This window comes from Ruditapes philippinarum, unplaced genomic scaffold, assembly GCF_026571515.1.
Source record: "Ruditapes philippinarum isolate M1 unplaced genomic scaffold, ASM2657151v2 ctg1017_1_1_1_1, whole genome shotgun sequence".
In the NCBI taxonomy this organism is placed as follows: domain Eukaryota; kingdom Metazoa; phylum Mollusca; class Bivalvia; order Venerida; family Veneridae; genus Ruditapes; species Ruditapes philippinarum.
The window spans coordinates 127,988-240,661 of NW_026859308.1; the positions used below are offsets into that span (position 1 = coordinate 127,988).

General features: G+C 32.1%; 4 protein-coding genes and 1 long non-coding RNA gene across 14 annotated transcripts; 3 read left to right on the forward strand and 2 right to left on the reverse strand.

Moving 5' to 3' along the window:
- Nucleotides 1–2,370: 2,370 nt before the first annotated feature.
- Nucleotides 2,371–39,816, reverse strand: LOC132756016 (trichohyalin-like). 7 transcript variants are annotated; one of them, XM_060746966.1, is made up of 20 exons: nucleotides 39,687–39,816; nucleotides 37,378–37,430; nucleotides 33,435–33,460; nucleotides 32,629–32,902; nucleotides 31,679–31,874; nucleotides 30,823–30,891; nucleotides 27,375–27,929; nucleotides 26,708–27,045; nucleotides 26,324–26,442; nucleotides 19,822–20,010; nucleotides 18,915–18,987; nucleotides 18,253–18,475; nucleotides 17,236–17,326; nucleotides 16,637–16,798; nucleotides 15,869–16,013; nucleotides 10,637–10,660; nucleotides 9,290–9,607; nucleotides 4,934–6,015; nucleotides 4,483–4,569; nucleotides 2,371–4,105 (listed from the first exon to the last, which is right to left on the reverse strand). In XM_060746966.1, the coding sequence occupies exons 1-20, from the start codon at nucleotides 39,695–39,697 to the stop codon at nucleotides 4,025–4,027; spliced, it is 4,116 nt and encodes a 1,371-aa protein (XP_060602949.1). In that variant the 5' UTR covers nucleotides 39,698–39,816; the 3' UTR covers nucleotides 2,371–4,024. The 7 variants fall into 7 exon arrangements, with proteins under 7 accessions (XP_060602949.1, XP_060602945.1, XP_060602944.1 ...); XM_060746962.1 differs by lacking the exon at nucleotides 10,637–10,660 and adding an exon at nucleotides 12,937–13,086 and having other exon boundaries at nucleotides 9,323–9,607; XM_060746961.1 differs by lacking the exon at nucleotides 10,637–10,660 and adding an exon at nucleotides 12,937–13,086.
- On the forward strand, nucleotides 39,813–56,437 carry LOC132756017 (N-fatty-acyl-amino acid synthase/hydrolase PM20D1.2-like). The gene is made up of 11 exons (XM_060746969.1): nucleotides 39,813–40,176; nucleotides 41,623–41,855; nucleotides 43,640–43,726; nucleotides 44,447–44,583; nucleotides 44,917–45,036; nucleotides 45,316–45,391; nucleotides 45,955–46,016; nucleotides 47,538–47,616; nucleotides 49,123–49,194; nucleotides 49,663–49,828; nucleotides 50,726–56,437. The coding sequence occupies exons 1-11, from the start codon at nucleotides 39,909–39,911 to the stop codon at nucleotides 50,950–50,952; spliced, it is 1,527 nt and encodes a 508-aa protein (XP_060602952.1). The 5' UTR covers nucleotides 39,813–39,908; the 3' UTR covers nucleotides 50,953–56,437.
- Nucleotides 56,438–57,055: 618 nt separating this feature from the next.
- On the reverse strand, nucleotides 57,056–101,506 carry LOC132756018 (serine/arginine repetitive matrix protein 2-like). 4 transcript variants are annotated; one of them, XM_060746971.1, is made up of 27 exons: nucleotides 101,171–101,506; nucleotides 88,999–89,112; nucleotides 88,621–88,714; nucleotides 81,430–81,674; nucleotides 80,003–80,151; nucleotides 79,146–79,414; nucleotides 78,261–78,439; nucleotides 77,754–77,847; nucleotides 77,133–77,210; nucleotides 76,527–76,633; nucleotides 75,887–76,004; nucleotides 74,680–74,789; nucleotides 74,215–74,316; nucleotides 73,281–73,569; nucleotides 72,604–72,768; nucleotides 71,816–72,019; nucleotides 71,211–71,437; nucleotides 70,723–70,782; nucleotides 68,428–68,602; nucleotides 67,853–68,065; nucleotides 67,489–67,621; nucleotides 67,100–67,323; nucleotides 64,666–66,078; nucleotides 62,970–63,231; nucleotides 62,300–62,443; nucleotides 61,544–61,945; nucleotides 57,056–60,942 (listed from the first exon to the last, which is right to left on the reverse strand). In XM_060746971.1, the coding sequence occupies exons 2-27, from the start codon at nucleotides 89,070–89,072 to the stop codon at nucleotides 60,479–60,481; spliced, it is 5,994 nt and encodes a 1,997-aa protein (XP_060602954.1). In that variant the 5' UTR covers nucleotides 89,073–89,112; nucleotides 101,171–101,506; the 3' UTR covers nucleotides 57,056–60,478. The 4 variants fall into 4 exon arrangements, with proteins under 4 accessions (XP_060602954.1, XP_060602955.1, XP_060602953.1 ...); XM_060746972.1 differs by having other exon boundaries at nucleotides 70,753–70,782; nucleotides 71,807–72,019; XM_060746970.1 differs by having other exon boundaries at nucleotides 71,807–72,019.
- On the forward strand, nucleotides 98,921–100,487 carry LOC132756025 (uncharacterized). Its single transcript, XR_009629275.1, has 2 exons — nucleotides 98,921–99,263; nucleotides 100,108–100,487. It is a non-coding gene; the product is annotated as an uncharacterized LOC132756025 (long non-coding RNA).
- Nucleotides 101,507–101,711: 205 nt separating the features above from the next.
- On the forward strand, nucleotides 101,712–102,450 carry LOC132756028 (calcium-dependent secretion activator 1-like). Its single transcript, XM_060746985.1, has one exon. It carries the CDS (start codon nucleotides 101,878–101,880, stop codon nucleotides 102,448–102,450), a length of 573 nt encoding a protein of 190 aa, XP_060602968.1. The 5' UTR covers nucleotides 101,712–101,877.
- The last annotated feature ends 10,224 nt before the right edge of the window (nucleotides 102,451–112,674 follow it).

Consider the following 112,674-nt stretch of genomic DNA (forward strand, 5'->3'; position numbering starts at 1 on the left):
TGGCCCCTTTTTTAAAAAACCCACTGTACTGTTGTTTTGAAATTTTAAAAGGGTTTTTTCTTTGGGCTCTAGATTCACTTAAATTAATTTTTATTCTTTCATTCATTTCTAAGTTTTTACATTTTGTTTAAATTTTATGTTTTTCCTTGTGTTTTTTTTTTTGGCTTTCATTTTTTTTGCAGTTTTTTTTAAAATGGGAAATTTTATTTCTTTTCCCCATGTTGGTTCTTAAAAAAAACCAAGAAAGTATACTATTCTTGCATAAAGGGATATGCCTGATTTCGGTAATTCTGCATTTTCTTTTTGTTGTTCCTATAAAGAGTGCAATTTCATTTGACAGTTGAATTGATATCATATTACCTGGGCCATCATTGCAATCAGCTATTTTTACATGACCCCCCGTCATCTGTTTAACCATGTTTTCTTCACTGTTAGAGTACACCTGCTTGTGCATTTTTTATGCAAGAATGTTATACATTTTCCAAGTTTTTCTGATATTTGTAACTTGGCTGCTTTATATAGGAGTTATTAACTTTAAATTCTTATAAGGGTTATTGTATATATGTATGCAAGAAAATGTATGTTTGTGTATGAAATGTTGGATTTTACCAGATGGATTAAGTAAAAAAAAAATGTTCCAAAAGGGTCAATGGTCCAAATTCCCCTGGGCTATGGAAAGCTGAGAAGGTTAGGTGCAGTGATTTTCATTATGTATGGATGTACAATCATTTCCGAGCTAAGTTAAGCTAAATGCAAACTAGGGTAAGATAAAAAATTTGTTTGTTTATTTTTGTAGAGCAACTGGAAATAAGTGTGGGAAACGGGGAAAACTTAGTTATGTTAGCCAAACAAAATTTTATTCACTAAATACTACTGAACAAAGTAATATTCTGTGTAAATATCTTGAAAATGAAAAATCTTCCCCCAGTAGCTAGAAAATTAACCTGTCATCTGTGAATACTAAATAGTAAAACTCGAGTTACTAACAGGTCAATCTAGTTTACTAACTGGCAAAGTTATAATAAAGAGTTGAATTTAGCATGAAAATGTTGTTTAATAAATTGGTAGTTACACCATTCATGATATGTTGTTGTTGAAATCCACTTTGTCACTTGAGATTTTTTCTTATCAAATCTGTCACATAATTCACCTTTTTTCCCCTTCTATTTAGATATTTACATTACATACAAAAAAATGGGACTTTACCTTAATAACCCACACCTCAAGGGCTTTGCATACGAGGTCTTTCAGCTCTTTATGTCTGTTAAGTGTAGTTATCCTAATGCTTTGTGTTCAGTTGCTTTAAAACCTTATTTTCAAAAAAATAACAATAAAAATATATACATGTATATCAACATGTTGTTTTTTTCTCTCTTATGCCAAGTTAAGGCCACTTAATTTAATTTTGTCACGTCTCACCAACATGTGAAGTTGTACACTTCCCAGCTTAGGAAATTTGGGTCAGTGGTTCTGTTTCAGTGAAAGGTTGTTACTGAACAAATATATGTATGGAATGGTACATGGATCTTTCCCTCAAACTGATTTGATTTGAAATCCAAACAAAACAAATTTGTATTTTGCTACGCAAAAGTGGTAAAAGTATCATACCATGTTATTACCAATGCAGCATACTTAGGGTGGCAAATTTTGGACAACTTTCATGGCGAATAATTCTGATAAAAAAGCTTAAGTTCAGGTATTTTGTTATCATTTTTAAGACTGAAAAGATTTACTTCAAATAAAAGTGACTGTTACTGTGAAGTCTCTCATTTTCCATAACCTATTCCCCAACTGATTCAGCATACATGCAATAAAAAATCATTGTATTGACTGAATCAGTTACTGAAAAGATTTTAGAAAATCAGAGAAACTTCACAAAGCTTAGGAAATGGCTTTCTATGTAGGGCGCATGCACTTTATTTGAAGAAAATCCATGAAGTTTTATAGAAGATATTCATGAAGAAAATCTGAAACTGCTATTTTTCAAATATTCTGCTGTGCATTTGATCCAGTCACATTTAGCTACCCTGAAGACATTTGAGCTTATTGAACATTTGAAATCTGCCTCCAAAACCCCGTGCTGTGTTATATAAAAAACGGTTGTAACTTCAGTCAACTCACATCACCCCCCAAAATGAGAACATAAACATCTTAAAAACAAGTCTCCCATTTGATCTACATTCCTCTTAAAGATACATCTGCAAACCCAAACAAACCAATTTATATATAAAACAAATTAAAAAAGATTTTTTTTTTTAAAAATAAAAAATTTTTATATGAAAATTTATTTTGGAACTGGCCTTTTTATGTTGAGAACAACTGTTAAAATGACTTAAATATGCTCCTACAAGAAAAAAAAGAAGAAAATTTAGTCAGATTGCTTGCCCTAGCTAACATCAGTATTATAACATTACATATATTTTTTCTGTACAAAAAGCAACAACAATATAATAATGCCTATCTATATTCTGTTTTAAATAAATATAGTTACATTTCTAATAATAAAGGTTTCTACATAACTTGAGTTTTTACACAATAATATCTTATATATTAGAATGTTAAAACATTCAAAAAAAGACCAAGCATTTTATTTTATGCAACCTTCACATGTCACTATCTAGAATGGAATTAACATGTTACCATAAATATCCAAGCCATATTAATAGTATTACTCCGAAATCTGGCAAGTTTGGGATCTTCCCATCTTATCCCGTTTTAGAAGTTACAACTTGATAAAAAGTATCAATAATAACCGCAACAGGTTGAATAATTCTATTGTCAATGGTTAGTATAAGTGCACCATGAAAGTTTGTTTGTACCCTAAGGATAAGATGGGAAAAACCCACATTGCAAACAAACCCATAATCACAAAATTATAATATATATTAACAATATGAAGTATTTATTAATGGCATTAATATCATGTACAGAAGTGTATCAATTCCTGTGTCAACATCAATTTGTATAAAATGGACCTGCTCTAAATTAAATCTGTAACACAAATTGTTATTTTAGGGGGATTTTGATATCAGAAAGCTCAAATTTAACAACCAACCGTATAAGAGAAAGGGCGTACTAATGTTTCTTAACACTTGAAAATATAATTTTCAAAGAGATATATACATGTAGTATATATAAATATATACACAAGAAATAAATAACATTTATATATACACTGTACAAACTTTATTCTTTCTATATCTACCATATCTACAAACTATAAACATCTGTACAGCTAATAAACAATTTTTTCATGAAAAAGCTATCAAACCTACATTCATGTTCTTGTAGTCACACTCTGTAAAATTTATTGACGAAAGTTTCAAAATTCAATTTACATTACAGAAGTGTTACTTCTAGTATGTATGCTCAAAACTGCAAGTCCTTTTTACAATTTTGAATGGGAGATAAAGGGCAAAACTAGCTTATATAATTATGATCTTCCATGTAGCTGAGTTAACAGTTTATGAAGTCTAACCTTGTTCCTAAACTAAAATTTTCACCATTTTCTAAAATAAAATTTTCACAATTGAAAAAAATTATTAAAGTTGAATTCTGCTTAGGCCTGTGCTAGTTGGGATGGACAATGGCTTGCACTTGCCTCCACTTTTCATGGGCTGTCACAGTTGGACTGGTATTTTGAATTTTGTCCTTTAGGTCGTTCTTTAGGAAATTATATCAGAGTAAAATAAGCATTGTTTTAAAATTATAAATAAGACCGATCAGTTTGGATTGTACAAGTGTAAATAGTTAAAGTATAATATTTAACATCAGAGTACAGTTGAATTCTAACAAAACCTTTGACAATATTCCTTCTTATTTTCACAAAGACAAGAAATGTCCCCCGCCCATTTTTTAATACAAGATTTCACACATTTCATTACAGAAAAAAAGCCAACTCTGCCATAACCATCTTATAAAAAAAACTGTATTTTTTCCTTGTCTTTGTCAAAACAAGAAAGGGAGATATTGACATTCATATAAGTGTAGCACACATTAACTTAATATATCATCACTATGGTAATCAAACTTTGATTTCTGTATCCATTCTTTCTAAATCTGTTGGTGAAAACGTCTCCAATTCTCTCTGTCTCTGCATTAAACTCTAAAATACAAGTAAAAGATATTTTTACAAGTTAACACTTACCATGCTAAATATCTTGGCAACACCATACATCGTTTTAAGGGAAAAATTCAAAATATATACCCACTGAATAAGTGACTATTAGTGGGTTATTAAATTCGTTTTTTTTTAAGAAATAAAATCAAAATAAACTCAGAACAGAGAAAACATAATTTTGCTGGATCTTAAATTTGTGGATTCCACAAAATCCACAAATAATAATGATGATTCAAAAGCACATTCAAGCAAGATTTATATAAGTTATAAGAGCTGTTTACATACTCAAGCTCAAATATATATACCTAAAATGAATTGAGAAAAGAAAAAAAATATTGTACACCAAATGTATACTGGTATACCTGTTTAAGTGTTGAAAGTTGCACCAATATCTGATCTTGACGGGTAGTTGGGTGATCCAACACAAGACTAGGGTTCATCAGTGGATTCTATACAGAATAAAAAAAAAACAAACAACAAGTCTTTTATTCAAGCTGTTGATATTTACATATATGATTATAATACTTATTAGACATAATTTAATTTAAAAAAAAATTTTTGACAGAAAAGGTAAATGTTAGGAATCTACCTTAAACACCCACTAGCACCAGTGTTAGCAGTCCTGAACATTTAAACATGTACATGGTGTTTAGACATCAGCAAAGTTAACATGCATCTTAATAATTATTACTACAATTTTCTAATCAGTTCTCTGAATACGAAAAGATGAAATCAATACAAAATTCAAATCTCAAATACATAATAATTACATAAACCATAAAGAATGAACATATTAAAAGAAATCATCAATACCTTTCCTCCATTCTCTGTACCAGGTAGCACCCTGTGCTTATCTTGAAACACATATTGACGATTACCAAATTTTTCTGGATGCAGCCCTTCGTAATATGCTCTACGTGCATTTGCTACACGAGTTGCTTCCCTTGACAAAGGCACTGGTTCCTCAGCTTTTGTTGGGTCAAGAACATCTATTGTTCGTGTAAATGGGATAAAGTCTCCATCTGGAATAGGGGCTTCTAGGGGATCAGAATCCCAATATTTCCCGCCTTTTTTATTTTTAGAGTCTGTATCTGTGTTTTGATTATCAGATCTATGTCTAAGAGCAGGCACAGGGGGTGAGGTATTTCTTGTTTTACCTCTCTCCTGAGGCGGGGAGTCTGCCCTGCCTCTGGGTGTTGGAGATTTACTTTGATTTCGTCGCTTATCAGTTCTTCTATCACGCTGATCTCCTTGACCGTGATGATCTTCATGACCATAATAATTGTCAGTTTCACCTTGTAGCACCAATCTGTTTGGAGAATGAGACTTTGTCCTACGACCTGGGTGTACTTGACGCGGACTAGCCATTTCCACATCTGAGAACGGGGATTGATCCCGAGACCTTGAACGAGAGGATTTAGGTGGAGGCACATAATAATCGGGAATCACAGGTTTATTGGCTTCCACCATGGCAAGAAGTTTTTGCTCACGTTTTAACCTCCTCATTTCACTTTCCCGCTTTTTTTGCTCAAAAAATGGATCTCTCTCAGACTGTTTTTTCGGTTTCTTACTCTCTGGATTTTTGTAACCCCACATCGGACGGCTACCCGGTTTAACCGGACCTTTTCGGCGTTGAACCTCTAACCTCTTTTTTCTTCTATCCTCCTCCATATCCCTTTTATCTTTGACCTCATGATGGTGTTCATGTGGACTTGAATGCTCTCTGTAAGACGGGGGTGGATGTGGTTTCTTCTGTGGCCTTGACCTCCTTTCAATGGCTTCTTTCGGTGCACTTATTACCCTGACTTTCTTACCTTTCTCATAACGGTACTGGATATTCACTTCACTGTTATCACGTTGTAGGCGGGGATTCAACAGATTTGTTACATCATCTCCTATATAATTAAAAAAAATTTCAAACTTTAGAACATTTTATTTCAAAACATTTTAAAGATAAAATATTCTAAGTAAATTATATCTTTTTATATTTAACAATACTAGTAACTCATTCACCAACTATATTACTTTTAGTACCTCAAAAACAAGTTAGCAACTTCAAAAACTGAATGAGCAAGTTGATGGTATCACATTAACATCTTTTACAGTCAAATTAGAAGTTATCCAAACATACAAATTTCTCAAAAACCATTAAAATTACAATATTAAAATCAAATTTGAAGGATCCGCCTCATGCTAACACTAAGGAAAAATTATAATTATAAAGCCATGTTAAATCTTATCACACACAAATCTTAAAACAGAAATTTCTATAATTGTTATAGTTCACCACTATACTGCTGAAACTAAGTTAATTGAATGTAAATGTAAAAGTTTTGAGAGTGTTTTTTTAAAAAAAAACTATTATAAAGATTAATAACCATCACCATGTATGAAATGTTAATATCTTAACTGTCCTCCACAGACATTTTTGGCTTGCATCAAACCTCTGACCTCTGTTCTAACATTAAATATGCCTTTATAACCATGTATATATTTTTTTTTGTCTGTGAATTTAAACCAAAACACTTATCATCAAAATCATAAGAAAAAAACTTTTTTAAACTGGTTTGAAAAAGAAAAGTTTCAAATTCCACCCTGTAAAATTTAGTGGTTTTGGTTAAAGTTTGATCCCCAAATGTCTGTGACTTTCACCCTGCTGCATTGGTGTTAATGACTTGCCCAGGTTTGAATTTGGAAATGTCTGCTGTTAACTTAAGAAATTCTAGTTTCAACATTTTTCAAAAATTGACTTCAGCAATTATACTTAAAGTAATAGTCTACTCAAATTGCATGGGTAAGCAGCGTTCCCTGGCTTTATACTGGTAACACTGCCAATACAAGGTGGTCTTGGTAGTTTTCACTCCGGATCATGGCAGTAAGCCACATCGAATTTACCAGAGCATCATTCAGCCACCGCCAATACATAATTGGCCTGGTTTTATACCGGTGGCACAGGCAAAACATAATAAGCTGGGCTGGATTAATACTAGTGGCACATGCAAATCCATGCTTAATACTGGTGGCTCAGGCCAAATGAAATCAGTTGACCTGGTTTTTATATAGGGCCACAGGCAAGACAAATTTAACTGCCCTGATTTTATACTGATAGCATGAGCAAGTCATGGCCAATGCAAACAGATTTGTAGAGTTAAAGTAAAAGTAAGAAAAACAAGAGTTCTTTCTGTGAGTTAGGACAATTATTACAAAGAGGTAATTAATTTTCAGAATTATTATCAGAAAACTTCAAACAAAAAAACAAGAATTAATGCACACAAGATATCAATAAAATATATAAATCAACAATTCTGAAACACTGCCAATTAATTTTTGCTAAAAGCCCATATCTACCGTAACTATAAATTTCTATTTTTAGCTGAATTGAAGCAGATGTTCTAAAACTAGGCTAAGATATGAAGTACATTATACTATATATTTACTTTCCATACTTCTATTACGGTACATTTCTAAAATTAACATGCAACTAATGTAATAAAACCTTTAGTCCTAACCACCCTAAGTTTCTAAAATGGACTTTGTCTTGCTGTAAATTTTGGAACTATCCATTGTTAATGAGAGGCGATTTTAATACAAATATGCTGATATTAGATAAGCCAAAAGTTTAGAGTTGGGTCAGGCTGCATGATTACAACAGCTGACCCAGCCCTATATAATGGTAGCATTGACAGGTCAATATATTGCAGCTAGCTATCAAAATATTAAATATCATTTAATGCCGGCATCAACAAACAAAGGAAGAATGCCATAAAAAGTTTACACTGCAGACCATGCTCAATTGGCCTACCATGATAAGTTGGCACAAAGTATGCTGATGGATGAATTTAATTCATTAAAAATGACCTTATAATTATCATTAGAAAAGGTCATACTAAATCATATCTAATATACATGTACATCATAAAATCACTGGAATCCTATCCTTTCATCTCCACTGACTTACATCAAGTTTAACTCAAAATAGACAATATATCTGTTGGATAAACTAGTCTATATTTTATGCTAGAAATTAAAAGCTAATGTTCTGCACTATTTAAGGATCGTAGCTAGAAATACAAAACAACAAAACAGAAGCAACATTATAAACTGCCAATAGAAACATAAATAAAATAAAGCGCTGCTTTGTTGGCACCTATATTAACCCATTACCTGCTAAATATCTTAAATTGACCAGTCCATCTTTCATTTTAGACAAAGCCATTTATTATTTTTAGAAAATATTTCAAAATATGTACTGACTGAATAGTGGACAGTGCAGACCATGATCAAGATGGCATGAACATGCTGGCTGATCTTGGTCTGCACTGGTTGCATCGGTGATGCATTTGCCTCAAGTAGGCTATGAGTTAAACACAGTGCAGGACAATATGTGGTAATAGGCTATCATTTTATCTAGCATAATCTATATCTGTTCGGACCTTCTCCCCACAAATATCTGGTACCTTCCCCACATATAACATTTAAAGTGGCAGTAAAAATTTTATGATTCTATCCAACTTGTCCTTAACAAAATAACATCTTAAGAAAATAACATCTCTGATCTTAAATGCAATTAGTATAAACCAAGCATCAAATAATTATTTATTATGAAGAAACTATACTGTTGAACAAAATAGAATAATCTTTTTTTTTTTCTTTTTTTTTTTAATTCCCAGGTTTTCCCGTCATGTCAAAAAACCTCAGTGGAGTACTGAGGTTTTTTGACATGACGGGACTGGAACTAATTTTTTGAGTTTATTACTCCATTTGATGTAGATCTATACTAATAAGGTATGTGCAAAATTTCAGATCATTAGCTCCCTCCGTTTTTCCATAATAATTATTATTATAGTGAAAAATGACCCAAAATTGAAAAGCGTTTAAACGCTTTTCACTCAAATTGGACTGAGAAGAGCATAAACATATGATTTTCAATGTATTTATTGTATATTTCCTGGTTATATTTTATTTATATATCTGCTTTAAGCGCTCATGTCTATCTATGTGAAAAATTAAAATTTTATGATTTTAGGCTTATAAACCTCAGTGGAGTTCCTTTAAGCAAGATGTTGTAGGACGTTTAATAACCACAAGCAATACTTAGCTCACTAGGTGGCTTAAGAAAGTATAGGAAATAAAATATTAGTCCAGTAAGAGCACTAGTATAATACACACCATCTAAGTCTGAGGCAGAGTCATTCTGATTACCAGTTTGAGTCCCGAACTCCCGCCGTGGGGAGCCCGGATCACTCCAAGGTTTGGACGGGTGCCTGAATCGACTAGGCGTCAATACCCTATCCTCTGTGTACGGTTCATGCTGAGCATGACTGTAGTGACCCTGAGTTTGAGCTTGACTGTAATTCCCCTGGGCCTGATCCCGACGGGTTGTTTGCATCTGCGCTGGGTGATAATTCCTTGCCGTGCCGAGGTCGAGCCCTGGAATGTGCGAAGAGTCCAACGCAGACTGGTTTTCATCTCTAGGTGTGATCTTCGCTGAAAGTAAAATTCACCATATATCAAATCAAGTTCATTAGTCTCTAATCAACTAGATAACCCTCAACATTCCCAATGAATTTTGTGTTATCTTAAATTGATAACTTTTTTTTTTTTTATTTAAGTCTAGTACCTGACAATAAGAATAAATATATTTTTATAATATCACAATTACAAAAGTATGACGATAATTCTTCAATAAAAGTATATCCTTATAACTTTGTATGAAAATTTTTACAATAAATATATACTGTAGTAATACTACTTATGATACTGCATGCATAAAAACAAAAAACAAATATAAAAACTTTCTGCATAAAACAATGACTACCTAATTCTTTCTTAAAAGAACATTATCATAAAATAACTTTAACTCTGACAAATATAGAAAAAAAGTCTAAAAATTTGTTTTTACAAATATACATTTTTATCTACCAGTATTAACTGCTACAAGGTTACGGTTTCTCGTAATTGGGTAAAAGTTGCATGCCGCCAGATGAGTAAAAAGAAGTATCAAAAAATAATCTTATTAACAGAATTATATTAACTCTTAACTTGCTGGAACTGAGAGTGACCAGCCTTTGCCATCAGTATAGAGCCAGGCCAGCCTGCTCGTAACCGTATAGTCTGACCAGGCGCTATATTGTTTGTGGCTTGATTTTTATATTTTATAACTGAAAATCCCTTAAACTTTGAACGATTTCAAAGAAATATGGATCTGGAGGCAAGCTGCTTTAAATTTTAATAGTCTAATACCAATTGAAGACCAGTTAATGAAAATGAAATGACATGAACTCGTCCGTTACGACATGACATTTTTCATTCTCTTAAACAGGCAGGAACAATAAAATATTATCTGTAAATTCTGCAATTTTGATTCAATGTTTCAAATTATCTAAATTCTCTGGATGTTGTGGCAATATAAAACTTCAATTGTGTGAAATACTGGTAGTATTGTTGTATACATGTATATGATATTAATGAAAATAATGAAACTTTGAAAATAACTGTAACCTAGTTAAAGTATACCAAATATCCTCTTGTGAAAACGTGCTGTCCACAAATAAAAATACCAATCAAAAAAGTGATTTCTTTTTTCTAGTCTAGAATAAAGATACATGTATAACTAAACTGTTGGCATATCTAAATTTTTTTCCATCTGCTCCCTGGAGTAGCCAGTACTGTAACAATTTATGAAATGCATTCTTTACCACCAGTTGGGCTCATACTCAAAATTGCTAAGCTAAGCAAAAGGACCCTTACCATTAGGCCACTGCTCATACTAACTGTATCAATATCATGAAAGAATCATTAGCTACACAACTGCTCTCTTTATCAGAGATATATAAAAGGTTGTTTTTATATATAACCAAGGCCTAAAAATATTGCAAACAATCATTTACATACAGCCATATAACCTCTCAAGAATCTTTTATAACAAATTCATAATACAGCAAACTGCCTTTTTAGAAAAAAAAAAAAAAAACACGAAGTTTCTTCAAAAACTTACAGCAGTTGTGTATATAAAACTATATAAACATTACGATAAAACCAATGAAATGCAACATTACAAATGTGCCGTATTATGATATAAATTATACAAAGTAGAATACAATAGGTATAAACAGAAGAGTTAAATACCAGTATTATTTGATAATTCTAAGAACAATATGACCACCTAAAACAAAGAGCTGTCCGTAAGACAGGTCCTTTGATCTTCCTGTGTTTGAGTAAGAAAAGGGGCATAACTCTGTAAAAAGTAACTCAGAAAATGGGCATAACTCTGTAAAAAGGTAACCCAGAGTTATGAAACCTTTGCCCATCATGTAATTTAATCACAAAGAATATGTGTGTGAAGTTTCAACCCATTCCCTTCAGTAGTTTTGAAGAAACCAACTTGCACTCTCAAACCAAAGTGTGTTGCTGACATCGAGGTGATTACAATAGCTATCCCTATTCTTTGAATAAGTGAGCTAAAATTATGTTGAATAAAAATGTAATGTTTAATAAAAAAAAAATATATATAGCTAATCTGAGTGTGCAACCACAAAATTCTCTATTTAAAAAAAATTCTTAAAAAAACCCTTATTGTCTTTATTTTGCTATAAAAACAAATGCAACCTCTCAAAAACAAAGCCAGTGCTAGAAAGTTAAAATTTTCTAAAAAAAAAGAATATATCTTATCAAAATTACATTCATTCAATACTTTTTTTTCAAATCAATAAATAGTTTAATACTGCAAACCAAGGAAATGTGATTTAGAAGTTTTTCACCGATTTCATTCTCACAAAATGCTTGTTAGCTTTTAAAAAGTTTGTATGCTTTTTTGGGCCTTTTTTGTTAAGCTTACTAAAATAAACATGCTTAGATTTACAATGATATTCCTAAATTTTTTTATTTTACTGGGTTTACAGAATAATTTATAAGGTTTATAAATTAACATAGTTTGCAATAGAAAATTCTGATATACTAAGAAAATCCTGAAAAAAAGCTTAAAGAAATAGTTACCAATTTGTTCATGATTTACTATTATTAAACTTGTATTCTATGAAATTTACAATAATAAATCCTCTATTTTACTGAATATTCTACTACACAGTGAGTGTTTGCTCCACTCTAAATAAATAAAACTTTACAAAATTATTAATGTAACACAAAACATGTCTGTCCCAAATTTGACTGCCTACACAAGGTACAACCTGTTTTCTGAACCTTTTCTGAAGAAATAATTCTCCTAGAGTATGTGTACATTGTATATTAAAGTCAAGATTTTTCCAGAGGGAGTTGATGCAGATCAGGGGGTTGAGAATCACACCAATAATGTAAAGGTCATATCATAATATGGCAACCATCAAGCTTGGTAAATTGAGGGAAACCTCAGGTTTCCCACTTAACCTTGTTTCCAACAAGAATAGGTGCAAGAGTAGGACCATCAAGCTTGCTAGATACCCGTTTTCCTCACAAGAAAGAATTCAAAATACATGGCAAGATTTCAGCCAACAGTAGTGAGGGGCAAAAGAAAATGTGACAAGAAAATGTGACAAGTTAAAAAAATTAATGTCAATAGCGAAAAATAAATTCAAAAAGAAACATGGCAGATTTCAGAATCTGGAACAAACATGTTTTGTTTTTTTATGCAAGAAAATCATATTCTTTTTAAAAAATACACATAAAGTGATCCAAAAAAATTATAAAAAATTCCCATCACTCGAACAAACACGTTCTTTATGCAAGAAGATCATAACTATTCTTTTGAAAAAAATAAAATAAATAGAATAAGAAAGTGATCCAAATCAAAAAAAAATTCCCATCATCCTTTGTGTTAATACCATCGCTGGGTGGCTCAGAACGAGACTGATTCTGATCTTCCTCCTCCTCAATTGTAACGCCCCAGTGCCGCAACTCAAGAAGCTGACGGGCACGTTCAACGTCACGTTCACGTCGGGTGTGTAACTGCTCTATTCTACTTGTTATCTCCCCTTTAAATGTAATCTTTTTTGTTTGTAAGATGTGCCAATGGTAATATATTAAAATATCTTAATATAGATGACAAAAAAAAAAGATTTTATTAATAAGGAAAGAAAAGGAGACAACTACCCATGAGAGATAAACTTGTGTTACTTTTCCCTCATATTTCCTATAAATTGGAATTGTTTTATCATACCTACTAAATTTTTATACTCTTCTCCAGTCTTTATGTGATATTTTGGTTCCCACTAAAATACCTAAAATGAATTTTTTTTTCTCTGAAATTTTTCCAGACCCTCTTCAGTCTAAGAAAATGTTTTTAAACATTTAAAGACAGTAGTTATACACTGACAATTGTTGCTACATAAGCAAGCAAGAACATGTAAATATACTGGTCACAACACAGTTGCTGGTAACAATCAAATACCTGTGTCACAACTCCAGCTAAATGTTAAAGGCCAAATTCCAATTCCTTCATACAAGTTAAGTTAGCCATAAAAAGCATATGTTATGTATGATGGGACGTAAATCAGCTGATTTTATCACTCTTTTTTTCCAATTGGTGAAAAAAAAAAAATATTCACAGTCATGAACTTTACATGATAAAAAAAAACTGATATTCTAAAATCTTGGCTGATGAAACACTCAAATTTGGGGGGAGCAGGAAATAAATGAAAAATTGTAAAAATACCTTACATTGTAATGCTCTGTAACACATGATGGTTTGTTTTACAGTTTTGTTGAGATTTACAGACATTGTAATTTATATCATATGGCTACTTTCAAGCTTTTCCTGGTAGAGGAAGACTTCAGGTGCTCTCTCTTGTATTATTTCAGACATGAGTGGCCATCTGAGTAGAATCACCAACCTTCTTTTAGACAGCTGGAAAGCTTCATTACATGAAAAAAAAATCCAAAGCCTCTGACATGATTCGAACTCATGGTGATGAGGGGCAAATCTGAACTGAACAAAAATATTTCACCAGTCAAAAGTAGTTTTGTGCAGTTAGATCTGCTGACATGTACACTTAAGACTTATTTCAAACAAAATATTGATAGCCATAATTTTTTGAAACATGAGAGTCATGATAGCTCAGTATTGCTCTGCAGGGTTTACAAAAAGATCTGCAAAAAGCACAGTGTTAATGAAGATCGTTATCTTTCATAAAAAAACTCTTTTTTTTCATATTTGTTTCATTAATTGAGAGTTTTTTTTTCTCAATACAATTTTTCAAACTAATGGATTGATACATATGCCTTGGTAACACAGACTATACAAGTAATATAAAAGCCCTATTTATAAACAGTGCATGGTAAATACAAATATTTGACCATGTCATGTGACATAGGATAAACATTTATACAACCACTTGTCCTAAACATCTACCATGCATATATATGTCCTTTGTGCTTCTATTTCAAATAAACCATAGGAGTGGCATAATATTATCAAAGCATATTACACATACAACCTGTGCCATAACTGGTTAAATTATGCTACAAAGCATGCAATAAATAGTACAATACTATCTGGTAAAATGAAAACTTCATACATATAATTATATGGACTATGAACTATAACGAATACAGATAAATACGAGAGTATGGCCAACAAAACGATACATTATGATATCAAAACAAGTACATGGTAAATGATACATTGACACTAAGCTTTTGTTTTCATTTTTGATACAAACTTACATGATCCTCCCAAATGTACATCAAGAGCTAGAAAAAGTGTGAGATGAATAAAGCAAGTGGGAAAAATAGAAACAGTTCTAAAAGACTGTTTAGAAAAAAATGACATTTACTTGTAATGCTCTAATCAACTGTAAGCCTGCCCCTAACAACCTCCCTCGGACCAAACCCTAGGGAAGTACAGGGACTGACATGAGCATTGAGTATTATTCCCCCACTGCTGAGACACAAAAGCGGTTTTGATTTTGAGTAAAGATGGTTTCGTTTTTATGCCAAAGTAGTAGGAGACAATTCCCACTCACTTTACGTGGGCATATATGGGGGGGGGGGGTTGCTGTGACTGTCTCACTGTGACAGCATAGTGGCAGCCTTAAGCAAAGATTTTGGGACCCATGAGTCATAATTTATGCTTTTCCCCTGTAGTTCGAGGCAGCGGTTACAAATGACTAAAGCATTATGTCATATAGAATAATATCATATTATGAAAAAAGTCTAAAAATATTTAACACTGAAAATATCTGATGAGATAAGACTAATAATGGGTCTTGATCAAAATGGCCTTACTTTTCAGGTGGTCTCAAAAGTGAAAAATTGCTATCTAGGCTTAGATATCTTACTGCATTCACGTTAGCTTAATGATATTTGAAAAAAAAGGTGATCAAGAACTGAATAAAATAAAACAAAGTAAAAGCAAAATTCATGAAAATTAATCCTTTGAAAAAATTATTTGGTAATTATCCAAATCGGTGTGTAATCTAGTAGGCATCTGTCCATCTTAAAAAACAATGTATTTCTAAGAATTTCAGATATTACATATAATAATTGAGCCGTGTCATGACAAAACCAACATAATGTGTTTGCGACCAGCATGGATCCAGACCAGCCTGCTGTTCGCTTACAGACCCTATAACAAGTAAAGAAACTGATCGCGAACAGCATGGATCCTGATCAGACTGCGGGGATGTGCAGGCTGGTCTGGATCCATGCTGGTCGCAAACCCATTATGTAGGTTTTGTCATGACGCGGCTCATATGATGGTTGAATGTCTGGAAACTGGAACATTTATAAAGATGATCCTGCAGTGTAAACATATACCTTCAAGATGTTCCCGTAGTTTTTTGGTATCGTGACCACCAGCCTCTAGGTGTTGCATCCTACGTTGATATTTCTCCTGTAAGGCCTGGGCCTGTGCCTCATCCATGGCTGCTTTAAGCTGATTTACCTGTTGCTGTCGTTGTTGCTGTAATATAAATTTATAATTTACTGTTACAAGAGCTGACAAATGGACATTGTGCTTCTTTTTTCTCAACGATTTATGTAGTAACACAAATTTTCTAAGTTTGTAAAAGGAAAAAAATTACATAAATAATTTCTGTGTACAATTATTATACTTTAGACATGTGTGAAGTTTCAATTTAGCACCTGTAATAGTAAATAAGATATGTTCTAAGTTTCAAGTGTACATCTTTAATAGTTCATTAGAAATATTCTAAGTTTCAAGTGAACTTCTGTAATAGTTCATGAGAAACATGTTAACTTGTGAGATGATATGAGAAGTTTATACTGAACAATTTTAATGGTTCATGAGAAAAGTGTGAAGGTTTTGGCACACATAGAAATCAAATATGGGTTTGAAAACAGAAAACAGAATTTGTCATCATCAGAAAGTGCAAAAAAATGTTGTTTTTTTTAAAAATGCTTTCGTTAACAAATTCTGGCTATATCATTGTAAACAGAACGATCAAAATCACTTAAAATTCATACTGTATAACATCAGTTTTACAAAAAGGACCAGGCTTGCTCCAGTAAATCTTCATACCTCCCTACCTTCATTCTACTGAAGTTTGTGTATATATTGTTTACCTCTTTTTGTTTCTGTTTTTGTTGTTCATTATCAAACTGTTTCTGCAGAGCTTCTCTTTCCTGTTTGAGTTTCCTTTCCTCTTCCATATCTTCCTTCATTTTTCTTTCTCTCTCCATTCTCTTCAAATTCTCCTTCTCTTCTACCTGGGCTTTTACAGCAGCCTGTATAATACACACAACACTTCTTTTCAAATCATATACATTGTGTGTATTGATCATAGGAAATATATCTTAAAAAGTATTTACAGTTGAATTCTTGGTATTGCAAATGCTTTTATTTAATCATTCTAAACTTTAGAATGATTTTTAGAATATAAGGATCAGAAGCTGTTATCATAACTGTAAATTTTTGGTTTAATTTTGAGTCACAGTGGCCAAACACCCATTTTTCAGCTTTACTGGTGTTTACAAAGTTACTCAACAGTTACAGTTGTTTCCTTAAGCAAAAAACTGAACACTTATTGCTTAATACTGGTTGCTTCTAAGAACATATTCAAGAGTGTATCTTTAAGCTAAACTAAACAAATTCATTACAAAGTAAGTTCATGTATTGTATGTAACTCCTGAATTACAACTCCTGAAGTTTTTGTGTTACACACCTGATGTTCTAAATATCTTCTACGCTTATCCTCTAGTTCCTTCTTTGTGACAGGGTCAATGGGTGCATTCTGGCCTCGGATATGGGAGGCACTGTAAACCCAAGGAAAAGTATTTTAATGAAAGTCATTTTGATAGTTTTATTAATTTACAATGATACCCATATTTGGTCATGTATAATCAGTGATCATCATTTGGTAGTGAAATGATCTTTAACAATAAAATCTCTGCATATCTCATTCTACTGAAAATCTAATGATTCTTAAGTATTTTGTATGCATTAGCTTAAGCATTTGGTTTTTATACACCATTTTGTTTCTTTCCTTCAGAAATATATGAAAATTTGGAAACTGATGTATGAAATACTAGTACTGTCCTTATCCTTAGAATAATTTACGTTTGTACAGCACTGCAAGTGGAGAAATACCTCAGATGTCCCTCCATGCATTATTTCAGGCACTGGAGAGATCTGAACCCATAGCAGTTATTTATTCTATAAGCCCCATTTAGTCTAGCAACTGGTAACTGAATATTATCATTTTATTATAAGTTATCATTCATCTATGATGTCAATATGGCCAAACAATACAATCCTAAAATTGCCTTTCATATCAGACAAAATTATCTACTGTTTCTCAATTGCTAGAAAACCTCTCAGTGTAAGACAAGTCTAATGCTTTAAATGTCATCATTCCCTGTGCCTTTTATAAATAAATAAGCTTTGTAGAGTGATGTCATTTTGCCATTATGAGTGAAGTAAATTTGTAAGCTTCTATAAGAAAAATGTACTAAATGAAAATATTAATTTCATAATTTGTTAAGGACACCGACTGTCATCACAGACAGGAATATCCAGCTCTCGGGTAACTGTTTAGCGGAAACTTGGCAGAGTCTCATTACTGCAGTAAACAGTTACCTTTGAGCTTTACATTCCGGCCTATACACACAGCTGGTGTAAGATCGTTATTTTCTACCAATTAAATTTATTATAATATATATGAAAATAAAATTATATATACTGCTCATCGGGATCTCCTTCCGGGGCACTATGTACACGACCAGTATCCAGTAACCCAGTTACATGATCTATACTTGTGTTTAACTTATCTCCCTGTCCAATCTCCCTTGGTTGCTCCGGGAAAGGTGCGGGCTGGTGCTGACTAAATTTATCCGCCCACGTTGACTCGTCTTTGTGATTATTTTGTCTTAACTCCTGTTGTTTCTTCTCCTCAATCTGTTTCTCTGGAATATAACAATAAAACCATCAGCTTGGCAACTGAATATACCCATGCGACCAGTGCAGACCAAAATCAGCTGGAATGTCTGTGCAGTCCATGGTCTGCACTTTATTTTGAAATTTTCTCTCTTAAAAACGATAGTACTGTTATGTAATTGCACCCAAAACAAAATGTTCCTTTGACACATCTTCATGCAAGTACCTTCTGTAGTGGCCAATCAGATCCTTGTATTTATAAGCCCCCCTTTGTGTACTGGTTAGCCTCTGCATGTATATTTATATATCAGTCACTGTTGAGTCTGTGATTGTGAGCGTATTTTTTATGAATGCGATAAAGCTATATTGAACCATCCTGTTTTGTGTCTGATATACGATACAGACAACATTACACCTTCATGCAAGTCTAAGAATAATAGCCCCATTAGTCAAGAAGTCAAGTTTTACCTAGGTCTGCAAGCCATTGTTTTCTCTCCCTTTCTTTAGCACTTGTCAGTTTATCAAAATCAGGAGCTGCTTGCTGTAATACAAGACATAAATTATATTAATATTTTAACCTACTGAATATATTAACTGAACTTGTCCAGCTTCCATTTTTGAAACTGTGCATTATCAGTTTTGGTGATATCAAGTCTTTTTTTTTTTTTTTTTAGTTTGGTTTACGTCACACCAACGTAGTGTAGGCCGTATTGTGACTTTCAAACTTTGTTGGTGGAGGAAGACCTCAGGTGCTTACCATGCATTTAGCAGGCACTTGAGTAGAGCATAAGCAAGATGGATAACTTTCTCACATGAGACTCTGAAGATGCCAGCGTGGCTTGAACCTACAGCAGTAAGAGGCAAGTCGTTTGAGGTCAACAGATCTTAAGTCAGATAACAGTATAGAGCCTGGTCAAATTACTAGATATTCTGGCTGGCCGGGCTCTATACTGGTGAGAAAATGTAATCTTTTTGGTTTCATCAGGGTGTGGGTTTATGTAGCTAAAGCCGAACATTGATTAATTAGTCAAGGTAATGAGAGGCCAATATGACTTGATACTGTTAGAAACATGACTGGATGCTGTTTTAGCAAACATGACTGGAACCTGAAGCAACAAATGTGATTGAATGTTTCATAAACTAACATGATTGGATACTGTATCAGCCAACATGACTTAACACTGTTCTAAAAACGTGACTTGATGCTGGTTTAGCAAACGTGACTGGGAGCTGAAGCAGCAAATGTGATTTGTTACTAAATTAGCCAACATGATAGGAGAATGCAATGTCCTATGCACTAGCACATGTAACAGCAAGATTAATTTAAACAGTGTTGACCATATATGGGCTAAAATCTATTGTCTTATATACTTACCCCTAAAACAAAAGAACTCCTCATAGTTATAGGAACGTTTTTATCTAGCCCTGGCTGCTGGGTGTGCGAAGGTGGAGACCTTCCTCTAGGTGGTTTTCGTGTCTCTGGGGGTCTCGAGCTTGGCTCGGCTGGTTTCTTGGTCTCTGATGATGTTTCTTCCTCAGGGATAGCCTCATTGTGTATGTGATCCTACAGATTGAGAATTAAAACCATAATATTATCAATTTATTAGTTGTAACCTAATATCACCCAAGGTCACTTGTTTTCAATGCAATATAACATTAACATATCTCTTTTATAAAACTCACAATTTTAAAGTAAAATATCACAGAATCATTCACCCTACACAATAATAATGGGTGTTTTTTGCTGGCTTTTAAATATCATGTGATAAAGAAAATCTTACATTTGATGTCAAAACAAAAGAACGTCCTTATTGATAAAAGAGCATAACTGAGAGAATTATGTACTCATGCATACATGTAGATGTCTCCTCATAAACTGGCATGATTTAACATTTGTTGGCATGACTTCCAGGATAAATTAGCATGACCTTACACTTTTAATGTGACTTCCCTTAAATGATTTATCATTTATGTGCTAGCATTAATAAATAATTTTTCATGAGATTGATGTTGGCATGAATTCCATAATATTGGCATGACATGACATTCCTTGGCATGACTTATCCTATTTTGGTATGACTTAACTGACACTATCAGTTTCTCTACTTGTTAAAGGGTTTGCCTGATCAGGATCCATGCTGGTTGCAAACCCACTATGTTGGTTTTGTCGTGACGCAGCTCATTTGTTTGTATGACTTCCAATGTGTTGTCATTAATTAACATTTGTTGGCATGCTGACCTTATATTACCCTTATATTTGAGTGTATTAACATGCATTGGGATCACTTTCTTCCATCAGCATATTTAAGCTTGCATAAGCATAATTTACTTTCACTTCCAACAGCATGGTATACTTTAATAAGCATAGCTTAGCTTTCATTAATACAGCCTAGCTTTTATCAGCATAGTTTAGCTTGCACCAAAAAAACTTAGTTTTCATCAGCATTCCTTAGTTTGCAACAGCATTATTTTAAGTTCCTAAAAAATAACTCAGATTGCATCAGTGCATACCTTAGCTTTCACTAGCATAACTTAACTTTTGTTGGCAAAGCTTAGCTTTCATGAACATAGATTAACATTCATCAGCATTACTTAATTTGCATCAGCCTAACATAGCTTTCACCAGTATAACTTTTTTGCATCAGCACGACTTTCTTCCAAAAGAATAACCTAGCGTTTATTTGCATAGTTAAGCATGCATTTGCAAAGCTTAAATTTAATCAGCTTGACTTATTTCCAAAAGAATAACACAGCTTTCACAAGCAAAACTTTACTTTTGTAAGCATATCTTAAGTTTTCATCAGCATAATTTAACTTCTGTTAGCATAGCTTAGCTTTCATGAACATAGATTAACATTCATCAGCATTACTCAACTTACATCAGCCTAACATAGCTTTCACCAGCATAACTTTTTTGCATCAGCACGACTTTCTTCCAAAAGAATAACCTAGCGTTTATCTGCATAGCTAAGCATGCATTTGCAAAGCTTAAATTTAATCAGCTTGACTTATTTCCAAAAGAAAAACACAGCATTCACCAGCATAACTTAGCTTCCATCAGCAAAACTTAGCTTTTGTCACCATACCTTAGCTTTCATCAGCAGAGCTTGGCTCTAATCAGCAATGCTTAGCTCAAATCATCAAAGCTTAGCTCAAATAAGCATAGCTTAGCTTACATAAGCATGGCATAGCTCAAATCAGCATAGCTTAGCTCAAATCAGCTTGGCTTAGCTTACATCAGCATAGCTTGACTGCATCAGCATAGCTTAGCTCAAATCAGTATAGCTTGGCTTACATCAGCATAGCTTTGCTTACATCAGCAAAGCTTAGCTCAAATCAGCATAGCTTAGCTCAAATCAGCATAGCTTAGCTTACATCAGCATAGCTTAGCTTGCATCAGCATAGCTTGGCTTGCATCAGCATAGCTTAGCTCAAATCAACATAGCTTAGCTTACATCAGCATAACTTGGCTTGCATCAGCATAGCTTTGCTCAAATCAGCATAGCTTGGCTTGCATCAGAATAGCTCAGCTCAAATCAGCATAGCTTAGCTTACATCAGCATAGCTTGGCTTGCATAAGCAGAGCTTGGCTTACATCAGCATAGCTTAGCTCGAATCAGCATAGCTTGGCTTGCATCAGCATAGCTTGGCATGCATAAGCATAGCTTAGCTTTCATCAGCATAGCTTAGCTTTTATCAGAGTAGCTTAGCTTTCATTATTATAACTTAATTTTGTCAGCATAACTTAGCTTTCATTTGGCATAGTTAAGCTTGCATCAGCATAGCTTAACTTTCATCATCATAGCTTAGCTTTCATCAGCATAAATTTGCTTGCATCAGTATAGCTTTGCTTTAATATCAGCATAGCTTAGCTTGTATCACCATAACCTAGTTTTCATCAGCATAACGTTCCTTTTGTCAGCATAGCTTAGCTTTCAACACCCTTACTTAGCTTACATAAGCATATTATAGCTTAGCTACAACCAAGTTAGCATAGCTTTCATTAACATTGTTTAGCCTGCATCAGCATAACTTAGCTTTAATTAGCATAGCTTATCTTTCACCAGCATAACATAGCTGTTATCAAGTTGCCTTGTTTCCAACAGGATACTTAGCTTCCATCAGCATAATTTAACATGTTAGCATCAAGTTGAATAGTGGAGATGTGATAACAATTTTTGTTGTTCCTGTTCAAATTTTTTATGGACATAAGATTGTGACAAAATATGTCAAAATACATGCACCTTGAGTAACTCTGGTAGGCTATAAAATGAAGGCATGACTTTACCATGCTGTCATGATTCTAGTCAAATTTTACATCAAACTCAAAATTAAAAAAAAAAAATCTGCACATAATCTTTTCAAATACATTTATCATTTTTCAGCTTTCTTGTTCGATTTTCCAAGTGAAGTTTAGAGGTTAACCTGGGTTAGCCTAGCGGGATATATCCAAACATTTATCCAAAGCATTAAACTGACTCTCGTTGTAAAATTCACTCTGTAACAAATGAGCTAATCAGATACTGGATTTGTAGGTAGAACCTGTAACATATGCCTATAAAAAAGGTTTATTTTTAGGAACAGTGGCTAGAGTATTGAATTACAAGACATTGTGTGTTCAAATGCAAAGGCAGCCATTGCATATTAAACCTAAAAATTGCCTTTTGATGAAGAATTATACTGTAAGACAGGTTCGAATCACATTGCTGGCTTATATTTTGATGTAACTAATACTGCTATGGACAGAGTTTCATAGGAAATGTTTATTTTCATATAAGTATATTCCATTGAATCTTGGAAAACTATTCCTATGCTGAAATCTAGTTAATTATTCATTAACAAAATAGCCAGAAAAACATAATTTCATAAAATCATGTTCTTGATAAAAGTGATCCATACCCTAACCTTTACTCTGAGGATAAGGGTAAGTATACCTTCAGACTTACACAATTTCTAGCATCATAACAAACATGGTGTTGCTTCTCATTGTAATTTAATCTTTTCCAAAAAAATTTCTATGACGCTTGTATAACTTCAAGTAAAATATCATCAAACGAAAAGTTAATGTGAAACTTTTTAAAATAACAGAAAAATTTTGAAACTAAGCAAACCATGTTTATGTTCAGCCAGACTGTGTTTAAATCATAGTAAATATCCTAACTGGACAAGAAGGAAAAACACAAAACCAGTCAACTTTTTATTTTAATGTTTTTTTTTTAAATCTCTTTAACAGAGCTAACATATACAGTTAATAAAACATCTAACAAGCTAAAAAATACCTTTTAATGCGTAATCTGAGACCATCTGAGTAATGGAGCATTTCATGATATGATTTAAAAATATGGACGGAAATAAATAATTTTCATGTACAAAAAAAAAAAAAAAACTGCCAAAAAAAATTTCAGCAGTACACTCCTTGAAGTGACAAATAACTTAAGTTTTGCGGAAAATCTATTGTCTTTTCATTAATTTCAGTTAATTTACAATTTAAGTGCCCAAAATCTGATTGAGAATTTTTTTAACAACTGGCTTCACATAAAAATAGGAATGCAATAAAGTCAAAGAAACAACACCATGTTTATATAATTATGTATTGTCTATATATAGTTTCTTTTATTACTAACTAAACAAAAAAAACTATCTAGCATTCAAAATATATTCATCTGTTCTGAAATATTGATTTTTATCTAAGAATAATTATATTGGAACGTAAAAAACAATCTCCTTCAAATGAACATCTGTATATCATAATGCAAACAATACATTGCCTACGTGTTCTGAATTTTGGCAATATTTTCACTTGTTATTAGTTAAACAACATTTATTACATCCCCATACCCCAACATTATATTAAAATTCAAGTTACCTAGGTTAAATAAAATAACATTGTATGTAGAAATCATTAAAATCAATCAATGTTAACAAAACAATGCATGGCCTTGGTGCCAAACCTTGCATCACTCTAACCCCAATTGATGTAAGACCATCAATTTGCATCAGGTCCTCTAAAACAATAACATTTTGGCATAAAAGAAATGCTGCCACGTATAAAATTAGTAAAAAAATATCCCACTTCCAAGAAGTTCAGCAAGAACACAATACATGTACATAATAAAGACATAAAACCATAAAATTCTTATAAAATCTTACTGAGAACAAATACCTCTTTGAAATAAACAGCTGTTTAAATATAAAACATTTCTATGACGGAAAATGAGGCAAAATTAAAAAAAATCTTGCACAATATCAAAACTCAAAAAATAGATGCTGTTTAATATATCAATTCTATGAGTAAAATTAGTAAAAACAGATGCTTTGATGAAATAAATGTCTTTGACCATCAAATTTTCAACTATTCCATGCCTTCAAATCCAATCAAACAAAAATCTCAACGTTGCTTTATAAATTACATAAACTATTCTTTGATACATACATGTGCATGAATTATTTTACAAATTCAAAATAGACAGATTCACAAATTTATTTGACAAAAAGGGAAACTCAAAAGTCTACATTATATTGATTCTTAGCACTTGTTACATAGTGTTTAACCACATATACATACTATGATTTGAGTTATGAAGAAATGACTTTGATGCCATGACATTATAAATGAGCACCCCAAATTTCACAACCGCATGTGTTAAATGAAAATATGGTAAATTATAATCATGACTTTTGCAAAATAAGCTCTTGATGAATCTGAACAAAAGAATAAATAACAAATCTGTTTTCAAGAAATAATGACAAACATTATGCTTACACCTCCCATTTTTTTCTAAAATATTACAGTAATGTTCGTAACATGGCGAAATTATTTTCACATTTAAATAATCTTACACAATTATAACTTAAAATCAGTTAAATTGAATAGCTTATCTCTCCATCTATTATTATGCTAAATAACCCATGCAATTCTCATTGTGTAATCCTCTATAAAGGCAACAATACACATGAGAACACTAATACACATATGGAGTACATGTTCTAAAATGACTTAAAATCTCATGTTTTGAACTAAAAAATATAAACATAGCAAGAAAATTAGAATGTTTAGCAGTAATACACATAAAACATTAATATTATTTCTGCAATAACTAGTCATTGCATTGAATAAAACTTCATTATCTCCAGGCTTTAAGAAATAGCATCATGCATAGAGCAGAGCTCACTCTGTAAGTAATAATATATCACAAAACACAGTCTGACTACTGCGTAAATTACTTTTGCCTTCTCTTGCAAAACTATGGTAATTGGTAATCACTTAAAGATGCTTTAAGATTAGCTACCCTCAAATATCCAATGATCAGTGACACTTAAAAATTTACAGAATGAACAGATAGAATGGTGCAAACTGCCGCAAAAATGTATAAATCATTATCTGATTGCCTGAAATCGACATTCCTTTCATTTATGAATTGATTAAGTGCCAATAATTAAAAATATAACTCCTAATTTAGAATCCCTGAATAATGTATTACATGGTGTAGAAAAACTCGCCTACTTGAATGTTGATGTAAAATATATTCACATGAAGAAAAAATGCATAGTCTTCATTAAAGGCACATGTTTTGATCTCGAACAGTCAGAGCATATTCATTACATTTGGAATTATCAACTATGATAATCAGAACTTTAAAAGGACATTGTATGTGGTTAGAAAAAAAATTCCATTAACATTGACCATGTGACTCTTTAATTTATGATCAATTCATTCCTTCATCTTTTACATTGTTTGTTTCACAGACCTGTCAGTATTGAATTTTTTGGCGATTACATAGCTATCATGAAACTTTCTAAGAATATATTTCCCCTATTTAAATACCCGCCCACTAATACATCATCATAACTTTGCCCGCATACGAGGCTTTGCGCACCTGTCTTCCTTTGTAATCAGCCACCACATGCCCGGACCGCGTACGAATTGGAGCTCCTGCTCCTGGGCGACCCCAAGGATCATTATTAGCTGCTGCACGTTCAAGTTGCACAGACTCCACTGAAATATTAGAAAATAAATTCATCTTTTTAATCTAAGAAATCTCATGACCAATTCAATCATAAAAATGTCAAATACGGATTCCAAGCTTTAAAGACAACATGAACTTTATACCAAGAGTAAATTCATTGAACTTAGCTGTCTAAACATGAAAATTGTTCCCTTAAAATAACATACAATCTAATCAAAATCACCTGAATGATTTTGAAGAATAATCAAATCTCAAAATAAATTTAAGAACCTACAAATCATATCAATATCATACCTCGATCTTTCTCCCACTCGAGTCGTTTTTTCTCTGCCAGAGTCATATGACGTCTAGGTATACCAACGGGTGCTTTTGGACTGGTATCCGGGGTTGTATAGGAAGGCAGGTCGGGTGACCTATCAGGTGACCTTTGGTCTGAAGGTGACCTTGATCTTCGACCACGTCGGTTACCATCTGTGTAGTTACTGTTCTCCGTGTCCCGACCCCGGTCATATCTAGTCTGACGAGTTGCTGGTGGATCTGAGCGGGTTGGCTGATGACGCTGCGGTGGTTTTTTGAAAGATTCCTCAGGGTCATATTGCGAGTTAAGTTTTTTAATTCTGTCTTCTTCTTTTCTGTAACATAGATGAAGAATATGTAACACTAGCCAAAAGAACCTGATTAACACTATCAACAACCAAAGAAATTTGCTTGCAAATGATAAATCCTCACACTCCTTTTCCTGTAAATTTCATTATCATATCCATTATATTTCAGTGTCCAAAAAGAGAACCAAGACAATATTACATTTTTTTAGATAAGCAACATGTAAAATTTCATAGAAACCCTGATCAAAAATAAACTAAATTCTGAGTAATAAAGTACATGTATATCAGTCCAAACCAGTCAAAACTTTCGAAAGATGAATTAAGATCAACAACAAATATATTTTATAATTTTTTACCTTTCCTCTTCATCAAGTACTTTTTGTCTCGCCATTTCAAGTCTTCGTCTTTCAGCTTTTGTCATATGTCTCCATGATAAATCAATAGGGAGACCGATTTTATCCCTCGGAGACGGAAATAATCCTTCCTCCTCTTTATTATTACTAGTATTATGAATGTCTAAATCCCTTTCTTCACTTTTATTCCGAGATCTTTTTCCTTTCCTATCCTTGGAATTATCACGTTTTCTTGAATTATCTTTCCGTTCGTAACTTCTGTCAGCCTCTTCATCATCCGAGTCACGATGTTTTGAGCGGTTCCGTCTACGTCTATTCTCTTTTTCATAGTCACTATCATTATCAATGTCTTTAACCTTGGACTTATTTGCCCGTCTTAGTTCAGCAATTTCTCTATCAATTGCATCTTGTAAAGTGTCACCGCGAGACCGTCGGTTTCTTTTCTCTCGCAAATTATCGTCATCATCTATATCAATGTCTTTATTTCTGCGATTTTTATCAGAAACTCGACGATCATCCTCCTCTTCTTCTTCCTGTCTCCGAGACCTTCGTTCCTTTCTGAAACACAGATTAAAAAGATTATTATAACATTCTCTTCAACAGTTGTTAAATTGATCAAAACTAATTTATCATTATTTTCATATCCTTAAACAAGAGTGGAAAAATAAAACAAAATTTCTTCCATATTCCTCAACTCAGGATAATAAAACTTTTTCCTGAGTTCTGTTTTGAATATTAAGATTTTCATTGGTCAGCATAGTATCTGTGTTGGTTTTTGACCAAGTTAATACCTGAGATCAACGTCTGAGCTTGGAAAATCTATTCTGAACATCAGACCCAGATTTACAAAAGAAGTTAATTTTAAATCATCAAAGTATGTGATCAAATGTATATTTTCTGTTATTTTATGGGGGAAAAAAAAGACAAGAAAAAGTTAATTTTCCAATATACAATTCTGCATCAGTAATATAATACTAGTAAATAAGTTGGAATTCAATTCAAAGTTAGTTATAGTAAAACTTAAAGCTATTGTTTAGTTATAGTAAAACATAAAGCTATCTTATTATCTAGCAGAATAATACATGCATAGCAGCAACACACAATTATGGTGTAACTCTAAGTTATAATAACAAAATAAGTGTCAAATTGGAAACGCTATGACCACTTACTAACTACATTTATATGAACTATAAATGTCCATGAGAACTGTTTAACACAAATGTATAAAATGAAATCATATCATAGGGGTATTGTAATGGTTAAAGAGAACTAATAATATATTTGTTGTATTCTTAACATTAGTAATTTCAATTCATCTCTTGGACTAGATACACATCAAAAATAATAGATACACTAGCAAGCCCTGTCACTACCTGCTCTTCTTATCAGTTTTTGGTGAGAAAATATAAATAATGTCAATTACATCAACCACAGCAAATTGATATAGTAACAGTATGTATAAAACAGAAAGTAGCAAAATTAGTTTGGCAAGTATCAAAATTGTGTAATTCTATAAAAAGCAAGGCTTTAATAAAATTTGTTAATCATGTATTTTTGTTGGGTCTTTGGTTGTAATTTTGTGTCCAATCAACATTGTAAAGCATTTTCCCAGTTTAATTGGTGGTCGAAAACTACAAGTGCCCCTTTAAGCATTATTAGCAGTAAAACAAAGGGTGGGTGGCACTGGAGTAAGGCAATTATTTTTCTGCTAGCGAGCTAGCTAACAAGGGGCTATTCATTGAGCTAGGGTTCATACAGATATTCAATGTGAAAATTCAAGCTTTTTTTTCAACGATAGACACTTTTTGTCACACTACCAATACTTCAATAACTTACAAGAGCACCGCTAGGCGGAGCATTATATGCCCGAAAGTGTTTTTTTTTAGTAAGGATGAAGCATTTGTAAGACATGGGAATGAGCTGTTCATCCTATAAAATTTTACAGCTGAAGGTTGATTAATACTTAAGTTATTAATAATGACCTTAACCTTTGACCTTGTGACCCCAAAATCAATAGGGGTCTTCTACCTTATATGAACAATCATCCTAAGAAGTTTGAACATTGTGGGCCAAATGGAACTTAAGTTATGCTCAAGAAACTGTTTTGGTTTTTAAGGTAATTGTGACCTTGACCTTTGACCTAGTGACCCCAAAATCAATAGGGGTCTTTTGCCCAATATGGACAATCATCCTATGAAGTTTGAATATCGTGGGCCAAATGGAACTTAAGTTATGCTCCGGAAACTTTTTTCAGTTTTAAGGATATAGTGACCTTGACCCTTGACCTTTTGACCCCAAAATCAATAGGGGTCTTCTACCCAATATGGGCAATCATCCTATGAAGTTTGAACACTGTGGGCCAAATGGAACTTAAGTTATGCTCCGGAAACTGTTTTCAGTATCAAGGTAATACTGACCTTGACCTTTGACCTTGTGACCTAAAAATCAATAGGGGTCTTTTACCCAATATGGACAATCATCCTATGAAGTTTGAATATTGTGGGACAAATGGAACTTAAGTTATGCTCCGGAAACTGTTTTCAGTTTTTAGGTCATAGTGACCTTGACCTTTGGACCCCAAAATCAATAGGGGTCTTCTACCCAATATGGACAATCATCCTATGAAATTTGAACATTGTGGGCCAAATGGAACTTAAGTTATGCTCTGGAAACCAAATTGCTAACGGACGGACGGACGGAAGTTCTCAAAGGACAGTAATTATGTGGCTACTCTATTGCTCTCTCTATTGTTCTTTTTAGCCACACAAAAGAAAATAACCACATAAAAGCATTACGGAATGAATGACATCAAAGAGAAAGAACAGTTACCTATTGTCCCTCTAGCCACATAATTACTCTCCTGTGAGTGCGGACGGACGGACGTCCGGACAGACAGACGGTTGCCAGAAGGTATAACATAATATGCCCTTTTGGGCATATAAAAATAGTCACATCTCATAAAACTATATTTTGACTGCTATATCACTTTTAATAAAATTCATTACCTTATATGTAACATGTTACAATATGGCTATGGTGTTAACTTCACCAAATGCTTTATTTAATTTTTTTCACTCATTAAAATTTTTGTTGTCAACTATCAACCCTCAACCATGCACTCTGTCTAATTTTTAAATTTTAAGCATATTTTCAGACAAATTTAAGCACCTTTCAAGCACTTTTAAATTTAAGAGAGAAATCAAATAAAAGAACATTAAAGTACTTTTTTTCATTATAAGCACTTTTTAGAAAAGACTAAAATTACTAAAATAAGGACTAAAATTTAACCCTGTCAGCTTTAAATATAAATTATATTTAAGCAAAATAAACTGAAGCTGCCAAAAAGAAATTCAAAGCAAGCATAATACATTAAAAGCAAGCAAAAAAAGAAATGGTAAAAAAGGGGTAAATACAATATGCAAGTTGCTATGGTTATAGTTTAGGATGTTACCTCTTCTTATATTTCTTTGTTAATCTCCGCAGTTCTAAACTGTCATCACTATTTATACTCTCATTATCTCTATGACAACAACAGAAATATAAATATATATAATCTTTACATGTATACTTCATGTATATACTGGTATAGTATACATAGCTATGTATTTGTGAAATAAGAATAAAGGGACACAACTCTCAATTTTTGTATATACATATACAAAAAAAAAAAATTATAAAAAGAAATTCTTTTTTACTACATATAAACAGTGCGTGCAAATAAATAGAAATTCTCTTTTTTACAAAAAAGCTCTTTATTCAATTTAAAGAAAATTGAATAAAATAAACTACACGTGCTGATCTAATTTGAAATTCTTAAAAGAAACATCTAATTTCAAGGTCTGTGTCACGGCTATAAGAGGTAACAAACTCGTAATGGCTTCACAAATTTTTTGGTATTTTTAACATTTTGGATGTGCAGTTTTAAACTTTTTGCTTGCATTTTCTACAAATTCCAACCATTTTCAATATCTTATGATTGTAAGTCTTTTTTTGTATGTAGATAGTCGAAGGCTGTTATTGCTCTACAATTTGGAAATAATTTTGATAGCATTACAAGTTTATTACCTTTCATCAATGTGCAACAAAATGACGCTTTGGCAAACAAAGCAATATTTTTTTCTCCATATTTAATAATATAAAATGTATTCAATATTTCCATCAACTAAGCACAGTCACAACAAAAAAATTAAGAAAAACAAATAATGAATTTTTACTCTTAATTAAGAGTGTAATATTCGATAGTATCTAAATTTTCCATATTTAAAAAAAAGAAAAAGCAAAAAAGATCTTTTATCAAAGATACTTACGAAGTGGCCTTTGGTTTACTTTTGCCTTCCATGAGTGAATAAATGCTATGAGACTGATCCTCCTGCTTTTTATCTGACTTCTTTTTCCGCCTTCTTTCTTTACGATCATCGTAATCATCATCGTTATCATCTTGGTTGTCCCGATCATGTCGCCGTGGTGATTCTACTGTTATCTCTTTTGTATCATTGTGTTTATCTGTGATTAAAGTAAATTATAAAGAAATATGTATCAACAACAGATATTAAAGAATTTAGAAATGAGTCCAATGAAACCAACCTCGCCCCCCCCCCCCCTCCCCACACATGCACATTCTATCTACGGTTTTGTCTATGGAGGATTGACAAGAGCAAATTAGTACCCCCCTCCCCCCTAACTTGTGGGGGCATAAAAAATCTATATCTTGTATCTTAATTTCTCAATTTTTGAACTGTACCACATACATTAGCACAAAGTAACAATTTTTTTTATTATTTATTTATTTGGCACAGCAATTATTTAGTTTTATTCTTTGCATAACTTTGGCAATTCTAGCTTCCAAGCTCACAGCATGACAAAACCTTTAAAAAACCAGTTTTCTACAAATGGGAATTTTTTTTTAAATTTTTGTCATATTGACATCAAATCTGTCCATCCAGCATTTTCAACAAAGGACTTTTTTTTTGTACATAATGTAATATTGTGAAATATTCTCTCTGACACACAGCTGTGTAAATTAGCTATGACCTTTCAATAAACTTGCTATGTAGGTCTATTTAAGATGACAAAAATGTTAAGATTCCTTTATAACATGGTACACTTGATTAAAGAAAGACACCAGAATACCTCTTAAAACTGGAAAAAGTTTTGTCTGACAGACCATTTCTATATTAATGCTTGTAACATAAAGAAGCTATGTCAATTTGACAAACAAGCATTGCAATGTGATAAAAACATTTTAACATTATCATACCAACAGTTATTTTGACAGCATTTTCACTCCCTCCGGCAACTTTACCCACAGATCGTAGTATAGCATTCAACTGCTCCTGAGTTAATGTGACAGTACTGGGTGGCTCTTTCTGAGCAGTCACTTTCTTTTTGTTTCGCATGATGAAATTCTTAGCAGGTTTCGGCGGGGGCGGTGGTTCATCTGGGGTCAAGGTCACCAAATCAGATTCAACATGATGCTTGTCATTGGGAAATCTTCGTATTGGAAATCTTTGATCATTTTTCTTGTAACCAAACTGAAATAATTAAAGTTTCAGACATGAAAAATCTTATTTCATTTCCGGAGTCACTGAATTCAAATAACTTTTGTTCTTATGTGTGTGGCTTTGAATCTTGCAAAGAACTGTTCACTGAGCTTGTTGAAAAAATATTAGTGGTTGACAGTGTTCTACTAAGGTGTCAGCTTATGCCTGAAATAATGCATGGAGGGGCACCTGAGGTAGTCTCAAAAATATAAACTTTAAAGCTACCATTAATACAGTAATTCAATAAGTATACACTTACTATACATGTACCAAGTTTTTGTTTACTTTGCTGATAATATGGCAATTTTTTACTGGTACTAATAATATTATTATGGTATGACCATAATACAAGCACAGGCAAATCTTAACAAATGTGTGACACCGACCCTAGGGTAAGTACAACACATGTATGTCTCCCTACTCCTTGAATAGCCTAGCTAAAAACAATTACACTATAAATAGAACTGAATAATCGAAATTAAAATTCAGTGTATCAGGAAATTTTTTTCAAATTTTTACACACCTTTCTGTCCTTCTTTGGAACTGTTTCTGTAATATAAAAGAAAAGAAAATAATTAATTTCATTTAAATTTTATCTTTGTTTACTTAAATTATACTTGTATTCTATGACAAGCAGTAGGCAAAATTACGATATAACATCTTTACAGCATATATCAATATAACAGTGCTCTTTTTTTCTATAAAATAGGCAATTTAAAGCACTTTATATTAATATTCCAGCTGATATTAGATAGTAACAAAAAAGCTTCTGCAAACAAAGTTCCTTAAGTCCATGCCAATAACAAAAGTGTTTTGTGTTTTTTTTTAATATTATTGTACAAGATTAGCATGTCTTAATCCAGATTAAACTTTGCATGTTTTTTCAATCTACTTAATCTTGATTCAACCTCTTAAATTTATGTAATGAACTTGCTTTTTTTACTGAATTTTTATCTATTAACTTAATTCTAAGAGATTTCAGTATCAAAATGTGAAAACAATTAACAGAAGACAGTATAAAGGTCTGCTTAGCTGTACATGTAAAATGGTGGTGTTGGCAGGTCAACATCTTTACAAATTTTTACACTATTATTTGAAATTTGAGGTCAGAAACAGTGTTAATTTATTTTTTACATGAATTTATATTTGTTTACATGAATTTTTTACATGAATTTTTATCTTCTCATGACTTGGGATATTGTATATATAACTGATGGAAATAAGCCCCTACATTTGGGACATGGGGGTCCATGTAGCTGTAATACATCTTTAAACGAATACAGTCACAGGTGAAAACATTCATAAAATGAACACAAAATCATTTCTTTTTTGGCAATATGCCAAAAATAATAAAAAATAACAGATATAATTGCACATTGTCCATGTTATTATCTTAATTGTTACACATGAACCTATATAGCTATATGACCATTATACATGTACATGTCAATTAAGACCCAAGTAGTTTTCAATGTGCATCAATCCAAAATAAAATACAAGAGAAATAAGTTTAAGTATACATGTTGCATCTAATGCCTTGTTAATATTGCAGAATTCTGTTTTTCTTTTAAAACAAATAACACTTTGAAATCTCTGAAAATGTCAGTGATCTAAATTTTAAATTGGAACATATTCTTTCAACATCCTCACAAAGTTGATCTTCTTTTTGTCAAGTTGTTTGAAAATCAAAGAAAAATGCGAAGTAGAAATTTATTCTAAGTATAGCAGCATTAGAATCAAACAGTGTACACTTAAATCTCTGTGAAATCCCAAAAGAAAAAAATTACCATTAGTAACATAGTTTATGGTTGTAAGTTTCTAGGACAACAAAACATACATCAAGACCATTACATTTAAAGGAACTCCATTGAGGTCCAAAAGCCCAAAAGCATAACATCTACCCTTGTATGTGGGTGGTGGTAATACACAACAAATTTCTATCCATCAACTAGGAGTGTATTATTTCAGAAGCCTGTTTACATAGTGGGTGGAGAGCTTTGACCCAAAAATGAGACCCCAATGTATTTCCTTAAAGCTTGTAACATTTAAAGCAAACCATAGCAAAAACTAATTGACATTTCTACATATGCTGCAACTGATCCATCAAGCACTTCATGGAAATGAAACATTAAAAACTGATTAAAGAAAATAAATTCAAATAACAAAAGTAAAAGCTTTGTTAAATAAAATGCTATAGCAGTTACTGTTATGTTTATCAGAAACAATATATATGGTGCTAAATCCCCTGCATTCAACAGTAACTGTAATTGTCACCTGATGTCAATACACAGGATGACATACTGAGAATATGCACATAGCAAAATAAAATAAACCTTGTCTATGGCATTTCTATTTTATTAACATGACCTACACTCTTCAGTCTTGTGGTTGAAAATTTAAGTGAAGTTTTGATCAAATTTGAGAATTTTCAAAACAAATGGCTTGGGTCGCCCAGATAAGTGTAACCAAGTGTGAAAACATTGTCTAAATGTGTTGATGAAACAGCTCGCACATTTCGAGGATTGACTGCAAAACTGTTGTAAGTCCATCTTAATTTCAAATAAGTTACGAAGTTACTGCAATTTTCCATTCAAACTTTGATTTGTCAACAGCAATCACCTTTAGCACAACTGTTTTGATTGCAGTCTTTTGGATAAAAAGATATCATTTTTTCCGGTGGAAATTAGCTCATTATAGGCAAAACATGGACACTTTACCTAGTACATTCATCAAACTTATTACCAGTCTGCTCTATGATCAATAACTCCAATAATAGTGATAATGATCTGAAGCCAACACTGTCACTATTGGCCAATCAAGCAGTAATATTTGTACATGAATCATTTTTCTCTTGCTACCAATAATCAACATGACACTATATCACCATTGTTGAATACCCACAGCCCAACCATTAACATTTATCATTTATTGATGACATTCTTCATGTTTATCAACCTTGGGTATCTGTTGATGCTGTACTGTATAAATTGTATGAAATATCTATTGCTCTTCAACAAAACTGCCACAATATATAAACCTCGCAGGTCTGATGTAAAAATTGTATTAAAAATTTACAATTTCAAAAAGATTGAGCTATATTAATTTTGTACCATGCATTTGATTTCAGTCAACCTATTATTTTTTATTTTCATATTTTCACAGATTTTACAAGTAATGATTTAAAAAAACAAAGCTCCAAATATCTAATGAATACTCTCATTAACTTAAACCCTAAAACAAAATCAAAAGTTGAATAAACTTTCAAAGAGGGTGCACAATTGTGAGCATATAAATGAATCCCATTTAAATGCTGCTGCTAAAACTTCATCAAATCAAATGGACAGTTACTTTAAATAGAAAACACACACCATATGAATGACAGAAAGAAAATGGAGCCTAAGTTGCCTTTTTTTTAAAATCATTTCTTGAGCTAAAGTTATCATCGACTGTGCACCCAAGCTGTGCACCCAAGCTTGGGACTAAATTCTAAAAAAATCTATTGTGACCTAGGTGTCAGTAAGAACATGCAAATTATGTATTTTAAAAGACAATATTTAATTTTGTGGAACCCAAAAAGAAACACTAACTAAATGCGCTCATGCATGATTTTAAATATAAAATATTATAAAATAATAGCCATAAATGCTGGATGACAGTATAAGGTTATAACAATAGCTCCATACAGCAAACCCGTGTAAATCTGTCACCATAATAGAAACACAAGCATATTATGGTAATGCACCAAAATACTGTAACCACAGCCCTTATCCACTGGCCTGTATGGGGGATAGCTGGGGGAGGATGGGCCAATGTTTACATTTCATTGACCCTTGCATTATCAGATCAATGGGGTGCTTTTGTTTTAGACCTTGCGATTATGCAATATTTCCATCTGGCTGTGCTGGGGCATTTGACCATCTGACTGTCCATGAAGGATGGGGCTTTGCAGGTGGTTTGGTAAATTATAGTTAAAAGTCCCAACTATTCCCCACCGGCCGAGGCGGGGTTACAATAACACTGATGCATGTAGACACACCTACCTATATTAGGGAGAAGACGAGGCACAGTTGGAAAACCCAATAAATCTAGCCAAATATAAAGTCATCAAAATCTATGTGAAATACCTCTAACATTACTTTATGTAATAAATATACTCTTTACAAGCCAAATATTTACACCAAATACAGTTAATATAAGTTTTTGTATTAAAATTTATCGATTCAATTGATACTCATTAGATATTACCATAGTGGCACTTAATGTTTTCTTTCATAAATCATTCTTCATTACAAAACCATACCACTATGTCAATTAACTCAAATTAATTTTCAATAAACATAACTATTTAATAATTTTCTTTACCAACTTCACAGTTTCTGTTGCAATGTTCATATCCCCAGTATTAGCTGAAAAGTTTAAATTCAAATGGTGACCATATGAAAATAATAATAAAGAAAAATACTTGCCCTTTTCCCAAAATATGGCAGGTCTACCAGCTTGATTCTGTAGTTTAAACACACTGAAAATACAGAAAGAAAAGTAATGTATAGTTATATTATTTTAATATGTAACTATATCTACAACTAAAATCACAAATTAATCAATAATTTCTTCATGATATAGACAAAATAAGGACAACACTGTATAAACAAAAGAAGTTGACAATGGAGAAATGCTTACCTAATAAATAAGGTATAAGCAAATTCATGTTATTAATTAACTGTTATTAATTAACCAATCAATCAAATTCATTGCTGTTAATTGTTTTAAAATGAAAGACATTTCTAATGCAACACTTTTCAAAATTGGTTTTCATAGAAATGGTTTGAGGTATCACTTTAAAAATCTATATAGAAAAATGTAGGTGTTATATACGGAGTGTGTTTTTCAGTGTGTAAACACCGTAAAATGTTTGTTTTGAATGTAAAAAACCTAGTAATTAGTTCAAAGATTCTTCCTGTAATATAGAACCATTTGTTTTCATAATAAAGGTGACCACTGAAACAAAGCCCTGTTATTTTTACCTCTACGACTTTAGGACATGTTTTACATATGGAAAAACATCAAAATTTATTTGCATAAGTCGCAAAATCTAGTTCAAAGTTGGATGATTCAAAGCTGCATAGATTCATGTGCCTATTGTTTAACAAAAAAAAAGCAGTTTAACAATAAGCACGGACACATATTTCTTACAATGAATTTAGACATAAATTTTGCCATAAATTCTCTTTCTTGAAAGTTTAGATTTGCCAGTTCATACATTACTTGGTCAAGAAAGATAATTTAAGTTTTGTAAAATTAGACTCCCTTTGCAGTACTTTCCAGCTCCCCTTGAAATTATGAGTAATACTAGCAGCTTAAAGCATCTGATTGGGAACCAGCAATTCAAATGGCAGAAGTATAAAATGACTTATTTGAATAACAGTAGATTTTCCAGGATTAATCAGCAATTCTAGTCTGAGATCATCAGAACACAATGTAAAAGATTTGTAAGTATGTTTTAAATGTTACCCACAAATTGCAACTTCCGCCTTCATATAGGAATCTTTAGACGCGAAAAGTAACATATTTTCATGTAATTTTTCTATCTATCTTCCATTAATGTCAAACCCCTCGATGAGACATATATATAATAAAGAATTTGTGGTATAATTAGGCAAATACATGACATCAGGTATTTGCCTTATAAACTAAAGCAGACCAGATAGTGATAATGGTTTACAAGAATTTCAAGAAACATTTCTTGGCCTGCCATAATTTGATTACTAATCTTTAATGTTAAATTTAAGAAATAACATCGGCCTGAGAGGTGTATATCGGCTATTTAACACCGGTTTGGAGTTTTGATGTGTATGAATTGACCACGAAGGCCGTAGGCCTGAGTGGTTAATTTTGTCGCATCAAAACGACAAAACCGGTGTTAAATAGCCGATATACACCTCTCAGGCCGATGTTATTTCGATTCTAACACGATGAAATAAGGAAAATCACTAATGTTATTTTTCAACCGGTGCCGATTTTCGTATAACGCTGTTCGATTTCCGCACCCTACTGTTGCGAAGTTATAGAAATTATTAAACAAAAGAAATAATAAGAAAAAAAACGTAATTTATCAAGTTTTCAACAATAAAAACTTACGTCGTATTGTGTTTACATCAGTGCCCCATTTATCATTCTTGTATGTATGAAATAACGTCAGCTTGTTTATAAATGAGTTGTTTACTTAGGATGACGTCATTACGCTGCTTACGGTTGGCGCCGTTTTGTCAAAATATTTATAAACTGACATGGATCTAATAGGTGGCGTTAGTGTATGTGAGATATTATTTCGGTATGGTTTGAAAAGAAAACATTTTAAGAACTGAAAATATAAATAAAAATGCTTTTTATTGTTGCTTTAAAATGCTTTGTAAACTATACAATCGAGGGTGAAAACATAACAGCGCATATTCAAGTAGTCCCTAACCGGTGTTTATTGTCCGTTTAACACCAGTTTTTGTCCTTCTTTGTCTATAGTGACAAAATCACGTGAGTGTTAGAATTATCAACATAGCTGATATCTAAATTCCACTGTGGTAATAAACAAAACGGTTTCAATTCCAAGTGAAATTACCAATAGTTAGAGAAGACAAAATAAATCAGTTGTCAGTGTTGATGGGTGGGGTAAACAATTTATCGCACCTGTCCTGCAAAGTGTCAACTGGTTAAACATTATTGAATTCAAATAAATAACTGTTAAAGAAACATTTCAAAAGATTGTTAACAAATAAAAAACCTGTAATTCATTTTAAGTTCCTTCTAAAAGCATGGTCTTCTCATGTAAACAAATTTATTGGTCTGAACTTGTTATTTTGGTCGCCAGGAATTTCATGTCACACATGCGCAAACTTGCTTCCTGTTTTCAGCGGGTAGGAAGGGGAGTAACTCTCATGTGATATCTGTCAAAAATATTAACTGATCAGTTGTGTTTTTAAATAACTTTTTAAAGAAGACAATAATGTCGATTGTGAAAAGAATTATTTCTATTGCAACACTTATAATTGCTGCAATTTTTGCGGTGGTTGTCATTCGTACATTTACTTTACAAACCAGACAACTTGATATCAAAGAGTGCAAAAAATCTGATTTAGATTTTATTGAAATTAGCCATGATTCAAAACCCATTGAAAGATTCCAGAAAGCTCTTAGGTTTCAAACTATTTCAAGACAAGCGTTTGATTACAACCGTGACGAATTGAAAAGTCTTGTTGACTATATTTTGTCAGGTATTATATTTTTCATAATGGACAAATGCATTATTTGAAATATTAATGGCCATGGCTCAACAGTTTGTTAACTTATGATGCTGTTTCATCTATCCAGTTATCAATATCTCTATCAACATGAAAATTACAGGCATTTAACATCTTGTTTACTTGATGGACTCTTGATGCCAATGCTGAAGTTGACAGAAAGGCTGTTTGAAATGACCTGAACTCAATCAGACTACACTTAATTTAATCACTCAAATGCATTTGTTTATATAGTGAAATGAGATTATATATCCCGGGACAACCAATATTCAATCAGTTAAGCTGTTTTTAGCCAATGCTCAATGGAAGGGGAAATTATACTTTAAATTTATTTTAGCTATTAATGCATCTATTAACACTTATTCATTTTCAGGTTGGTACATTTTCAACAAGTCTTGATCTTTCTTAGAAATTCAATAAAAACAATATGACCCACTCTGGTTACTCCCAGGAATATTTTAACCTAAATTCAAACAGCAGGGTAATCACCATGGAAAATTTGTTAAAGATAAATCAGGGCCACTAAAAATTGTAGAAAACTTCACAATAGTCTATTCAACGATTTTCAACAGTTTTTTCAAGATTTTAAAAAACTTACACTAAATGTTATAACATATGTACAGCACAATGCATTGGTATGACTACTGTTAATGTGTATAAAAAGGCAGTTAAAGGTGTCACTTCTTAGTATGCTATTTGGGGTGCAAAATGATAAATGCATCCAATCTTTACAGCCATTTTACCTTCCCCACTTTATAATATTAGCAAATATGGAAACTTGTCTAGATCTGCCAGCTGGTATCGCTTACAAAACAATTATTCTACAATCATCACATGAAAAAATTTGATAACAATATAAGATTTTGTTAATAAGGACCCCCGTGTAAAGTCTGATGAATATTTTGTGGTACATCATATAAATAAAATGTTTTAAATACACCTAGGACTGAGGTTAATGGTAAAACTCTTTAGCCATTACTTTATAAAAAAAAATTAACTTGCTTAGAAAAATTTTACCACTATTTTAAACAAGTGACTATTTTGATATAGTGAAAGTTGGACAATTTATATTGTGTCACTTAAAACAAACAGTTTCTTATTGTTTTCCTAAAAACATCTGACAATTAATCAAGTGTGGCATTTCTGCAAGTTTTGAAGTTAATACAACATGTGACTTTATGCAATTTAGTCAGGCCTGACATCAATGCCACAGAATTAAGAATGTGTTTGAATTTAGGTTGTGATTGAAAATTGGTTGTTTCGGGATACATGTATACAGGAATTAATTGCTATTTTGTTGATTAAATTATATGTTGCATTAATATATTTAAGAATTAATCTTTCCATCTGAAAATGACCAACATTTCTATTCTAACTGTATCATCTAAATGATCAATAATTTTTGTTGTTGTTTTTTAGCCTTCCCAGACTTACACAAGTCTAATCTCGTTCAACATGAAGTAGTGGCAAATTATAGCTTATTGTATACAATCAAGGGCAGTAACTCTTCTCTTACCCCTTACCTGCTAATGGCGCATCTTGATGTGGTGCCAGCAGACCCTTCTAAATGGGAAGCTGATCCGTTTGGAGCTGAGATTATTAACAACTTTATTTACGCTAGAGGGACTATAGATTTTAAACATGGTGTCATGGTATTTGTTATATCATTTATAAAAGTATATTTGTGTGTAAGAAATAACAACATATATCTTACCAAGTGTAATGGTTTAGAACTGTTCACTAATTAGAGGTGAGATGTGTAATCAAATGGATAGCTTAGTTGGTAGAGCCCATGGTACAGGGTTCAGACAGTCCTGGATTCAAGTCTCAGTAAGACTGGACATTTTTCTCACCCTGTTACACATTTGACAAAGTATAGGGCTTGTTTGGATTACAAAGATGTAAACTCACATGTGCATTGTTTTAACAACAAGTCTGTAATTTAATCACTGAAAAGAAATTTTATTATTTTGTCTCTAATAAAAGATGAAATAATTTTTTGTAGGTATATATTCAAATGAAAAAAACATGGAAGTTAATTGTATTGATATTATTATATTTTATACAGTGGTACAAAATTTTATGTACAACACTTTGTTACATGTCCATTGCCCAGTAACAAATTTCTGTATTAATGTGCTCTGTAGTGGCAAAAAGTAACAATGATGGTACAGTGGATTTTGTATGGACTAATTTATGTTTATTTTAAGAATGTTAAAAAATTGTAAAAATAATCAATAATGTTTTTTTGTTTTTATTCATAAAGTGCAGTATAATTTGATTTTGATTTTTTTTCTTATCACGTATTTTTTTTTTTACACCTTCAATCATTTTTTCTGGCTTTCACATTTTACATTTTAGAATCTTCAGTAACAAAATACATTTTATAGCAGTAAACTCATTTTAACTGTGACTCTAACACATAGATCTTGGAAATTATGGAATATTCACTTATCCTTTTAAGCCTAATCATTGGCTTCTAATATGAAAATACATTTTTTTTAATTTGTAACTTTATTTTCAGATTTTACATAAATGCATTATAACAAATCTTGAAATTGACAAAGACATACAATATAGTTTTCTATAAATTTGTATAAGTTCACAAAAACATACAATATAATATTTTCTAAATTCATATTAACAAGCCATTTGACATAAATATTTGAGCTTTTAACTTTTTTAACATATAGAAATATAGTAATGCTGTTTTTTTTTAGTTTATTTAATCAAAAGAAAATTAATTTTCATGTAAACAAACTATTTTCTGAAATTGTTACAACCCAAGTCTAAATTCACATGAATATTCAATATAAAATTTTCTGAACACATGTATATAGATAATTTAACATGTTCTGAGAGCTTGTGACAAGTTCAAATGTACATACAATATATTTTAATCATAATATAGAATCCTTAGTCATTATAAAAAGACATTAAAGCAAAAGTTGATACTAGGATATATGTATAACTTGTACAAAACTAAAAATACAAAAATAGCAAAAGGGAATTTTACCTCCATTTACAGGAAAAGAAAAAAAAGTATCAATAGTATGTCTTCTGAACAGTCATGGATAATGTCTTTGTTAAAATTATTGTAGTATATATACCTTATTATAATGATTTGCCTGTTATTCCAGATCATCTAATTTTATACTGAATTTTTTTAATCTCTTGAATTCATGCAATTGGGTACATTAAACATTGAGTTTTGACATTAATTTATAGAAAGTCAATGATGTTATGATATATTTGGTAAAATGTATCAACTAACAATATAATGAACATGTTTTACTACTAAGGTTGGGATTCAGAATGTTAAACATTAGATATTATATAGAAGTTTTGTTAGCTAATATATAGCTATATTAACTTTCATTCAAATTGAATGCAACCTAGCAAATATGTTTTTATTCTTGAAGGTATTCTATTATAGGGTATCTTAGAAGCTTTAAACTTTTATGCAGCACAGGGGAGACAACCAGAAAGAGGATTCTATGTTGCCTTTGGTCATGATGAAGAGGTAATGATGTAGCTATATTCACTTCATTAAAAATCTTGTGGGCTTTCTTAAGCTGCACTTCAGTGTTATTTTTTTAGCTCAACTGAGAGCTTTAGTACTTACCTAGGCGTCATCGTCACACTTTGGACAAGTTTCTATATGCAAGTTGGTATCTCCAAAACTACTAAAGGGAAACTTCACACATGTATTTGAGAGCATAGTAGGAGGTCACTGTCCAAGGTCTATAACTATAACATGGATTTTGACAGAATTATGACCCTTTTTGAACTTGGAATATTCTACATAATCTAGGTTCTTGTAATTACTATCATGAACCTAGAATAGTCAAGCATGCTGTCCTTCTGACAGCTCTTCTTAATATTAAAATCCTCCAAAGTAATATAGGGCTGATCCAAATTCACATTTTGTCATATCTATAACTGCAGAATTCAGGGAGGTAAGGTATAAAGTTGCATAATTTGTAGCCAGGCAGTTTGAACAAAGATTATTCTTAGGGAGGTTTTAAGTAGGTATATAATCAAGGATTTCAGGGCCATGAGCCTTTCTTTAAAAGTATCAATTAATGTTATTACTCTCTTTATTGGTGTCAAAGATTAATTTAAAAATTCTTGGTACTTTTGTACATGTATCTTTAAAATATCTGGTTTTGATGTGACATTTATTATAGGTAAAGCATTAATGATATATATATTGATGATGTTTTTATATAATTTCATTTAGGTTGGTGGTCAAGATGGAGCAAAATCTATCAGTGACCTACTTTGGGAACGTGGCGTGAGAAAGCTTGAATTTATCGTTGATGAGGGACTTACACTCCTGAACGGTATCATACCTGGAATGAAGGATCAAGTCGGCCTGTATGCATACATTATTTGTCAATTTACTGTATTATACAATAAAGACCATTGCAAAACCAAAATTATTCAGTGGCTTATACAATTTAGTAGATAGACTACTTGACCAATTTAGAACAGTTGTAACACACATCATGCATTTATTTAAGATTGATTGTGAAACAACTAATTACAACTTATATTAATCGCATTTGAGTCTGCTTCATGAAACTAACAAGTAATGGTGTCATTTGAGGAAAGATTGTCCTGATCCGAGTGGAGGCAATTTAATAAGGTTGTTAACTCTTGCATCATAATAATGATAGAAATAAGACGTTTGATGATTTTGTATATCAGTATAGGAACATCAGAGAAAGGTCAGGCATATGTGGAGCTGAAGGTTGAAGGGACGCCAGGTCACTCGTCCATGCCACCACCTGAATCAACTATTGGAATTTTAGCAGCGGCAGTACATAGGTAAAAGTTTTTTGTTAATTGTATAAAATATTACTTCTTTACATTTTATTTCCTTAAATATATATGGTAATTTTATGTGGTAAAATATAATTCAGTATCTAGCCAAATACTGAATTATATTTTACCACTTACTGCAAATGGTATAGACCTTGGTCATACTGCACTGATGTGTAGGCTGTTCTGGCTGTATATTGATGGCAATGGGGATATTAGTTTAAAAATTTAAAGTTAAAGGGTAAAAAGGTATATATTTCTTTATCTTCTGATTTTTCTTTTCAGATTGGAAAGAAACCCGCCACCAAGCATGCTTGGATATGGTCCTGAGACACAAACTTTTGAACAACTCGCACCCTATGTAAGTATTTTTGATTTCCTCATAGCCGTATAATATATATATTGCTAAAAAAGGATGAAGATAATTGCTAGCTAAGTAGGGTGCCAGTCTATCGTAGGGTGCCAGTCTATCCACCCAGGGATTGCAGGTTTGAGTCCAACTGAGAAATAATATAGGTATGTTTTGTTAGGGCCAAGGGGTAATATTTTTTACCCTTAATTGTAGGAATTGCAAGTTTTGTTCCATATCAGTTAAAAACCGACTTGATAGCCTTAAGGTTGTGATTTCAACAGCTAAACCTTGGACTTTAGGGTTAGATTCATATTGGAAAATATCACAGTTCATTGTCATAGGGGATATGTTTTCTACTTTTTACAAAAGGACAGTTGGTTGAACCTGTCTTTTTTATCCTTATGACACTAGTACATGGAAAGTTTAAGTTATTTAAGTATATAGTAGTTGAAATAAGCTTAAAGCTATCATTCTATTTTGAATTAACATTTACTTTGCTAAATATCTTTAATGGATTTGCATATCTTTCAATCTGGACAAATCCATTCATAATTACATGTTTACCTTTTCAGATGTCATTGCCTTTTAGAATGGTGATGAGTAACCTGTGGCTGTTTAAACCTGTGGTATCATGGTAGGTTACTACGGTAACTTGTGAATTAGTCACACTTAAATTGATAAATGAGCCGTGTCACGACAAAACCAACATAATGGGTTTGCGACCAGCATGGATCCAGACCAGCCTGCGCATCTGTGCAGTCTGATCAGAATCCATGCTGTTCGCTTTCAGACCCTATAACAAGTAAAGAAACTGATAGGGAACAGCATGGATCCTGATCAGACAGCGCGGATACACAGGCTGGTCTGGATCCATGCTGGTCGCAAACACATTATGTTAGTTTTGTCGTGACGCGGCTCAAATAGACTTGTATTATATATCATACAGTTTACAAAAGAAAACATTCATAATCATACTTAGGGAAAGGTTTCAAAAAAGGTACTCCCTGAATACAGATTACAAAACAAGATGGCTGCCAATTATGACATAAATATAAGCTATTTTAGTCAATGAGAGTTGAGGTAAGTAACGCTTGCTGCTTTGTATGTTCTTTTCCAAATAGACTAACTGGAATTAAGAATATCTTTTTTTTCCAGCACTAATCCTGGGGTACAAACAAGCTTTTACAGTTACAGCTTCGAAAATGAGTGCAACAAGTGTACCGTGAAGCTATAATGGTAAAAGTTTGTGTGTACCTACAGATTAGCTTGGAAATACAATACCCACATTTGCCGAGTTCAGGGTAACATCTATACTAATAGGCTTTTTTATCACATAAACCGCGGCCCAGGAGTGTAATAAAACCATGGAATAAAAACAATATTACACTAGTGTAATAATACTTTGACGTGACACCATTTGGGCTATATATAAACATAGCGTTACAGCTCTAATGTTAGCGTTACACTACAGGCGCGTCAATGAAAAATGACTCCTTTTAACTGTAAACTGTTCTCTTTTTGATAAATAGAATATTATATTCGTGTAGATTCAATACTAAATTTATTGAACTCGTTGAATAAAACAATATTATGCATGCCAGAGGCTCGCATAGTATGATTTTATTCAACTTGTTCAATAAATTTAGTATTAAACCTACACTCATTCAATATCCTCTATATAAAAATAGATATTTTGGTAAGGCAGTATATCAAAAGAAGATTCTAGAAGCTTAGAAAAAGCTTCAGATATACATGAACAGGTATAATGTACTTTTAATGTGACAACTTTCATAAATTAACTTATAACCCGCTAAATTCCTTTAATCTCCATTATCAATTTTGGGGATATCAAGATGAAAATTTATAGTTGGTCAGCCAACAGTATACAGCCTGGGCAGACTCCAGGGAAGTTCAGGCTGGCCTGGCTCTATACTGAGGGCAAAGGTTAATCACTTTCTGTTCCAGAAGGTTGTTATGGATTAATTTTTTATTAAAATGTGCTTTTAACACTTGATGGGTCTTTAGCAGGGTAGATTTAATAGTGATTAATACAAATTTGACAAGTCTATGATTTCATCATTTAAAAGGTCTATGTACTGTTACTAGTAAAGTTATTTTGTATATTTACATGTAATTTTTTGTGTTTTTAACATAGGGTGATGTCCCAGAAGCCAAGTATAAATGCTGTAATAAGAACAGTTTCAGCTGTGACCATGTTTAATGCTGGTATAAAGGTATGATGATTAATGTTATACCATCAACTATTTACCTGCTGGAACTGTAAGTGACAGATCTTAAAGGAACTCCACTGAGGTCCAAAAATCTATAAACATAAAATTTGAGTTTCTAACTTAACTGAGGCACTCACTTAAAACAGAAAGATATACTAGTAAAGATAATTAAGAAATATACTCAGAAATAAATTGAAAGTCATATTTTTGTGCTATTTACATTTGCAACACTTTACGATTTTGGATCATTTTGCACAATTAGAAGAAATATTCTGCAACAAGAGGGCCATCATGGCCCCGAATCGCTCACCTGTATATAGGCCCCTGGAGCAGGGCTAATTTTAACACCAGGGCTTTTATTTAAACAAACTTAGTAGACACCCATTAGAAGATGTTTCATGATAAATACTGAAGCTCTACCTCTTTGGGGTTTTAAAAGAATGTTTTTTAAGTTTTTACTATACACATATAGGGAAAAACAAAGACCCCCCCTAGGGCGGGACCACTTTTGACCCCAGGGCTTTTATTTGAACAAACTTGGTAGACACCCACTAGAAGATGTTTCATGCTTAATATCTAAGCTCTAACTATTTGGTTTTTTTTATACAGAAGAATTTTTAAGTTTTTACTATGTACAAAAAAGGAAACTCAAGGACCCCCCCCCCCCCATGGCATTAAATTCTATGAACAATTTTTAAAGTTGACTACCAAAGGAACATTCCTATAAAGTTTTGATGAAATTGGCTTAGCAGTTTGGGAGGAGATGTTGTTTAAAGTAAAATTTTACGGCCGAACAGACGCCAGACAAAAAGCGATCACAAAAGCTCACCATGTCACTTTGTGACAGTTGAGCTAAAAATGGAGTGGACGAATGATCTGAAATTTTACACACAAGTTATTGGTTCTACGCCTTCATCCAAGGAAACATTTATCTTGAAAAATTATTTCCTGACCCATCATGTCAAAATACGTTTAAAATGGAAGCTTCATAAGTCTGTTTAATTGAAGACTGAGTGCTCATTTTTCTCACTCTAAATCATGGGCATACACAAAACAGGAAGATAAAATTGAAAACTAATAAAATGATTAAATTTTGACAATTTTTATTCAAGAACTTCCACTGTCATAGCAAATTAAGTACTTTATGCACACCAATCATTTTTAAAATTTAAGGGCAATTATTCAAATATTATGCGAAAGAGTTAAGGTTCAAGTACACTGCACTGTTTCTCAATTTGATCTGTCGTGAGTAGATACCTCCTTTTGTCTTATGGAAATGCTCAGAATAAAGTTTTGCATAAAAAATTGCAAAAAACTCTAAAAAACTCTAAAAATTTTCAAAATAAAATTATAGCTCTTGGATGCTGCACTTGTCCTAAATGAAATCCATCCATTTATTAAGTTTCACACTAATTCTGCCTATATTTTAGGTTACTCTTTATATAAAATAAAACAAATTAATCATGTGAGAGATGAAAAGATGTGTGTACAAATTTGTTATATTTTCAGATAAATGTTAATGCACCTGAAGCTATAGCTTATGTCAATCATAGAATCCATCCAGCACAAACAGTTCAAGAGGTGATACTGATTTTTATTATTTTTTGCATATACTAGTATTTAATACAAAGTAGAAAAAATATCCCACAATAAGTTTAAACATATTTATTTTTCGTTTAATTGTGAAGAAAGCTTGAAGCTCATTTGAACCACTTTCAAGTCTGCTACTTGGAATTAACCAGTACTTGTGTCATATGAGGGAACATTGATGTGAGAATTGTAGGGCTTAAACCCATGACAACTACAACTCCCTTTAGAGAATTATTTAAACCATCAAATACTCATAGTAAGTAGTAACTGTATATTGCAGGAAAATGGTTAAATCAGCAAATACTTCTTTTATATTTCATTATTAATATTGCAAAAAGTTAGCTTAAGGTCTTCAGCGTACCGGTTTATATACTATTACATGCATGCAGCATCAGTGTTAAAAAGTGGCTAATAAAGTTTTGGAAGCCAGAACTAGCAAAAAGTATGTTTTTATTTCAGATTATAGATTATGATAGGAGTATAATAAATGATGACAGAGTAAAGATACGTGTAATAGGCTCGATGGAGCCACACCCTATAGCTGCCAGTGGGGACACAGATTTTGGTTACCAGACAGTTAAAAATAGCATTAGACAAGTGTGGAATAATACATATGTTGCCCCAGGTAATGTTTTGTATGACTAAAAGATACAGACAATTGCTTTATCTCTCTTGCATAGTTTTATGATAGTAATATTTTATGGATATTGTGTTTTGGAGAGACGTGGATCCAATTTGGATTGTGATATAAGCCCATTATGTAAAGCATGAATACAAAGAATACATGCCTAAAATTGGCCTTGTGTTGGTTTTTGTTTGTTCAAAAGAACCCAAGGGCCGTCAGTAGCCGAGTGGTTAGGGTCATTGATATCAAACGACTTGCCCCTCCCCACTGTGGCTCCAAATCCCGAGAAGTGCTATGTATTTTTTTCATGTGAGTAAGCCATCCAGATAGCTTACAATACGTCAGTGGTTCTACTCAGGTGCCCATTTGTGCCTGAAATAATGCATGGAAGGGCACCTAAGGTCTTCCTCCACCAGGAAAACTGGAAAGTCGCCATGTGACCTACTATTTTTGTGTGCTGTAAAACCCAACTAAAAAAGCAAAAACAGTACCCAAAAACAGTTTAAGTAGTTGCAATACAGAAAGGGGAAAAAATTGTCTTTGTCTCTTTTAACAATGCTCTCTCAACAGTCTGTCAAATTTTACAGAGTGAACAAAATATTGAAGTACTTTATGAAAAAAAAAAATATTTCTGCAAGTTTTGAATTTTATAAAATTTGACAATTATTGAAATTCCAGTTTTGGTAACAATTTATTTTTTACCTCATTACATGTACAATTAAATTCTTTAGTACAAGTATTTATAACATGTACCGATCAATTTTGTAAGGTTCATTGCAGGTTCCATGTAATTCTTTACTTTCTAATAACAGCTACCAATCAATTTCTTTAATTTCATTAAAGGAATAAATAGCTTTATATATTTATTTTATTCAAGAACGCAATTTTCCATCACAGGTACTATGATAGGGAACACAGATACGAAACATTACCTACGTATGTCCCACAATGTTTACAGATTTAGTCCGACAGTCATGTTTCCTGATGACCCTCAACGTTTCCATGGCGACAATGAAAGAATTTCTGTGAAAAATTATGAACAAGCTGTAAACTTTTACTATCATCTTATGGTGAATTCAAACAAGGCCAGCATAGAACCTATACATAACCACGGTGAATTGTAACCATAATTGTTCAGAGTTATTTGTTTTATCAAAAAAGTGCTAAAAATTAAGTATCATTATTTTGCCAAAAAGTTAGAAGGCACTATTGAGTTAAGTCGTAGTTTTACAAAAAAACCCATATATTTAGTAATTGACTTTCATTTGTACCCTCGTTGTCCTTTTTGTTTCAAGGACGTAACTCCCAAAGGTCAAGGACAATGTAGCTTTAAAATAATTGAAGATTACTATACATTATTCATGCCCTGCTACCTTAAATAGGTCACCATGAGGGTACAAATTTTATATTCAAACTTTTACTAAAATTACAACTTAAGGAATAAGTTTATGTTAGCAATAATTATCACAGTCTTGTTTGTTTAACTATACAGACATGGAAAAACAATATTTGTCATTTGCCATATCCCTGATTACCACTATTGATATAAGATTTTAATTATCTAAAATGCTTAAATCTATACATGTTTGTTGTCGTTATTATCTAAAATTGTGAATGTTTCACATAAGTCGGTGACTTTTCTTGATTATTGATTTTCATTGTGTTACAATATTTTTAGTTCCACTTTGGTCCAAGATAATTAGGAGCCATTAATATGACCCACATGTTGACATCGACGTAGGTTTACCTTCTAGGTTAAGTTTTTCTTTTAATGGTCATGAACTTCAATACTAACAATGCTATTGCATTGAAACTATAAACATGTATGTGAATACACCTTGATGTCTGTTACTTTCCACACCCATTTGCAGGTCAAAAGGTCAAGGTCACTGAGAACTAATAACAAAATGTTAAACTGACCATTAAATCAATGTGCTATGACCTAGGAAATTCAAGCTCAGCATGTGGATGCCCTTTGATGAGTTTTACCTGCCACACCAATTTTCAGGTCAAAAGGTCACTGAAAACTGTATTTACAATATATAAAAAGCGGCCTTTAAATCAAAGTGCATTGACCTAGGAACATCAAACTTTGTATGTAGGTGTATCTTAATGCTTTCTACCTGCCACATACATTGACAGATCAAAAAGTTAATGTGATCTGTCATTGAAATAATCTTTATATGAAGAAACTGCTCATTTTACTTTCCATCACTGAGCAAAGTGGAGTGTGATGCTCCTTGAACTGATCTCGTTTTATCATAATCTTAGATTTACCATAAATTTTCATATAAACTTTGATGTTCCATTATTTACCTTTCTTATGAAATTGTCCTTGTGTTCCTCTTTACCAAAGACTGGTTAGGTGTTCCTTTTTACATGAAATTGTCCTTGTGTTCTTCAATGTCAGGATTGATTAGGTGTTCCTTTTACCATAAAATTGTCCTTGTGTTCCTCATCATCAAAGCTTGGTTAGGTGTTCATTTTTACATGACATTGTCCTGTGTTCTTCAATATCAGGATTGATTACAATGTAGATTAGGTGTTCCTTTTTACCATAAAATTGTCCTTGTTTTACTCATCATCAAAGATTGGTTAGGTGTTCCTTTTACCACGAACCTGTCCTTGTGTTCCTCCTACACAGTGTTTCTCATTATCAAATATGATCCTTTTGCTGTGAAATTGTTCACATGGCCATATAAAAAAAAAAATTTCTTTTGTGTTCCTAATGGCCTCTCTAATATGGTTGAAGAAACTTTTATATTTTTCTTGTATTGTTCTATCATAATACCATGAACACACACATTTATTTTTCCAGGAAAACATTGATAGAGAAAGTTTCGAATTTCACAATGTCATTGATAATAATTACATGCTTAGCAATTTTATTACATTCCAACAAAAAGACATTGCAATTTTGAAAAGTTTATTCAGCCATTTTGTAAACTAACATCGTATTATATGATTGTCTCAGTGTATTTTATTGTATCTTTTATTAATCTTGTGTTAATAAGGTGAAAATTCCATCGTTTTCGGCTGCACAATTTACTATATAGTACAGGCTAACCTGTCTATAGTGGTCAGCAATGGGGCTGAGCTACAACAGGTGACCACTATATCCAGGTAACTATACCATTGTTAACCTAGATGGATATTATATACGCTGATAAAATATGTGTGCTTTTAATGTCATTACCGGTATATACTTTTTTCATGTCAAATGTAGTACTTTGTAGATGTAAATGTAGATTTCATGTATAACATATATACATGTATATGATGAAATTGTTAATGTTTGAGAAATTAGTCACGAAAGTGAATGCATACAAAAATAAGTTTATTTTTGTATCAAACTGGTGAACTATTTTCCATGAACTGTCTTATATTCAAGAGAATTTGCAACAACAACTAGTTTTTCCATGAACATACTTGCCAAGAGGCTGACTAAAACGAAAAGAAAAAAAATGCAACATCTTTTGAATTAATTTATGCAAAACCACATAAGAAATTTGTAACAAAAAAACAACACACAAGATTACTTTTAATTTATAAATCAATGCAAACTAACTTGACTGTTTGCTCTAACTGCTTGAATTTCAATTTTTATTCATTGTAGTATTTGTAATTAGAATTTATCAGCTATTTGAGGCTTCCTAGCCATAATATTTAAATGTTTTACATTTTTATTGTTTTTATACTTTTTCCTGTTGACCATTTTATTATCAATATCAGTCTGTATTACACTGGTGGTTGACCGCATTGAACAGGTCTGCATTTTAAGTTCATATAGGTACATGTAGCGTATTTTTTCCCTAAGACTTGAAGTTAACCTTGATAGACAGGATCATGTTTTATAGAGGTGACCACTTGTGCAGTTTTCTTGCAGTTCACAAGTTTGCAGCAGCTGTACTTTACACTTATTTCCATTTAAATTATGTCATATAAGTTGTGATTTGATTTGTACCCCATGGTAATCGTGTAAGCCCATGGTAACAGTGTAAGAACAACACTTTTTGCTTTCGTTTTCATATTGTTGTGATAAAAAAGGAACATATTTGCAATAAGTTTGTGCCAATTTTTATGTAGTTGTTTTAATTATATGATAAATTTGTTCTTGTGTTGTAATTACATTCACCATAAATTGTACATAATTATGAATATATATATTATATACAGTAGAACTTCTATGAGTCGAACTTCGATTAGTCGATTTTCACGATGTGTCGAAGTAAAATGAAAGTCCCGATTTTTTTCCTTATATATTCCTTATAAAAACCTACTTATGAGTCGAGATTTTATGTGTCAAATTTTTCGATGTGTCGAAGTTTTTTTGTGGTCCGTATAGAATAAATCTAGAACAATTTACCACAAATAAGCCGAAGTACTTCGATCATTTCGACACCTTCAATCTCGAGACATTTTTCACACCTTTTCTGGCTGCGAAGACGATTTCCGATCAACTTTAGTGACAGGTGTTAATTACACAGCCGAGTGTTCAAACAGCCTCTATATGCGTTTAAATGTGTGAAAAAAATGCTTAATTAAATCGTTACTATTTTAATTGCATTAGCGGTATTTAACAGTAAGAACAATCATTTGAGTACTTCCGTGACCCGGTGTCGTGTTATAATCACTCGCGAAATAATTACTATAAGCTGGTTAAGTTATTGCCCTTTCGTATTGTTACGCCTTTTGTAACTTTATTGTATACGTAAATCAATTTAGCCATGAAAAATTACTTAACGTGTCATATTTATCATTGTATAATGTAAAATATCAGATTAATGAATGAAAGAAAAACATGAAATAGGTTGCGTTATAGATCTTATAAATAGGGCTAGTCACGGGTTGAAATTTGGTCATGAAATTCAGACCGATTCATGAGTCGAAGTCCCGATGTGTCGAAGTTTTTACACAAGTCCCTCCAACTTCGACTTACCGAAGTTCTACTGTATATATCATAAAATAAATTTCAAAAGTTGCACAGCAATATGGAGAGGAGCTCCTTTAAAATTTGAAAGTGAAATCAATGTTGTACCTTAACAAGTACAAATGGGTAGTAATAATTAATGGATATAGCTGATGATTTTGTTTTATCATTATGATAAAGATGATTTTAAAGAATGTAATAAACAATGTAACCTTGCCCATTATAATCATACATGTAACCTACTTCTTGATTCATTTGTTACCAATGTTACCAATGTCAGATATGTAAAACTTCTGTAACTTTTATGAAAAAACAAAGGAGGACTTTTACAGTTTTGTGGTCAACCCTCGATTACATTACACAATAAATGATGCCCATCAGTAGCATTTTACAGATATTTACATTCATACTAAAGTCTGAAATCCATACCTAGTATTTTTGAAATCCACAAATGCATTTTTTTTGTTATATGATATGAATGATTGCATAACAGAGAAATTGTGCCATTTTTTTGTTAAACTTGTTACATAATAATATGTTTGTTTTTGTATCTTTATAAATGTCTATTTAAAAATGTTAAATTATAAATACAGAAGTTGGCAGTATGATTTATTCATTTTGATATATTAAAATATATGTAAATGAACAGAATAAGTGATTTATTAAAGTGGGCAATGTTGTTGTACTTGATAACTAATGGCAGCATGCCAGGTGTCAAATACATAAAAAGATCGAACTGTGTAATACACGGGATGGATCCCCATATGTATCTCAAAAATGAGCATTGGTTAAAAGTATATTTGAATTTCCGCTGCTCCAGATGTGAAGCATAACACCAGAAGTGACTGTGAAATAAGGTCAATTTCAACTTTTTAAAGGAACTCCACTGAGGTTTATAAGCCTAAAAACATAAAATTTTCATTTTTCACTTAGATAAACAGGAGCACTTAAAACAGAAATATAAATAAAATATAACCAAGAAATACATTGAAAATCATTTGTTTGTGCTATTCTCAGTCTGATTTGAGTGAAAAGCGTTTAAACGCTTTTCAATTTTGGGTCATTTTTTCACTATTATAATAATTATTCTGGAAAAATGGAGCAAGCTAATGATCTGAAATTTTGCACATAAGTTATTAGCATAGATTTACATCAAATGGAGTAATAATCTCAAAAAATTATTTCCAGTCCCGTCATGTCAAAAAACCTCAGTGGAGTCCCTTTAAACAGTTATATAAAATTCAGTCCTTTTTTTAAGAAAATCGAAATGTGATTTTACCCTCCTCACTCTCCTCTATATTACCCATTTTTGTTTTGGATTTCTATGCAGTCTTCATTGAGATACTCTTTCCGTCGTGGGTTCTGATGTGTGTGTATGAAGAAAATGTCACTAAACAGACTCAAAAAAACCAGATTTTTACGAAATCTCACTACAGAACGATGCTTAACATTCTTTTTACCGGTGCTCATTTTCAAGATACATATGGGGTTCCAACCCCGTGTTATAAGTTGAAATCCACTTATTATTGATAAACCCTTTAACCTCCGAGTATGACCATGACCTACTTATATGAATCTGCTTCAAGAGATTCAAAATATATCAAAAAGTTTTTTCTGGCTTATATACTGCTTTAACCAAAAAAAATATAAATAAATAAATTTGATCTTAAATAGACAAATCTGGTTATAAATAACGCAAAACACTGCCATTTGTGTAATGCATATGTCAATATATACCAGTAGCATGCCTGTATCATTCAGAGGAGTAGCAAAAACTGCACCAAGTACTAATATGTTATATATGTTTTTTATGCGAGTTGGGGTTCAACATAGACACTGCAACAGTTACAATTGGCGAGTTTTTCAGCATTTCCCGTACAAGCCAGCACTATAGTAGAATTACCATTCTCCTTCAAGCGGACTGGATATAGCTTACCATGTTGAATATCTTGCATGGATTGGTCCATCTGTCAATCTGGACAAAACCAATCATTTTTCAAAATAAATACCTAGTATTAACAGATGTACTGGATTATCTTGGTATTTGCTGGTCTCTTGTGAAAGTTCTGTCACAACCAGCAGGGGAATTTAAAGGTTTATCCCATACAAGAGGGGCAAATTACATGTATTTGATGTTATTCACCTTCACCATCTGAACATAGACAACATACACTGTTAATAATAAAGTCCAGCTTTGACGAGTACAATCCTAAATATTTTGAAAATTGCCAAAAAATGACAAGAAACCATAAATGCAGTTAGGTAAACAAATGTAAGAAAAGAGAAAAACAAGAATGTAGTATAATTTTCATTTATTTTTCAATAGGTTAGTTATTAGTACAGTACATAGTGTTTTATGTATCTGTCTTCAAACCAATGAGCTATACAGTACAATATATAGAGCTGTTCACAAAGCTACCATACAACAACTATACACCTCGGTCTGTCAGTGATTTTTAATGTAGGAACAATCAAGTGTTGTATTCAAATGTTATATTACCAGAAAGAAAGAAACAAAAACCTACAAACAACTGGATCATAATTATTTCCCTTATAAATGCATAAATGATTTCTTTTCTTGTTTTGTATTAAAGATGTATATTAAACATATCAAAGTCCAATTTTCAGGACACAGTTTATTAATTCATTAACAATATTTCGGCTGGAACTTTAACTGATTAGCATTTACCAACAGTATAGAGCCAGGTCAACATAGATTTAAAATCTTTGGTAGTTCAATTATAGCCTGAAATCTCTTCCAATGAACTGTTTCAAAAAAATAAATAAATTCAGAGTTATAATGTTAATAAATCATCCAAGTACGTTCATGTCATAGAGATGTAATTTATAAATACTATGTAATCTACATTTATAAGGGAAAATATATATGTCCACCAAATGAAAGGACTTTAGAAAATATAGAAAATAAACTATCAGGGGTATGTATTTCACTTTCAAAAATCAAGTATTCTTATATTGAAAATAGATAAAAAAGACATTTATTTTTCATTTTTTAAACATATTTCCAATATTCATACTTAAAACTTTGAAGTTAATGACAATTCCTGTATTAAATTTATTATATTTCTATTTTTAGCATCAAAAACTTGAACTGGTAAAAAAATGTGGTTATCTAAATAGTCATTTATTTTAATTAATATAACTGAAACTAATCATGAATATTTCAAAACATGAAAAATTTCACCAATACTACATACATCTTGTACCATCAATATTACGTTCAATAATTTATTGTACAAAAGTATTTAAACAAGTCATGTAATTATTATAATGACCTTCAACTTTGTATACTCATCTATAGCACTAATACTGCTGAAAAACTTTAATACAATATTTCTTTCTAATTCTGTAGCAATATATCAATACTTTTTCTTAAATTCTTTTGCAAAGTATTAAGTCTATCAATTTATAATTTCACAAATCTTCAAAGAATATTAACTCGAGTGAGAAAAAACACCAAACAAGAAGAACAAAAATTGACCAATGCATCAAAATTGTAAACATTATTTATGATTTTCTTTGTGATAATTATTTTGGAGGTAAAGTTAAACATATGTAATATATTGTTATAACTGAATGTAAAACAGACACTAAAAATTGAGAAATAAAATAATAGCTGCAAGGCTTTCTTGTAAAAACAAATACAACAGAATATGGTATTTTATGCCCCCCTACAGCAAAGTTGTGTCTAATGCACCGTCACTGGTAAAAGTGTGTTGTCAGATAACATAATGATGAGTAAGTTACAGGTCACCAAGTGTAAAGAGAGGTTGCTACGCCCGTTACGAGATCACATAAACTAATCTCAAAACTGATGTATACATGAAATAATGATGAGAATTAGACACACTATCTTCTTTTCTTTTTTGACAGAATTTCTATAAAGAACCTAATCATCAAATTTTGACACTGCAGCAAACTATAGTATTTCAATAACATCAGAGCTTTGGATATATGTTAACAAATAATAGAATATCGAGACCTGATACATGTAAAAACTGAAGAATTCATTTATTTTGACATCTGTAAAATTTTGTGTAAAACTTGAGGTACATTTGACTTTTGACATTTCTAGTTAAACTGTTTATCAATTAAGATGTTTTTAAGTTTTCTTCACATCACATTTACATTTTAAATTATGTTATCTCTTCTGAAAAACTTGTGTAAACATAAATGACGTAGCAACCTCTCAAACACAAATTTTCTATAGTACAACCAAGATTGTTGAACAACACGACAGAAGAAGGTTAAATATATCCAACGAAAATATACAAAAACAAATGCCCTACTTAACACATCGCTCGTCAAACAAAATGATCTATCTCGATAATAATATGTACATGTACAAAAATAGACATTTCTCTATATGTTAAAGTTTATTTTTCTTCTTTGCTCATTATATACAGATATTTTCCAACAAAGTTGATTCAAACTTGACACACTGTTAAAAAGTCAAAGCAACTTTGGACAGAAAAAGAAAAAGGGACGAAATATTTAAACAAAATAAAAATTGCACAAATTTAGCATCAATGTAAAATATAGATTATAAATTTTTAATTATATATTTTCTTTGTAGAATAAATAGAATAAATATTTCAGATTCTTACAATTTTTTTTTACATTTTAATTAATTACAAAATTGGTTATCAAAAACAAGAGAGACCACAGGTGGGTAAATTACTAGACAGACATACAGATGGATAGATATACCGACAGATATAATGGGAGGAAAGTGTTGGTATCAAATGAATCAGCTTTGTTGTTTTTAGAAGCTATTATTTACATAAACTGTGTAACACACATTGTGAGGTCTTGATACAAATATCTCTACAAACATTGCATCAAGTCCTAAAAGATATATATAATTACTATCAGTTTTTGCTATACTAATGGATTATTTCCCCTTGGCATTTTCACAAAAGCAATCTGTGGAATTTTTTTCTTCTCGGTAAACAACCACTCTTTGAAAGTAAATTTTAAAACCCATTTCTAAATCCAACAATAAAAACAAAGTATCTACTTAATTCCAAATTTCACAATGTGTTCCACCTTAATAACAAGAAAGTGTTTCCATAACCCTGTGCACTTTAATTCCCCATAAAAACACTACTTTATTAATGACAACAATAAATACTTTTGTAATGCGATTATTTACAAGTTGAAATGAAATACACATAAAACACTGTATAAAAACCTGTTTTTTCTCCGTCACATTTTATGAGACATGTAGAAATGTTACCTCAATAGTACATAAACTGACAAAAAGCAAATATCTTATACTGTTCAGTGAAGTAAAGTTTGTAAAGCATCTTTCTTAGAAAAAAAAGAATGAAGCATTTAATGTGATAGCTATTACAACATAAATGAGCAATTATAACAACAATACGAAATAACAAGTTTTGAAACTGGCTTTACTTTACAAACTATTAACAAATTGTAAACATTGCTGCCTTTAATTCTCTACCTATCCCTCTACAGTGCTGAGTCTGAACTATTCCCCATATTACACACAGAAAAAAAAACATGTATATAAAAAGACATGAAAATAAAATCATCTACAAAGCTTTATCATTTTTACATGATAAAAAAAGCACATCTAAGACTCCTTAACATTTATACAGTCTTTAACCACTAACAAATGTTTGAACAATTTAATTGATCTATCCACTAAAGTATAAATAAGCAAAAACTCCTCTGAATCAGTACTTATGTGATGTTTGTTTAGAAAACGGTTTCCTGCTAACTGAATGATTATTAGAAGATGTAGCACGTTTCTGGTTCCATGATGATGGTGACAAGTCTCTATGATTATTATATGACTGGTTCCCGGGTCCATTTTGTGAATGACTGTTCGAGTTATTGAATGAATGATTTAACAATGTTGGTGACACCTTCATCCGTGGCGAGACTTTACCAAAGCTCGCTGACGGTGACGACTTCTTGTAGCTTTGAAAGTTTTTACTTGAACTACTACTACTCGGATGAGAATTTTGCCTGAGGAAGTTTGTGCCCGACTGATGCCCATAGTCAAACACTTGTGGTTTGGAACCAGATGATGAAATCCCATTTGCACTTGTGCTGGTACCCAGCTGATCTACACTTGAAGATAAGCTCGCAGATGATGATGGATTTGGCAGTGATTTCTGAACTTTGCTTATCTGAGCTGAAATTTAGAAATTACTTGTTAGGGTAAATTAAAAATTTACAAATATTTGGATTATCATATAGTCTCAGAGAAAGTATCCCAAAAGCAATCTTTTAAACTCGAATGGGAAGCAATGATTTTTAATTTTATTGCAACAAAAAAACTGAACCTTTCAATGATAAAAAAATCTAGATACCTTCTTTTTATGCAGTTATTAACTCATTTACAATCTTGCTTTGAAAGTTTACATGTCCTCACAAGATTTTGATCATGGCAAGATTGATCTTTAGATTATTGAAGTAAAATTCCATTAGTTACTCATTTAGGAATAAAATTATAATTTACTTGTGCCAAGTAGGAACATATATTTATTTATTTTACCCTTACTCTGCTGGAACTAAAAGAGATTATACCTTTGCCACCTGTATAGAGCCAGGCCAGTTTGCACATCCAGTCTGACCAACTTTTATTCAGTTGCATGACCAATTTCTAATTTCAATCTCCTGATATTCCTAAATATTGATAAACCGTAATTCGTAAAGATGGAACCTAGACAAGTCCATTTCAGGAACTCAGAAGCTTAAGAGTCAATGACTTATGTCCTTATGTAAGTACATACCTTTTATAGCAGCCAATTGTGCTGTGAGATCATTTTGAAGTTTCTGCGGATTTTTCACATTTGACAGCAGATTAGAGAGAGGTGCCTGCAGGGTAGAAGTGAGATGGGGTTTACTGTTTGGAGGCGGCACCATACTAGGTACAGCCACGCCCATGTTATTTTTCAGGCCTCCAGGTGGAGGTGGAACCATCTTTGGTACAGCACTAGATGGTCCACCCATTGCAGCCGATGCTGATTCTACACCAGCTTTTAATGAAGAACTTGGGTACGTCTTTATGTTGAGAAGAGACTGGACGCCACCTCCGTTTGTCATTCTTGATGACCTTGAACTCTGTGGAGGCGGAGGAGGTGGGGGCGGCACATCACCTCCATTACCATTAGTTGTTCCCTTCACAGTCTGGTCTAAAATGATTTACGTATATACATGTTAACTATATTAACTATATAAACTTTCAATAAAAACTTTGGAGTTATTCTTCTATTGCTAATCTATAACTTTCTTTCATCTGAAGCATTAAGTATTTACTATATTTAGTCTATCTTAACAAATTACTTATTCAGATACATAGAAGAAGCTATCATGAATTATTTTAACAAAATAGCAGTCATAAAAATTAGAATCAGAAGTCCAGCTAGTATGTTTTCATTGTAAATTTAGGAAATTTAAACTAGCTGAAGAGAAAATCTACCAATTTTTTTTTTCTACTGTTTGGCTCGCGTTAATTTCGATAACAAAATGAATAATTTTAGAATTACCAGTAGTTTGTTCGGCATCAGTATCGTCAGTACTGTCATCTAGCCCAAACTCCTGTCGCAGTCTCTCAGAAAGACTCATCGGTTTTCTCACTTCCTCCTGTTTCTTCTCACGGTTAAATATCGGAGACAGCAAATCAGATGAACCTTTTACAATACAATACAAAATACATTTGATATTGAATAATCATTTTTAAGTAATGAGAATGCAAACTTTAGAAATCTTTTGTAAGGTAACAATACCCTGTCTCTATATCTAGGCTTTTCATTATTTGCTACTGAAACCTTGCACTAAAATAATGTATGATATATAATAGTTTGGAGAAATTGGCATTACTGGCTTTCATTTTTTTTTTAAATTTTGGTTAGCTTTTTAAACCAACCACTTAGCTTTCCCGGTGAAGGTACACCACTGTTGACATTTTCTGGGTTATTTCAGGAACAAACTAGCTTCTCTCACCTGGTAGGATAGCACATCTTTCAACGAGCAAGGATACGAGAGGTGGGGGACAACTCTCCACGAGTTCAAAGGAAAATTTAGAAATTGCTCTCTGTTCACTGATGTTTAATACCCAAACAGAGTTAGTATTAGAAATGTCAGGAATCTCTTATCTTAATAAAAAAATAAATATTTAGCATAAAAACATGAAATTTATCTTGGATAATCACTTACTTTTAAACTCCTTTCGTTCAGTTTTCTCAAACATGGGTAATGATGGAAGTGAAGGAAGTGGGGGGAGTTTCTCGTCAAGTTTTTTCAAAGTAATAGGATTAGCAAGTTTCAGTGGCGATGTTGTTGTTGTACTGGACACTGTCGACACTTTACTAGGTCCAGCAACTGGTGCTGAATTTGACGAAGACATTGACGGTGACACAGGAGTGCCAGATGTACAGGTTTTTTCCTTCTTTCTCTTCAAATATTCCTGTAAGCTAACCTGTAAGCAAAATGACATAATCACATAAACAATGTTTATAAACACAATTACATGTAAGATTAAATATTTACGTCCAGCTTAAAAATAGTTTCAGAGATCAGATTAAAATTGAGCACCCAATAGAACTAGAACTGCCACTATCATGGCGTGAATACCCCCGCATACCACTTTGTCAGAATCAACAGTGGCCATTTAGAGCTCAAGGACAACCTCCCTGCCAAATCTGAGGTTACTAAGCCAGTGCATTGCTAAGTTATGTATTCTACATGCTTCAAATGTGAAAATGTCAAAATCAATACATTGCGGACAGGACATTCTTTAGCAATTGAGAAGAAAAGCTTTTTTTTGTCAAGGTCCCTGTGACCTTGACCTTTGACCCAGTGACCTCAAAATCAATAGGGGTCACCTTATAGTCATGATCAACATCCATACCAAATATGAAGACTGTGGGTCAAAGGAATCTTAAGTTAATGGATGGACAAACTTTTTGAAGTCAAAGTCCCTATGACCTTGACCTTTGATCCAGTGACCTCAAAATCAATAGGGGTCATCTACTAATCATGACTAACCTCCATGCCAAATATGACGACTGTAGGTCAAAGGAATCTTAAGTTATTGGGCGGACAAGCTTTTTGAAGTCAAGGCCCCTGTGACCTTGACCTTTGACCTAGTGACCTCAAAATCAATAGGGGGCATCTACTAATCATGACTAACCTCCATGCCAAATATGAAGACTAAGGGTCAAAGGAATCTTAAGTTATTGGGCGGACAAGCTTTTTGAAGTCAAGGCCCCTGTGACCTTGACCTTTGACCTGGTGACCTCACAATCAATAGGGGTCATCTACTAATTATGACTAACCTCCATGCCAAATATGAAGACTAAGGGTCAAAGGAATCTTAAGTTATTGGGCGGACAAGAAAAAACCGACGGACAGCCGGACAGACGGCCAGACGGACGGCCGGACGGACAAGCTGATTCCAGTATACCCCCCTTACAACTTTATTGTGCGGGGGTATAATAACTTTTTAAACTGGGCAAGTATGAAGGCTTGCTCAACTTGGCTAATGGTTTAAGTCTATTAGTATTATTATTGCTAATCAACACTGGAACAGATTAAAATGATTTGCAAGGCTTTTTTTTTCAAAGGTACAGGAAGATGCATGTAAACAGCATGTCAAAGCAGGAAAATAAGGGCCAATCTGTCTAAAGTCATGTATTACATTTATCCTTCTCTATAAAACTTACTAGTTTTATTCCATGGCACAATCATACATTTCAATTTACATTTTGATAGAGAAGTTTTTTTTTCACAAAGATTTAGCAAATTGATTTTGCTCTAGTATTCAAATTTGAAAGAAAATATGCTTCTTATCAATAACAGATGGACATTTCTATTAATTTGTTAAAGATATTACCACATAATCATAGATTACCTTTTTCTTCTCTTTAGGCAATTGTGAAGAATCGTTACTCGTACTTGACATGGGCTCAAGAAACCCAGTGAGAGAATCCTCACTACCTCGTCTTGACTCGTCATACCCAGCACCGATTCCGGTCTCTGAAGCCGATGTTACATCCATAGAATCTGAATCGTACCCCACCATTCCTGGCAAAACTGATGAATTTAATAAGTTACTTGTTCCAACATTTGATACAAACTGTGTTGTAGAATCCACAGTCATATCAGCACTGTAACTGCTATCGCTCAAGAATTTTAGATGGCGATTTGGCATTGGTGCAATGTCAGAAGAACTATTGGATGTAACTGAAAATGGGTCTGTAAAATTAACACTTCCTACAAGATTTCTGTTTGCGTTAGATCCAACATTGTCAATGGCGAAGCTATTGGAAACTTCATTTTCTAAAGATTCATGTGTGTTGTGTACCGTTGGGTGGAGAATGTTGTGATCTGTTGACAAAATATTTGATGAATTTGATGTAACAGCAGATTCTAATAAAAGTGATCCAGAAACACTATTCCTCCTAATTCTAGGTTGATCTGTGCTAGAATCAACTTGTGTCAATCTATCCAATATAGTTCTATTTGTAAAACTACTACTGTCTATTACATTATTAAGTACTAATGGTGGTGATGACAAGGATAAAGATGAAGATGCACATGCTTTATTATCTGAAACACTTGTTACACTAGATGGTCCAGGTAAATTACTCGAGACATTAGACTGTCCAAGTAAATTACTTCTATCCAATGATGCACACACTTTACTATCTGAAACACTAGATGGTCCTGGTACAGTACTTGTGTCTAACACTGTCGAGTTTGTTCGTTCACTATTACAACTATCACACTGAGTGGTGTTCTCAGACATACTTTCCACTTCACTGAGTCGAACATTTGTTTCGGTACTATCTACTTCACTACCTGTTTCTACAGCAACAGTTTGAGATCCACTAGTACCACTGTCACACTCAACATCCTCCTGAACAGATTCTGAACCTTGGCACACGCTGTCACTACTGTCAGGTTCAGAATTAGCACTTTTATCTCTGCGATCACAGACATTCATTTGTTCACTATCAACTGTTCGAGACTCTTCCACTTCCGATGTCACATTTGAGATCTGATTATCCATCACAGAATTACCATGACAGACGTCCGTACCCGTGTCACACTGAACAGAGCAGTCCATTTCTGCACAAGAACTCACGTTCTCCTTACCGTCAACTATTTCACTTTCTACAATGTTTTTATCTGCTGAATTGTCCGGAATTACCTCCATATTGTCATTACTACAGTGAGAAGGTCCTGCTACTTCATTATGCACATCTTCACCACTAGAAACCTCCACCTGACTACATCCAGGCATCGCACTTACTTCACATTTCTGTAAAAATGATTTTTAGGCATTTATTATCATGTTAACATGTACGAGGGTTGATCAATATATTCATGGACACTATTAATAATTTAATAATTGATCAAGATATTATAAAGATTTTTTGCTATTTAAGAGAAGAATGTAATACTATTTATATATATTGTGATTTTTTAAAAACAAATCTCATTTTGTTCATTATATGTATCGCCATAGCAACCCTATACCGTACAACCGCCGCAGCTCAAAAAAAAAGTTATATTTGCCATTTTGAAACACTTAAAACTTGTTCTTATTTTGGCTTTATTCTGTGTTGCCTTCATTTGATACTTCATTGCATAAGAACATTTTCAGTCGGTGGGTACACAGGCATGAATGATGTGTAGAAGTTGGTGAGAAGATGTTACGCAGACGTCACGACGTAACGTAAGTTGCGAATGAGCTGCGGCGATCAGCTTTACATGTATTTCTGAAAACTGTCATTTCGGATAAAATATATGGATTATTTATCTGAAACTTACACATCAAATTGATAAATAATTGAATAAATGTCAAATATAATTATATTAACTTTCCTTCCCCCAAAAAACAATTTATGGAGTGTGTCCACGAATTTATTGATCAACCCTCGTAGATTAAAATTTCTACAGAATATAAATTCATAATGATGAAATCATGAATTACTACTAAAAGCATGTTGTATAAATTAACATAAAAGTTCTATGAACCATAAGCAGGACACAAGAGAAAAAGAAAACCCTTGTTTATACAGAATATACAAGGATGAAGGTAGATCTTGTACTCACAACATATGCAAGCACAACAAAAAAAATATCATTCACAATATATTCCCAACAAAACTTGAATACTTAAATCATGTATAGAGGTATCATTAAGTGATAAGGATAAAACACATCTCAATAACATTACATTAGAAAAACAAGATTTTCATTCTAATTTGTTAAACATCCAACTCATTTTGTACTAAAATATATTTTTCATAATATCAAATTCACAGCTGTTTATTTACCTGCACAGATTTGACCTCTGTGTCAATGTCAGAGGATTTCAGTGGAGAAAACAAGGAGTTGAAACCATTTTTATTCTTAAAGTTCTCAAATGTTTCGCTTAAACTTGCAAAATAACTGGTAGCTGCTTGTGTAACTGGTGTTGGAGTTTGGGCAGGGGAATCGTTTGATTCCCGCGACAATGATTCTCTAGCCAGACGTCGCTTCTTTAAAGGAGTTACAAAATCTGGAATAATATCAAAATATGTATTATAATGACTTCACAAAGTATACAAAACATACTCAAACAAACTCATCAAAATTGATATAAATATGGACAAAATTTAGATTAAAATATTAAAGTAAATGTAAATATGGCACTACTAGAGTTTAAAATGTAATTTTTACTTACCAATAGGTGGAGAACCTCCCGGACTTGGCATTGTCGCTTGCGGATTTGGGCTCATGCCCCCAGATGCTGGGACCGGGGATGACATACCACTACTTTCGTTTGACCCTTCTCCCATTGCTTGTCTCAACCAACGCTGAAAGAATAATTTCATTATTTCAATTTAACCTAAAAGGAACTGAAAACTTATTCTCAGATTTCAAATATATTTTCACAAATGTATAAGTGTGCAATATAGCAAGTCCAATAGTGGCCTTACATGCTTGTCTGTACATCTCATTCAGTATCAGACTTAACTTCTCACAATAATTCTGTTTACTTTTCTCTGAACCCAAGTGTACAATCTATAAAATAAAACTTTCATTACCTTCTTAGCAGATCCAGCACTTGTCTCCACAAGAAGAGAAGATGATCTTTCCCTCACTCCAGCAGAAGCACTGTTTCGTCTAAACCTGTCCATGGAATTGCGTGGACTTGGCAGACATGTAACAAACATATTGTCCTCTTCTACAGCCACCTCTAAAGGTTCAGATTTGGTTGTCTCAAAACTCTTCTCAGTTAACCATTCATTCATTAAATGCTGAAATAAATATTTTAATTTGATAATGATCGATATGCAGAACAAAGGAAGACTAAAGCAAACATAGTACGGGTCACTAACTCATATTTAAAATAGCTGAATGCATAGTTTTCTAGAAATCAAAGAAAAAGCTTGTAGTTTTTAACCATATCAATATCATGAAATCATTTAAATTCATCAAGTAAAAAATATTCATGAAACTCAATCTTAAACATTTGTGCAATATCTTAAGGTAAACAGAGACAAGGTGCCCATGTCACTTTTTTTGCAAAGATAAAAATGTTGTTAAGACTATAGAAAAAGACTTTAAAAAAGCAACAAACAAAAACTAAGATAACTAATTCATTAGCAGTGGAACTCACTCTTTTTGTTTTACGTAAGAGGAAAGATGGAGGTGCTGTAGTGGACTCTAACTGTACCGCTGGTGTGACAGGACAGCTAGCAGCTTGAGGTGGAGCGCTGTTACTGTTCTCCTCATTGGACTCTGATGGTGTTTCTGTACTCAAACTTCCTGCTCCACTCGTGTTTCTAACTCTCCTATAAATGAGATCAGAAGCATGAAATAGTAATTTGCTAGCCATCATAGAGCTGAAATTGTACAGTCAATAGTGCAGTATAGTATCTAATTATGCAAGAATGAGCATTTTCTAAAGTGATGCATTTTCTACAAATGAAACTACCCTGAAAAAAATTTTTATTACAAAAAATATATATGTTCAACATTAATTCCTTTATAATTTGTAATTCCCATTCACATTCGAAGAGAAATAACACTTGAAAAAAGCAAAGAGAAATAAACTCTACATGTATCCTCAAACACAAACACAGATTTAATACAATCAGTGAACACTGATGTAGACTGAAACCACAAGAAATCCAATTATTCAAATACACAAAGAAAAAGAGAAATTCAACACCAATGTTTTTGAAATATTACTTGAAATTATTCCTAACAATAAAGCAAAGGAAATTATTTTGTATACTTAATTAGCATATGATTATTAAAGCTTGGTAACACCTGCATTCCTATTATCAGTTTGTTAATGAAAATTTTCTCAATTTCCTATACATATGTTTTTTCCATAAGCTATGACAACCATACATTTATGTGTATAATTTTGTTTGAAAATAATACACAAGTTAAATGGCCAATAAATATTTTTTATTCATCTTCACACCACCTTGTGCATCTTCACACCACCTAGTGTGCAAAATCCTACACATTTTTCTTTATCACATTGAAAATACACCTAACCATGTTCAAGAACATGAGACATATACAGTGTGCGTCTAATTTACGTCACCATAAAAAAATTATAGTAAATGCAAGAAACCAAAAGAATAAAGTATGCTGCATTTCAGCATGTTTTATTATTTCCAGAATGAACTGCACCAAGATCAACAAGAGCTGTCACAGGAGACAGCGAAGCTCGACTAATAAAATACTGGACGCAGTAAGGAGGACAAAACACTATGAAAGAAAAATCAATTATGTATAATTATGTATTAAGTTATAGTAAAAAAATAACATTTGTTAACATAAATTCCAAGATCAAGGGGAATAATTCTAGAAATAGTCATGCTAGAGTTATGGACCTTGCCACACAACATTTGTGTAATGATAAGAAATATATATTTGAAGTTTGAAGTAGATACCTTAAAAAGTAAAGAAGTTATAATATTTCTTAAAGAAAATCCTAAGTTCAAAGAGAGATAAATCTGTAAATATTGCTTCAAGAGTTATGAACATTGTCACATAAAATGTAATTGATGATAAGGAATAATTATTTGAAGTTAGAGGTAGATACCTTTAAAAATAAAAAAGTTATAATAAAAAATAACATTTTTCTAGTAAAAAAAAACTAAGTTTATGGGGAGATAATTCTTGCAATACTGGTGCTAGAGTTATGAACCTTGTCACATAAGATGTGGATGATGATAACGTAAATATATTTGAAGTATGAAGTTGATCCCTTTAGAAATAAATAAGTAACAGTAAAATATAGTATTTTTTGAGGAAAATTCTAAGTTCAAGGGGAGATCAATCTGAAAATATTGGTGCTAGAGTTATGAACCTTGTCACATAAGATGTGGATGATGATAACGTAAATATATTTGAAGTATGAAGTTGATCCCTTTAGAAATAAATAAGTAACAGTAAAAAATAATATTTTTTATGGAAAATTCTAAGTTCAAAGGGAGATAAATCTGAAAATATTGGTGCTAGAGTTATGAACCTTGTCACATAAGATGGGGATGATGATAACGTAAATATATTTGAAGTATTAGGTTGATCCCTTAAGAAATAAAGAAGAAACAGTAAGAAATAGTATTTTTTGAGGAAAATTCTAAGTTCAAGGGGAGATAAATCTGAAAATATTGGTGCTAGAGTTATGAACCTTGTCACATAAGATGTGGTTGATGATAAGGAACATATATTTGAAGTTTGAAGTTGATACCTTAAGAAATGACAAAGTTATAGTGAAAAATATTTTACTGCACCAAAACTTTAATCTAAAATCTGGACGCGGACGCCGGGGCGAGTAGGACAGCTCTCCATATACTTCGTATAGTCGAGCTAAAAACCATGCAAGAATGTACAATAGTGAAATGAACAACAGATAGGACTGAATGTATATAGGGACAGCTTTTATTACCTTTTCTTAGTAGAATAAGACATAACCCACCTTCTGCCACCTGTTTTCTTTGCCTTCTTCCTGTAATAAACAGAACAAAGACATAATTATTATACAATAATAATATAGCAACAAAATTTATGTATAGTATTACAGACCGATATATTACAATAATTATAATATCACATCATCCAATTCTGTTTTCTCTAAATAATATAAACAACATTTAACATGAAATCTGCACAAAACAAAATCATGCATGAGGGTAACTTTTGTCCTTCAACCAAGGTCCAGTAAATTAACCCATTCCAAATCAATAGTTATCTCCTTATTTCCCCATGGGTAACAAAATTCATTTTATGGCTGTTACAACTTAATTTTTCCTAAATCACTTAATTTCAGAACCATACAATTCCCAAATGCACAGACTCAAACCTATTCCCAAAATGGGTAAATATAACTAATTGTATGCAATTTGACCATCAAAACAGTATGTTCAAATAACTTACGTTTTAGGTGGTGGTGGGGGTCTCTCTCGGAGATTTGGCCTTGTCCTCTCTTCTTCTTTAACTTCCTCAGGTTCCTGTTTTACACCAGTATCCACATCTACTTCCATGTTCTCATGACTTGCCTCAACCTTACACTGGGGCACAGTTACCTTCTCTGGAGTGGCAACACTCACTTCCAGTTCACTGCAGGCCTTTGGTTCTTCCTTCACAACAACTTGTGGCTCCACCTATAACCAGACAAGTAATGAAACAATAGAGACACTGTACTAAGGTAAAAATAACTTTCAAAGTAGCCCTTAGACATACTCAGAACACATAAAGGGATATAATTCCCTGTCTGGATCAATAGTTTTATTAAATGAAATTATAACTCAATGATGATGCCATCACTCAACCTTACAACCTTTATATCTTAACTGCCAATCTGCACTAAAAAACAGACAATATAAAATTGTATTCAACCAAACTGACATGTAAAACATTTGCCATATCAGTGAAACTCATTCTCCCAAATCTGTTGATGAAATGATTCTCATGTAGGATCGCCAATATCACTACACTACCACATACATGTTAAACAGTAACAATGTCATTACTTTTTTTACCACTTTCTCTTTCTTCTTTGGGTTCATTTTTGGTCCTTGTTCTTCTTTCTCTTTCTCCTTGAATGGCTGCTCGGGATCTTTTACCTTTACCGGATCTTGAGGTGTCTTCACTTTACAATGATCCTGACTTGCCTTCCTTGCATTTCTTTTCTCCATTTTCTCAAAAGCTTTCATAATTGCCTCCATCTTTCGCTCTTCCCGAGTCTACAAAACAATGAAACTATTGACCCTGACCATTCTCAAATGGACTTGTCCATCTTTCAATATGGACTAAACCATTCATCAGTTGAAAAGAAAATGTTCATCTTTCAATATAGGGAAAATGTTCATTTTTCAATATGAACAAAACCATTCAACATTTATAGTGAAAATTTCAAACATGTACTGATGAATGTGCTGGCTGATCTTGGTCTGCAATGGTTGGTCACGTGGGTTTTTATTTAATGTTGCCAGCAGGCTAAGATTTGAATGCCATAGCATTGAATTAAATGTTTTGAAAGTTTTAATTTAAACAATGCACCTATTGCTATTATTACACAAGAGTTACTTAATGTCTGAACAATGACAATTTTATATTTTATCTGATTTGAAAGGTATACTTTAAGTATATCAAATATACCAAATATATTGTTATTTTATGTGTAAGACAATTTTTTCATTGTGATTCAGGAAACATTCTATAATAGTAATATAAACTTAATAACATTTCATAGCTTTCAACCTGTACATATTAAGTACCATTGACATAGACTTTAATTTATAAATCAAAACCCCAAAACTCCACTTACAAGCTTTCTTTTTTCTTCTGGTTTCGGTGTATCCGAGTTGTTGACACTGTCCTTATTTGAGTCACTGACAGCTTCTGGTGATGTTAGATGATCAGTCTCAGAAAAACGCATGGACGATGGTTCTGGTACAGTGAGAGACTCATTAACACTGTTGTCATCCGAATTCTGCAGAATTACAATCAATGGAAAATATAATATAAACACACTGTATTACCAAGGTATGACAATTTATAGAAGAAAATAAAGATATTCAAAATACAATTTTCTATCAATTACTTTATACTGACCTGTAGCTATTTCTAATACAGACAATCTGTAAAGTTTGTTTTTGTTATTTCACAATTAAGTAAGAATATATTAAATACTAAATTTTTTATCCTTTAAGCAAGATATTAAATACTAAATATTTTTTTATATCTATATATACTAAGAATTAACAGAAATTTTCATTCAGCATTATGTTAAATACAAAAGAACACTACTCATTAATATTACTTACTTAATTTTCTTTGTAATATTTTTTTTTTTGCAATAATACATAACTTTTTCATACCACAACTGTAAATTTATGTTATTGTTTTTATTAAAGGTAAGGTATAAATGACAATTTCTGTCTTTAACAGAGGTTCAATCTAGAATAAATAATCAAATTCTAAGAATTCTTCAAAAACACACACCTGTGAGGGAACTCTCAGTGATCGTACCCTTCCACTAGAAGCTTGCGTACTTGCATTGCTAGAGTTCTGTCGGGACACCTGCGATCGCCGTACCATCTTTGTGGGGCTTGGCATCTGGGGGCTTACATGAATGGTCTCAGGGGTAGGCGTTGGTGTGGGCGAGCTCACTTCTACCTTCTCCGGAGTCTGTACTGGAGTTTTTACAGGGGACTTTGTAGGAGATTTCACTGGCGTCTTGATAGTTAACTTTGGTATCTTATCATGCTTGTGGAATTTCTTGCTAGGTGAGCTAAAACGAAGAAAATGGTGATTATGTATTGTGTCTTACATCCTATACTAGTCTTGTATCATCATGCAAACATTTAACCATCTATATATGAGCCGTGTCATGACAAAACCAACATAGTTGGTTTGCGACCAGCATGGATCCAGACCAGCCTGTGCATCCCAGTCTGATCAGGATCCATGCTGTTCGCTTACAGACCCTATAACAAGTAAAGAAACTGATAGCGAACAGCATGGATCCTGATCAGACTGCGCAGGCTGGTCTGGATCCATGCTGGTCGCAAACGCAAGTTATGTTGGTTTTGTCATGACACGCCTCATATATAATCATTGTTAACAGCTTTATGTCTTTCAACAATATGACTACAGTCATAATCTGTAACAATAAATCTGCTTTAAGCATCAAATACAATTCTAACATTTCATCATTCTATAAAATGTATCCTTAATTAAATTCAAACATCATTTTAAATCATTATATTATTCTGAAAATAATTAAACACATTTAGATTTCAAGACACATATCAAACTCTTCATGCCAAATTATATTGCAATGAACTTTATAGCTCGAGTGTTGATAACAAAACAGAAAGTGGAGAGCACAGTCTGTCAGCACATCTGTTTTTTTATTCAGAAATAGAGATCTTACCTCCCATTTTGTTGTTGTAACTTCTGGAATCGGAGTCTTCTCTTCTGAAACCTCGAGACCGGACAGTTGTTACGTAAACATGCACATTCTACGCAGTAATTCCTTAAAAGAGAACATTAAAGTGAACAATTTTAACAAGTTTTGTCCTTTTTTTATCTCCCAATATTCTAATACACATACACCTTTTTAATTGGACAAAAAATCCCAATTTCATGATTCAAAATAAAAGATAAATGTTGGAATTAAATTGTGTTCAGTTCAATTTGATTGAATGGCAACGTTTTCCCTAATCATTTGTTCAAAATTGTATTTTTTTGTTTGTTAATTTATTAGAAACTTCTCATCATTTGCTCAAAAAAGGTTGTTTTCCATTCAAACTTTGTTGCATGTTGTAATGTGAAGTCAAGAATATACAACAAGGATAATGTTAATTATGTATGGAGAAATAAGAACATAATAGCATACCATTTTTTATAATCATAATCAAATGGTATAGTGATTTCACACCCCTCAGTTATCTCCTTTGATGCTACAGCAATAAAATGGGCTTGACCTCCTGCTACTACATGGTGAACCTGTAACATATTTACATTTGTTTCATGTAATATACATGTACATCAATGCAACAAATCTAGCTATTTTTCCTTATCGGTCATATTCCCAATAATACAAACAAACTGTTTAGGAAAAAGATACTCTAAAAAAGTTCAATTAAGTTGTTTACAGTGATTTTCTTCTTTTTTTTAGATTTAGTAATTTACAACATTCTTTTGATATGCCTGTCAATCAATGCTTGGCTTTGTTTCAGAGCCGTCAAAACAATGATTAACTAAATGGCAATGCACATAATGGTAGTAACATAAAGCAGATGTTCTTATGGTCACAATCAATGGGTAAATTCACAGTTTCATGCAACAAATCTATCCCTTTATCAATAACAGATTCTACAATTTGTAAACTTGAGAAGCAACTCTTACAAATATGACAAAAACCTACAGAAAATCTATAGATAACAAACAAGAATTATATTAGTTCTTTCACAGCCAGTTTTCAACAGCTCTAAAGTAAATAATTTCCTCATAACTGTTCACAATAAGAGAGGCAACAGGACATCAGAACACTTTGCTTTGAAATTATTCAGAATTATTCAAACACAAACAATTAGTCAGAACTGTTCAAACACAAACAATTGAAACACAAATACTCCAACTAATTCATTCCAATAATCACTATACAGAATACCACCCAATTTTAATGACCCTTATTTTTTTCCGTTTTTTTTTTTCTCCATGATTTAATACTGCAGTCAGTTTAATGAGCTTTTTTTCTTTAGAACATGATCTGATATGAGTAAATGTTCCTTTTTTACACTTCTTCAAACAGACAATGCTGTTTTGCTCAACCTTGACCCCACTTCCCCTAAATTAAAGTTTAAGAAATGAAATTCCCCTAAATTCCCCCTTTTCTCCCAATATTATATTTTAATAATATAATTTCAGCAGTTACAATACCAAATACTAATATTGAACTGCAATCAGTAAAGCCTGGTCAGACTATAGATGTAGATGTGCAGGTGGAGTCCTAGCTCTATACTTCAACTTGTGACACAGGCAGGCCATTACAGTGACTTCATCAAAACAAGAGAGATGACACAACAATAAATATTACTCACAGCAGCATTTGGCTGACATGACCTTCTAATGAACCTTGCATCATTACCATAGTCACTAGCATCTATTACCAGGTCAAGGTCAAACACAGTGCCATAGAAGAACACAAAAGGACTCAATCTGTAAATAGAATTACAATTTATCATTGTCATATTAATAGCACGGTACTTAGTTTAAAAGTCAATGTCATATGAACTAAATGGCTTTTTACGTGCATTATCAATTATATTGCACACTACATGAAATCAATATGTGCTAATATTAAATGGGAATGTTTTTCTTTCTTCTCTTCAAAAGATGAGCCAGGTCAACTGGCAGAATATACTTTTTTTCTTTTTTTTAATGGAGCACCCTAAGCCTAATTATTTAATAAGTCATCATTTGACTGTTGTTGTCACTTCATTTACATTATTACAAAATTTACAAATATTTAGAGTGTATATGTTTAATTGTAGACTTGTTTTGCTTTAACATCACACCACCACTGTAAATGTCATCTATGGCAACTTTCCAGTTTAACTGGTAACACAGAAGACCAAATTTACTCAACACTTCATAAAGAATATGTCAAACAATCAAATCTTGACTTATGTTTCATATCTACCATTTTACATAACAAGTATTTAAATGTCAAGAACTTACTGTCTCTGTCCGAAGTTGTCTTTATCATACTGTTGCCTAGTCATAATCTTACCAATCACTTCTATTACAGGCTGACCATTAGGTATGGAGCAAGATGATTCTAATCCCTGTAATAATATTGTAGTTAATAATATAATGAAACCAAGACAATTTCAACTTTGAAACTTCTTTTTTCTTAACTTTTAAATTCTTAAAAAAACTTTGAAATTCTTTTAAAACATCATCAAATCTATTAATGGATTCAACTTTTGGAGGGCTTTTGTATTAGGTCACAAGGACACTGTCACAGTCAGTGATTTTGTAAATAAATGGATGCCAATGGGAGAATATCCCAGGATGGTGCAGGCCCTGTAAAATAAGAACAATATTCCACAAGCCATTTTCTAAAAATTACATCTTTCATTGCTCCAAAACTGACGACAAATAATGTTTACTCTTTCACCTTTGTCAGACATTTACAAATTCTAGATTGTGGCAGTAAATCTACATAAACGAAAAGTAGATTAACATGTTTTACATGTATTCTTCACTTCTAAGCTAAGATAGCTTGTTAAAACTATTGCCATGACCATCTATAAATACTTTTGCATTATGTAGTCAACTAACCTTTCTCTTGTTTTTCAAGGCCTTGACCCGACAGCGCTGTACCCGCAGCCCGTCAGTCACAAGGTCGGCTATATCATTCTGAAAAACATAAGCATATTTAGAAATAAGTAAAGCACATAATATAAATGGTTGTACCTCCTTTCTGTCGCATGACCTACATTTATAACAAAATAGTTAACATAGGCAACTTAAAATGTGCCCCCCCCCCAAACATTCTTCAGCATTTCATCTTAGCATAAAAATTAATGCAAATATATTAAATCTAAAGCAGTTACCATGAATGCAATATTTTTTTTCATTTATTAACTAATCATCAAAAAATTTACATTGATTTCACTTCAAGCAATACTGAATATTTAACAACATTAAATTTTCATGTAAGAATGTCAAAGGTTTAAAGCTACAATCCCACACACACAGGTTTGACCTTTTTAGAAAACACAAAACAATTAATTAATATCCCAGAAGGATGAAACTTATGATGAATTTATGTTTCATGCTCTAGGAAATAACAGCCCATTAAAATTTTGTCACTTATTATCTTTTCGTTTTAAACTATTGCAGCTATATATATTTTGTACATGTAATAGTTACATTAAGAAAACATATTAAATAACTTACATGGTGACCATTAATACATGTTGAGTTGAGATATTCCTGAACGTACGTAGTATACTGGTTGTAACGAGCAACTTCGTAACTTTGTTCCCATTCACTGAAAATAAAAATCTTATATGAATAACTTTTTAAAGTTTACTTCAAATCTAAAATAATGATAAGGATGCTTAAAAAAGTTTCTCATGCAAGTTTCCACACAGATTTAAAATGTTAACGAAAAAACAACAACAAAAAAACAACACAGCACCTTACACTGTCCTATAATAACATGGCACAAGCTACCTGCCATTTTTACAAACAAGCGTAGAAGTATTGCTTTATTTCTGTATGATAGTTGTTTTTTTCTTAACCTTCATTATTGCCATTTATAGCTTTTTTAACATCACTTTTTTAAAGACTTTTCAATGATTTCCTTAAATGGTGATAACACAAAGTACACATATCATGACATTCAAATATTTCACAATTTTTCTAAGCACATTTATAAATACATACAAATATATAACTTACTTAAATGTGTTCATATCCCATGGGTTCTGTGCATTTTCATCCTGTATTAGTGGTGCCGGGATGGTATTTATTGTGTTTATGATTTTCTCATCCTCCCTAAGGTCGTCACTACTGAACTTGTCTTCTTTCATTTCCTTACTTAACCGCTCAGCTCGCATCTTCTCTATTTTTTTACTCAACTGAAACAAAATTTTGAAATTTACAGTTTTTGTGGTTTCATTTAGATCTGTATAAGCTATCTTCACTAAGGAAGTCCCTATTTTATCATTAAAGAGCCGTAATCTATACTTGTGACTGCTCAATTTTAGGAGTTTCATGTTGAAATCCCTCAACCTTTTAATGAACAGTTTGACAGTCGAGAAAAAGTTCATTTCATTAATTCAGTACAATGAAGCATCTGCTTGTTTCATGTTTGCGTTTTATGACGGTTAGTCCAACTGTTAACAGTTATTTTGTTCACTTTATATAACAAAGGCCGATAAAAGGCCTCTTCCCAACCAAATTTTCTTTAAAATTATGCTGTTTTCCCAAAATATCTTAACTTACACCAGCTCTTTTTCTCCCTATATTAGCAATTTTAGTGATCATTTTTCCCAAAGTATAAAAAGCTATGGCCTCTTCTCAATTGAGAAAAATCAATGGCTGAAGCACAAAAAGCAGCTTTCAGTGTTGAATATGGGCCCTGAACATGTCACTAGTTATGCCCTTATAGGATTAAAACAATATAGTGATAATTTACCTTCATGAAATTTTCACAGAGTATTAACTAAGAGATTAATTTTGAGCCAAAATAAGGTTACTGTACAGCAGTCAATGAGCACCTAAATGTACCAGATCATAGTTTATACCCCCTTTCAACTTACAGAACAATTAAGGCATACAAACCTTTTCTCTTTTTACTTGAGCTGTTCTTGATGAGAAATCTTTCACAAGCAGTTTATTTCTTCTGTTCATTTCACAGCTGGTGTTCTCTTTCTCTGTTTTCATTTCTTTAATTTTAAGCCTCTTTCCAGTTTTAGAGTTACTTCGCTCTTTCCTCTTTTTCAGTTTCATTTTTTGCTTGTTTTTGGATCCAGGCGGGTCAAGGCCATACGCCTTCAACCTATTATTAACTTCTTCCGGATCTGTGTCTGTACTTGAATCATGTGACTTGACTGAAATAGAAACAAATTTTTTAAATATTTATAAACATTTAAATTTCATTTAATTTGTAAAATTAATGCGGTCATGAAGAAGTAACAGAGATTGAAAACTATTACACTCATCTCAAAACTATGAAAAATACTTGTATTTCCTTCTACATAATATGATATATGCTTCAGTTAGAAAAGATGCCAACTAATTTTAATGCAATAATATAAGATAGAAAATCTTTTGTAGATGGGTCCTGTGAAAAAACAAAACTAAAATGCTTATTTTCTATTCAATGGAATTCAAAATGAAACTAAAATTCATCAATCTGACAGGAAAAAGAAATTCATTTTTTTTTTGCAGTTTTACGTCACATCGCCACAGTATTGGTCATATCGTGACGTTCCAGCTTTACTGGTGGAGGAAGACCTCAGGTGTGCCCTTCCGTGCATTATTTCAGGCACGAATGGGCACCTCAGTAGAACCACCGACGTTCCGTAAGCAAGCTGGATAGCTTCCTCACATGAAAGAATCCAAAGTCCCTGTCGGGATTCATACACACAGCGGTGAGGGGCAATAAGTGGTGAAGAAATTAATTCAGGTATACTTACTGACAAGTGATTTAAGGAATTCTCGTTTCCTGATCTGGAATTCTCTAGCCCTGACCCGATCCACAGATCTAGGTCGACAAACCTCACAGAAGTAAACATCCGGTATACTATCTCGGTCCAATCCCATACACACTATATGCTGCCACACACTTCAATGAGAGAAAATATCTATGGTAGCCTATGCTTAATATTATTAAATTATCATTGATAATACATGGTGTATAATCATATAATATAAGTTATTTATATATTATTACCAAAAAAAAAAAAAAAAAAATTTGTCTGGTTAATTTGGTTAATTAAGCCTCAAGTGCAAGGCCTTACATCTGTATTCTTAAACCAAATCTTTACATGTGCATAAAAAAATTATTGTATTAACATTGAAATATGCATGATGTACAGTTGAAGGGCACACTATTCTTTAACCATGACTTCATGAAATTAATCATAGTATTCTTAACTAATGACAACTCTTTATTAAAATAACACAACAAATAAAAACTATGCTGGAAAAAGTGAACATGAAAACCAGAGGACCAATTCAATAACGTTATCTCAGAGGAGGGTATTCATGAAAACATTGTGAAATCAATTGTTTCAGATAAATAAAGAGTTTTTGTTTTTTTTGTTATGAAATATTTCAGCATATAGCCATTCATTAGCACCTGTGATTGCAGGATGATGTATTGATTAGCAAAAGACAAGCCTGTGTTCGCAGTAGGTTTCAGAGCTAATAATAACTTACATAAACATCCAGTAATGTACAGCAAACAAGTGATAGAAATAACATCGGAACAAGAGGCTGACTTGTACAAGGGGACATAACTAATACATAAACGTTTATGTGTATACAATTTAACTTTAGACACAGAAAATGTCTCCAAATTATGTTACAATGTATGGTATTTGAAACATTTCTATTTTTACATTTAATACCTTCAACATTTTTTTGGTTCAATACTATAGTAATAGCAAAGATTCTAAACACTGTCCTCTCTTTCTATATACATGTACATGTTGGTAATATGTGTGAAAAGTGTACTGTTTTCTTTTTTTTTATTCAATTTGTAATGAAAGTTAAGTAGAATTCTGAAACACACTTGACATCAAAAACTGTGCCCAAATGACCTTAATCTGATTTTTGTACAGAAAAAAAGTTTGAATTTCAGGCGTTATTAATATTTTGGTCAAAAGTATTTATTGAAAATACCAGTATGCAATACTTACAAATTGTTACAAATTTTCATTAAGTTTAAATTCTCACAGACTCTTGTCAACCTAGTTAACTCTCACGATAATTCTAGTTGTTGACAATTTCAAAGGCCCAATTAAAATCTGCATAATGCTAGTTGGCAAAATGGAATTTCAGCAACTGGTCAAACAACTCACATAAAATACAATTGGAAATAAAACTGAAGAAAGTTTACCTGCACTTATCACACTGAATCATGTAACCATCATCATGTACAAAGTCACATATACACCGAGTAGGATCATCAACATCTTCATCCTGTAATGGTTCCGGTGTCATTGGAGACACTGTTGGCACAGTGGGAATATCAGACGTGACTACTATCTCCTCCTTAACCTCAACGCTCTCTTTTACCGTTGGTGTGACTATTGGAGGTGTCTGAGGCGGTGTGGGAGGTGGTGGTGCCCCGTAGTTGTGATCCTAAAATAAGTCAAGTCATACTGATCATTCAAACATACAGAGGGAACCATATTTGATTATATCTAACTTGCTTTTCACTTTCATAAATAGATCTTGCCCTCTCCCCATCTGAAACATAACAGCCCACATGTCAACTTGACCCATTTCTAATGATATTAGCATTCATAACTTTCATTCTTGTTATTATCTATCTAAATAATATGACATTACTGAATTATATTCAGTACTAATATTCAGTACAAATTTATACGCATAAAGCGCAATTATTTCTATTGAAAGAATGGACATGTATTATAGTTATAAGAATTTGCAATTTCAATGTCATTTCTGCCTATTTTATACATTTCAGAATTTCTTTTTTTTTCCAGTAAACACCATGAAGAAATTATAAAGACAAAAGGAAGCCTTGAAACAAATATATATTGTATATAATCATTAATGTCCATCAATGTGATAAGTTATTTAAAAATATCCAACCCCAGTGATAGACAATAACAATCAGAACATCACCTTGGCTATTATTTATAATAACCTTGGACTCAATACGGATTGAAAGTAGTACTACCATGTAGTTTTAAATGCAAACAGAAGATGTAATCTTTGAAAATGAATAACGAGGCACTGTTGTTCTGTGTTTTCTTACTATTGTGTTCTAGGTTCTTATCCAAAGTTTGACAGAAAAGGCTGAGCAGTTGCAATTGCATGCATAACTTAAAAAGTATTTCAGGAAAATGTTTAGATAACTTGTGCCAAATTGGAATATTGTTGAATGAACCCTTCTCGATGATGATCACGAATTCACAGGCTAAAATCAATCCAATTATAAGAGAGACAAGGTGGGAAAACCCTAATGCCCTCCCCATTTACTGAAAGTTTACTTTATATCATATTTTGCTGAATAGTTCAAATCAAATTTAGACATTCCCAGTCTTTTTTTTTTCAGCCATTCAAAATCATATTTTCCAAAGTAAAGTCAGCCAATATAGAAGGAAAGCACTGAAAAAGATTGAATAAAATGTATGTACACTGGAGCCTGGTTTGCAAATTTCCAAGTTTCTTCACTTGTTTAACTTGGCATACTGCCCTTGCTTTGCAGATTTTCTTCAAAGATAGAATCGACAACATACTTAGTTCATTTAGCAATCAGTCTTCTCTTAAGCATAATCATAACTCAATTACAGTAGAAAACTCTATAGACTATTAACACCTTGTGAAAACAGTCCATGATTTTCTTTCTAAATTCTTTCAATAGAGAAACTTCTCATTCCAACCAATCTAATTCAATATTTCAGACACCTATAATGCATTTAAGAAAATCCATTGAAACATAACCTTAACGAAATGTCTTTCATTCTATATTAATTCAGCTACATACAAAAATGTGCATTAAAATTCAACAAATGCCGAATACAAACATTGATACCTACTTTTTTTTTCATTAACTCCAGAATTGTCATAATAACATACAAGTTATTTTTCCCAAAATTTAATCCATGTCAGATACACAGATAATCCTTAGGATAAATCCAAATTCCAACACAAAACTAGTTTCCTTGCCTAACAAATAAAAATTAACACTCATCCAAACATTCGCTATATATTATGACCAAAACACAAAATTCTTTTACTTGAACTGTATAACATATAGCCGTAGATCCCGGATTAAAACCATAAGTCTAATCTGTGTATATACTAGTATTGAAAAAACAAGATCTCAATGCTAAATACATATACACAGTTCTTTTCAAATGTCATTTTGTTTTGTATTGATCCGACATATTAGACGTTTCAAAGGTGACCTGTAGCTAGAGCCTCGAGGCGCGAACAACTTGCCAATAACTGATTCATTCATGATAAAGAATTATATTTTGCTTATACAGTATGTTCAGTAAGCGTGAAAACACACAATACAATATAGGATTATACCTATTGTCCACTTAATAACATAAAAGTATTTTGGAACCAACAGTTACATAGAAAAGCATTCCCTATTGAATTTTTTATAGCAAGATACATTGACATTATAGATAACTATGTTATTATAGATTACACAGAAGTCAATATTTAGAGATCTTGCCCCCTGAGGTAACGCTACTACACAAACAGCCACTCAACTTAACCGACATTAAACAGGAAGTTACAAGTAGCAAAATATCCGCTCAGGTTGTGCTCGTCTAAACTTGAGCATGTTTACGAAAATAGCGTAACAGAATACAGTGGGATATATTACAAAGGTTTGTTCATGAGTTAAAGGTGCATCTTATAAGAAAATACTTTTACAAAAAAATTATTTTACTGGGAGCTGTCTAAAAATTAAACAAATCTAACAGCATAATGCAATTTATCAAGTAGCAAAAAAAAACCTGCTTGAGTTTTCATTGCCTGGTAGGAAAACAAAGCCTAGATAATATAGAACTTCAAAAAGGGACATAATTCTATCAAAATTCATGTTACAGTTATGGGCCTTTGACAGTGACCCACTATTATGCTCTCAAATAAGTGTGTAAAGTTTTAATCTGTTTCCTTCAGTAGTTTCAGAGAAACCAACTTGCACACAAAAACTTAACTAAAGTGTGATGCATGGTTATAGTCAAGCTAAAAACCAACAAAAAACTAGACCTATCACTGAAGGTGATTAATACCCCCACCAGCAACTTTGACTTTTTGAAAAAAACGTAGTCTGAAGAAAAATTTGAACACAAACTATCAACTGTGTACAAAGAAATATTTCAATTAATTGTAATCGCAACTGGGGTCTCAAAATAAGCTTGCTATACACCAAGTTTGATAACAATATTTCATTCCTAACTCTAGTTAGTGTCTGGAAACCATTTTTCTATTTTTAGTAACACTGTTAACGGTGACCTTGACCCTAGGGGGTCCAACTGCAATACCAACCCAGGTCTTCATATAAGCTTCCTTTACACCAAATTAGATTACAATATCTCATTCCTAACTCTAGTTATTGTCCGAAAACCATTTTTCTATTTTTCCTTACAGTGACCTTGACCTTGACCCCAGGGGCCCAAATGCAATACCAACCCAGGTTTTCATGTAAGCTTGATATACGCCAAGTTTGATAACAATATCTCATTTCTAACTCTAGTTATTGTCCGGAAACCATTTTTCTATTTTTAGTAACAGTGACCTTGACCTTGACCCTAGAGGGTCCAAATGCAATACCAACCCAGGTCTTCATATAAGCTTGCTATACACCAAGTTTGATTACAGTACCTCATTCCTAAGTCAAGTTATTGTCCGGAAACCATTTTTATATTTTTAGTAATGGTGACCTTGACCTTGACCCCAGGGGGCCCAAATGCAATACCAACCCAGGTCTTCATATAAGCTAGCTATACACCAAGTTTGATAACAATATCTCATTCCTAACTCTAGTTATTGTCCGGAAACCATTTTTCTATTTTTAGTAACGGTGACCTTGACCTTGACCCCAGGGGTTCCAAATGCAATACCAACCGGAGTTTCCAGTTGCTATATACCAAGTTTGATTACAATACCTCATTCCAAACTCTAGTTATCGTCCGGAAACCATGATGTGGACCGACCGACGGACCGACCGACCAACCGACCGACCGACCGACAAGCTGACTCCTATATACCCCCCCTAAACTTCGTTTGTGGGGGTATAATAAGAAAGCATAAGAGGGTATCAATAAGAATATTTGTAGGTAGATAGGTCTTATTTATTAAAAGTCAAGTGCAAAGAATAGTAACTCTGCCTTGCCTAATTCTGGAACTATAACACTTTGAACATTTTCCCCCGTGTCCACAATTACACTGCACAGCATTATCATGCAACATAAGGGGAGGTAACTCATTTACACAAATAATAATAACTCGGTTAAGAAGGAGCATTTACCTATTTTAACAAAATTTTGCTTCCTTGACAAAAGTTGATGTCATTTTGGGGGTCGTTATTCAATATATGTATATATAAACAAAATATGGAAAAAAGCATAGAATGGTTAAGTGTCAAGACTCAAATTATTTCATAAAGCAGTATATGTGAAGAAAATTGTCAAAATTGTACATCTATCCAAATTTAATTGAAATTTCTTTTTTTTCTTCTTCAAATTTTTAATTAAATTCAAATTTACATAGACAGATGTCAAAATATAAATTTAATCAAATTTACATACACTCTAATTTTTCGAAATGTACAATACAATTCAATGCATTGTCTGTAAAAAAATTTAAGTTTAAAAGGGACATCACTCCAAACTTTTGTTTTCAGAATTATCCCCCTTGTCTAACAACAGCACTTGTTATGACAAGCAAGTTTTTAAAGTTTCTGGAATGTTTACAGACTGGGCTATATTAAAGTTTTTGCACATAACAAAAAACAAGAGGGCCATGATGGCCCTGAGGTCGCTCACCTGTATATAGCCCCCCCCCCACCCAACCCCCCCCCTAACGTTGCAGGGCCAATTTAACCCAAGGGCTATTATTTGCACAAACTTGGTAGACACCCATAAGAAGATGTTTCATGCAAAACATCTAAGCTCTAGCTCATTGGTCTTTTTAAAAGAAGATTTTTTTTAAAGTTTTTACTATACACATATAGTTAAAAAACAATGACACCCCTGGGGCCGGGCCAGGGCTTTTATTTGAACAAACTTTGTAGACACTTACTAGAAGATGTTTCATGCTTAATATCTAAACTCTAGCTATTTGGGTTTTTTCAAAGAAGATTTTAAGTTTTTGCTATACACATATAAAGAAAATCAATGACCCCCGGGGCGGGGCCAATTTTGACCCCAGGTCTTTTATTTGAACAAACTTTGTAGACACTCACTAAAAGATGTTTCATGCTTAATATCTTAACTCTAGCTATTTGGGTTTTTTCAAAGAGGATTTTTTAAGTTTTTGCTATACACATAAAAGGAAAATCAATGACCCCCGGGGCGGGGCCAATTTTTCCCCCGGGGCTTTTATTTGAACAAACTTTGTAGACACCTATTAGATCATGTTTGATTCTAAATATCTCAGCCATAGCTTTTTGAGTTCTTTAAAAGAAGATTTTTTAAGTTTTTACTATATGCATATAGGGAAAATCAATGACCCCCTGGGGCGGGGCCAATTTTGACCCCAGGCCTTTTATTTGAACAACTTGGTAGACACTTATTAGAACATGTTTCATGCTAAATATCTTGGCTCTAACTCTTTTGGTTCTTTAAAAGAAGATTTTTTAAGTTTTTTCTATATGCATAAAGGGAAAATCAATGACCCCCTGGGGCGGGGCCAATTTTGACCCCAGGGCTTTTATTTGAACAAACTTGGTAGACACCTATTAGAAAAGGTTTCATGCTCAATATCTTAGCCATAGCTCTTTGAGTTCTTTAAAAGAAGATTTTTAAGTTTTTACTATATGCATATAGGGAAAATCAATGACCCCCCCCGGGCGGGGCCAATTTTGACCCTAGGGCTTTTATTTGAACTAACTTGGTAGACACCTATTAGAACATATTTCATGCTAAATATCTTAGCTCTACCTCTTTGGTTCTTTAAAAGAAGATTTTTTAAGTTTTTACTATATGCATATAGGGAAAATCAATGACCCCCGGGGCGGGGCCAATTTTGACCCCAGGGCTTTTATTTGAACAAACTTGGTAGACACTCACTAGAAGATGTTTCATGCCAAATATCTAAGCTCTAGCTCTTATGGTTTTTTAAAAGAAGATATTTAAAGTTTTTTCTTTCGGTTGCCATGGCAACCAGAGTTCTGCATGGAATTAAATTCTTTGAACAATTTTTAAAGGTGACCACCAAAGGAACATTCCTGTGAAGTTTGGATGAAATTGGCTTAGTGGTTTATGAGGAGATGTCATTTAAAGTAAAAGTTTACGGACGGACGACGAACAGACGACGGACGGACGGACGAAAAGCGATCACAAAAGCTCACCCTGTCACTTTGTGACAGGTGAGCTAAAAACGGCAATCATAATAGCTTGACTTGTTTTGCTAAAAAATATTAATCAAACTACTAATTTGCAATATTTCCATTTATACATTAAAATTATCCACATTTTCCTGCATTTAAACTGAAAATAACTGGTAGCAAGTTTAAGCTGAAGAGTATCTTGTGTCCTTGACATTGTTTGAACAATACTGAATATTATCAGTGTTTTTATTCATTTTTGGGGGAAGGGGGTCGGTGGCCTTTGGAGGGGGAAAATGCAATAGGAGGGGGAATTTTTTTTCTTTACTTATTTTATATAGTTTTCTTAGCGGAAGAAAAGGGGAGCAACTCTTGCAACACAAGTTTAAAATATGTCGCTTTTTCTTAATATACGGATCTAAAATATCGATGTGTCGCATGTTAAACTTGTTGGGACACAGGAAGTAGCTCCCCTTACCTACCAGAGAACGATTTGTAAACAACCTTAGACTTAGTTTAATTTGAATTCTAGTTGAAGTTTTTTTTTAATGAAATAGTATTATCAATTACAAATATGACTGGCCACAGGTGTAAATAATTTGATTTGTTCATAACCCAAGGTATTATAAAATGCCTGGCTTTTGTTCTTGAAAATTGGCATTCATAACTGAACAGTAATATTTATATATGTGTTTTTTGAAAATTATAAACCCTTAAGTTAACTGTGCTGAAACAGTGGTTAAACTTTGCTATCTGATCAGAGTCAGGCCAACCCTCATATCTGTGCAGTCAGGCCTTGCTCTATACAATTGGTTGACAACATTTTTATCTTGATATACCTTAAATCAATAATGGACATATACAAAAAATGAAAGCTGGACAATGCCTCCTACTTCCAATTAAGAAATTCACGGCTTAAAAAAAAGTTTGAATTTCCCATGACCCTTATAAGTATACAACAACCAACAACCCTTTGAATAATTCTCGTTGAGTTTCATGCAAGAAATATCACATAAAAATTTAGCCTGTATTCAGCAAGCAGCTTACCTGGTAGGGGAGACCAAAGCATCCTGGGTAGGTCTGAGGAGGTGAATTATATGGATCCTCTGCCACTGGTGACATGTCAACATGCTTGTCATAACTAATAATGAAAAAGAACACAAAATCAATGAAGAAAACTCACAATTTGAACAACTTCACTTGATTATATATAATAAATTCAATTTAATACCAGAATAATTATAAATAAAATACTAATGTTTCTAAACGTAAAGTAATACTTTAAAAAAAAATCTCACATATATATGAACAAGTGTACTGTATTATTATTAATATGAAAGCCAAAAATAAAACTGCACTGTAGTGGACCGACACAAAAATGAAATGAGAACACTGGCTCAATTTTGTATTTAATATTTAACATACTCAGATTCTTCGGAGACAATTCGAGAGTAGGGAGAGTCAGTATTGACAGCTCCTAGTCTCAGGATAACACTCATTTTGTTAGCATCTACATCACACTTCTATATTTAACACAATCTGAAAATATAGCAAATAAATGTTGTTGTAATACAATTATGTCTTATAACAAGAGCTGTCGGAAGGACAGCACGCTCGACTATTCTAAGTGCTTGATAGTAAAAGAGCCTTGATAATGTTAAATTTTTTAAGTTCACAAAAGGGCTAATTTTCTTTTATAAATTCATGTTATAGGCCTTAGAGAGAGTCTAGTTATACAGTATTGACTTGACTTATAATTCGGAAGGTAATGTCACAAGGGTGTTTTATTGAGTATAATAATACTAATTACCTATGAATACATAAATTTGACAGAAAAGGTACAAAGGCTTGTTATTAAGATGTTTTATCAAGTAAATCACTTCTTTATTATCATGAATGCATAAAATTGTCCCAAAAATGGCACAAACCCTTCAGTAGTTATTGAGATAACAGCTTACAAGCAAAACTTTACCATGAATTTCTAAGTTGAAAAAGGGGAGAAAAGTCAGCCTAAATGCAAGATAGAATTATGGATCTTTTTCAGTGACCTACAATTATGACTCTAAATGCATATGTGAAGTTTTAAATAAATATCTTTAATAGTTATTGAGATACGTAAAACTTGCATGTAAACATTAACCAAGAGACTTAACAGAAAAGGGGATATGAATCAGCCTTAATGCAAGATAGAGTTATGGAACTTGGTCAGTGACATACAATTATGACCCTAAGTGCATGTGTAAAGTTTCAAGTAAATATCTTTGAAGACCTTTAACCAAAATTTCTAAGTTTCAAAGGGGCAAATAATTCTGCAAATATTGCAGGCAGAGTTATGCAATTTTGCAAACTGATGTACATTGTTACTATAAAGAAGCATTTTAAATTTCAATTGAATATCTCAAGCAATAATTGAGATATTTGACTTTACAAAAAACTTTAACCAAAACTTCTCAGTTAAAAAGGGGCATAATTCTGTCAATATTGTAGGCAGAGTTATCAGACTTGTCAACCTGATGTACCTTGTTACTATAAATAAGTATTGTAAGTTTCAATTGAATATCTCAAGCAATAATTGAGATATTTGACTTTACAAAAAACTTTAACCAAAATTTCTAAGTTAAAAAGGCGGTTACACGACTTACCGGAATCGGCCGAATTACCGGAATCGACCGGAATCGGCGGTGAATTACCGGAATCGACCTGTAACTTTGTAATAATTAAACTTTTTAAGTTTTTTCTTGCAATTTTATGAAATATAAACAATATCAATGATTTATGAAAAGATTTTTATAAATAAAATCATTAATCTTCCTAGAGATTGTGAAAAAAAACGCTTTTAAATAATAATAATAATAAACAAATATTTATGATCTGCGAAAACGGGCAATCTGCCGGAATCGGCAAAGGATTACCGAAATCGGCCTGTAATATGCTTATCTTTATACTTTAAACAAAATGTTTGCACCCTTGATTATAAATAAACAATAGCAATGATATGTAATCAGATTATTGTCAATAAAATCACTTTTTATTAATTAAACAAGATATTTAATATCGGCGAGTTACTGCCATACTGTCGGAATCGACGAAGGATTACCGGAATCGACGTATAATTTAGTCTATTGTACATTTTTAACGTTTCTGTTGCATTGTTAATATTCGTCTTATAAAATATAAATATTATGAATGATATTTAAAAGTTTCTTTCATTCTTTTATTTTGTAAATTTCAATTCGCCTTCGGTTAATAAAGCAAGAGATCGAAGATCGGCGAGTTACATATACTGTCATACAGCCGAAATAGCCGAATGATTACCGGAATCGGCCTGTATTATTGTAATTTATGGACTTTGCAAGAAAAAAATGCAAACAATATAATAGATATCTAAAAAGATTTCTGTAAATGAAGAATCCTTATTAAATAATAAACTAGAGATCTAAGGTCGGCGAATTACTGCCATATCGCATAATTATATGCAGTGTCAGAATCGGTCTGTTTTCCCCCACCAATATTTCAACGTTTAAAAAATAACCTTGACTTATTTTATTAAATACAAACAATTTAAAAGATTTTTTATAATGTTTATTGAAATCGGTATTAAATAAGAGGCAAAAGATTTATGAAAAATTGCTGTTATAAATAATAAAAAGATTAATATTGAAGATCGGCAAAAACGGGAAACCTGTCGGAATAGGCGATAGATTACCGGAATCGACCTGTAATTTGGTTATTTGTGATTTTTTTTAATATTTCTTTTGCATGTTTTTATAAGATATAAACATTTTCAACGATATTCATTTTTGTAAATAAATTCGCTTTTGATTAATAAAACAAGAGACTTAAGATCGGCGAATTACTGTCATACTGCCGATATAGGGGAAGGATGGGCGGAATCAGCCTGTAATATAGTTATTTTTATGTTATTTTATTGAATACAAATAATATCATTGATATACGAATATTTTTTTGAGAAATAAAGATCACTTTTTACTATAAACTAGATGTCTAAGATAGACTAATTACTATCACAGTGCCTGAATTAACAGGTAAATACCGGAATTAGTCTGTTTTTTTTTTTTGTTATATTTCAGCGTTTTAAAAATATCTTGCCATACAAACAATTCAAATGATATTTGAAAATATTTATTGCAATTGCTTTTACATAATAAACAAGGTGATCTATGATTTCTTCCATACTACCGAAATCGACGAGCGATTACCGGAATCGGCTTCACTTCGTCTAGGATTACTGGAATCGGTTCTAATTTTGTTACGAATGTGAACTCAATATTATTATTATCATTTATTTTTGCATGTATTTACAAACATTATCATTGATCTTTTTTGGAATAATGCAATATTGTCTTTACATTATATTTTTCAGGACATTGCTAACAGAGGATTGTTTGAATTGACGGATAACAATAGGTCAGTCTTGTCTTTCTTTATGTTTGCAAAACTCAATTCTTGATTTCATAAAGTAGTCGATTTATAATTACATGCAATAATTTTTATTTGAATCTTTATTTAAACAATACAAACCTTACAAAATATTCACATGAAATCAATGTTTTACCAGTATCAAATCAATTGTCGTCATTTGCGTTATTGGTGCACCATAAAAAATATTACAAAGATTGCGAATAAGTCAATCGTTGAAACATAGATTATTTAGTCTTAAATAGTAAACAAATCATCTATACCCGTAAAGTATAAAACAGTGAGATATGGATGTTAACTATATACGCACAGATGATACTGTCACTTTATTGGAAGTAAACGAGCTGTATATTGGGAGCTGTGTATTGGGAAGTGTGATATACTACAAAACAGTGGGGTGCCAATATACGGTATGCTGATATAATTCATAGTTGGAGGGTCTGTCTGTTAGAGAAAGCGTGTTGTTTCGGGGAATGATTACCGGAATCGGCCTGTAATTTTGTTATTTATGAACTTTTAAACTTTTATAAAATATAGACAATTAATGACATGTAATAAGATTTTTGATAAAAAAACACATTTGATTCATTAAACAAGAGATTTAATTATGATCAGCAAGTTACTGTCATCTGGGACATACGATATATCGTATGTCCCAGCTGTCATACTGCTGGAATCGGGGAATTATTACCGGAATTATTAAATACAAACAATATGAATGACATGTACAAAGATTTTTATAAACAAAATCACGCTTTATTAATTAAACTAGATCAGCAAGTTACTGAACTTACTGTCATACTGTCGGAAGGATTGTTATTCGGGTAGTTTGGCAGTAGCTCGCCGATATTAGATCTCTTGTTAAATTAATCAAAAGCGATTTTATTTACATTTTTTTACATTTCATTGATATTGTATAAAGATGCAAGAACCTTTTTTTTTAATCTTCATTAATAACCAAATTATACGCCGATTTCGGTAATCCTTCGCCGATTCCGACAGTATGGCAATAACTCGCCGATATTAAATATCTTGTTTAATTAATCATTTATCAATGAGATTTTATTTACAAAAATCTGATTACATATCATTGATATTGTTTATATTTAATCAAAGATGAAAAAATATATATACATCACATTAAAAAAATATTGTGTGTTTATTTGGGATGTTCGCGGAAAATGTCATTATTAATTCAGTGTCATAAGCCAGAGACATAGATGACTACATGTATATATCATAGTCCTTTACTTTAAAGGATCTTCTTCCACTTTTTATTAATAATTAAATGGGTCAAACGGTTAGAAATTATGCTAAACTTTGAAAAGAATCTTTAGATCTATACAGGGTGTTTATATTGTTGTTTTGTTTTTACATTGACTAAATCTTAAGTCTTTAAAAATTATGAAGTTCAATAAATCCTATGACTTAATTCATCTACAGCTTGCTGAACAACAGGCATTCTCTAACAGATAGTCTCTCCCACTATGAAATATATCAGCATACCGTATATTGGCACCCCACTGTTTAGTAGTATATCACACTTCCCAATACACAGCTCCCAATATACAGCTCGTTTACTTCCAATAAAGTGACAGTATCATCTGTGATTATATAGTTAACATCCATATCTCACTGTTTTATACGTTACGGGTATAGATGATTTGTTTACTATTTAAGACTAAATAATCTATGTTTCAACGATTGACTTATTCGCAATCTTTGTAATATTTTTATGGTGCACCAATAACGCAAATGACGACAATTGATTTGATACTCCAGAATGACCATGAACTGTCAAGTAACTGCCTGGTAAAACATTGATTTCATGTGAATATTATTGCATGTAATTATAAATCGACTACTTTATGAAATCAAGAATTGAGTTTTGCAAACATAAAGAAAGACAAGACTGACCTATTGTTATCCGTCAATTCAATCAATCCTCTGTTAGCAATGTCCTGAAAAATATAATGTAAAGACAATATTGCATTATTCCAAAAAAGATCAATGATAATGTTTGTAAATACATGCAAAAATAAATGATAATAATAATATTGAGTTCACATTCATAACAAAATTAGAACCGATTCCAGTAATCCTAGACGAAGTGAAGCCGATTCCGGTAATCGCTCGTCGATTTCGGTAGTATGGAAGAAATCATAGATCACCTTGTTTATTATGTAAAAGCAATTGCAATAAATATTTTCAAATATCATTTGAATTGTTTGTATGGCAAGATATTTTTAAAACGCTGAAATATAACAAAAAAAAACCAGACCAATTCCGGTATTTACCTGTTAATTCAGGCACTGTGATAGTAATTAGTCTATCTTAGATATCTAGTTTATAGTAAAAAAGTGATCTTTATTTCTCAAAAAAATATTCGTATATCAATGATATTATTTGTATTCAATAAAATAACATAAAAATAACTATATTACAGGCTGATTCCGCCCATCCTTCCCCTATATCGGCAGTATGACAGTAATTCGCCGATCTTAAGTCTCTTGTTTTATTAATCAAAAGCGAATTTATTTACAAAAATGAATATCGTTGAAAATGTTTATATCTTATAAAAACATGCAAAAGAAATATTAAAAAAAATCACAAATAACCAAATTACAGGTCGATTCCGGTAATCTATCGCCTATTCCGACAGGTTTCCCGTTTTTGCCGATCTTCAATATTAATCTTTTTATTATTTATAACAGCAATTTTTCATAAATCTTTTGCCTCTTATTTAATACCGATTTCAATAAACATTATAAAAAATCTTTTAAATTGTTTGTATTTAATAAAATAAGTCAAGGTTATTTTTTAAACGTTGAAATATTGGTGGGGGAAAACAGACCGATTCCGGTAATTGTCCGATAGCCCTGACACTGCATATAATTATGCGATATGGCAGTAATTCGCCGACCTTAGATCTCTAGTTTATTATTTAATAAGGATTCTTCATTTACAGAAATCTTTTTAGATATCTATTATATTGTTTGCATTTTTTTCTTGCAAAGTCCATAAATTACAATAATACAGGCCGATTCCGGTAATCATTCGGCTATTTCGGCTGTATGACAGTATATGTAACTCGCCGATCTTCGATCTCTTGCTTTATTAACCGAAGGCGAATTGAAATTTACAAAATAAAAGAATGAAAGAAACTTTTAAATATCATTCATAATATTTATATTTTACAAGACGAATATTAACAATGCAACAGAAACGTTAAAAAGTACAATAGACTAAATTATACGTCGATTCCGGTAATCCTTCGCCGATTCCGACAGTATGGCAGTAACTCGCCGATATGAAATGTCTTGTTTAATTAATAAAAAGTGATTTTATTGACAATAATCTGATTACATATCATTGCTATTGTTTATTTAATATCAAGGGTGCAAACATTTTGTTAAAAGTATAAAAAATAAGCAAATTACAGGCCGATTTCGGTAATCCTTTGCCGATTCCGGCAGTTTGCCCGTTTTCGCTGATCATAAATATTTGTTTATTATTATTATTTAAAAGCGTTTTTTTTCACAATCTCTGGGAAGATTAATGATAATATTTAGGTTTTATAAAAACATGCAAAAGGAACATTAAAAGTTGCATAAACAACGAAATAACAGGCCGATTCCGGTCACGGGCAGTTTGGCAGTAGCTCACCGATATTAGATCTCTTGTTAAATTAATCAAAAGCGATTTTATTTATAAAAATCTTTTCATAAATCATTGATATTGTTTATATTTCATAAAATTGCAAGAAAAAACTTAAAAAGTTTAATTATTACAAAGTTACAGGTCGATTCCGGTAATTCACCGCCGATTCCGGTCGATTCCGGTAATTCGGCCGATTCCGGTAAGTCGTGTAACCCTTAAAAAGGGGCATAATTCTGTCAATATTGTAGGCAGAGTTATCCAACTTGTCAAACTGATGTACCTTGTTACTATAAATAAGTATTGTAAGTTTCAATTGAATATCTCAAGTAATAATTGAGATATTTGACTTTACAAAAAAACTTTAACCAACGCAGACGCCGACGCTGACGCCGACGCCGGGGCGACTACAATAGCTCTCATATTCTTCGAATAGTCGAGCTAAAAAAAGCTTTAAAAACCAATGTGATCCAGATAGATCTTGTGCAAAGCATATCAACGAAATTTCAAAATCCAACAACAGGTCTAGACAAATTCCACTTGCCCGATTGCATTTACGAATGAAGCTCGGGTCGGGAGTAGGGGTGTGGATCGTCGGATAAGCGACGATCCGATCCATGATTAACCACTTGCTATTCACAAATTGAACCATAAATCTTTCAAAGAAACCCATAAAAACATGAACATTATTTCTGAAAACATGTCTATTTTTTTTAAATAATACTAAATATTAACATTTTATTTAACATATATGCAAATATAGACTAGGTTTAAAGGTTGAAAACGAGTCACGCCAATATAAAATTCCACTGGTAAGCAAAATTTAGTTAAAATGTTTGGAAATACTTTGATATTTCAACTGAAAATGAAATAAAAGAACAGTCTGAAAATATGCCATGGTGATTTGACTTATACCGTTGTCTAATCACATGAAAAGACAAGTACATGTATTTCCAAATACTGGAAGGTGGAATTGTATATCGGCGCAACTCTTTTTCAGCTAGGACTTTAAAACATGGAGTCCATGGACTCCCAACCCTGAAAAAGTTGGGAGTCCAAAAGCGCGTCGCAATTTATATGTTTACAGATTAGTCATTCAATGCTCACAATAGCATTGCTGATATTTTGAATCTTCAAGAGACTTCCAAAGTTTATAGTTATTCAAAAGAAACTCTGAACTACATAGTATAATTATTGTTTTGTTGTTAGTATTTATTATGAAATTATTTCATTATAATGCATCAACACATGGAAATCGTTTTGTTTTTTTCACTTTTATACCAAATCAAATTTTATTCTGGTTAAATAAGTCCACTCTAAAGACAAAAAAATTATATTTGTAAAAAAAAACCGTAAATGTATATAGGCAGCGTTTAGCGGAATGAATAGGAAAATCCTGTACAGCTTCACACAGTGTGTAAGAGATTCATCCGATCGACAATTATTTTAGCAAATATCTTCAAAAGGGGGCAAATTGAAGATCGATATTTAAAGATTTAATGTTGATTAAATAATAAAGGAACAATTCATTCGCATGTTTGGCTTGGAAACCGAGAATTTTTGCGAAATTTTAGGGTTTCTGGCGAACGTGAAATCGCCGATGTTCGGGATCAATTTTCGGATAGAATCTAAATATCAAAGAAAAGGGTATGTGTATTATGGTTTGTTGTCCTGGCATTTCGGCACAATATCTTAAATTCTTAATACTCTTATAGAATGAAACTAAAGCAAAATTGTGCCTAGAAAATGACGAAAATATTCGACAATCATTCAAAATTACACTCATTTGTAATTTAAGAAAACAGTCTTTAAACTTGCGGCGTAAAAAGTCGATAATTTTATCCTTTTGTCGGTAAAATTTGCTAATTTCCAATCAACTTAACTGTTGATCAAAGATATAGAATTATCACCTCGTGTTATATCTGGTAATTACATGTACTGACTCTGTACAGCGCGTGTATACATTAGTCTGATCACTATTTCGTGTTAATGATCGGAAGCGTTTTTGCTGATTGGCTAATCGCTTCACGGGTCGATGTGCATAGGACCGCCTACCTATAGACTGACACGCACTGACGCATTTGTGTATTTGTGGTTGTAAACAATCGGTAATGTTTATGCGTCCCCAGGCAAAATTAAGCGTACGTGGAATCCTTGCTCTGAAATATTTGTGTCCAGCTGTAATAAACATGCATACCGGGACGCAGAAATAAGCGTCCCCGAGAACCCTGAGATTTGTTTACATAAACATACTTTAAAACCTTTTTTCAGGTATTTTAGTCCAATCAACACCTTCATTGCGAAAAGATTAAAGTTGCACAGTAGCGATTAATTGATAAACACCTGTAATTATCATTAGGTCTAGTAACAAATTAATCAACTCCCAATATATTTGTTTAAATACCTAATAAATTATTAAAAGATATGTTTATATTAATTTATTAATTTAAACATTCAGAAAGGTTAACTTATATTGTGTAGTAATCTACTAAAGATTCTCTTTTTCTAATTTATTTAAATTTCTAATTATATTAAATTATTGATACAAATAAAACGGATGTAGGACATTGCAAATCTGCACATATGTTGACATTTCTCTCAAATTAGGGGGAAAACTGTCAGGGAGTTAATGTCAGGTGAGCCGTAAGGGTAGAATAGTATGACTACCACATTTTTCATCTTCTGTGTTTAAGGTTTTGATGTTTAATTAACCGTCTCAAAATTATATGTACAGTTGTTCTCCCTGAGGGTGTGATGTCTGTTTTGGTATTGCTGTAATTTAACCTGTGCTACTTTACATTTGCAGTGCCACCAATAAACAAGGCAGGCTGACTAACAATTATTGCTTTTAATCTTTTACTTAACTTGGGATTCGATTGATATGTGTGCTGGTTTGAAAGGCTTTCCGTTTGAAAAGACGAAGCAGCCAATTCAAGAAAATAAGTCAGCCAACCTAAATCATAGGAGATTCATATGATTTACAAATTTATGGAAATATATGTAACATATTACCCAAGAGCACCAACCTATAAAATTTAGGAAAGGAAGTTTTCATGGTAAAATGCTTAATTTGATTCAAGGTGGAATAATTTTGCATCTTAGAGACATCACTGTTGTAAAGAATATATAAGGCCTAAAAAAAAATTATGTCTGTTTCGGGTAACCCGACCCTACCTATAAAAATGCGCCGACCCTAACTATTTTTTCCGTTTCTGGACAAAAAAAAATTGTTAGCCAAAGGGAGGATAAATGATAATTGAAAGCTTGAGACGCTCTCGTAAAACTCTCAGACGATTTAGATCGGTCATTTTTAGTTATACGTGTTTTGATTGGCTCGCGCTGTATTGTGGTCCAATGAATATCACGCTATCGGAAACAAAAATTCTACATGTAGACGATATTTTTAGAAGGGAATTCCTACCGGAAGTATTCTCCGGTTCCGTTTTACATACATTGACATAGAGCGGAACGGGGAACCACGCACGTGTTGCGAGAGAACACTTCCGATTTAGGAATTTCTACATGTAGAATTTATCTTAGAATACAGGCACATAGGACTTAGTGTCACTCGTGGAGGATAAAACCATTTAAAAGTATGTAAAATCCAGTTGTTTGCATGTGTGTTCGACCCGTTTGATCTCTTTGTTGATGTAGTATTTCATGCGTAAATACCAGCTTACAATGTACATGTCATGACGGTCTCCTCTTTCGGACCTGGGTGATATTTGACTTTCTGGCTTTACTGTGGTAATTTACGTGGAAATAAGGATCTGTTCATAGACAGTTTTGAAAGAAAAATATATATTGCATTGATTTCATGCGAAAACCCGACGATACTACCTGCCGGTAGAAAATTTTGACACCGAGAACGAACATACCCATAATTTTCGTACTCGGATGTTGTCAGTGAAAATTTTTTTTTTAGTAGATCTATATTGATATTTTATTGCATAAATAACAAGGTTAAACACGTTTTAGGTAAAATCAATGCCACTTTTTTTATTGCTTTTAATATTCAAAAATTTGAAAAGCTGTTTTGATATGTCCTGTGCCACACTTCAAAATGAATATTAAAACAGTAACATTAAAATGAAAAGGGTGAAAAAAAAAACACTGAAGTTACACATTTCAGCTTGATTGGAAAATTGAAAGTGTTACAATTTTATAAGTTCAAGTTCAGACAGTAGTTAGAGGCAAATGAGACCCTAGTCCCACTGAAAATCAAGTGCACTCGAGTATAAAGTATAGCCACAGGTCATATGTACATAGATATTCTGGAGACCTGCAAAGCTTTTCCAGTATATTTTTCATCCTCTTTTGCATACTGAAACAAATTTTTAGCCAGACTTGGAGTCTGACTCTGTACTGTGCATCATTTTGTTTCATACCGTCCCATTTTCCATGTGTTATTGAGATCTAGTCTTTGATTTTTTTCAGATGGGCCATGGATACTATTAGACGACACTTTGAATGACATCTACAAAATGCCAATTCAACAAAAAGCTTGGCTATTGTCTTTGATATGTTGTCATACATGTATCTGATAGAAAATAAACAGTATTTGATTGACAAGGGTGTCATTTTACAAATAGAAGTGTTTGCACTTTTTATGTGAACCAGTGTATCAAAAGTGCAATTCAAAATTATAGATTTTGTTAAATTGTACAATAGTGTCAAAATATAAACTTTGTTATACTGTAAGAGCTTCAAGATGTCAGCTCTACAATTGTTAATTCAATGAAATGTGCAGTATTTAATGCACGAATATCAAATAGTGAAAAACAAGTCTAGATTTTTAAATAAAACTTTGAAAGCCAGTTCACAGCATGTCATTTTAGCTCTTTTATTGTGCTTAACTCCTACCACGCAACCAATGTAGAAATAGATCAGCAGAATTGAAACCATGCAAGCTGATGAGAATCTGCACTGTTTGCTGTTCAGATTAGAGTCAAACTTAAAGTAGTGCCTGTAGCAAACAAACATCAAAATTAACACATGTTTGGGTATATTGTCTTTATTCAATATTGAAATAACATTAAATCGCATTAAAGCTATGCAGATTTTAATCAGAATTATTGTTTATATGATAAAATATGATAATACAAAGTCAGGCAATGTCAGTAGTGTAGGAAAGACTGCCATGTGCAAGAAAACACTCTGAACTTACGACAGATTTTGAAAAAAAAAAAATAAAAAAAATAAAAAAAAATCCCTACCTACCCTACCTAGCAATTTTGGGAAGGTTACCCTAAACAAACAATTTTTTTTTTTTGGCCTAAAGAACAGTAAATGTCAAAGCTGATGAAGACCTATTCATATTCAAATCATTGACAAGGTTAGAAAACATCTAATTAGAAAGCCACATCGTTAACTGTAATTTCAAATTATGCAGCAGCATAAATAACGGCCGCATAAATAATTTGGAGGTTTGGGCAATTTTTTTACAAGTTCAATTTGCAACTTTTACGAATGACACAGAGACTGTTTACTAAATACTTACATAAACATCAATGAATAGCACTAACAATAACAATGTGCCCACTCTTTTCAGTCAATTCTTGATGGTTTAAAGATGCAGAGCATAAAAAACAAACAAATTCATCCGAAAACTGGGACGAGAATTTTTTATAAACAATGTAAATTTTAACGGTTTATCCTTCACAGAAAGGGTCAAAATGCTTCACACAATATTTATCATATGTATATTTCCAAAGTGAATGAAGTGTCACAGTAAATAAATCCATCACGGTTGCAAAATGGCGTTAGACAGCAAAAAAGTTAGTCTTTCCGATAAAAAGTTCCAATGGCGGCCATTAAAATTTGCAGTGAGGGTTGAACATTTGCGTACCGCGGCGTTCCAAAAACCATGACGTCATTAATTAACATTTTAATTGAAGAATGATAAAAACATTTTTCGTACCATGCATTTTGCGCAAATCATTTTCATAAAGTATTGAAATAAATAATTTTCTAAATCTGTTGTAGTTGAACTGGCCCTACGGACGGGTACGGATTTTACCGGAAAATACCGGAAATGAAAAGCGTACTGCTTATTGCGCATGCGTACGTCAATCATAATAAATTGACAGGGCACCTGCAGCCGGATGATAACACTATGATGCTGAATGATGATGCTGACTGAAACGTAACGATTAAAAATACATTGAAATATATTTTTCACAGAATTCATAGGTACTTTATCTCAAAATGCTTGACCCTTCATCAAGCGAAGAAGAATCAGAAAATGAAACTGTTGAGGATGAAAATTCGGACGTCCTCAGCATCCCAAGTGTTGAGCAGAGAAGTTTGTCAACCAGTGGGGACAACTTGAGTGTCGTTACAGGGGCACAGGTGCATTCACGGTCTAATAGCATTCGACCAGGGAGTCCGAGTATCCAACCTGTTGAACGTGAAAAGTTAGTTGAACATGAAGCAGATAAATTGGAAAAAGAGGAAGAAGAAAGAAAGAAAAGGTTACAATTGTATGTGTTTGTAATGAGATGCATAGCCTACCCTTTCAATGCTAAACAACCAACAGACATGGCTAGAAGACAAACTAAAATAACCAAACAACAACTTCAAACTATAAAAGAGAGATTTCATGCTTTTTTGAATGGGGAGACTAGTATAGTAGCTGATGAAGCATTTACAAATGCTGTTCAAAGCTATTATGAAGTGTTTCTGAAAAGTGATAGGGTAATGAACATGGTAAAAAGTGGGGGATCATCTGCTAATGATTTTCGCGAGGTTTTCAAAAATAATTTTAAAAAACGTTTTTAAAAATTTACCTAAAATTTGGTTTGGCCCTTAAGTAAAAAAAACTTTTTTAAGTTTTGGTGAAAAAATTTGATCCCAATTTTCCGGGGAAAAGAAGACCCAACCAAGCAACCCCAGCGAACTCTCACCCCCGGCCATCAGATTTAAATTTTCTTAGTAAAAAACCAAGTTATATAAAATTTTTCCCCAGAATTTTGGGGTTTTAAAGAAGATGGGGCATCAGCCCTTAAAATTGATGCCCAGGTAAAAAAAACAAAATTCAGTTTTTTTGTTGCTTAAACTTAACCAAAAAATTTTTAAACCCTTCTGAATTTATTACAATGTAGTGGAAAAATTTGCCATCTTTAAATTTGGGAACTGCCCTTTAAATTAAAAAGGGTTTTCATTTAAAAATTTTAACTTAATTTTTGACCACCTTTCTTTGTAGAGCCTGCTGATTGCTTTAATTGCATGTATGTGAGGTGCCCTGGCCTTTATTGAAAATTTTCGAAATAAAAATAAAAAATTAAATTTAATCGGGAAATTTTTTGCCCGGGCTGTAATCTAATTCATTAAAAAATATAAAAAGTCGAAAAGTTTCTTTTTTATACAGAAAACTTTTAAAAAAGTAAATTTGTTTTGCTTTATTTCAATGTGATTTATCCGAACAATTTTTCAATGGCAAAATAAGTTAGAAATTTTTTATGAAATTTGAAAAATTTTTGTCAAAAAAAAACATGTTTTTTTCATTTTTTTGTTTCCTGTAAACCATAATGATTTATTTTCCAAAAATAAAAACTTATTAAATTCAATCTCATGAAATTTAAAAATTAAAATAAAAACTTTTTTCTAAAAGAAAATCTTTTTTTTTTTTAAAATTTTTGTTTTATTAACCCATAATTAAGGCAAAAGAAATTGATACAGTAGCTGCATTAAAATCACTTCAAACAATATAATTCAGGGGTTCTCGGGGGACGCTTATTTCGGCGTTTCCCGGGTACGCATGTTTATTTACAGCTGGACGCAAAATATTTCAGAGCAAGGATTCACCCGTTCGTCTTTAATTTTGCGCTGGGGACGACATAAAATTACCGATTGTTTACAACCAAATACACAAATGCGTCCAGCGCGTGATCTAGATCTATAGGTAGGCGGTCCTATGCCACATTGACCCCGCTGAAGCGATTAGGCCAATCACGCGATAACGGCTTCCCCGTCATTTTCACGCAATAGTTTTACACGCACTGTACAGTACATGTTAATTACCAGATATAACACGTTACACGAGGTGATATTTTTTATATCTTTGATCAACAGTTGATTGGGAAATTAGCAATTTTACCGACAAAAGGATAAATATTATCGACTATTTAAGCCGCAAGTTTAAAAGACTGTTTTCTCAAATTCAAATGAGTGTAATTTTGATCATGATTGCTCGAATATTTTCGGCGATTTCCGTTCGCCAGGAAACCCTAAAATTTCGCAAAAATTCTCGCGTTTCCCAACCCAAACATGGCGAAATGAATTGTTCCTTATTATTTAACCAACCCTTAAAGTCTTTAAATATATGATCTTCAATTTGCCCCTTTTTGAAGAATTTGCTTAAAATGTTGTGGGTCGGACGAATCTCTTACACACTTGTGTGAAGCCTTACACGATTTTCCTATTCCCATTCGCTAAACGCTCCATATACATTTCTTTTTTTTTTTTTTACAAATATAATTTTTTTTGTCTTTAGAGTGGATTAATTTAACCAGAATATTACATTTGTTTGGTATAAAAGTAAAAAAAAAAAAAAAAACGATTTCCATTTTTGATGCATTATAATGAAATAATTTATAATAAATACTAACAACAAAACAAATATTATACTATGTAAGTTCAGGTTTCTTTATAATAACTAATAAACTTTGGAAGTCTCTTGAAGATTCAAAATATCAACAATGCCATTATTGTGAGCATTTTAAAGACTTAATCTTAAAACAATTAATTGCGAGCCGCGCTTTTTGGACTCCAACTTTCTCGAGGGTTGGGGAGTCCATGGATCCATGTTTAAAGTCCTTAGTGAAAGGAAACCCTGATTATTTATAATATTTATCAAACATTTTTTTATGGTTAATTCAAATCAACTTTGGGGTCCATTTTTGCATTTTTTTTCAAGCCAAAACATAAAAATAAACATTGTGACATATCTCAATACAAAAATTTTAAATTGTATCCAAATTAAGCCTAAAAATCGTTTTGTCATTTTTTTTTTTTCAAAAATATACATTTTTTGGGAAATGTGAATCTAAATTTCTTCAGAAGTTGTTTTTTTAAACCCGCCCCAACTTTGCATTTTTGACAAGATTTAGTCAATATTAGTCCAATGTTTCTATCTTATTTTCCTAATAATTTTTATATAGTCTTTCCCAACCCAAAAAAGAAAAATTTTTTAAATTTTGTAACTTTTAATATTTTTCCAGTTGAACTTTTTAATTTTTTTTTTATACTTTTTTTTTCCTTTTTATTAAAAGGGGAATTTTGAAAGTTAAAATTTCATTTTCAAAGTATATACATTGAAATTTATACAAAAAGACATTTTTATTTTTAAAACCTATAGTTAATACTAATTTTTGCATGCCCATTCATTTCCGCCCTTTTATCCCAAAAATTTTTACTGGGCCCTTTAAAATGTTTAGAACCCCAAACGGGTTGCCCGTGCCTGTTTTTATATTTTTTCCCAAGTGCATGTTCTTTGTACATTTTTTTAAAGTGCGTTTCTTTACTATTAACAAAAAAACCACTATCCCCCCCCAATGTACCCAAATCCCCCAAAAACCCCAAAAATTTTTTAATTTTTAAAATTTTAAATTTAAAGCTGAAGAAATTACTTGTTTTTACTTTGTTTTAAAAATACATAAATTGAAATTCTTTTTTACTAGTTTAAAATTTTTAAACCCCTTTGTTCAATTAAAAGTTTCAGTTGGGAAAAATTTTTAAATACGGTTACACGATTTCCGGGAAATGGGGCCCAAATTCCCAAAATCGACCGGAATCGGGGGGTAAATTTTCCCGGGAAATCACCTGAACTTTTTAATAATTAAACTTTTTAATTTTTTTTTAAATTTTTAAAAATATAAAAAAAACCCCCAATAAATTTATAAAAAGATTTTTATAAAAAAAATCGTTTTTGATAATTAAAAAAGAGACCCTATATCCCCCCGGGGCTTACTGCCAAACGCCCTTTGCCCCCGGAATCGGCCTGTTATTTCTTTTGTTTATGAATTTTAAATTTTCCCTTTTTGCATTTTTTTAAAAAAACCTAAAATCTTTAATTTCCCAAGATTGTAAAAAAAAATTCGCTTTTAAAAAATAAAAAAAAAAAATTTTTTATTGATCACAAAAAGGGGCCAAAAATGCCGGAATGGGGAAAAGGTTTTACCAAAAAATGGGCCTGTAATTTGCTTTTTTCTTTATTTTTTAAAAAAAAAAATGTTTCCCCCTTTGTTTATAAAAAAAAAAATAGCAATAAAAAATTGTAATAATTTTTGTCAAAAAAAATCATTTTTTAATTAATTTAAAACAAAATTTAAATATCGGCGGAAAAATGCCAACTGCCCCGGAATCGACAAAGGAAAATTCCGGGAATCGAGGGGTTAAAAATTTTAGTCTTTTTGAAATTTTTTAAGGGTTTCTGTTGCATTTTAATATTCGCTTATAAAAAAATAAATATATGAATAAAATTTAAAAGTTTTTTTCTTTCTTTTTTTTGAAAATTTTAAATTCCCCTTTTTGGTTTAAAAAACCCAAGAATCGAAAATCGGCGATTTTCAAAACGTCATACAGCCAAATAGCCCCGAAATATTCCCGGAATCGGCCCTGTATTATTGAAATTTTAAAGGGGACTTTGCAAAAAAAAAAATAAAAACAATACCCATTGATTTTCTAAAAAAATTTCTGAAAATGAAAAACCCAAATTAAAAAATTTAAAACTAGAGATCTTAAGGGTCGGCGAATTACTGCCATATCGCATATATGCAGTTGTCAGGGCTATGGAAATTACCGGAATCGGTCTGTTTTTTCCCCACCAATATTTTCAACGTTTTAAAAAATAACCTTGAATATTTTATTAAAACAAACACGAATATTAAACGATTTTTATCAATGTTTATTGAAATCGGTTATTAAAAATAAGAAGCCAAAAGATTTATGAAAAATCCGCTGTTATATAATAATAAAAAGATTAAATTGAGGATCGGCAAAAACGGGAAACCTGTCCGGGAATAGGCAATGGATTACCGGAATCGACCTGTAATTTGGTTATTTTGGTGAACTTTTTTAAATATTTCTTTTGCATGTTTTTATAAGATATAAACATTTTCAACGATATTCATTTTTGTAAGTAAATTCGCTTTTAATTAATAAAAAAAGGGACCTAAGATCGGCCGAATTACTGTCATACTGCCGATTATAGGGAAGGATGGGCGGGGAAAATCAGCCTGTAATATAGTTATTTTTATGTTCTTTTATTAAATGCAAATAATATCATTTGATATAAAAAAGATTTTTTATGAAATAAAGGTCACTTCTTATTATAAACTAGATGTCTAAGATAGACTTAATTATTATCACAGTGCCTGAAATTAACAGGTAAATACGGAATTTAGTCTGTTATTTTTGTTTATTATTCAGCGTTTTAAAAATATCTTGCCATATTTTTATTAAATACAAAACAATTCCAAATGATATTTTTAATAATATTTATTGTAATCGCTATTACATAATAAAACAAGGTGAATCTATGATTTCTTCCATACTTACCGAATCGACGAGCGATTACCTGGAATCGGCTTCACTTCGTCTAGGATTACTGGAATCGGTTCTAATTTTGTTTATGAATGTGAACTCAATATTATTATTATCATTTATTTTTGCATGTATTTACAAACATTATCATTGATCTTTTATGAGAATAATGCAATATCGTCTTTACATTATATTTTTCAGGACATTGCTAACAGAGGATTGTTTGAAATGACGGGATAACAATGGGCCAGTTTAGTCTTTCTTTATGTTTGCAAAACTCAATTCTTGATTTCATAAAGTAGTCGATTTATAATTACATGCAATAAATATTCACATGAAATCAATGTTTTTACCAGGCAGTTACTTGACAGTTCATTGGTCATTTTGGAGTATCAAAATTCAAAATTGTCGTCATTTGCGTTATTGGGTGCACCATAAAAAAATATTACAAAGATTGCGAATAAGTCAATCGTTGAAACATAGATTATTTAGTCTTAAATAGTAAACAAATCATCTAATACCCGTAAAGTATAAAACTGAAGTATGGATGTTAACTATATACGCACAGATGATACTGTCACTTTATTGGAAGCTAAAACGAGCTGTATATTGGGAGCTGTGTATTGGGAAGTGTGATATACTACAAAACAGTGGGGTGCCAATATACGTATGCTGATATATTTCATAGTGGGAGAAAGCGTGTTGTTTCGGGGAATGATGACCGAAATCGGCCTGTAATTTTGTTATTTATGAACTTTTAAAAAAAACTTGCATCTTTTATAAAAATTAAAACAATGTTAATGACCATGTAAAAAAATTTTTTATAAATAAAAATCGCTTACGATTAATTAAGCAAACATACTTAAGATCAGCTTAAGTTACTGTCATACTGCCGGAATCGAGGAATGATTACCGGAATCGGCCTGTAATTTTGTTATTCATGAACTTTTAAAGTTTTATAAAATATAGACAATTAATGACATGTAATAAGATTTTTTATAAAAAAAAAAAAACACATTTGATTCATTAAAACAAGAGATTTAATTATGATCAGCAAGTAACCTGTCATCTGGGACATACGATATATCGTATGCCCCAGCTGTCATACTGCTGGGAATCGGGAATTATTACCGGAATCGGCCAGTAATTTTATTTATGAACTTTTTAAGAATTATTAAATACAAACAATATGAATGACATGTACAAAGATTTTTATAAACAAAATCACGCTTTATTAATTAAACTAGATCAGCAAGTTACTGAACTTACTGTCATACTGTCGGAAGGATTGTTATTCGGGTTTTAGTTTGGCAGTAGCTCGCCGATATTAGATCTCTTGTTAAATTAATCAAAAGCGATTTTATTTCGTTTTTTTACATTTCATTGATATTGTATAAAGATGCAAGAACCTTTTTTTTTAAATCTTCATTTAATAACCAAATTATACGCCGATTTCGGTAATGCTACGCCGATTCCGACAGTATGGCAATAACTCGCCGATATTAAAATATCTTGTTTAATTAATCATTTATCAATGAGATTTTTATTTACAAAAATCTGATACATATCATTGATATTGTTTATATTTAATCAAAGATGAAAAAATATATATACATCACATTAAAAAAAATATTGTGTGTGTTTATTTGGGGATGTTCGCGGAAAATGTCATTATTAATTCAGTGTCATAAGCAAGAGACATAGATGACTACATGTATGATATCATAGTCCTTAACTTTTAAAGGATCTTCTTCCATTTTTTATTAATAATTAAATGGGTCAAACGGTTTAGGAAATTATGCTAAACTTTGAAAAGAATCTTTAGATCTATACAGCCCCGGTGTTTATATTGTTGTTTTGTTTTTACATTGACTAAATCTTAAGTCTTTAAAAATTATGAAGTTCAATAAATCCTATGACTTAATTCATCTACAGCTTGCTGAACAACAGGCATTCTCTGACAGATAGTCTCTCCCACTATGAAATATATCAGCATACCGTATATTGGCACCCCACGGTTTTGTAGTATATCACACTTCCCAATACACAGCTCCCAATATACAGCTCGTTTACTTCCAATAAAGTGACAGTATCATCTGTGCGTATATAGTTTAACATCCATATCTCAGTTTTATACTTTACGGGTATTGAAGATGATTTGTTTACTATTTAAGACTAAATAATCTATGTTTCAACGATTGACTTATTCGCAATCTTTTGTAATATTTTTTATGGTGCACCAATAACGCAAATGACGACAATTGATTTGATACTTCCAGAAATGACCATGAACTGTCAAGTAAACTGCCTGGTAAAACATTGATTTCATGTGAATATTATCTGCATTGCTAATTATAAATCGACTACTTTATGAAATCAAGAATTGAGTTTTGCAAACATAAAGAAAGACAAAACTGACCTATTGTTATCCGTCATTTCAAACAAATTCCTCTGTTAGCAATGTCCTGAAAAAAATATAATGTAAAGACGATATTGCATTATTCGCCATAAAAGATCAATGATAATGTTTTAGATACATGCAAAAATAAAATGATAATAATAATATTGAGTTCACATTCATAACATCATTCGAAACCGGGTTCCAAGTAATCCTAGGACGAAAGTAAGCCGATTTCGTAAATCGCTCGGTCGATTTTCTGTAGTATGGAGAAGAAACTTCATAGGAAATCACCTTGGGTTTATTATGTAATAGCAATTTTCCTAAAATTCTCATCAAGATATCTTTGAATTGTTTGTTTGGAATTTTTTTTTAAAACCCCCGAAAAAATAACCCCAAAAAAAACGGGGCTAATTCCCGGGATTTTACCTGTTTTCCCGGCACCCGTGGATAGTAATTAGTCTATTTTTTAAAATATTTAGTTTATAGTAAAAAAAATGATCCTTTTTTTCTCAAAAAATTCCTTCGGTATTTCAATGATTTTTATTTGGGACAATAAAATAACCCGAAAAATAAACTAAATTTCAGGTGTTCGCCCATCCTTCCCCCCATACGGCCCCAAAAATGACAGAAATTCGCCCATCTTTAGGGCTCTTGGGTTTTTTAATTTAAAAGCAATTTAAATTTTCAAAAAAAAAATATCGTTGAAAATTTTTTAATCTTATAAAAACATGCAAAAAAAAAATTCAAAAAAAACACAAAACCCCAAAATTTTAAAAGGCCGTTCCGGGAATCTATCGGGCCCCTTTTCCCACAGGTTTCCCGTTTTTCCGATCTTCAAATTAAAAATTTTTATTATTTAAAAACAGCAAAATTTTTCATAAAACTTTTTGCTTCTTATTTTTTAATTTCCGATTTTAATAAAAAATTTATAAAAAAACTTTTAAAATTTTTGTATTTAATAAAAAATTTTGGGTTTTTTTTTTTAAAGTTTTAAAAATTTGGGGGGGGAAAAAAGACCATTCCCGGGGAATTGGTCCGTAACCCCGGGACTGGGATATAAATTTGCCCCTTTTTTGGCAAAATTTGCCGACCCCTAGTCTTTTAGCTTATTATTAATTTAAAAATTCCCTTTTTCCCCGAAAAACTTTTTAAGGGGTTAAACATTTTTTTTAGTTTTTTTTTTGTTTTTATTTTTTCTCCTTGTCAAAAGTCCATAAATTACTACAATAAAAAAACAGGGATCCCCCGGTAATCATCGATTCCGGCTATTTCCCGGCTGTTGACGAGTATATGTAACTTCTGCCGATCTTCCGTCTTCTTCTTGCCTTACTAGCCATTATCCCTTTCTGTTTTATCTTTTTTTTTTTTTTTTTTTCTTTTTTTTTTTTTTTTTTTTTTTTTTTTTTTTTTTTTTTTTTTTTTTTTTTTTTTTTTTTTTTTTTTTTTTTTTTTTTTCTTTGTTTTTTACCAAAGCGAATAGAAAATTTCACAAAATAAAAGAATGAAAGGAAATTTTAAATAGTCATTCATAATACATTTATTATTTATATAAAACGAATATTACAACATGCAACAGAAACGTTAAAAAATGTACAAAATAGACTAATCTATACTCGATTCCCGGTAAATCCTTCGGTCGAGATTCCGCCAGTATGGCAGTATTGCCGAATTAAATATCCCTTGTTTAATTAATAAAAAATGATTTTACTTGACAATAATCTGCATTTACATATTATTGCTTATTGCTTTATTTAATATCAAGGGTGCAAATTCATTTTGTTTACAAGTATAAAGATAAGCAAAATTTCAGGGGGCCCATTTTCCCGGAATCCCTTTTCCGATTTCCGGGAGTTTTTCCCGGGTTTTTTGCTGTCCAAAGAAAAATTTGTTTATTAAATTTTTTTAAAAGCGATTTTTCCAATCCCCTAGGAAATTTAAAATAATATTTTGGGTTTTTTTTTAAAAAATGCCCCAAAAGGGAAAACCTTAAAAGTTGATAAACAACAAAATAAACCCGACCAAATTCCGGTCAAAGGGCCCGTTTGGCAGGGGAGCCCCGCCCCCATATTAGATCCCCTTGGGTTTTTAAAATTAAATTTAAAAAAACATTTTTAAATTTTTAAAAAAAACCCTTTTAAAAAAATTTAATTTATATTTTTATTTTTATAAAAATTTCAAGGAAAAAATTTAAAAAAATTTTAAAAAAAAAAATTTCAAAAGTTCCCGGGCGATTCGGGGGAAAAAACCGCCGATTTCCCGGGCGATTTTCCGGTTTAAATTTGGCCCATTCCGGGTAAATTTGTGTAACCCCTTTTTTAAAATTTTTCCCGAAAGTTTTTTTTCCTAATATTCTAAAGTTTTCTAATTAAATTTATGTTTTAACATTTTTTTTTAGAATGAAAACCCCTTTTTATTAAATCCAAAAGTATTATTTTTTCAAAAAAATATTTTTCTAATACTTTTGTTACGCTTTAAAATCTAGATGATTACACAGTTGTAAAAGCCCAAGTTCTATTCATAGTATCAAAGTAATAGAAATGTTGGGTGTAAAATCAATTGCAAACCAGCTTGTTCTCTCACAGAGACAAAGTGAATGTATTGAACTGTATTTCCATCTATAAACAAGCAAATTGAACATTTTGTATAAATTGTTCTGGAAAATATTTATAACAGGCAAATTGTATGATTAGTTTGTAGGGTCTAATATAATGAAATACAAGTGACTTCCAAGCATTTAGAATTGGCAGTCACAGTGTCCCTAATTTTTTTTTGCAAGATTTTGTTTAGACCTTAAATAACTATAATGTTCAGGGATATTTATGGGGACATCATCTAGGTGTTTTATTATTGTATTTTTTCATGCCTCGAAATTTGCTATATATTGCTGGTAGGCCAAACTCCATGCCTTATATATTGCTGTAAAATTCAATTGTTTATAATATTTGCATAATTGTTCAGAAAATTCTGTAAAATTCAGTTAAATTCCTCACTGTCAGGTCCAACTCTATATATGCCCTATAATTTTATTGCAATTAATAATTGCAATAAAAGATTAAGAA

Excerpts from the sequence above, each read along its gene's own strand:
- LOC132756028 (XM_060746985.1), top strand. The coding sequence starts at position 101,878 with ATGCTTGACCCTTCATCAAGCGAAGAAGAATCAGAAAATGAAACTGTT.
- LOC132756018 (XM_060746970.1), bottom strand. The coding sequence starts at position 89,072 with ATGAGTGTTATCCTGAGACTAGGAGCTGTCAATACTGACTCTCCCTAC. Across the intron at positions 74,317-74,679 it reads GATTATGATTATAAAAAATG|GAATTACTGCGTAGAATGTG; the intron begins GTATGCTATTAT and ends TTCTCTTTTAAG. Across the intron at positions 70,783-71,210 it reads CCCCCACCACCACCTAAAAC|GAAGAAGGCAAAGAAAACAG; the intron begins GTAAGTTATTTG and ends TGTTTATTACAG.
- LOC132756017 (XM_060746969.1), top strand. The coding sequence starts at position 39,909 with ATGTCGATTGTGAAAAGAATTATTTCTATTGCAACACTTATAATTGCT. Across the intron at positions 40,177-41,622 it reads TGTTGACTATATTTTGTCAG|CCTTCCCAGACTTACACAAG; the intron begins GTATTATATTTT and ends GTTGTTTTTTAG. Across the intron at positions 45,037-45,315 it reads TTAGCAGCGGCAGTACATAG|ATTGGAAAGAAACCCGCCAC; the intron begins GTAAAAGTTTTT and ends TTTTCTTTTCAG.
- LOC132756016 (XM_060746961.1), bottom strand. Across the intron at positions 27,046-27,374 it reads GTACTTGATGAAGAGGAAAG|AAAAGAAGAAGACAGAATTA; the intron begins GTAAAAAATTAT and ends TCTATGTTACAG. Across the intron at positions 13,087-15,868 it reads ACTACGGGAACATCTTGAAG|GGGAGATAACAAGTAGAATA; the intron begins GTATATGTTTAC and ends TTACATTTAAAG.